Source organism: Bos javanicus, chromosome 16 (assembly GCF_032452875.1).
Source record: "Bos javanicus breed banteng chromosome 16, ARS-OSU_banteng_1.0, whole genome shotgun sequence".
In the NCBI taxonomy this organism is placed as follows: domain Eukaryota; kingdom Metazoa; phylum Chordata; class Mammalia; order Artiodactyla; family Bovidae; genus Bos; species Bos javanicus.
Genome location: NC_083883.1, coordinates 80,611,390 through 80,745,507, shown reverse-complemented (window position 1 = coordinate 80,745,507; position 134,118 = coordinate 80,611,390). Strand labels below are relative to the sequence as shown.

The 134,118-nt window shown below is 50.5% G+C and overlaps 2 protein-coding genes and 1 long non-coding RNA gene across 14 annotated transcripts; 2 read left to right on the top strand and 1 right to left on the bottom strand.

The window, feature by feature from the left end:
* The first annotated feature begins 18,969 nt into the window (after positions 1-18,969).
* On the top strand, positions 18,970-24,175 carry LOC133227342 (uncharacterized). Its single transcript, XR_009729802.1, has 4 exons — positions 18,970-19,354; positions 19,641-19,822; positions 20,583-20,690; positions 20,956-24,175. It is a non-coding gene; the product is annotated as an uncharacterized LOC133227342 (long non-coding RNA).
* An 8,509-nt stretch (positions 24,176-32,684) lies between these two features.
* KDM5B (lysine demethylase 5B) lies at positions 32,685-106,452 on the bottom strand. Of its 5 annotated transcripts, none has more exons than XM_061381745.1 (27): positions 106,121-106,452; positions 74,588-74,665; positions 72,669-72,791; positions 71,741-71,911; positions 66,180-66,314; positions 64,318-64,414; positions 63,054-63,163; positions 61,230-61,388; positions 60,658-60,777; positions 58,555-58,713; positions 57,938-58,119; positions 56,655-56,817; positions 53,831-53,950; positions 52,795-52,989; positions 50,092-50,273; positions 49,841-49,965; positions 48,769-48,919; positions 48,537-48,651; positions 47,749-48,104; positions 46,632-46,770; positions 44,253-44,432; positions 43,492-43,650; positions 38,403-38,888; positions 36,975-37,086; positions 36,184-36,338; positions 34,783-35,103; positions 32,685-34,336 (listed from the first exon to the last, which is right to left on the bottom strand). In XM_061381745.1, the coding sequence occupies exons 1-27, from the start codon at positions 106,307-106,309 to the stop codon at positions 34,199-34,201; spliced, it is 4,620 nt and encodes a 1,539-aa protein (XP_061237729.1). In that variant the 5' UTR covers positions 106,310-106,452; the 3' UTR covers positions 32,685-34,198. The 5 variants fall into 5 exon arrangements, with proteins under 5 accessions (XP_061237729.1, XP_061237732.1, XP_061237733.1 ...); XM_061381748.1 differs by lacking the exon at positions 106,121-106,452 and adding an exon at positions 105,116-105,223; XM_061381749.1 differs by lacking the exon at positions 106,121-106,452 and adding an exon at positions 104,971-105,109.
* Positions 106,453-112,633: 6,181 nt separating this feature from the next.
* LOC133227333 (alpha-1,3-mannosyl-glycoprotein 4-beta-N-acetylglucosaminyltransferase-like protein MGAT4E) lies at positions 112,634-118,666 on the top strand. 8 transcript variants are annotated; one of them, XM_061381776.1, is made up of 6 exons: positions 114,663-115,066; positions 115,197-115,224; positions 115,435-115,460; positions 116,117-116,283; positions 116,547-116,676; positions 117,480-118,666. In XM_061381776.1, exons 4-6 carry the CDS (start codon positions 116,125-116,127, stop codon positions 118,616-118,618), a joined length of 1,428 nt encoding a protein of 475 aa, XP_061237760.1. In that variant the 5' UTR covers positions 114,663-115,066; positions 115,197-115,224; positions 115,435-115,460; positions 116,117-116,124; the 3' UTR covers positions 118,619-118,666. The 8 variants fall into 8 exon arrangements, with proteins under 8 accessions (XP_061237757.1, XP_061237759.1, XP_061237760.1 ...); XM_061381773.1 differs by lacking the exons at positions 114,663-115,066; positions 115,197-115,224 and adding an exon at positions 112,634-112,747 and having other exon boundaries at positions 115,435-115,653; XM_061381775.1 differs by lacking the exons at positions 114,663-115,066; positions 115,197-115,224 and adding an exon at positions 112,699-112,747.
* Positions 118,667-134,118: the final 15,452 nt, after the last annotated feature.

The window sequence follows — 134,118 nt, the reverse complement described above, 5'->3', positions numbered from 1 at the left end:
CTGGAGGGAGAGAGCCCAGGGCATGTCACGCTTGACGCTCAGTGTGAAACTAAAGCTCAGAGATGCCGTGAGTGTGCGCGGTCAGGAAGAGCAGGGGGCCAGAGACCCACAGGGGTGCAGGACTATGCAAATGTGGAGCCTGTCGCTGATGAATGCAGCAAACCCGGCGGACAGGCCCCACTCTGGGTTTGAGGCAGCCGAGGAGGAAAGGGAGGAACCCGGAGACAGAGCAGGGAGGGGGCCCAGCCAAACACTCACAGACGCAGAAGAAAGGGCAGAAGACGGAAGAAGACGAGGCCTGAGATGGAGTCACAGCGAGGAAAAACAGAGAGACGGAAAAGGAGATTCAGGGCTGAGAAAAGACATCAACCCACAGGTTCAAGAACCCAGCAAACTCCAAGCAGAAAAAGTGTGAGTCTAGACGTAGCAGAGAGAAACTGCAGAAAACAAGAAGGATGGAGACCAGGCAGTCAGGCGCAGAGCTGGAGAGCAGCGGCCTCCAGACCTCTAGGTGAGGCTGCCGGGCCCCTGGGTAGGGTGGGCGGAGTTAAGAGCAAAAAGAAAACCTGGAGCCAGAAACAAGGCACCACACGCGGGTCCTCCGGGCAGGCGGACGGCCTGGGTCCCTGAGCATTTTCACAAACCTCTGCAAACGGCAAGGGCCGCTCAGTCCGGGTTAGAAATCGCTGGCGACAGGACCCCCCTGGTGGTCCAGGGGCGGGCTCGGCGCTCCCTCGGCGGGGCCGGGGCTGGATGCCTGCTCGCGGAACTAGATCCCACTGTCACAGCTGTGAGTTCACGCCGCACCTAAAGATCCCACGGGCCAAAGACGCAAATCAAACGGTCCTCGTGTGGCAACGAGACCCGGCGGAGCCAAACAAGTAAACACATACGAAACAAGAGGAAAAACCCGGCCAAGAAGACAGGCTGTGGTCAGCGTCAGGGCTCAAACACGGAAGTTAAAAAGAGCGGGTGGCAGGGACCCCCCTGGTGGTTCAGCAGTCCAGACTCGGAGCTCCTCCTTGTGACCCCCACCTCCCGTCCTAACCTCCAACAGACAGGGTCTCGGGAAACAGACACCTCTCTTCTTGAGGGTGAAGGCTTGCTGCCTAGGTCTCCAACAGCCCGAGAGAAGCGGGTGGCGGTCTGGGGCAGGGGCTCCCCACACCCAGGTCCCCCAGGGAGCCAAGGGCAAGCTGTCCCGAAACCCACTTCGAACACTCTGCTGGGGGGCAAACAGAGCCCCCCATCACCTCGAGGACCACTGCCCCTCTCTGCAAGCCGGAGCTCTCTGCCCCCACACCCCGCCACTCTCCTCACCCCACAGCGGGAGCTGGGGCCTGGGGCCAGCTCCTCACCTGCACACGGCCGCTCACACCCCTGCCTCTCTGCTCCTCACAGCCCCCTGGGCCCCGAGTCTTCACCCATGACTCCCTGGTCCCTCCATCCATCCAGAGAAGCCTAACGTCTACCCCAGCGTGCCCTCCGTGAGCTGGCGGAGCGCGGGGTGGCCCGAGCATCTCCAGCCGGTCCCCACAACATGGCAGCTAGAGAGTGAGGGAGTGAGGCTTGCAAGGCCCTGCAGCCGCCCCCATGGGGGCGCTGAGCCCTCCTGCCTCCCGCCCGAGAGAGGAGCCCAGAGCCTGGGCCCCTGGGGACCTTCAGCCGCGCTGGGGGCTGAGGGACCGCTGGGCAGAGAAGGGACCACGGGGGCTGCCCCGCTGGACGCTGGGGCGAGCAGAGGGTGTGACACCCTGGCCCGGCTGCTCAGACAGGAAGGGCTGTTTTTAAAGAACATATCCTTTTCCATGCGATTAAGCATTTCCTTTTGGGGTCCTTTCTTCCCCCTCCCCCGCCCCGTGCCCGCCCCTATGGCAAGTCCTCTGCAGCGAACCCAGAACTGAAGCTGAAATTGGAAGAAGGCTGAGGGCACGTTCATGGAGGGGCAATGGCCCTCCTCTGCGGCAGAGACTGACAGACAGAGGCACCGTCGTGGGAAGAGCTCCTGACCGCGGCCCCCAGACCCAGCGCTGGACTCAGGCTGGACACCAGGGTGCGAGCCCACCCCCTCCGCCACCTGCAATGTGAACTCGGGCATGCTGCTGTGAGCCTCGGTCTCCCCATCTGTAATGTGGGCTCCTGCACTGCCTGCACCTTCCTCCCCTGGCCCTGGTACCAGCGGGGATGGCCCTGTTAATATGACACTAACAGAGGCACACTCACAGAGGTCACACTCACAGAGGACACACTAAGAGAGGGCATTCCTCACAGAGGACACACTCACAGAGGCCACTCTCACAGAGGCCACACTCACAGAGGCCACACTAAGAGAGGACATTCCTCACAGAGGACACTCTCACAAGACACACTCACAGAGGACACACTCACAGAGGACACACTCAAAAAGGACACTCTTACAGAGAACACACGAACAGAGGTACACTCACAGAGGACACACTCAGAGGACGCTAACAGAGGACACATTCACAAAGGACACACTCACAGAGGACACACTAAGAGAGGACACTAACAGAGGACACACTCACAAAGGACACACTTAAAGAGAACACACTCACAGAGGACATTCCTCACAGAGGACACTCTCACAAGGACACACTTACAGAGGACACACTCACAGAGGACATTCCTCACAGAAGACACTCACAGAGGACACACTAAGAGAGGACACACTCAGAGGACACTAACAGAGGACACATTCACAAAGGACACACTAAAAGAGGACACACTAAGAGAGGACATTCCTCACATAGGACACTCTCACAAGGACACGCTCACAGAGGAAACACTCACAGAGGACACACTCACAAAAGACACTCTCACAGAGGAAACACTCACGGAAGACACTGCTCACAGAGGACACACTCACAGAGGACATTCTTCACAGAGGACACTCTCACAGAGGACACTCACAGAGGACACTCACAGAGGACACACTCAAAGAGGACACAGTCATAGAGGACATTCCTCACAGAGGACACTCTCACAAGGACACATTTACAGAGGACACACTCAGAGAGGACACACTAAGAGAGGACATTCCTCACAGAGGACACTCTCACAGAGGACACTCTCACAGAGGACACACTCACAGAGGACACACTCACAGAGGACACTCACAGAGGACACTCTCACAGAGGACACTCTCACAGAGGACACACTCACAGAGGACACTCACAGAGGACACTCTCACAGAGGACACTCTCACAGAGGACACACTCACAGAGGACACTCACAGAGGACACTCTCACAGAGGACACACTCACAGAGGACACTCACAGAGGACACTCTCACAGAGGACACATTCACAGAGGACACTCACAGAGGACATTCCTCACAGAAGACACTCTCACAGAGGACACTCTCACAGAGGACACACTCACAGAGGACACTCACAGAGGACACTCACAGAGGACACTCACAGAGGACACTCTCACAGAGGACACTCACAGAGGACACTCTCACAGAGGACACTCACAGAGGACACTCTCACAGAGGACACTCTCACAGAGGACACACTCACAGAGGACACTCACAGAGGACATTCCTCACAGAGGACATTCACAGAGGACACTCTCATAGAGGACACTCTCACAGAGGACACAGGCATGAGCAGGGGACACTCCTGGGGCACCTTCTACTTCCTCCTGGAGAGAGCTACCAAGCTCCTGGCACTGCACCCACATCCCGATCCCATTTTCCACTCTGCTAAGCAAGCATCATGCGTGTCCCCCCACCCCTGACGTTACAGGAGAACTTGTGGGGAAGAAGTGCGGACCGACCGGGCAGCCGTGGCAGGGGGCCTGGGGCTGGAACAGCTTCCCGACCCCAGAAGGAGCTGGCAAGACGTGGAAACAGTCGGAGGAACCGCCCCACCTCCCAGGGTCTTGCAGGGCTTGTGAGTGCGGGCCAGTGGTCTGTGCCTGAAAAAGCAGGGCCTCAGGCAGCCCCTCGCCCACCCCTGGAGGCGATGGAGCCCCGGGCAGGGTGGCGAGGAGAGACCACACGGGGCTGGGCACGTGCAGGCTCCGGCTGTGGCCGGCAAGTCTGTGGATGGGTAAACGCTCCGGGGAGCGGCTCCAAGGGAGCGGGCACCACCCAAGCCGGGGGTGGTGGGGGCAGCTACCCCTCCATCCCCACCTAGGAGCCAGCCCCCCAAGTGAACCCCGTCCCTGTGTCCCCCCTGAACACAGGCTCTGCTGCACTCCCACCCTGTAGAGATTGGGGGGGCCGGGGCAGGTGGTGGAGGGAAAGACTAGCTCAGACCCCTCATCACACATGCAGGGACAAGCTGGCAGACACTCTCCGACACACACACACACACACACACACACACACACACACACACTCCCATCCCCCACAGGGGCCAGCCAGCCTTCTCAGCACACGGCTGCTGTGGCTGTAATTCTATCCTGGGGTCCCGGTGACATCATTTACCACCCACCAGACACATGACCTCAGGCACATCACCTCATCCTCCAAGATTTCTTCCTCGTCAGTGAGGTGAGTCCGCCCTCCGGGACTGTTCTAAGAACCGGGGGGCCGGTGTGTGTCCCCCTGTCCACCATCACTGTCCCACTGCCTCTCGGACACCTCGGGGCTGCCTGCTGCCTCCCCTGGAAGTTCACCAGCATTCCAAATGTCCGGCAGTAGAGACACCCAGCAAAGCAAGCAAGCCCAGTCCCCAGAATTGAGGACTGAGGGCTCTGCCCCTCCCCCAGAAAGTTCACCCTGAGAAAGATGCCCCTTCGCTCTGGGAAGCACCCACCACCCCAGGGTTCTGAGAGTCAAGGGAAGCCGGGAGACCCACACCCACCAGGAGAGCAGTGGAGCATCTGATTACGCAAGTCTGCTTGGTCCCCGTAGAGTATCTCATGTAGGAGCAACGATCCATTAGTCACCATCAATTATTCATCCCCGTCAGGGCCAGAGCCAGACACACAGCATGAGAGTAACTGGAGCCAGGACCAAACCCACCCCACCTCCAGTCCCCCTAACAGCAGCCAGTTGTCTCACCCACCCGGGGTCCCACGGACGCCCACCTCTGCAAAGTGACACCGTATCCAGATGGCTGTCACCCTGCTGAACAGATGGCCAGCAAGGCACCAGCCACGCTGAGGCTAACACTTGGGAGCCTCCCAACAAGGATTTCCAAGAATCGAGAAGCACACAGACCTGCTCTCTCTCAAGGTCGACAGGCATGTCTGGTGGCAGACGTGTCTGGGCAGAAGGTCCCAAGCTCCGTGTCCCCAGAAAGACGCCACTGCCAGTGCAGCCCCGGCCGCTTCCTGAAGGCGCCTTCCCCAAGGCAAGGTCACAGAACCCCGGACTCTCCCAGACAAAGAGGACAGTCCCTCAGGACCAAGCCTGCCGGGTGGCAGGCCCCTCTAACAGCACGCCACTGAGTGCCCACAGACAGGCCCCTACCCCAGCACGCGTCCGGTCAACAGTCACCCAGCGTCTCCCAGGGACCAGTGCCCAACAGGATGCTGATTCACACCCAACAAGCCCAGGTCCTGGCCGACCTCTCTTCCTGAGAGTGGGTCGCAGTCAGGCTTCATGGATCAGCTGTTGTTCACGGGGCCCAGGAGGGGATGAGAAGGGGGACAGGTTTAGGACAGAGCCTGGAGCTCCTGCAGTGAGGCAGGGGTCCCAGCTTGCTCCCCCAGCCTGGCCCCGTTCCCCAGAACCACCTCCCTGTTTGGCACTGGCTTTCCAGACTGAACCTGGGCAACAAGCTCTCCTGGTGCCAGAGGGAAGCCCCAGGTCTCCTTTCCTGTCGCAAGAACTCTGTGTCCACACACGGACACCGGTCTTGTCTGCCAGGACATGCCCGCCCCCTGTTGGATCTGTTGCTGCCCATGGAGGGGGAAGGCAGCGACCACCTGGGGGTATGAACGGCATGGGGAAGCTCTGCCTGGCGTACAGCCTGGGGGAGGGGCCAGGGCATGGGGAAGCTCTGCCCGATGTACAGCCTGCAGGATGGCCAGGGCACGTGGAAGCTCTGCCCAGCGTACAGCCTGGGGGAGGGGCCAGGGCACGAGGAAACTCTGCCCGACGTACAGCCTGCAGGAGGAGCCAAGGAGGGGAGGCCCGGGTGGCAGGGGCCCCAGGCAGGCCCCTGGCATCTCTGAGTGCAATGTGAGGGGAGAGGCACCCAAGGGGAGACAGCAGGTGACCTGAGTGCGGCCTGGGTTTTTGCTTTTGCTAGGTAAATCCTGAAGGGTCCTATGGCCCCATGAGGAGGGTGGCAGCTGAGCTGTCTCTCATAACTCGAGGGATAAACGTTAGACCTTTGGCCCAGCCATGTGCCCTGGACAGGAAGCCGGGAGGGTGTGGATGATCAGTTTCGGAGGGCATACAGTAGTCCAGGAGGCACTGAGGGTGGAAGGGTGGAGGGGAAGGGACAGAGGCAGGAGAGGTTTCCTCCACCCAAGGGTGTCCTGAGCTCCGGAAGCAGAGGAAGGACCCTGTCCAGGGGGATCAAAAGGCCGGAAAGCAGTGCTGCCCTGCTCCAGGGCCCTCTGAATCCTGAGCAAGGCCAGTCCCTGCCTACCTTCCCTGGCACAGGGTCCCATCGCATCCTGCCCACCCACGCCTCCTCCTAGCTACAGCTGCCTCCACCCTGCAACTCCATCACCTGCTCCCACCCACCGATCTCGAATCCCTATGCAGCCCCCTCCCTACTCCAGCCTCACTTCAGGGCAGGGGCCCCAAGAAAGCCCCACAGGACAGCACCCACCACAAAAGCTGGCGCCTCCCACCACCCCAGGCTGGACGCTACACGAGAGGAGTGGGTGATGAGGTATTGGAACAAAGACAATCAACAAGTCACTGACGCTGGGAGACCACAGCCAGGCTGCAGGACCTGAGGTTGTGTATTTCCAACACCTGCAAGCCAACAGCCCGCCAACCCGGGCCAGGCCTGCCTCACTGCTGTTAAAGGCCTCGTGGTGAAGGCAATGCAGACCCCAGGGCTCACTGTGCGGTGCTTGGAGTTCATCGCCCCATTCTGTTGTAAACAGTGGACCCAAGGGGAGAAGGAGGCGTGGCCACATCTCAAAGGGCGGGAACAATGCCCATAGCACCAGGTTTCCCCTCACCCCCCCCCCCCGCGTCTGTCTCCCCAGAAGGTTAGGACACTGCCACCAGGACCCTCCTTCCAGGGAGCAGCGCCGAGCTCTGTCCATGGTGCTGAACCACCGCACAAGGCGGCCTGTGATCTCAGCACCCCGAGGCCTTGGCATTTCGGGAGGTGCCTTGGGGTGTTCCATCCTTCTACCATTATCCTCCAATTAAAAATAAATAATGTTCTTAAAAAGGGAGGGAGGTTCAAGAGGGAGGGGACATACATATACCTATGGGTGATTCACGTTGATACACGGCAAAAACCAATATTGGTAAAGCAATTATCCTCCAATTAAAAATAAATAAATTTAAAATAACAACAAATAAACAGGAAGATGTTCTGGAGCACGGAGACGGGGAAGTGCACGCTCCCAACCTGCTCATCACCTAAACTGGGCATGGCCCCCTGATCTGAGAGGCTGAGAGCCTTTCGGAGCAGCTAAAAGCGAGAAAACAGGACTGACCCGGTGAGCCTCAGGGGGAAGGAATTCAGAAGGGAAATGTGGAGGCTATGTGGATAACAGGACATTTCAAGGATGTGGGGGGATTCGGAAGGGTCCCGTCAAGAGGCTAGAGGGCAGGTGTCAGGATCTTTCAAGGTCATATGTCCAAAGTCCAGAACTGAGGGTCCAAAGACTGTGACCCTCCTTTGGGTCCTTGAAGTCTACTGGGGAAGGGGTCAGAGCATTACAGCACTGAGCACCTGTCCTCTGTTAGTGGCAAAGTAACTTCAGATTAGATTTACATGTTTCTAGCATAAACCCTGAGATTCACTGGGAACATTTGGAAAGATACCAAGGTTGTGTTGAAAAGAGGGGGCTGAGTCTATCCTGAGCCCCAGACTGGAGTCCCTGCTGAAAGACCGAGAAGCCATATTCCTCAGGGACCTGGCTCTCGACTCGCTTCAACCCTAGGGTGGAGTGATGGTGGCTTTTGCAGGGCAAACATTCTGCAGTTGTGAATGGACCGCATCCAAAACAGAGCTACTTCAGCAGGAGACGCCAGCCTCCTGGGTTTAAACGAGCAGAGCGGGCGGAGGGGGCACTTGCATGACCTCCTGCAGCCTTGACTCTCACACACGCCCTTACCCTGTGACCACGTGACCACATCTGGCGCTGATCGCCCTGCTAAGCCCCTCCACCCCACGTCGTCTTCCCCCTCACTGAGCGCAGTGACCCACCTGACCTCGGCTCCCCCCACGCCTGCAGAGACCCTGGGACCACGGCAGGCCTGCTGGTCAGCCTACCCTTTCCAGACCTACCCCGGCCCTGCCCCTCCTCTTGGAAGGCGGTCTCACCACCTGCTCCATCTTCTGTCACAATGTCCAGCCACACTCCCCTTCAGAAACGCCCTCCACAACCACTTGAAATACTTCACACGTCAGGTTAATCCTATGGCCTCTCTGACCTTGTGAATCATTTTTAAAGACACGTAGAGTCTCCCTCATGGAAGTGGGGTTGGGGTTCACCGGACCGCCCCCCCACCCACATACACACGGAGAACCTGTGGCCATGGGTAATGACAAAAAAAAAAGCCCAAGGACACAAAGGTCCCTGGAGAGGGCATTTGATTGCCCCTGTTTGCAGGGACAGCACTGTCCCAGGTTCCCCGAAGAGTCTGTCTCCCGCCCTCGTTTCTGGGTCTGAAGCATGAAATACCCTGGCCTCCCTTCACCCCCAGGCCCAGCCTCCCCAGCGATCACACCACCAGCAACTAATACACTTCTCAGAAGCCATATTTCCATTACAGCAGGACAAGAGAGCAAAGGTGTAATTGGGCTCGATGTGATGGAGTGTGACAACTCACAGTTAGCCACATGTGTCATCAAGGGACGTGAACTGGGGACAGTTTATGCCCAAAAACTCATTTCCAAGAGACACCCAGACGGCGCTGACATCAGTGGCAAGGCGAGGAGGGAGCCACAGACTTGTCTGAGGGGGAGACCTTGGAAGGTCACCCGCCACGCCACCTTCACACAAACACTCTCCCCGAAAGGCTCTTTCTCTGCTTTTCTGGAGTGTCTGTCTGACGCCCTCACTTCCCCGTCTGGACAGCTGCCTGATGTCTCAGTGCAGCAGGCAGGAAAGTGCTGCCTGATGTCCACCCCGAGTCCCGCGGGCTGCCCCGTCCATCTCCACCTCCGATGCTGGCCACCTGGGAGACCCCGGGCACTCGGCCTGGCCTCCATCCCCTGCTCTCCGCAGCGAGGGTCACAGAATCGTCCTGGTCCCAAATCCCTGTCCCAGCCTCAGGGGACGAAAGGCAGTCTGGCCTCTGCAAACTACGGACACTTTCCTGGGGCTCTGAGGATGGCCAGCGGGATTTCTTCACCCAACCTCCTCATTTTACAGAGGAAGGAGCAGTGACAAGGAGGGACAGTGAGCGCCGGAAGCCACCTGGGAACCATGGCAGAGGCGACCCAGTCCCTCTAGCACCAGAGCCCGCCCCCAACGCAGACCCCCCACTGCCCTGCAGGCCGCACACTACTGCACAGGCGGAGCGCACCACGCAGGTGCCCGCGGGACCCCCGTCCGGGGAGAAGGCCCCTCCACGGCCTGTGAATCAGGGTGGGGCCCCACGACCCCCACGTGCTGGGCGCCCCCATGGTAAGCCCTCGGGACACTGGGCAGCCTTTACTCCACACCAGTTACCATAATTGTGATGAAGTGACCCTCTTTTGCTTACTGCCCAGTTCCCTGAGACCGTAAGGGCCCTGAGGGCAGGGCCGGCCTGCGCGGTCCTGGCAGGGTGCCTGCCCGTGGACGCTCCTGTGGGAATGAGTGAGTGAGTGCAGGCCTGGGGGCTGGCCAGGGGCACACGGGTGCGGGGCTGCAGGCCGGGGCCCTGCCTCTCCTCTGACACTGAGTTCAGAGAACAGGCAGCGTCAGGACGCTCCCTCCCCAGAGGCCTGGGACACAGAAGGGATTCTTGAGGCTGAACGCTGCTTTGAAAGGCCCCTGCTCCATGCGAGCCCAGCCTGCCGCTGAAAGGACTGAATGAGTCCACAAGCTTTCATACGCGCCTTTCCCCTCGTCCTTCCTTCCCCAAGCATGTGTCACCAGGGCAGGGCCCAGGTCCTGACCCGGACACACCAGCTCACCGCCTCCCGCCAGCCCCTGCCTCTCAGCCCCACAGCCCCAGATCAACTCCAGGAGGAGCTGCAGTCTGAAGGTACAGCCTCAGGGTCAAGTTCATCCTCGATTTCCAAGGAAGGAGAGCGAGAGGGACCAGGGCCCGCAGGCAAGCGGCCCACACCGCGGCAGGAGTGACACGTGGCGTTGTGGGTCTTCCCCACTCTGACCACACACCTGGAGGTGCCCCTAACCCAGACAAGAGGGAGCTGCCCTCTGAAAGGGGAGCCAGTCCACGTGGGCTGAGAGGGGCACCACGGATCTTTTTAAGGCCAGAACTCGGGGCCACAGAACTTCAGCCCTGGGGGTCCCAAGTGGCCCTAGAGAGGCTCTGATCACTACTGAGTTCTCTGCCCACGAGTCCAGCCCGGGTCCACCTCCAGTCACCTCGGGGGCATGGGGAGGATGAGCTGAACAGGGGGCAGAGCTGGGAGAGCGAAGAATTTCCGCTGCAGCTGGAAAACCCCGTGGAGCACGTCCAGGTCTGAACACCCACCCCCAGAAAGGGGCACACTGCTCTGCTGACCCCTCTCATAGGAGGGGTTGTCTTTTCCTGTCTCGGTCTCCTCCTACTCCTGGACTCTGGAAGGCAGCCCAGGATGGCTGACCAGGAAGCAGCCACGTGCCAGGGTGGTCCCTCACCACGCGTGACCACAAGTAGGATGTGGGGCCTCCGGTTCAGCGCTCACTCTCACCTGGAGGCCGCCCTTCCAGTGGCTCCAGGCCTCCTGGCTCCACGCTCCACTCACCCTCCTGGGTGATCTGACCACAGCCTCTCAGAGCTATAGCCGTGAAAGCCACAGAACAGAAGGCAAGACTTCCCGTTCACCCCACCTTGGAGCCCAGGGCGCTGAGTCGCAGCTGCAGCTGTGCAGACACAGGGCCCATCATGGGCCCGCCCGCACCTGGCTCATGGTGCAGGAAGAGGAAGCGGGCCCTTAGCCTTCATCCCCGCCGGGGCTGGGACACCGACTCTGCATCTCGGCCCCTGCGCCCCCCAGGTCGGTGCACGCTGAGAACTGCTGTCCCAGGAGCTCATGACTGGTGCCCCAGGCCATACCCCGCCTGTCAGTCTCCACTTTGCAATGAGAGCCTGGTCCCCACGTGGGCCGTCCACTACAGCCACACACGAGATCTCACCCGCAGGACACACAACCGTGGGGCACAGACTGGGGACCCCTTCTTGCCCCTCTCTACGCTCACTGTCCACACCCCAGGGGAAGCCGGGGAGCCTCTCGGGCTTGGCAGGAGTGAGGACTGGCTGCTCTCACCGCCTGTGCTCCCCGGGCAGGGCCTCCCTGGAAGCTCAGACCTGGGGCGGCTGCCCTGCCCCTGCCCCAAGCAGCCCAGTGCCCAGCATCAGCGAGCGAATCCAGCTGGCCACTGTGCCTCCCCTCTGCCCTCTGCCTCCTGTCTCCTGCAAGGCCAGGCCTGACTCAGATCCAGGGCGGCCTCATTAAAACCGTGCATTTCCTCCCCGGGGAGAATCAAACTGGGAGAGCCAGCCTGTGCCTGCACTTTCCTGGACTCCCAGTGGGAGGCTGGGTGTCAGCCCCAGACCCTCACCCCTCAGGCAGGACCCGCCCCTCCAGGTGGTAAGAGGGAACCCGCGGGCCCGCCCCCGGCCTGAGACGGGCCGGGTCAGGGGGCACGGCTGACGCTGAGGGGAGGGGAGCCAGGAGATGGAAGAGACGGAGGAGGACCCAGGAGGAGGGCCCAGGAGACGGACAGCGTGCTGGCTCTCCTGCTCACCCAGGGGGTCACAAAGCTCACAGAGGGCTTCCTCTCTGCAGCAGCAGGAAAGGGGCTCCCTCGGTCAGCTTCCAAAGGGAGGAGGCGCCCGACCCGCGGCCATCACTTCAGAGCAGAGTCGTCGGGAGGGGCCGCCTGCTCACGCCTTCCCTCCCCACGCCCATCAGCTATGACTCTGCCCTCCCTCGGAAACCGACCGCCAGGCAGGCTGCTCCATGCCCACCTGCTCCAAGGTGAGCAGGACGCCTAGGAGAGCTGTGGGCCGCTGGGCCTCACGCATGGCCTGCGGGGGGCGGGAGGGCTGAGTGCCTCCCTGCACCCCCCACCCTGCCCCGCCCCATTCATTTCTGTGTTCCCGTCTCCCTAGGGCCAGGCTCACAGTTGCAGCCACTACACTCCATACAAATGCATGGAATGGGGGAATTACACGCTAATTGCAATATTCCCTAATTGCTGACTCCCCGGGGCCACTGCATGAGCCCAGTTCTGGAAGCCCTGCTAGGGCTCTCCGTGGCCTTAGGGTGCCCTGTTCCATGCAGAGGCGCCCTCCCCACAGACGCCTGAGGGGAGCTGCCCCCAACCCGGCCACAGTCCTACCCTGGTCCCAGAGGGCCGGATGAGGGTCTCAGGCTTCCTGGCTTCTTGCGGAGGGAATGGAGGGCTGCCCACCCTGAGGAAACCTGGTTCTGGTGGGCAGCTGTCCTGGGCAGGGAACATCTCGGGGCCCAGCACCGCCCCGCCACCCTGTGGGCGCCCCCAGGCTGCTGGAGAGGGCGCGGTGAGGCCCAGCCTCCCAGCGCCGTTGGGCCTCCGTCCACACTGAGAGCGGAAGGAAGAGGGGCGGTGGGACCAGTGGGCGGTCCAGCCGCCCCCGCCTGGCCAGCCTGGGAGCAGAGCTGTGAGTCCCACAAGCATCCCGGCTTCTCAGACCTGGACGGAGGGGCAGTCAGACACCAACCAGACCACAGCTCCCTCTCGGTCCCCAGAGCCCCCAGTATGCACAAGCACCAGGCGGCATGCACACGCGTGTGTACACACACATACAGGTGTGCGCAGACCTATGTCCCAGCCATCAGAGGAAGCCTGTAATTGCCGAATCATGACCTTGTGAAGGCTTCTGGTGCCAAGGCCGTCAGGTAAGGCTGCTGAGGCCGGGCCCCTAGCACCCCTCTGATGCACCCACCGCGGCTCCCCCCGCCACCCCTTCAAGCTCAGGTGCTCCTGAGGCCGCCAAAGCTCCACAGCCAGTCCCACGAAACCCCGTAGCAGGGCAGGAGGCCGACTCAACCCCAGCAATTCCATCAGGCGTCTGATGCCTGATTGCCTTCTTCTCCTCCCTGAGGACCCGCACAGGTGGAACAGCGGGAAGGTGGGGAGGAGTGGCTGATGGAGGAACATTCTGAGCGATCAGCTGCCCCCTGCCCCAAGCAGGTGCTCTGAGATCCTGAGCGAGTCATGGAACTTGTCCGGGAGTCTATCCTCTCACTGTGAAACGGGGCAGCAGAGGCTGTGAAGGCTGCCCTGAGGGCCGCAGGGACAGAGCTGCAGGCTGTTCACCGTGGGGGCAGACTCAGGGAGGGGGAACCTGAAGCAGCGGGTGGGCACCCGGCTCCGTGTCCCCCGCAGAAAACGCTGAGCTCCAAGGCCCGGCCAGCAGCCAGAGACAACCTGTCCTGACTTTACAAGCGCAGCCAGACCCCCAGTCTGGGGCTGCCTGGTGACACCAAACCCCTGAGGTTCGATGGCCACTATAGTGGCCCCAGCAACTGATGCCCCACTTCCCTAAGCGGCCAGGGCTGGCCCCTGCCTGGTGTCTGGTCAGATGGTCTCCGGGCCAGACAGGTGGGCAACAATGAGGTGCTCCAAGGAGGGAGCCTCGGGACCCCTCTGTGGCCCTTGCATTTGGGGGTCCTTCTTGGTGGGTGACTTTGGACACCTGGCTGAAGCTCAGACGTCTTCAGAGGAGGGGCTGGCGGCCAGGGGCTCCCCCCGCAGTCCAGACTCACAGTCACTGGCCAAGGATCCAAATTTACCCATCACTCTGGCCACCCCCTGAACCATTAGTGCAGGGGTGAAAATCAAGGATTCTGGGACAAACCCTTCCCAGAAATTAAGTTCTGGTGAGACACGGCCGGGAAGGCTGAAAGCCGGAGGGGTGAGACGGTGGAATGGCCTCTGAGGAAGTGACAGCTGCCGGTCCTTCTATTGAGTTTTGAAAAAAAAAAAAAATGCTGGGGGTGAGGGTCGGGGAAGGGCTCCCCTCAGTTGGGGAACCCAGAAAAAGTCTGGTCTGTGTGCAGAAGCAACTTGATAATGACAAGGCGCTGAGCTGGCATTCACCACGCTCCGCACTGTTCCAAACACGCTACAGGAATGAGCTCGTTTAATCCTCCCCAGAGCCGGTGTCACCCACGTGAGCTTCATCTCCATTCAGCAGACAGGGAGACTGAGAGCAGGGTTTGACTGAGTTGCCCACGGTCAGCGTGAGTGCCTCAGACCAACATCTGTGATGGGACTCTCCCCAAAGGAGCCCACAGGCTTCCTGCTCGGGGTATGCGGGCCCAGACCCCAGTTCCCCCGACCGGTGGAGGAGCAGTGTGAGCTGGGTGCCTGTGCGATGATGCTTCATGTAGGGAATTCAGAATTCTGTCTGTCCGGTGGGACGTGTGAACAGTCACCACTTGCTGAGAGCTTACTTACCGTGTGGCCAAGTGTCATTAGCTCTCTTTCACAGATGAGACCCACCAGAGGGGGTCGGGTCACCCCATTATATGCTCTCTAAGCAACCTGTGTGCTCGCCTAACACCTGTCATGGTGTGGTTAATCGTCTATGTAGTTATCTGTCTGCGTTCCTCGTTGGACTGTAAGGGCCATGAAGGCAGCAACCAGGTCTGTTTCGTTGCCGGCACCAAGCACACAGCAGACTCTCAAAAACCAAAGGCAGAATGACGCAGAAACTGCTGTGCAGGAGGCTGAGGAGCTCGCCTTGGCCCCCGGAACACAAAGTTTAAACTGGCCGGGGGCTGTGTGCTGTATCCACAGTGAGCGGAACAGAGCCAGGCGCAGGGCAGGCCTCGCCAATAAGCACTGGCTGAATTAATAGTCATGCTCTGTAATTCGTGGCCTGGAGGTTTGAACCCAGGCCTGTAGGGCTCCCAGCCTCTGCGCTTCCCAGGTGGTGCTAATGGTAAAGAACGTGCCTGACAATGCAGGAGTTTGATCCCTGGGTCGGGAAGACCCCCTGGAGGAGGATGTGGCTGCCCTCTCCAGTATTCTTGTCTGGAGAATCTCATGCACAGAGGAGCCTGGCGGGCTGCAAGTCCATAGGGTCACAAAGAGTCCGAATACAACTGCAGTGACTTGGCATGCACGCATGCCTGCTTCCTATGTCAACACCCCCCTGTACCGACTAAATACCCACGACTGTCCCTGTGGCTGCTGTTTCGGTTCGGAAAGCGTATACACATCAACCTGACCCCTGAGTTGTCTGGCTTATGAAAAGCAAGCCCAGCTGCAGCTGGACCCAATGTCGGGACCATCCAACAACCCAGTCCAACAACCCAGCTGCAGCGTCAGGTGAAACAGCTCCTCCTCTCCCACAGCCTTTGACCACCCACGAGGACACTGTGCCCGGGGAGGGGACGCTCTGCCTGGGAGGGGTCGAAGAGCCATTCTCCCAGCCCCAGAGCCCCAGCCTCCTTTCCACCATCCTAACCATCCCCCCCAACTCCCTCCGCCTGCTCTCTGAGGGGTCCCAGCTGAGAGATGTCAGAACCCGGGGAGAGACTGAAGGGACACGAGAGGCCAGACTGGCCTGGGGCGGGGAGTACTGGCTTGGAGAGGGCAGGGAAGGGGCTTCTGCAGGTCTGTGCCGCACCAGGGACAGCCCTGTGGCATCTGCCTGAAGCCGCCCAAGGGCGGAAGGCCACAGTGTAAGGTCAGAGTCCGGCCCCAGCTCCAGAAAGGGTCTCCCTGCCCCTGCAGGTATGCAATGAGGTACGCGCTGTGCCCGGGATAAAGCCAGCAGCAGTCAGGAGATGAAGCCAGCCGCAAGCTCTTCTGTGGGGAAACACCAGCACCTTTCCTGGTCCTGATCTGTGTGTGGGCAGCAGGCCCTGAAGCTGAAACACTGAACGTTGTATTTGCATAATCCACCCCCCCAACCTAAAAGCTGTTGCCTTAAAAAAAGCCCTGGACTGCTGGACGAAACTCTCAGCAGAGTAGTTGGGCTCCTCCTCCCAGGGACAGGGGCCAGGTCCACGTGAGGCTAGACATGGAACATTTATCTCTTTCTCCTGCTTCAGTTTTCCAGAAGCTCCCAGCTCCTTGGAGAAGGGGAGCTTGCGAACCTTAAGCCCAAGAGGTGCCCAGAAAAAGCTAAGCCCCCTGGGGCATCTGCCTGAGAGCCAACCTGGCAGAGGCTGGTCCCCGGAGGAGAGGAGCCCAGGGAGAGGACCCCTGGGGCAGCTCTGGTCACGCCCCAGGGTCGTGGAGAGCAGGGGCCCAGGCCAAGCTCCCTGGGTGGCTGCAGTGTGCCTGGCCAGGACCCCTGGTGCTGACTCACCTGGGAGCCCAGACCCATGCTGCAGCTTGCAGGGCCTGCCAGGCCGCAGCTCACCAGGACACCAGGCACGTCCCACTGCATCAGAGCTGCCCTGCCTCTCCCACTGGCCCCCGGGCTGGGCCTTAGGGGCCCTGGGCACGGCTCTTCCCTCTGGCTTCTCTAGGGGTAACAGAGATGCAGCCTGGAGGTCGGAGGTGGCCCTAAGCAGGGGGAGATGACTTGGGAGGGTTAAGGGTGCCCTGCTCTTAATGGTCACATCCTCTGATGAAGTGCCCAGGTTCCCAGGGGCCGGTTCCATGGGCTGAGGACACGCTGTTACACATGGAGCCTCCCTTCAGGGTGGCAGTGGGGCCGGGAGGGCGCCCTCCAGCTCCCCGTCAGACCCTAGCCCACCTTCCTCTCTCTGGGTGTCCCCAGATCCTAAGGTCCTCCTGTCCCCCAGCCCACCCCACTCCAGGCAGGGAGCCCTCTCTTCTCACTGCAGTGCCCCCTCCTGGGTCAGCGCCTCCTTGTCCTTGAGCTCCTGTATCTCTGCCACCACCAGGGAAAGCAACTCTCCTCTCCCTGACTGGGGAGGGGGCGTGCTGCAGAGGGAGAGACCAGGCTTTGGTGCCCCCACACCATGGGCTGGGGGTGTCCTGGCTGCACCTGTGGAGTGTGGGTATGAAAATAGGGAAGGAGAAGGGATAAGCCATGTCTCTGGAGTTAAAAAATAACCATTCTGTGCCCAGATTCGGGGCAGGAACAGAGGCGGAGGTAGGGGTAAATGATAGGGGTCCAGAGAGAGGAAGGGGCTGTCTGTGCTTCCTGGGCCTGGGTACCCAGCTGGAAGGAGGGCTGAGCTGTCCAGTGGGGGGAGAGCTGCCTGGTGGCGGGAGTGCTGCCCAGCGCGGGGGAGGGCTGCAGCGCGACGGGACGTCCTAGGTCTGCTGAGTCATGAGATTTGGAAGAGGTGAGGGGTGCCTGCACCCCCTCGCATCCCTGGCCCAGCTCCTCCGGACCCTCGATTGCAGACCACCCCCGTGGTTTGCATCCGCGCCGTCTCCCCGACCCAGGGTCTCTACCTCCTGGAGCTCAGGATCCTCCCTGCTTCCCCCCACGACGGCGGGGCCGGGGGTCCCCGAAGCTTGAGGTGGGGGCAAGGAGAACCTCGGCTGAAGACCGCTCAGGCGCGCAGGGGTGGGCGAGACGGGAGTGGGGACGTCTCCGAGACGCGGGAAGAGGGTCGGGGGCGCGGGAAGAGGGTCGGGGGCGCAGAGCCCGGGGGCGCAGCCGAGTGGGCCCGGCCCTCTGCTCCGCAGCTCGTCCTGGGGGACACAGGGCGGAAGCTGCCCCCTCTTCCCGCCCCAAACCCGCAGAGCAGTGGCTCCGTGCCGCTCGAGTCCGGCTCCCCAGACGCCTCATCTGGACGCGCGCAAACTCCCCCAAAGGACGGTGCGGGCACCCGGGCCCTTCGGCCTCAAAGCTCCGCGACCGCCCGCCCCCGGGAGCGGACCCCACCCGCGGCCCCTGGGTGAGGAGCAGAAACTTCTGAGGAGGCGGTCGGCGCCCCTCACCGCGGCGGTACGACTCACCGGGGTGGCCAGCCAAGAGGGACCCGCGTCCCCGAAGTGAGGGCAAGCGGGCTGCCGGCGACGGCCGAGGGGGCGTCCGCTCGGCCCGGAGTCCCGCGGCGCCCCGGCCCCAACTCGGCCGGAGTGTCTTTGCCGCAAGACTTGCTGAGCTTGCAGCCTGCGCCGCGGCGAGGGAGGCGCGCGACCCGCGGAGCGCGCTGCAGTGCAGGGAGGTGATGGGGGCGGGGCCGGGGCGGGGTCCGGAGGAAGTGGGGCGGAGCCGGGGCGGAGACCGGCAGGAGGCAGGGAGGCGCGCGACCGGCCGAGAGCGCTGCAGTGCCGGGAGGGGATGGGGGCGGGGGCGGGGGCGGGGCCCGGTGGAGGGGCGTGAGGAAGTGGGGGAGGAGCCCGGATGAGGGGCGGGGCCGAGGGCGGGGCCCGGGTTAGGGGGCTCGAGGCGGGGCGGGAGAGGTGGGGCGGGGCCGGGCGGAGATGGGCAGAAGGCGAGGGAGGTTCGCAACACGCGGAGCGCGCTGCAGTGCGGGGAGGGGGTAGGGGCGGGGTCAGGGGCGTGGCCCGAAGGAGGGGCGGGGCGGGAAGTGGGGGCGGAGCCAGGAGGGCGGGGCCCGGATGGTCGGGAAGGGGCGGAGCCCGGCAGGAGGTGGGAACCTGTCAAGAAGGGGCGGAGTCCGGGGAGAGGGCGGGGCCCGGAGGGGCGAGAGGAAGTGGAGTCGGGGCCCGCGAAGCGGGCGGTGACCGGCTGGAGGTGGGAACCTGCCAGAAGGGGGCAGAGTCCGGGGGAGGGGGAGGGAACCATGTGGGGCGGGGCGGGAGAGGAGGGGCGATAGGGGCGGGGCGGGGCGGGGCGGGGCGGGGGCGGGGGCGGGCCTGCCCCGGGCGGACCCGGGTGCCCTACAGGCAGCATCTCTGGGCTCTCAGAGCCCACTCCGGACTCCTGCTCAAGGTCAGGAAGGGTCGGACCGGGAGCCGGGCCTCGCGGTCCTCACCCGAGAGCGGCTGTCTCTCTCGTGCCAGCTCCCCCTCAACGTCCCAAACCCACTGCAGCTCGAGGAGCCATCACTGGCCGCAGGAGCCCTGGTAGCCGTTTGGGGTCTCTGAGCCCCTCTCCTCGCCGTCCTCCTCCTCGGAAGGTCACTTCCACCTGCAGTTGTCACCTGGAGGGAGGGGTTTTTGAGCCTCGAGCTTTGGTGAGGAAGAGGAGGACCCTTGGGAGGTGTTAAAGGTGCCTGGAGCGGGTCAGAGAACAGCGTGGGTGAGGGAGAAGCACGGGGAGGTGGGAGGGACAAAGCAGAGGACCAGTTATCACACGACAGGGCTTTCCACACGGACTGGCCTCAGAACTGAGGTGGGTTTGGGGTGGTTTGCAGGGAGCAAACAGCCCCCAAATGGTCCTATGGCCAAGTAGCGGCAGATAGTCCGTGGAGGCATGGAAGGGGCGGGGTGGGAAACACCAGCTGCTGCTCTCCCTTCCAGGGCTTGGAGGAGCGGCTCCGCACCTGGAACTCCCGCGGCATCTGGAATATCTGAATCTTCACGAGCTCTCCTGGAGTCAACTTGATCACCAGAGGGCAGTATCTGCCTCTCCCAGAGATGCCCAGAGAGGTTCCCGCCAGAATGCGCCTGACCTGACCTCAGTTCTCAGTAACATTTCCCGAGTGAGGGGGAATACCGAGCGGGGCCAGGGGTGGGGGTGGAGCAGAAAGAAAGTAAGTTTTGAGGGAGGGGGGCGAGGGGAGGAGCAGGGCTTTTTCGTATCACTCATGGAGGCTGTCACAGCCAGCTTGCCTCAAGGGCATGGGAGGCCTGCGGGGTCCTTGATGAGACTGAAGCTGCGCCTGCCGGAGGCCTGGAGGTCACCCCTACGCACAGAGCAAGGGGCAGTGGAATCTGAATCCAGACCACGAGAGGCATCTGAGCTGACACCTTCAGGCTGCCCACCCTGGCCGACATCCTAGGACCTGCTGCCTCGCTGGAGGGCCCGGGTTGTCCTTCCTGCTCCCCAGCTGGTGACGCATCTGCAGGATGCAGGCGAGAGAGAGGGCTGCAGTCTCCTGGCACGGAACCCAGCCAAGCCGACTGGGCTGCCTCACTGCCTACACTCCAGTCAAAACCTGTGTCACCTGCTGTCAGGGCTCCTCCTAAATGATCCCAGAACCCAGGGGCAGAGGGAGCTGGCCTGCCTCCCAGACTATTTAGAGTCTAGGCTGTAGTCAGTTTGGTTTAATGAAAAATGCGACGTTCCTGGCCACGGCCTCTGCATTAACCCATCAGGACCAGTAGTGTCGGCTACAAGCATGATTGGGAGCTCAGCACCCCTGGCACCCATTCCCCAGGCTCTGGAGCTGAGAGAAGGGTGGGAGGGACGCCCACCGCCCACCACCCACCCGCGTTACTACTTTGCTTTCCAACTGTTAGTCCTTTGAAAGAAGAGCCTGTGGTCAACCCTAGACGCTGAACTGCTGCTCAACTAGGCCATCAAGGCAATCGCTCTGTCTCTGTGCAATACCATTTGAACCCATGAAGGTAGGAGAGGGCTGCCTAATTTTGAGGGTTCTCCAGGGAGAACAAGCCTACAATCCCCTGGTTACTCGGCTTCACCACTTTCTGCTGAACAGAGCTTCCTACTGTTTCATTTCCAATTGTCTCAAGCCAGAGGCAGGCCAGAGGGAGGTGGCATCACCCCCATCACTGCTCTCCCTGAGGACCCAGACCCCCTGCACCCTCACCCACCCACTGGCCGCTCAGCTGCTTAAATGATCCTGCTTGTGCCCATCTCCATCTCTCACAGGTCTGCTGGCACTTGGATTGCACCCCCACTGTGTTCTGGGGATGTCTCTGCCTCAAGAATCTTCCAAAGCTCTGCTGTTGTCGTTCGAGCAGACAGAGCAGAGCCAGCGGGGCAAGCTGGCCATCACTTCACAGGCCTCAGCAGCTCCCGGCTTCTGCTTTCTCCTCACACCCCTCCCAACACGAATGTGCCCCCAAAGCTACACCCCCCACGCCCCATATACCCCGTCAGTCTCTGGAGCAGTTTGCATTGCTTCTGATAATTCAGCAAACTTTGGTGAAGCTCCCACTGAGGCACTTGCCTCCCTGCTTATGAGAGAGCAAAGGGCTTTAAACTTCGGTGCGATTCCGGCCGCTCACGTCTTAGTGACCTTCGTCTGACCTGATTTGTAGACACACCAGGTTTAGAGGTATTTTAGTTTGACTTACACTAATATATTTCATACTCAACTCCACTTAATTTCTTAGCTATTGCATAAAAATGCTTTTAATACCAAAGACATTAACTCATTAGATGGAACCAAAAAATGAAACACGGATAAAGTTAAGTATCACATAATTCGCATATCTTAAATTTTAATTAAAAAAAAAAGGTGTCTAAGCAGTCAGTGAAGGCCAACTCCTCCAGGAAGCTGGCTAAGTGAACTATAATTATTTATTCCCCATGTGATGAACAAACACAAGAGACTCTACACATGGACATCACCAGATGGTCAATACCAAATCAGATTGATTACATTCTTTGCAGCTGAAGATGGAAAAGGTCTATACAGTCAGCAAAAACAAGACCAGGAGCTGACTATGGCTCAGATCATGACCTCCTTATTGCCAAATTCAGACTTAAATTGAAATAAGTAGGGAAAACCACTAGACCATTCAGGCTTGACCTAAATCAAATCCCTTATGATTATGCAGTGGAAGTGACAAATAGATCAAAGGGATTAGACCTGATAGAGTGCCTGAAGAACTATGGACAGAGGTTTGTTACATTATACAGGAGGTGGTAATCAAAACCATCCCCAAGAAGAAGAAATGCAAAAAGGTAAAATGGTTGTCTGAGGAGGCCTTACAAACAGCTGAGAAGAAAGCAAAAGGCAAAGGAGGAAAGGAAAGATACGCCCATCTGAATGTGGAGTTCCAAAGAACAGCAAGGAGAGAGAAAGCCTTCCTCTATGATCAGTGCAAAGAAATAGAGGAAAACAACAGAATGGGAAAGACTAGAGATCTCTTCAAGAAAATTAGAGATACCAAGGGAACATTTCATGCAAAGATGGGCACAATAAAGGACAAAAACGGTATGGACTTAAGCAGAAGATATTAAGAGGGGGTGGCAAGAATAACAGAAGAATATATAAAAAAGACCTTCATGACTCAGATAACCACTATGGTGTGATCACTTACCTAGAGCCAGACATCCTTTAGTGTGAAGTTACATGGGCCTTAGCAAGCACCACTAGGAACAAAGCTATTGGAGGTGATGGAATTCCAGCAGAGCTCTTTCAAATCCTAAAAGATGATGCTGTTAAAGTGCTGCACTCAATATGCCAGCAAATATGCCAGTGGCCACAGGACTGGAAAAGTTCACTTTTCATTCCAACCCCAAAGAAAGGCAATGCCAAAGAATGCTCAAACTACCGCACAATTGCGCTCATCTCACACACTAGTAAAGTAATGCTCAAAATTCTCCAAGCCAGGCTTCAACAGTATGTGAACCATAAACTTCCAGATGTTTAAGGTGGCTTTAGAAAAGGCAGAGGAACCAGAGATCAAATTGCCAGCATCCAGTGGATCATCGAAAAAGCACGAGAGTTCCAGAAAAACATCTACTTATGCTTTACTGATTATGCCAAAGACTTTGACTGTATCACAACAAACTGTGGAAAGTTCTTCAAGAGATGGGAATACGAGACCACCTTACCTGCCTCCTGAGAAATCTGTATGCAGGTCAAGAAGCAACAGTTAGAACCGGACATGGAACAGACTCTTTCCAAATCGGGAAAGGAGTACATCAAGCCTGTATATTGTCACTCTGCTTATCTAACTTATCTGCAGAGTACATCATGAGAAATGATGGACTGGATGAAGCACAAGCTGGAATTAAGATTGCCAGGAGAAATATCAATAACCTCCAATATGCAGATGACACCACCCTTATGGCACAAAGTGAAGAATAACTAAAGAGCGTCTTGATGAAAGTAAAACAGGAGAGTGAAAAAGTTGGCTTAAAACTCAACATTCAGAAAACGAAGATCATGGCATCCGGTCCCATCACTTCATGGCAAATCGATGGGGAAACAATGGAAACGGTGACAGACTTTATTTTGGGGGGCTCCAAAATCACTGCAGGTGGCAACTTCAGCCATGAAATTAAAAGATGCTTGCTCCTTGGAAGAAAAGTTATGATCTACCTAGACAGCGTATTAAAAAGCAGAGACATTACTTTGCCAACAAAGGTCTGTCTAGTCAAAGCTATAGTTTTTCCAGTAGTCATGTATGGATCTGAGAGTTGGACTATAAAGAAAGCTGAGTGCCAAAGAATTGATGCTTTCGAAGTGTGATGTTGGAGAAGACCCTTCAGAGTCCCTTGGACAGCAAGGAGATCCAACCAGTCCATCCTAAGGGAGATCAGTCCTGGGTGTTCATTGGAAGGACTGATGCTGAAGCTGAAACTCCAGTACTTTGGCCCCCTGATTGCGAAGAACTGACTCATTGGAAAAGACCCTGATTGAAGGCAGGAGGAAAAGGGGACGACAGAGGATGAGATGGTTGGATGGCATCACCAACCCGATGGACATGAGTTTGAGCAAGCTCCAGGAGTTGGTGATGGACAGGGAGGCCTGGCGTGCTACAGTCCATGGGGTCGCAAAGAGTCAGAGATGACTGAGCGACTGAACTATTTATTCCCCATGCAATGAACGAAAACAATTAAGTTTTAACAACTGAGTCCAATAAAACTCAAATACCACAAGATAGGGAGGGTGGAGGAGGACTTCTCTCTAATTTTATACTGCTAGAAAAGTCATCTTAAGATTCTCAGGACCATACCTGGCATAGAGAGGAAGTGAAATAAATCCCAAAGATGATGATCTCAGATTTGATCAGATCACAGGACCTCATGAATATCATAGGGACTTCCTCTTTTTACATTCTTTGATCTAACTTTTCTGGAAGTAAACATGATTTTTCTTTTGAAAGGGAATAGTAATAAACACTCAGTTTTATCTTTATATTCCTCCTTCGTCAGCGAAGCACCTGCCAGTCTGGTGTCCCAGGTAAGTGCATGCCTCTGAGCGGAGGCCCCCACACCGCAGTCGAGGAGCAGCTTCTCCTGAGCTACCCCGCTCCTTCCCCAGACAGCCCCTGTCTTCCCTGAATCCAGAAATGCACGGAAGGGGCTGTGTGCTGTTGAGTGCTCCAAGCTGGGAGCCACACCAGGTGAACCCTTCTTTCCCGAGGGCAAGTACCGCTCTCAGGACACAGGACACCCACCATCGAGGGGGGTGAGAAGCAAACCAGCTGAGACCCTTTCTAAATAATTCCCTCGGGGCCCTTTACATCTCCCAGTCCACGAAGTGTCCGTGCATTGAGGCTGTCTCAGAGCAGCCAGCAGTGCAGAGGCCGTCGAGGGGGAAGAGGCCTCGACAGACGCTTGGCCGGCCAGGGTGTCCCAGGCTGCCCCGCTGCCCTTCCCTGGGCCTCTGCACGTCTGCAGCAAGCCAGACACCTTCGACTGCAGCCTCACCCGTGTGCCCTAACCCCGTCCCCCAGCGGAGATGCTGTCTGTCCGGCACCTGCCAGGGGCTGGGAGCGCCAAGGCTGACACTGGCACACCCCCCGTGGCTTGTGGCACCTGAGACCCCCGACTCCCCGGGCGGATGGCAGGAGTCTTGCAGCGACTGGCCCAGGTGGCCTCTTGGAGCCTCCAGATGGCAGCAGCAGGTCAGGGTGGCAGCAGGGTGTCGTGTGTCTGTCAAACAGAGACCTCAGCAGCTGCTGAGGCGCTGCGGCTGGGGCGGGGGCCGCGGGACCCTGGGAAGGGCCTTGACAACAGGCGGCCACGACGTTTCAGTGGCAGGAAGGGGGCCGCTGTGCCGGGGTCGGGGAGTCACGCAAGGTCAGGGCCGAGGGCTCGGCTAAGGCAGGTGGGCTCAGACAGGTCGTTCAGGTTCTCTTCACAGGTTCTCTGCGGCAGTGAGCAGAGGCCACTGAGGGCGTCTACACATAGGAGCCTGGTCAACCCACTCTGGCCCCCTCCCCTGCTGACTGCCCAAGGGGGCCTGCAGGTGGAACTGGCCCTTGTGGCTTCTGGTGCCCAGCTGCCTGGGTTCAATCTCAAGCTGGGCTCAGCTCGCCGCCCGCAGGCTCCGGTACTAAGCGGTGAGCTCACTTCACGGGACTGTGGCGGGGGGGCACCTAGAGGGGCTGCGCTGCAGCCGGGGCTTGTCACTGCTGCCTCTGGCTAGCAAGTTTCACGATGGCTGTCCTCATATGCCCCAGAGAGGCAGACGGATGTTCCCAAGGACACAGTGAGCCTGGAAGCTTCCTCACTCAGCCTGTGGCCCACCCACAGCAAGATTCAGGAAGGAGAGGACCTGAGCCCAAGCCTCGTCTTTGGGGCAGGGCTTGGCGTGTCTGCTCTGCCTCTGGTCTGAAATACTGCTGCGTGTGTGCAGCTAGATCCATGAGCAGCGTGGCGAGTTGGGTCTTTTCTTCTGGGTTGTGGGCGTTGATGGGGCTTCTGTCCAGAGAAGGCGGCCACCAGAGCCTTGCTTGAGGCCGGGCCCGTCACCTGGACGTGCCGCCCTCCCGTCACCGAAGGTCTTGTTTTCTCCTGCTCACTTGTCAGATCTCAGTGGATATGCCTGGCCTGTGCCAAGTGACATGCCTTTGCCAACCATGGGAGGAGGTGCAGGGTGAGGGCAGAGTGCCAGGGGGGAGATGCCCCCCATCAGCAGGGTCCCTGCACCCTGAAGCTGCAGATACCTGGACCTTAATAAGACAGCTGAAGTGCATCTCCCACCTGTCTGAATTAAGCAAACCAGTTTAGGAGAAAAACCACATCCTGTCATTTCTCCAAGGCTCCTATAGGCTGCACTGCACTGGGGGTGGGAGAAAACCCACAGCTTTAAGGGCTTCAGGAGCTTGTAGAGGAGTGTTTAGGAATTCTTTGTGGCCTTGGGGAGCCACACCCCCCAAAGGCCAGGCTTAAGAGGACACAGAGGCTGTCACTGTGTGTGTATGGGTCCAGACTGTGCACCCTGACTGTCTGGGTGTGAGCCCCGGCTGGAGGGCCTTCAGTCCTAGCGGCTGCACGTCATCTGGGAGACGACGGTGGTGCTGGCCGCACAGAAGGCTGTGGAGAGAGCGTGAAGGCAGGCTCAGCTTTCGGAGAGCACCCAGCACGTATGAAGGGCTGTGCTGGCCTGTTTCTTATCATTGCTTGCCAACCCCCCCCCCCACCACATACATCTCCTGGTCACGCTGGGGGTCCTTGAAGATGTCTTCTCCATTCACCGCAGAGTCTGTACCCAAGGGTCCCCCTCGGAGGCAAGGCCTGTCCCTGCTCAGAGGGCTCTGAGGTGGGGGCTGGGGGAGGTGAGTGGGCCCGGCCTCCCCTCAGCACAGTTGCACAGTCAGTGTGGGGTGACAGAACCCAAGGGCGGCTCTCCTGACTCCACCAGTCGTGAGGCCAAGACCAGAAAGTCCCAGCCCCTCCGCCCTGGACTCAGCTTCTCAGGGAGAGCATCCATGTTCTTGTACGCCACAAATCTACTAACCTCGCATGGAGCCCAGAACTAGGCCCACGGGCGCTTGGGCAGAAGGCCTGAGGGCCCAGCTCAAGGCCACGTCGGAGTCTCCCCCGAACAGAGCCGGACCCCTAAGGGACCTAGGCTGCAGGCGCACGGCATCGAGGAGGCCAGGCTCAGGAACCTGGCAGGACCGTGACCCAGCACCAGCCCTCTGCCGCCCCCTGCCGCCCCCCAACAGCCCTGCAGGCCCGTCCTGAGGGCCGCCTCTCACTTCAGCTGCTGTCACCCGGGACAAAGCCAGGCTGGGGGCACAGCCTTCACAGGAACCTGGAGGTTCCCCCCTCAACTACTACCCACCTGCTTCCAATTTCAAGCTCTGAAGCTAAGGGTGAAGGCCCCACACCCACAGAGAAACAGCTCCTCGGGTCAGAGAAGCCCTAGGAACGGCACCTGGTGGCTGTGGAGCACTCCGTGCTGTGCAGGTCCCAGCACAGCAGGAAGGTCTGGCTGTCTCCAGGACACGGGCTTGGGTCTGGCTCCCGAGCAAGGCACACCCCGACGCTGCTTCCAGAGGGCAGTCTAGGAGGGGCTCTGGGGGAAGGAAGCCGCAGGGAGGGTCCCCATCAGCACAGTGCAGACCTCTGCCAGGTAAATGGTGGTCCCTAATCCCGCTCTCCCCATCTTCCAAAGACTGAAGCTGGGAAGCAGGTGTGGGAGCCTCAGTAACATTGAAGAATCCCAAAGACTAAGCCCCTATTTTTCTCTCTCCCGGCCAATCCAACCAGGGAAACCTCTGCCAGCACCAGGAGCAGGCGGTGCGGGGTTGGGCATCTTGGGCAGTGGCCAGGGCCTTGCTGGCCGAGTGCTCGGTTCCCAGGAACACCTCCTGGTTCCTGCTCAGCGGCCTCTGCCTTGCTCTCTGGGCCCTGCTCCGCCTTGATGCAGTAAGACCCTCAAAGTTGCTCACTCCTGCTCCTTGAAGTTTCTTGGAAGGTGGGGGTGGAGGGTGGAAATTTAGAGCGCAGGAAACAGGCCAGGCAGCCATGTCCACCGCAAGCTCAACTAGACCGTCTTGAGCGTGACAAAGCTGGGAGGTCTGTGCCCAGCAGACCCTGGCCTCACTGGCACCCTCAGAGGCGTGTGGTTACGTCCAGCTGGGAGGTGTGTGCCCAGCAGACCCTGGCCCCACGGGCACCCACAGAGGCGTGTGGTTACGTCCAGCTGGGAGGTGTGTGCCCAGCAGACCCTGGCCCCACTGGCACCCTCAGAGGCGTGTGGTTACGTCCAGCTGGGAGGTGTGTGCCCAGCAGACCCTGGCCCCACTGGCACCCACAGAGGCGTGTGGTTACGTCCAGCTGGGAGGTGTGTGCCCAGCAGACCCTGGCCCCACTGGCACCCACAGGCGTGTGGTTACGTCCAGCTGGGAGGTGTGTGCCCAGCAGACCCTGGCCCCACGGGCACCCACAGAGGCGTGTGGTTACGTCCAGCTGGGAGGTGTGTGCCCAGCAGACCCTGGCCCCACTGGCATCCTCAGAGGCGTGTGGTTACGTCCAGCTGGGAGGTGTGTGCCCAGCAGACCCTGGCCCCACGGGCACCCTCAGAGGCGTGTGGTTACGCCCAGCTGGGAGGTGTGTGCCCAGCAGACCCTGGCCCCACGGGCACCCTCAGAGGCGTGTGGTTACGCCCAGCTGGGAGGTGTGTGCCCAGCAGACCCTGGCCCCACGGGCACCGTCAGAGGCGTGTGGTTACGTCAGCTGGGAGGTGTGTGCCCAGCAGACCCTGGCCCCACTGGCACCCACAGAGGCGTGTGGTTACGTCAGCTGGGAGGTGTGTGCCCAGCAGACCCTGGCCCCACTGGCACCCTCAGAGGCGTGTGGTTACGTCCAGCTGGGAGGTGTGTGCCCAGCAGACCCTGGCCCCACTGGCACCCTCAGAGGCGTGTGGTTACGTCCAGCTGGGAGGTGTGTGCCCAGCAGACCCTGGCCCCACTGGCACCCTCAGGCGTGTGGTTACGTCCAGCTGGGAGGTGTGTGCCCAGCAGACCTGGCCCCACGGGCACCCTCAGAGGCGTGTGGTTACGCCCAGCTGGGAGGTGTGTGCCCAGCAGACCCTGGCCCCACGGGCACCCTCAGAGGCGTGTGGTTACGCCCAGCTGGGAGGTGTGTGCCCAGCAGACCCTGGCCCCACGGGCACCGTCAGAGGCGTGTGGTTACGTCCAGCTGGGAGGTGTGTGCCCAGCAGACCCTGGCCCCACTGGCACCCACAGAGGCGTGTGGTTACGTCCAGCTGGGAGGTGTGTGCCCAGCAGACCCTGGCCCCACTGGCACCCTCAGAGGCGTGTGGTTACGTCCAGCTGGGAGGTGTGTGCCCAGCAGACCCTGGCCCCACGGGCACCGTCAGAGGCGTGTGGTTACGTCCAGCTGGGAGGTGTGTGCCCAGCAGACCCTGGCCCCACGGGCACCCTCAGAGGCGTGTGGTTACGTCCAGCTGCCACAGACACGTTACTGCCGTTGTCCTTGCTGTCCACGGGGAAGGGGAGCTTCGTGAAGAACCTGGAGCCCCGCACCACCAGGGCCACAGGGCTCGTGTCCCATCGATACTGGGAGCGAGGTCGTCCTGCTCGACCCCAGCCCCTGCGTCGGGGCTGGGGCAGAGCGATGCAGTGGGCTCCCAGCCCTAGGCATGTGCTCAGAGCTCTCGCTTAGAGCAGGCACAGGCCCAGGAGGCTCACCCCACCGGGGTTCCTGGGGCTGCCATGTGCTGGCTCTCTCACACGAGACGGGATGCTCACCACCCGCTCTGAGACCAGAAGCCTCGGTGGGCCCCGGCCAGAGGGCACCAAGCAGGGTCCCAGGAGCCTGCAGCCTCACCAGGGCCGGACCAGGGCGGGACACGCAGCTCGCCACGCAGGGTCTCCCAGCCCGGGCTCTCTGGGCCTACAGCTGGCCCTCTCTGGTCTCGCCTATTCCAAGCTGTAGTCACGATTTTCAGACGATCTGAATTTCTGACTGTGCTGAGCCCTGGTTACAGCGCTCACTTTGTCTACTTGTAGTCAGCGGGGGCCACTCGTCGCTGTGGCGCGTGGGGCTCTTGTCCCAGCGGCTGCTCCTGCCGAGGCGCGCAGCTCTGGGTGTGCGGGCTCGGTAATTGCGGTGCACAGGCTTAGCTGCTCTGAGGCATCTGGAATCTTCCCAGACCAGGGATCGAACTCATGTGCCCTCACTGGCTGGCAGATTCTTCTCCACTGTACCACCAGGAAAGTCTGTCATTCTATAAACCACTGAGTATAAAGAGTTGCTTTTATAAAAACTAGACAGAACTGCTTATAAAGTTGCTGTTAAATTTGGTATGGGTGAAACTTACAGAAGACTGCAGAAAAAGTATTTGAATTCTGAAAGTCAAATTCCTTCACACGAGGTCTCAATTCTTTATCCATTTTAATGGAAGCCCAAACTGAAAATCGTAGATAATGCATGGCGATCACTGTGGAGAAAAGCCCTTGCCCCCAGGCTGTGATTTCCTCAGTTTTAGTCTCTTAAGTGGATGAACACAGGACTTAGGGAACAGGAAGCATCCCTTTTTCACCCGCTGACGTTCTGATAAACTATCCAACCCCCAGTCCTTGGCCTGCACACGAGGGGCCTCCCGTGTGTGTTCGTGCTGGGATCACGGGCAGAAAGGAGCCGCTGCTTGAGCCCCCGCCGCGTCCCCGACATTCAGCTTGTAGGAGCTGCATTTGCTTCCAGGGAGACTGTGTCTTGGGCATTTATTTTCCATAGAGCAAATAACCATGTTCCCTGAGAAAAGCCATTAACTTTCTCCCGTGTTCCAGTTCAAGGAAAACTAGAATAGTCCTCTGGCTTCCACTCACCTGAACCAGGCCCACGACCTCGCAATCGCACTCCTCCATCCAACTCAGTGAGTCCTCCTGAAAATAAGAGCACAGCGCGCCCCTCCTCCTAGTGCAAGTAGCCCAGGACAGAAGAGCAGGCTGGGCCACCGTCTGCAGGCTCCACGCCCCCGGCAGGAAGGTTAAACGCCTGTGTGAGCAGTCTTGAAACACGGCAGAGTACACACCGATTTGGAAGAAGTGAAACGCACACATTACACGTGGACTCTATGTTTTGGAACTGGATTTACGGTGGTGTGACTTCACACGAGGTCTTGTCCAGGGAGCTTCTCAGGGACTGCCCTGAGGAGCAGAGGGGCTCTCAGGAGCCATGTGCTGGACGGGAGGGTGGAGGGCGGGAGCCATCCCCCTGTTTGCTCAGGGCGGCGCACCGGGCTCCTCACCTCTCCTCAGTGCTTCTCCCCAACAGGTCAAGTCCAGTGGAAGGGATGTGCTGTCTGCATCTTTCCACCAAGGAAAGGCCTTTCTAACACAGGCCAATGCCCAGCACAGACTGGCACAGTGACTGAACGGCAACAGGCACGGACCCTTGCTGTGCATTCTGCCCCCCCGTTACAGGACACGGTTATCTGTGGTCCATTCCAGTCTGTCACAAGCTGGGAAACCCTGAAAGGACTTAGCCTGGAACACCACCCACGGGCAGTGAACTCCAACCAAGGCGGGTTCCAGCCGCAAGGGGGTGTAAATGGAATGCTGCGTTATCCATCAAGATCACAGCAAGACAGAGAGGCAGGGGCCTGTGACAAGAGTTCAACCAGAGGTGGAGAGAAGCCAGGCTTCACCCAGTGCAGGAGGCACCCACTCTGTTCACAGGCTTACCCCCGTCCAGGCACCCAAAGGCTGTGCTCCTTTCTATGGTGGATGTGCTAGCAAACTAAGTGTGTCGCACGTCACACCTCTGCCAAAGCACCCCCAACTTCACCAGCGCCTCTACCTCCTGTCGCTAGCGCTCACAGGCACCAAGCAGCAGGCTTCCGTCAACCCCAAGCACAGGCGGCATCTCCGGCTTCAGGTTCACTCTGAGGGTGAGCAAGCCCCTACGCCCAGGGCGCTGGAATGAAGAGTAGAGAGGCAGACCTTCCTCACAGACCGCCCAAACCCGTCTTCCTCCAGGGCAGTCTACACACAGGCAGGTCCACCGTGCTGCACGAGCAGCCCCGGCCGCCAGAGGCGGCGGCGCACCAGGCTCTCCGTCCACAGGCCCTCCCAGCTCAGACGCCAGTCTCACTCAGCACTCGGCCCTCTTCCTCCTCATGCGGCTGCAGACCAGAAACAGGAAGCTGTCAGTTCGCTTGTGTGACTGTCTTTGCAGCCTCAGAGCTCACACATGACTGCCAGCATCGTGGTGCGTCCCTAAGAGGGGTGACCAGGAGGTCTGCATCTTCACGCTGCACAGCCACGCGGGCAAGAGGTGGTGCGGGGAGGGCTGAAGACGCAGCAGGCCGGGTTCCTCACCAGCAGCTATCAGTGAGCCCGCGACACGCCCCCAACTGCAGCACCATCGTGTTCGAAAGGTCGGTGGTCTCACCCGGGGAGGAACAGCTCACACACACTCCTGCCCCCCATCCCCGAGGGGCAGAGAATCTCTAGCACCAAGGATGCTACTGTCAGGGATCACGTACAGCCCTCCAGGTGAAGAAGAAAAGCTGGCAGGGCAGGAGCGGGGCAGCCCAGACGGGCAGAGAAGATCTCCACAGGCAAGGCTCTATTCCAGGAGCAGTGTGGCCTTAAGCTTCCTTTCTCTGTGGAACTGGGACAGTCAGCATCCTGCACCAACACCAGGGGCTCTAAGGATCTGGACACTTACAAAGGCCAAGACCAGCAGACTGGTGCAACACTGTAGATCAACTACATGCGAATTAAACAAAAAGGCCCAAACTGCTCTACCGCCAGGCCGTGCCCCGGACAGTCTCCTCCACTGGCCCCACAGACCCATAAGGTAAGGAGAAATATGGCGACAACTCTGGGAAAACTGCAGACGCTTCAGTCATTCGTAAAGAGATTTAATTATCTGAATTGCATAAAAGGGAGTAGTACACATGTAAATCTCTGCTACATCACAGACTGCTGTTGCTGTTTTTGTTGTTTTATTAAAGACCGCCGTTTCTACCCATCTTCAGGTTTATGGCTATAGAATGTGGGGAAATTAGCAACAGGACAGGAAAAGCAAGTCAGAGTCTGTTCACCAGAACGTCTTCTCCACTGCGGGTCCTCTGAGAAGAAAAGGTGTGCAAAGGTTGGGACCCACCTACGATCGTGTGCAAAGGTTGGGACCCACCTACGATCGGGAACAGCAGTGAGTCAGAGACAGGAAGGCCAGTGGGAGGGGAGCCTGGCTGCCCACGAGTGCTCCCTGGACCCACCTTCTCCTAGGCCTCCGTGAGGATGCACTCTCCTGACTCTGCCTTCTGAGTTCCTAACCCGAAACCAAACTTCCTGTCAATTTAAATATAATAAAGACATCATTCCCCCAAGGAGGGCTCATCTGAGGATTGGAATTGACACAGGGACAGAATGATTTGCCAACATTCTGAGAAAGCTTATTTAAAAACAGGATGGCTTTCAAGACAGGTTCTGGTGCGTGAAGACAGGAGGAAGGGGGGTCTTTGTTAATGGGGACTGGAGGCATGTGGCCCACCAGACAGAGCAGGATACAGAAGAATTCCCTAATATCTGTAGGCTACCACCAGCTGCTGCTGTCGCCTGGCTGGGCAGAGGCAAAAGCAAGCCCTCCTCGGGTTCTTCACGGCCCACAGGTAGGGGCAGAAGCAGCTGTAGGCTGATGGCTCTGAATAACCAGCAGGTAGTGTTATGTTAGGACCAAGGATTTATTCCACATTATAAACCGCAACACTTGATACAAGCTTCCAAATGAGCAGGCGGGGGGTTGGGGGGTGGGGAGCCAGCACAGCTGTGACAGGTGCTTAGGGAGCAGCCTCTTCTGTCACCAGTTCACCAGTGACCCCAGAAGCCAGACGTCCGTGTTCTGACATCCGCCAGATGCTAAAGCACCACACACCGTTTGGAAGTTGGTTTGGTTTTAATTCCAGCCACTGAAACCAACATGGAAGTTATTGCTTAGATAAATAAACCTAGTCTACCAGGGAAAACAAAAGTGGATAAAGAAAACAAACAAAAACCTCAAAAGTGAAAAACTTAAGCTCCCCAATATGGTAACAGAGTAAACGAGAGAGAAATTCCTCAAATGAGGATTTACTGGGCCCTTCTGGGCACTGAAACCGAGTTGGACTCAGCCGGTAAACCCCAGGAAGAGGTAAGATTTTAATGCTGTACATGAAAAGGTGCAAGCGCCAATCCTTCCAAACTGGTGGGAACCCCTGCAAAAACAGTCAGCGTTTCAAACCTCAACAACCACAAACAGCTCTTAAGGAAAAAAATACAAAAAGTGTCAAAAAATTTTTGTCGTTTTTTTTTTTCTTTTTTTCAAAGAGTTCTGGAAAAATGATCCCGTAAGGAATAGAAATAGCACCGTTCACAGGCTGGTCTGAACGCCAGTCCTGCAGCTTTGCTGAGAAACTGGGAGTCCCCGGGCCGAGCCCTGACCGAGGAGGGCTCTGCGGGTTTTATCTCCGGCCCGGCACGTCCGTCTCCGCACAGTGCACGCACACGTAGTCCTCCTCCTCGGCCGTCTCGGGAGAGACACCAACACAGACCTGATGGAACCACCGACTGCAGCTGCCATCACACTGGACCCAGTCCACCTGGTTACAGAGAGCAGGGAGACGGGGTTTTCAGGGGAGAAGAGGCCCGGCAGCCAGGGCAGCCACTGCCCCTCACGGGACCTCCAGCACGGCAGCCCAGGCGAGCAGGCTGAGCTGTTCTCCACGCGGTGGCTGCGCGGGGCGAGGACAGGCGGCCCCGTGACAAGTAAGCAAAGGGACGACAGCAGCACCCCCCCACCTTCTGAGTGCCGGGTGGCGAGAGCCGGAGGAGCAGGAAAGGAAAGGGCAGAGGAAGAGTTTCTTCGAGAAAAGGGAGGAGACCCAGGAGCGCTGTGAGAGCAGAGACACCAGTAGGGGAGGGTGAGCAATCCACTCAGATGGGCTCAAGGCAGGTAAGCAGGAGAGAGACCCGGCCGGGCGAGCTGGCGCTCGCAGGGTTCTGAGTTAAGGGAACGCACGTCCTCCATGGCCCAAACCTCACTGACCTCATCTCCTTCTGGCTGCAGGCAGCTCACGGCCGGGCAGATGGCGTCCTCGTCCTCAGAGTCCTCCTGCTCCGAGGAGGACGAGTCTGAGGGCAGGGACTGCGTGTCGGCAGAGGGGGCCAACTCATAGCTACACTCTCTCTCTAACTTGAGACTGTCCGTGTCCTTGGGGTGGCTCAGTTTGATTCTCTTCTTTTTGGGGGCCCGCATTTTGGTGATTCGATCCCACCGCTCACTGGAGAGGCCTTCTCTTTCCAGGCGTCTCTTCAGCTTGCTCTCGAGGCTGCTGGCTCCATCTCGCTTCCCTCGGCAGCCGTCACTCTGGGTGGAAGACGGCAAGCCCAGTTTAGCACGCGGTTTGCCTCTCACTAAAGCTGCCGTGTCAACACCCACAGGCGTGAGCAACAGGTGCGCCCCATGAAACCAAGACAGGCTGCCCCCGCTCCCAGCCCCGCCCACCCCACCCCACCCCACAGGACCACCTAACTTCGCCGTTCAGCCCATCAAACACTAGAGAACAAAAGTGTCACCAATGTGAGCTGTCTCACATCAGCCCAGCAGTGCCGGGAGGTGGGAGGTGCCAAACGCACGAGCAAATGCCTCACGTCCACAGAGCTTCTTGGGAGGTGCTGACCCACAGACGGCTAAGAAACCAGGCCGATACCGTCCTTTGTAAAGGACATCTCCTCCCCTTAGAGGAAAAAGGTGCTTTTAACTGAGCACAGTTGGTAATGTGCTGCACTATTTGGTATTGCAACGATAAAATCAATCCTAAACGCCAGTGTCTACCCTTATGCTGTCTTCCTGCTCCGACTATATCCTCAGGGGTCAGCAATTTCGTTAACAGGATGCAGGAGCAGCAGCATCTTACGCTGCTGAGAAACAGGACCTTAGTACTTTAAGTTAGCACTTGAAACAGGCCCCCTTGGGACTTCCTGGGAGCTCCAGAAGTTAGGACTCCCCACTTCTACTTCAGGGGGCACGGGTCTGAATCCTGGTCAAGGAATTAAGATCCTGTGGTGCCGCCAAAAAGAACGAAACACAACAACAACGTGCCCTCCTGGTCTGGTCACCTGGTCCTGACAGCTGTCAGGTTCAGTTTAGAAGAGTTACAGCATTTGTTACTCGCTGACTCTAAGAATGAAAGCCTGTCCAGCTGTAATTACATCTTCATCTAACAGGATTTCTCTTATACAAGAATAATCCTGTTTCTAGCTATTATCACATGGAAATGATGAGAACCACCTTATGAAAAAGAAAAACTTTTCGCATAGTGGTTTAAAAACCAGTATCAGAATCCAGGTTGTGAGCCCAGCTGTCGTCTGCATCCTTTCCTGGATCAAAGACAGCGTCTCATCCCTGTGCTATCGAGATGGGGTGACGCCGAACCCCAATGCCCACCTTCTCACTGCCGGGTCTCACTGGAGAGCTGTGGTCAGCCTGCTGTGCAGGGCTCGGCTTTGCCAGTAACGTCTGGTAGAGTTCCTGAATTTCAGGAAGGGACACCTGGAGCAGCTGGGCCTCCATCAGCAGCTCATTCACTTCTGGGCTGATACCTGTCAAGACCAGAGCAGATCACGGGGACACTCCTTGTGACATGAGAAGAGGAGGACCGCCCACCTGACTGCCACCCGCCCCACGTCAAATGAAGCCACTTCATGTGCCCAGAGCCACAGCCTAACAGGCCCAAATGAGACTGAGTCTACCGCTGATGCAGGAGAGATACCTCTGCCTGGACAGCTATCACAGGGCCGGGCATTCTGCACAGGCCAGGGCTCCAGGTAGAACTCCTGAGGGACAATCACCCTCAGGAGGGACAGAAGAGAAGCAGGGTCTCGAAGAGCCCCCTCAAGTCTCCTGAGTAATGAAGCAACAAGTGAACCTGTGACTGAGCATCTGACCATACCACTTGCTGTTTAACTATCAGCTGACATGGGCTGAACCCATTCCTCCCTGAAAGCAGTGGATATAAAGCTTTCCTTTCTATTTCTTTTGCACTTATAAGCCTTTAAATAGGATTCTCCCCCAACCTTTCAAGTACACAGTAACACATATCCCACATGTAAGAATAAAGTCATTTTTTAACAGTTCTGGATTATTTACAACAAAAAACCACTGCAATATCACTTGTTACTATTCAAGCCCTCAAAATAACAACAACAATGATCATGATGATGATAATCAATACAGACCATGGAGGGGGATACAGCTCCGACCAGTGGAGAAAGGAGAGTGTAAATAGGAGGTTCTGTTGTCCCAGTCGTCGGGCAAGGAGAAGGACGTGGGGCCAGGAGGCTGAGATATCTGATGGAGGGAAAACATCTCACAGTAAGGCTCTTCCAGGACTAAGACGACCACCAGCCTAACAGAAGTAGCGTGGGTTATCAGGCAGCATATAGCAGAGGACTTGATTTTCCCAAACTGAAACAAGCCTCTGGCATCTCAGATCTGGCCAGCCAACTCCTGTTCACCACGCCTTTGGCCTCCCTGGCTGTGCCTGGACTGACTTCAGAGGTGAAGAGCACTACTGGGCAATAAGTCATTTTCTCTGCATGGACACACAGCCTCTTGAAGTCCTGGGGGAGATTTTCACCTGCCTGACACAGACATGCAGCCCTTTGGGTAAACCGAGGAGCTGCCAAACAGCACTCACATTCATGTCCCCACCTTCTTCAGAGCTTATCAGAGGGGCTAGAACAGCAGTCCTTTGACCACAAATGAGCAAACAGCAGTTGTGTCTTTCTCCTTTATTAACACAAGGAAACTCCCAGCACGTCATGTGTAAGGGACACAACTGTCTCCAATGTAGGCTAGGTTGTCTGAATAGCCACAACTCAACTATGAGGCAAAAACTTAAACATATCATTTGCTAAGTGCCAGGCACTGTATTTCAGAAGATGGAAATAAATGGGGCAAAAAAAAAAAAAAGAAAGATAACAAATACCACAGAACCAACCCTCTGTCCGTATGTCTAACCTGCACTTCACTCAGCCCTTGCAAATCACAGGCCTCTGCTGGTACAGCACCAGGGAGGTGCAGTGATTCTGCTAGAGAGTCTACAACGTTCGGAAGTCATCGGGTGGACCTTATAAGACTAAACCCTGCATTCCTGACTGTGCTTTCTTATCTTCTGTGGAAGAAGACAGAACCCCACCCCCGCCACCAAAGTCATGGTTACAAGAATCAGGCTTTTGGCAGCAAGACCACAGATGGTATGGAACCCATTGCCTCCCCTCTGAAGCAACATGATACATAAGATGCTTCAAAACTTAATTTTTCCTCAAAAAGCAGCAAGACACAGAAGGAGGCACTCTCCCTTTCTGCTCAGTGAGTTACATGATAGGAAGCAGGAAAAAAAATAGCTACGTGGAAAAAAAAAAAAATTAAGTATATCTATTAAAAATACCTAGGTTCATACACACAAATGGGGAAATCATATGTATATATGAACAGGTGAAATCTGCTCTACAGACTGACTACTGGGAGCAGAGGAAAGAAACGACGTGGCAGGCACGCAGAGCCCTGCAAGGACACTGGGCGCTGGTAACAGTAGCCCCCAGAGCCACAGAGGCATGGAGGTGAGCACTGTCTGCAGACCAGCAAAGAAGGCTCAGGCTCACCTTGCTGGTCTCTGGCACCTGTCCTGCTGTGGCCTGCCACCTGCCACACAACAGTCCTGAGCCCACTGGGTCCTGCAAGGACTTGAGGTGCCCTGATGAGAGCAGCTGCCGGGCTCTGTGCTGCCAGCTCACGGTCCTCTCGATCATATACCGCAGTGCGTCTCCCTCGGGCAGGCGGACGCGGATGCGCTGCAGGGAGGCCAGCAGGGGCAGAATCTTCTCGAGTGGAGGCTTCTCCGACCTCCGACAGTTGGGACACAGCCAGACTCGGGGGCCCTGTGGAATGCTGGGAGCTGCCACACAGCTGGTGTGGAAAGCATCCCTGCAGAGTTCACACTGGACCATGGGGGCCGCGGGGGCCTTCTGACACACGCAGACTCTCATCTCCACATCGTGCACAGGCGACAGCAGTTTCTCCTCGTTGGCTTGTCGGAGAGACTGCAAGGCTTCCATTTCTCGTGCGCGAGCTTCCCCGAGTGCTGCCATCTAGACAGGAGAAGGCAATAAAGGACGATGGCACAGAGACCTCGGCCGTCTTCTCAAACTCAAGGGTCGTGGCGGTGAGGAACACTGGGCTCCAGAGCAGGCTCTGGGTGTAACGCCAGTTCTGCCTCACTAAGGCGTGGGGGCGCCTCGGACAACATTGCGCTCACCGTGGTGGGACGCCCACAGGTATAACCCGAGTCGGGAACAGTGCCCGCCTCACAGGGCTGCGTGACGACCCCATGGCCATGTGACCAGACGCTCTGGCTGCCACTCAGCAAACCACACTGTCAGCAGTTACCTAACACACACCGTTCTTCTAAGCCCAACTTCTCTGCACATGGATCTCTTAGAAAATATCCCTCCCTTGTAAGACTCAGGTTTTTCACTGTCTATGGACACATTTCTGAGCTTTGTATTCAGCTCCACTAACTTTTGTGATCTTCTAGAAAAGTAGTTTAGATGAGAAAGTCTCTAAGATGCCATAGTAACCTGTTTCTCTTACTGCCTTTAACAACAGGCCTTAAGGTGTACTGGACACATAAACCGTACATAATGAAAGTGGATCCCTTGTGAAGAAGTTGAACAGGAACACTTCACCAAGCGTCCCTCAGACACACATGCACAGGGGCATACTATGAGGCCACTGGGCAGAGACAAAAGCAAGCTGCTTTTCTGCAGGAAGTGGCACGTATACTTGCTATATTCTTTTCTCTATTAAAACAAGAGCCACATCTCACTTCCGAGATCAGGTAATCTATATAAGCAACTTGAAAACACAAGCATAATTAGCTTCAGAGTAAAAAGCTGAAGTGACACTGAACATGTTCCTCACCAGTATGTACAAATTATCCACATATGAGATCTCTACGTGAGTCAGTCCAGGCTTTACAGATTTATTCACTGCTCACCATGAGGTAGAACTGCCTTAAGGGAGACCAATTCAAGCCACCAGCTCTGTAAGAGTAAGCACTATCCCCTCGGCACATAACACATTGACCTTTCACAGCAAACGGCCAGACAACCCAAGTCCTGATACTTCACTGAAGAGAAACACAGAGGAAGCATAATTTTTAAAACTAGCATTCCCCACCAGAAGCAAAAACTAAAGGCTTACAAGAACCATTTCTTTCCCAACTCTATTTCCAAGTCCTTAAAATGTTAATGTGTCATAGCTAAACCATTTCCGATGATGAGATCCACCCCCAGTCACCAGATGAGGAACCTGAGTCCTAAGGCCAGACTGATGCTCCACTGTTTCTGGATTAGAGGAGAAAAATGTATCAATGAGGGTTTAGGTAAGAAACAAAAAGATCTAGAATAAACCACCTAACAAACCCTTGCTGTATTTAGAAAATCTCTTATTTCTGTAGATGAAAGCAATGTGCAGGCAGTGCATACAGAGCTATGCGGTGACACAGTGATCAACAGGTAACGTGCAGAGCCAGGCGAGGCTCCAGACAGTGCCGTTACAAACACCAACCGTGTTAACAGTGGAAGCAGCATCTTGGAGGCATCGAAATGATAAGCAGGCAGCCACATCTGACTACAATCTGAAGGAAGGGACGAATACGCCAAGGACAGTCCATGTCAAAATACACAGACACTTCAGGGCAATCCCACGTCAATCAAAAGAGCAGTCAGGCCACGATGAAGGGTCAGACTGGAAAGGTGTTCTGGCCCAAGGACAAGTCCCTTTAGTTCAGGTCCAGTGGCAGGTATGTTCCTGCTCCGGGAAGGACAAGGCTTTGTGCTTCAAAACCATCCTAAAAGGGGCTTCATCAACCTACAAAACTTCTGCACATGGAAAGAAATCATCAACAAGATGAAAAGACAACTTACAGAATGGGAGAAGTATTGGCAACTTGTAACCCGATCCAGGGGATTAATACCCCAAATCCGTGAAGAACTTATATAATACAACAGCACAAACACCATCATCCCAAAACCAAAAATCCAATTAAAACGGGCAGAAGATCCAGTAGACATTTCTCCAAAGACGACGAACAGATGGCCAACAGGTACATCAAAGACGCCCAACACCACTGACCATCAGGGAAACGCAGATCAAAACCACACTGAGACATCGCCTCACACATATTTTAAAATGACTATCATCGAAAAGACCAGAAATAACAGGTGTCAGCGAGGATGTGGAGAAAAGGGAACCCCGCCCTGCACTAGGAGTGGGAATGTCAACTGTTGCAGCCGCTGTGGAAAAACAGTATGAAGGGTCCTCAAAACACTAAAAACAGAACCAGCACACGACCAGCAATTCCATTTCCAAGTAACACATCTACCGGAAACAAAAACACTAACTGGAAAAGATTACCTGTACTCCCATGTCCAAGGCGGCATCCTTCTCAACAGCCAAGATAGGAAACCACCTCAGTGCGCCCACTGGTGGATGAAACGAAGCATGGCTGTGTGTGTACAATGGGCTGTTACCAGCCACAGACAGAGAAAGGGTTCTGCCATTTGCAACAACACGGATGAACTCAAAGCATTACGCCAAGTCAAATAAGCCAGAGAAAGACAAGGACTATATGATCTCACTTACACGTGAAACCTAAAAAAAAACCAAAAAACAAACAAACCAAAAAACACCCCACAGAAGACTGTGTGGATCACAACAAACTGTGGAAAATTCTTAGACCTGGCAATACCAGACCACCTTACCTGCCTCCTGAGAAATCTGTATGCAGGTCAAGAAGGAACAGTTAGAATTGGACATGGAACAACAGACTGGTTCCAAATTGGCAAAGGAGTACGTCAAGGCTATATATGGTCACCCAGCTTATTTAACTTATATGCAGAGTAGTACATCATGCAAAATGCCGGGCTGGATGAAGCACAAGCTGGAATCAAGATTGCCAAGAGAAATATCAATAAGCTCAGATATACAGATGACACCACCCTATGGAAGAAAGTGAAGAAGAACTAAAGAGCCTCTTGATGAAAGTGAAAGAGGAGAGTGAAAAAGTTGGCTTAAAGCTCAACATTCAGAAAACTAAGATCATGGCATCTGGTCCCATTACTTCATGGCAAACAGATGAGGAAACAATGGAAACAGTGAGAGACTTTATTTTCTTTGGCTCCAAAATCACTGCAGATGGTAACTGCAGTCATGAAATTAAGACACTTGCTTCTTGGAAGAAAACCTTTGACCAACCTAGACAGCATATTAAAAAGCAGAGACATTACTCTGCCGACAAAGGTCCATCTAGTTAAAGCTATGGTTTTTCCAGTAGTAATGTATGGATCTGAGAGTTGGACTATAAAGAAAGCTGAGCGTGGAAAAATTGATGCTTTTGAACTGTGGTGTTGAAGAAGACTCTTGAGAGTCCCTTGGACAGCAAAGAGATCCAACCAGTCAATTCTAAAGGAAATCAGTCCTAAATAGTCATTGAAAGGACTGATACTAAAGCTGAAACTCCAATACTCTGGCCACCTGATGTGAAGAACTGACTCACTGGAAAAGACCCTGATGCTGGGAAAGACTGAAGGCGGGAGGAGAAGGGGACGACAGAGGGTGAGATGGTTGGATGGACACAACTCAACGGACATGAGTTTGAGTAAACTCTGGGAGTTGGTAATGGACAGGGAAGCCTGGTGTGCTCTAGTCCATGGGGTTGCAAAGAGTGGGACACGACTGAGAGCCTGAACTGGACTGACAGACACAGAGAACTGATGGGCGGTTCCCAGAGGCAACTGGTCCGGGAGATGGGTGCAGGGGATCAAAGGGTAAAGATAAATCCTGGGGGTGCGACATACAGCATGGTGACTATAGTCATTAATTCAAAAAGAAACTGTGCTCTCTTCTCTGGGGAATATGTCAGCTGTGTCCAGCTCTTTGCAATGCCATGGATTATAGCTGGCCAGGCTCCTGTATCCATGGAATTTTCCAGGCAAGAATACTGCAGTGTGTTGCCATTTTCTACTCCAGATAGTCATTAATACTATGTTATAGTTTGGAAAGTTGCTAAGAGAGTAGATGTTAAAAGTTCTCATCACAAGAAAAAAAAAAAAAACAAACACCTGTGTGGTGATGGCTATTAACCAGACTCATACAGGGGTCACTGGGTAATATACACACATGCTGAGCCACTCTACTGCACACCTGAGACTAATACTACAGGTCAATTATACCAACTTGGCAAGTTTCTAAAGCATCCAGATCCCATAGCTCTCTTCTTTTGATCTGATACTGTGCTCACCAAACACTAGCTCGATACTGCTTCATCTTCTTGAAGATGACACTCTCTGGATCCACAGTGCTTACGCTAAGAGCAGATCAGACTCAGGCGTACCCAGTACCCTTTCCAGTGTATGTCCTGTTGTAGACTTAACAGTAAGCTGGCATTGCAGGCCACCTGTTAGCCCTGGACCAAGCTACAGGCTTGGGAAGTGTTTCTGAGTCTGGGAGGCCTCGCAGGCACCTTCCATTCAAAACTTTTACAAATGACAGGTTTCCTAAAGTTGCTTGGGTAAAACAGAGTACTCTGAAAGTTATTCTCCTACTTGCCTTCCCAATATACCCAATAAAGATGGAAGAGCTAGAAACAGCCCTCCCCCCTGAGAAAAGAGGAGGAGCGCCGGCACGCACAGCTGAAGCAGTCTCTCTGCTTTCCATCAGCGTTCTCTCCAGGTCGCTCAGACTCTCTACACGGGGACTCTTCTTCTTGCCACTTGGCAAGGGATCCTTTAACTTTCTCTGCTTCCTCTTTAATCCCAAAAGGCCAATATCACATCGAGGACACAGCACCTGATGTGGAACAAAACACAACCATTGTGATTTATCTGGTGTACCACAGAGCATTACCAAGTTCCCAAATAAAAGCCTAAGCAGTGGGAAGGACATGAATTTCTTTATATTTTCTGCATAACATGCAAACCTGATTCCAGAAATCCTGCTCTACAGAGGAAGGAAGCAAGGATGAAGGAAATCTCACAAAAATACAGACTTTTGATTCAGATCCACTCAAACAGTAAGTAAAAAGAAGAAAACTAAAATGCACCGACTCAGTCATAACGTGTGACCAGCATCAGCTTAGAACTACAAGTGTTAACTATAATCATGTTGAGAGGTGGAGATCTTATCAAGCTTGGCAAATCCAAGTGGTGAAGCATGGCCAAGGTTATATGTTCAATTTTAACAGACCAAGGAACTTCAAAGAGGAATATTTCTTCCTTAGTGAATGCTATCCCCAAACATATGCAGAAAACATTCAAAGATTCTTCTAAGTTTCCAGTGAAATTCAGAAGACTCTCCCTGGCTCCCCTCAGAAAATAACTCCTAGAGCATAGATCAGCCAGTGTTCCCCCTCCATAAGGAAGGGGCTGTGAGTGGGCTGAGTGCAAACTTACCTCTAGGAGAGAATAGGACGAGTTCTTAGTCAGGAATGTATTAGCAGCACATTCTTTCCAAACGTGAACTTCAGCTACTAGGGACTCCAGTCTCGGCAGCGAGGGTAGATGCACCGGGATACACCGGCCTCGAGTGACAAGCTCCACCAGCGTGTCCAACACTGGCACGCGTCCTCCAGCCTAGTAAGTCAAAGGAAAAGAGCACTTTTGTGGAAGTGCGCCAAGTAGCCCCCATGATCTCAACATACTAAACTCACGAGTGATGTCGACCAAACCTGCCGGCTAGCTGGTGGTGGTGATGGTAAGGCCCCTGGGGATCCCACTCAGTCACCAAGTAAGAGCCTGGTTCGTGCTGGAGCCACAGATACAACTGTGGACTTGGCATACGCTGCCATCCCTTTGTTCAGACTGCTTATACCCTTTCTCAGTTCATCTGTCATTTTGGTTGGTTTGAAAAAAATTCAACAGAAATGTAAACCTGTAATAACTCAAAGGACTTCCATACTGACTTAAGAGAACGAAAAGCAGCAAAACAGTATTTCACGCCATTCACTGACAATGAATTAATAGATTATTCAGGAAAACTAAAATGAGTTGAGAAAGAACACTGGCTCTCAAATTTTATTATTAAGAACCATCTGGGAAGCTTGTTTTAAAAACTTCCTGGGCCCTACCCCCAGATTTCCGATTCAGTTCATTAGGGAAGGGTTCATGTGAATTTGTATTCCTAAACTTCCCAGGTGCTGCTGTGGCTGTACTGGGACCACACTCTGAAGCATACAGAGCACTCCCTGTGTGTAAAACACAGCTGGGCGGCATTCTAATATAAGCGATCCACCGAACACAAGGGGTCGCCCTGTCGTTGGTCACATTTCTCTGCTAGTCCTTACATACATGATTCAAGGCCAAGCTATTATTTCAGGAATGGAGCAAAACTTGCTTTTTGTCCTTATCGACAGACTTTGTTGCAGACACAGTACTAAGTAGCACATACATTAAAACAGGTGAAGAGAACCAAACCCACCTGGAAGCATGTCCTTTCCTCTGATTTCATACCTCACCTCTCCATGACTACTGCCACCACCCTCACTTTCTGGCTGCTAGCAACCATGAGTGAAAGCAAGGACCAAGGCTGCAATCACGATGGTTCCAACAATGACAGACAAGAACGTGCATCAGAAATCTCACTGGGGAAGTTTATGTACACAGCAAACACTTCCCATGCTTTTTCCTCTGGCTAGAGTCACTCCTTACGTAACGTTTATCAAACAACGTATCTTCTCTTCCCTATTAATCAGAATAGACGTCCAGATGTTTCAGTGAAAACACCTGGCTAAGCTGTCCTATTTGGCATTCCTCATTAGCAACTGGTCTATTAGCACAACTTAAATTATGCAGATATTCCGAAAACCAGATGATATTTTGTTCCTAGAGTCTGATGGCTTCAACAAAACAGAACTTGAGACTCAAGAACAATATAAATTAAAAATTTAAAAACCTAGCCCATTAAGTAATTCAAAGACCTTTTTTTCTCAATAGGACCGTAAGACCTGCTGTTTTATGATGATAAGAGAGAAAAAGGAAAACACCCCCAGCAACCCCTTTTCACATGCAGTCGCCCAACTGAAAACAGAGAAACACAGAAGAGTGTGTCTTGTGTCTGTTGTTGTTCGGTCCCTCAGTCCTGTCTGACTCTGTAACCCCATGGACTGTAGCACACCAGACTAAGGTACATTATTAAGGTATATTCTATCTGTACCTTAATAATGCTACACACCAATTTAATTTTCCATTTTAATTTACAGGTAAAGGCTCAGTAAGTACACCATCTAGCACAGAGCCACAGATACTTTGTGCTGGTTCTCTGGAAAGTTACTCCAGAATATGCTAAGCCTCACTTCCTCTGCAGGGACAGATAAGCACTTTGAAGTCACCACTTGTACGGTAAAAGTCCTGGACCTCACTACCCAGTTTGGCCATGGAGGCACATATCACTGCTCACTCAGTCGCCTGCTCTTCACTGTCTAGACTTCAAGCAATTGGTAAGCCAGCAAGAGATAGCCATACTGGTCAAAGATTAGCAACTGCATTTCATTTTTAGCCCTTTCTCTTCAACACCAACCAAGTACTTAAGACTGTTGTTACGGGAGGCTCCCAAGCTCCCAGAAAAGGTTAGTGAAATTATCTAAGCCTTACATATTAAGCCAACTGGTGAGGACAACAGGTGGGGTGGGCAAGGGCATCTACACGGGGTAGAAGAGAATCAGTCACGTGGCCAACCCAAACACAGGGCACGCGCCACGAAACCCAGCGCATGCCCCTCCGCCAGCGCTCCATCCCTGCTCTTCACAGAGGCACTGTGAGACTCTGGAAACCTACCTGCAGGGCCTCCACTTCCTGAAGCCAGTCTCTGGCTCTCTGCACAGAGTCTTTCAGCGCCGCGCCGTTGGGCAGGTGTGCGGGGATCTCCTCAATCTCCTTCACCACGGCGGCGAGGCTGTTCAGTGAATGCCGAGGCCTAGAGAGCAGAAAGACTGTACTCAGCCTCCGCGCGACTCGCACTTCTCGTGGCTTACTTATCAGAGAAGTCAGAAAAACCACTTCAAAGGAAATTCACAATTGCAAATAAACTTTTTGAAATGGAAAGTAACTACAAGACATCAAATTATCTACATAAGACTAAGGCAAATAACTCAGTTCTACTTACTTCTGATTTGACAATGGAATAACCATAAACTTCTGTTTGCAAAAGGTAGCTTAGGGATAATTTATTCCATGTTAAACTAGAAACACTATCAAGACTCATACAGCTCCACTAAGATAAGTAAAAATCTCCAGGATATCACCACACCAAAGCACAGAACCCAAAACTTTTGTGTCCTCTGCTCAATGACCACTATTTCAGGATTAAACAATAACATCCAGAAAATAGCTGTCCCTTGTACTTTATGCTGTCAGCTGCAACAGTAAAGATCTGTTAGACAGAAAGCAAGATGAGGAGGAACCATCTTCTCCCCTCAGATGGTCAGCCCGAGTCCAACACGTCCTCAAGTACAGACAAAGTCATGAGGCAACAGCAGTAATGCTGGGCTCACAGCACTGTCATCCCTTTACAGACACTGCACACTGCGATGTTCACATGTTTCTCTTTAAGACTCCTTGGGGTCTCTTTCATTAACTGTGGGTTTAAACAGTTTCACTTATTTGTAAATGTTTTCTTTCCTCAAAGATGTTCCCATTGAGATCCAGGGAAATTTCATTAAACCACTTCTAGAAAATGACTGTCCATTTGAACCATTCATTTCACAATCAGTAAATCAAGAAAAAAATAATAATCTTCTTTTGACCGAGTTCCAAAGCAGTTCCAAACATCTCAGCTAAACTTCCACACGCACAGCTCAGCTGCTGTGCCTGGATCACACCCTAATGCCTGGTCCTGCCCAGCATGGACCCAGCACAAGCCCTCCCCAGGGGAGGAGTGGCCATGCTCAGTTACCTGGCCTTGAGGAGACTCTTGGCTTTGTCATCCCAGTGCTCTGATACTGTGAGCAGTTCCTGAAGCCGCGCCATAGCCTTCTCCACGGCTGAGTATGGGGCCAGGCCCACTCCCAGGTCTATGAGACGTCTCATATCATCTAAGGTGAGGGAGCTCGGGTCCAGGCAAGCCTGCTGCACCTCCTCCAGCCAATGGGCCTGCTCCAGCCGGACACGCATCTCAGCAAGCTGGGGGAGCTCAACATCAAATTCAAAGCTGACATCCAGCAAGTCCTGCAGCTCAGCAGCACTGGGCATCTCCTCAGAGAGCAGTTTCTGGCTATGCTGTTGGAAATCTTCTACACGATTCAAGAGATCCTAAAAAAACACAGATTGTTGCATCAAAACACTAATTTCAGCAACTGGCTTCTTGCAAACTTAGAATCTTCAATGCATATTCAACATGACCCTCTGCCATCTCACTTGACTCCAACAACAATACACATAAACATGACCATGCGTAAGCCAACGGGCAGTTAGAACAAGTGGCTCTAAGCAGATTTATGGCAGCTGTGATGAGTAGCCGGTAGTCACTTTCAGGGTAAAAATTTCCAACCGTCTCTCCAACTGCAGGCCTGTTACAATCTCTTTATCAACATGTACCACTCAAGCTGCTATTAATATTAAACACATTTGCAAACAGATGTACAAATTAACCACTCAAGAACAGGACTTCATCATGTCAACTGAGCTTATTTACAAAATATAGGATGACCACATATAGGAGGGGGGCAGCCCCCATCCGGGCACCTTCAGCAGCGGTGTCTGACTGAGGACACAGGGGAGGGCGTGCAGCTGGGTCACAAACTGCCGGAGCTCATTCACGGTCAGCTGATTGTGGGATTTCCCTCCACCAGACCGGTATCTAGAGAGACAAAGGCCCAAGAACGCTGCGTGAGGACAGGTGTGCCAGCACCCCAGACTCCAGCCACAGCAGACTCCCCAGGGGTCCACACCCAAACCAGGTGTGCACAGAGCCTACCTCGTCTGCCTCTTGCCATTAAGCAGCTGCTGGGCAACAGAGGCGCATTTCTCTGCGTCCTGTGTGACTAAGCGGAGGTGACGTAGAAGATCATTGTCTGGAAATTTCTTCATCTCAGATTCTTCAATCAAAGCCTTAAAGCTGACAAGGCCTAGAAATAAAGAAAAGATCACCTTTTCTGTGATCAATATATATGAAGTTCTGGTATGAAATACAGAAGGGGAGGTTTGATTTTTATCAGCTCTTATCTATGGATATTTGCAATGCTCTCCCTCTAATAAATTTGTTGATTTTTTTTTGGGGGGGGCCGGGGCAGGGGGGTGCCCTGAGAGTGGAGGGCTTTATAAAGTGCCTGGAGCTGCCCTTTAACATAGACAAGTTTATGAAACAAAGAACACCTGACTTGTCAGGACAGAGCACATGAAGATCCTCCTATGGCTGGAGCCACACTTTCCTCCTGCATCTATCTAACCGCAGCTGGCAGGGAACCAGCAGCTTACAGACTGAACTTGCACGCACCCTGGAACAGGAGAGGGCAGAGACCCTGCTGAGCTACAGAAAGGAAAGCAAATGGAACCACTGAGAGAAGAGATGCGAAGGGAAGCAGTGACTTTCAAGGTAACACCGAGGACAGAGACTTTGACTAGAGCTAAAAAGTAATAACAAACACTTCACTGACTCTTAAGGATATACTGTTTGTGTCATGAATGCTAGTTAAAAAAAAGAAAAAAAAAAGGCAAAACAGAAACCTTTTCTAAGGTTCCATATAAAATGTGAAATACTTTTGTTTCTGAGACAGAGACGTGTAAGAATTATTATGTTTTGTAATAACACTGTCTTTGTTAAAAATACAATCTTTCAGAACTCCTATATTAAGACTTCACTTTGATGTATGGACATCTGCCTCATTCACTCCTGGCTTTAAAACCTGTACTAAAGCTCTAAGCCTGGCTGGACAGATGAGCTAAATCAGGCTGCTTCAAGTAATGTTTGCTGATAACTGTTTGCTGACTGTATTATAATCAGTCCCAATTTGTCAATCACCAAATCACACTTTCTGTATACCACATACTTTTCTTCTTATTAATCTTAGCCTCCAAAGCTTCATTCACATTCAAGGCCCACTCGTTATAAGACTCTGCTCGAAGCTTCAGTGCATTCATCATGGGGTAGAGGTCATCCAGAGTATATCTGTACCTGGAAACAGAAGAGCAGGTTGGCTTTGAGATACGTGGGCCTGAAGGAATCAGATGCCAACGTCACAAAGCCTAAACTAAACAGTCAGTGCTTTCCACAGGGAGAAAACTCATTCTTCCTACTCACCTCAGTTTGTATTTATAAGGAGGACAGGAACATAACTCCTGTACGTGATGCAGGCAAACAAGCAGGCCAGGTTTGCAGCAGCAGGAGAGGGCAGACATGAAGCACGTGGTTTTGCATTTCACACACTGACGCTCATCATCCGGCAACAGTTCAAAATCCATTCTTTCCGAATCAATTACTCCCTAAAATAAAGTGTACTTTAGAGATCGCCAAAGGATAATATTACCCAGTAGCTCCCAAGAAAAACATGCAATAGTTGAGCTTTAAAAATACGACACAGAGAAAACCTTACCAAAACAGAGAGTGCATGATTAAAAATGTGTGCACCCAGTAAATGTGGGCAAGTTAACCTATTTCACTTATCTGGAACAATCTCTTCTGGACAAAGTAGGTCCTTATGTCTGGCTATACTGATCTGAATATGAGAATAGCTATTCACAGGCTTATAAAACTACTTAGATTAGCTGCTGCCTCTACTCACAATTGGCCTTGCCCATGTTTTGGGTATATATAAGAGCAAAGAAATGTAAATACATTCTACTGCAGAGGAAATGCTATATAGGGCTTCAGAGAATCCATAAAAATAACAAATATAAATAAAAGGAAAGAAGATGGGGCAAGCAGAGAAGACTACCATGCAGGAACTATGGATGGGAAGCCAATGAGTGGTCTGTTCGGCTCCTGGAAAAGGTTCGACAATCTGTGACACAGAGACTGAAGGCAAAATAAAGTATCTCATAACCAAGTGTCAAGAAAAATGAGGTCTTGAGCCAGTATGTCTCTACTGTGATGTGGGCACCTACGACAAGCCCTTCTAGGATGTATCTTTTGTTCTGGAAAAATTGAACTTGTACCACTTTTTTTCCTTATCTGGAACTGTGTCCAACCGAAGCCTGAGAATGCAGAGTCTGACCAACTCATGTTTATAAACCAGCCAGCTCCTTTGTTTTACTCTTTCATTCTGTATTTCAACCTCTGGACCATTTCACATCCTGCTCATCAGAAAAGTTAGGAAAAACCTAATAAATAAATTTTGGTTCTAACCTGAAATTAATTCTTAAAAAGGACTTTGTTATGGAGATGTCTTAAGATTTTTGTTTAAAGTAAGATTAAGGATCAACTCTATGAATTTTGGTTAAGAATAAATCATATTAGTCCACTCAATTTTAATTTGCAAATTTCCACATCTGGAAAAAAAATTATGAGTTCTCCAAGTTGCAAAAACAAGCTACCACTATTGATGGAAGACCTTGGTAAGACACTTAAGCCCCCTGGGCACTGTTTCCAGAACTGTACAATATCAGGGGAAGGCGAGAAAGTGGTTTGTTCATTCACAGTGGGCTCCAGGGAGCCAACATGCTAAAGAGGCACATTAAAAAATAAATCAATATGACTATTTGTGGATATGACTGTCTCTAAAGAATCTACAAAAAAGCTATAAGAACTATTGAGTTTGGGAAGCAGTCAGGATAGAGTATTTTACAGTCAACTGTATTTTAAAATGCCAGCAATAAAAAACTGGAAAAAACTCTGAAGTATTATCACGAAACACGGAATGAAAGAAACCACGAAGACCTCAATAGGGACCTTCCCTGGTGGTCCAGTGGATAAGACTCCCCACTTTCACTGCAAGGGGCACAGGGATGATTCCTGGTCAGGTAAATAAGATCCCAAATGCCCAGCCTTTCTAGCACAGCCAAGAAAAAAAGATGACCTAAACAAATGAGGGGATATACTATGTCCATGGATTAGAAGACTCAGTATTGTTAAAAGATCAATTCTCTCCCAAACTATCTGTGAATTTAATGCAGTTCCAATCTAAATGCCAACAGCCATTTTGGTAGAATTAGTAGGCTGATTCTCTACACTTTATATGGAAAAGCAAAGGAACTGAAACAGGCAAAAAAATTTTTAAAGGAGCAAAGTTGGGAGGATTCAAATTACTTCAAGACTTAGTAGAAAATTATAGTAATCAAGACCTTAAGGCATTAGCAAGAGGATAAATGCATAGGCTAACAGACTAGAACAGAGTACAGAAGTAGCTCCACACGTGTCAATTTTCAACAAAGGTGCCAGGACAAGTCAATGGAAAAAGGAGAATCTTCAAGAAATGGTGCTAGAACAATTAGAGAGTCATATGCAAAAACAATGATCTCAACCACAACTTGTCATAAACAAAAATTACTTAAGAGGATTAAAGACTTAAATGTAAAAACTAAAACTAGCAATTCTAGATGTCTACACACTAGGAAACGCTTGTGACTTAGGTTAGGCGAAGATTTCTTAGGAAGGCACACCAAAAAAGATTCATTAAAATCAAACAAACAACAAAAAAACATGATAAACTGAATTTCATCAAAATGAAAAACTTCTGTTCTTTGAAAGACACCGCTAAGCAAATGGAAAGACAAACCACTAACTGCAGGAAAGTGTTTGCAGAGCGCTTATGGTCAAAATAGAGAGGAGCCTCACAACAGACCCGTGAAAAGGGGCACAGCCAGACAAAGGGAGCAGACGCTGCACCTAAGGGACGCACACACAGGCAGCGAACGTGACAAAGTGTCCTCTATCGTCAGCCACTAGAGAAATGGAAATTAAAAGCATGATGAAGCATTATCATGTATCTAGTAGAATGGTCCTGTGTGTAAGGACTTTACTAAGTAACACCCAATGACATTCAGATGGGAGTTCCAGAAACCTTACCAATTTGCGAACAGTTTCCCTGAGTGCCTTCTCGTCCTCAATCATGATGGCCATGTCTTTCTGAACAGTTGAGGCCACTACAACGTCTAGGACATCCGCCTTGGAAGCCATCTTGCAGATCATCTCGTCGTGGGAGAACACGCAGTAGCGGTGGAGCAGACGGTAATGCTCCACGCACTGCCGGCCTAAGGGCAGCTGCGCCAAAAGAAGGGAAGACACGTGATGTGCGGAAGGAGACACCTTCCTGTTTCCAAAGACCCCTGACTTTTATTACCAAACAAACAAATATCACATCTCGGGTTATCGCCCGTATCATACATCAACCCTACAACTAGACTCAAAGAAGCCTCGGACCTTTTAAAATCTTTGCACCTCAAAGATCTGGCTATTAGGGATCTTAATTATAACAGGGTTTAAAAACCCAAAGTATTACTGAGACATTACTGTCTACAACAATGTAGAATTTAATCAGAAATATGAATCTTCACATTTCCTGAAACAACTGTGTGAAACTGGTGTGGTTAACCTACTTCAGAGAGCAAAAATGCTCTAAAAACTATTATTACTGTACAGAAAATAATTAGAGGTGAGTAGTACTGTTTTTATTAAAAAGCACTGAAACAAGGTTACAATTTATTAGCTTTAACACCACACTCACTTAAAACTAGACAGCTCTTTTTAAGTAAATGAAAAGTATTAATACTAATATAAAAAAATTCAATTTACAACCATCTAAAATCAAGTATCATTAAAAATTACTGTGTTTGGATAATTTAAGTCAGTGTACAGTCTTCAGACTGGAAATGTTTGTTGTTAGTTTGCAATGAGATATGAGCTTCAAGCAAAACATAACTCAACAGACTCTTCACCAGGCCCTGGGTTCACACTGCGGGCTAGCGCCTTCTCTTGCTGGAAGGTATACAACTGGCGGACCTGCCATCTCAGCAGCAACTGGTTTAAGCAACTAGAAAGTATAACCCACTTCTGCAGGAAAAACAATACATGTCAAAAGGCTCACTAGGTCATAATCACACACCCAATCAACAGTGCAGAAGTTAACGGCCTCAGCAAAATTGAAACCTTGATTGAAACCGCTGTGGTAGGCTCTTGGAAACGTGATCACAAACTCCCCAGCACACTGATTGGTTCGGTAAACCTAAGGAGACAAAAATTGGAGATTTTCAGTGACATTTCTCATGAAAGACACTCTGGGCACAGAGAATCAGATGATTTTCCAGAAAGGGCAGGCAAACAAGTGTGGTGGGTATTACCTAGAGATACTTGTTTCTGCCACAAGATGGAGTGGTTACTCAGACTTCCAGGTGTGTAAGTATCTCAAGAGAAAACAGCTTACACCACAACAATCTGGCTATATCCAGGATCAGGACACACCCTTCTAAATAGTATCATACCGAAAGAGGATCTCCTACCACCCATTAAAGAAATTCCACTCTATTTCAAGGATCTCGTTCCATATAGAACTCTTCCTGATTTGGGCCTCAAACTTAACCCCCACCAATTCCTCTTTTCCAACTGTTCTCACCCAAAAAACACCCGAACTGTTCTAGGTACTAAATCGTCATGCTGAACCAATTATTATGTAATAACAACATCAGGGGCTTCCCAGGTGGCACGGTGGTAAAAAAAAAAAAAAAAAAATCTGCCTGCCAATGCAGGAGACACAGGAGAGAGATGCATTCGATCCCTGGGTTGGGAAGATCCCCTGGAGTAGGAAATGGCAACACACTCCAGTATTCCTGCCTAGGAAATCCCATAGACAGAGGAGCCTGGTGGGCTACAATCCATGGGGTTGCAGAGATGGACACGACTGAGCCTGCACACCTACGTCTCCACCAGTGGTTCTCCAAAATGTACTTCCCAGACCAATAGCAGCAACATCAACCGGGAACTTGTTTGGAAATGCAAGTTCTTGAGCATCAGCCAGGCCGGCCATGAGGACAAGCAGTTTCTGGCTGAGGCCCAGCCCTATGCTGCAACATGCTCTTAGGGCTCCAACAGGCAAAGTGTGAAGACCACTAACCACCACACAATCCTGTCACCAGGACTGCCTCCTCCCTCCCCAACTCTGTGCCACGTACACTACACTTCTTCAGAGCCCCACACCTGGGCCTAAACGCCCTCATGAGCCCTTTCCAGTTCTCCAGAGGTGACACCCTTGTCAAACCACACCACCCTTCCATTGTCTGTGTAAACATTATCTGTCTTTTCTCTTAAATTGTGAGTCCCTAAAATGCACAATTTCATTCATCTGCCTCTCTGGATCCAGAGTCTAGCCCCATATGGTTTACTCGATTATTAAAGAACTGGGCTGGAGGTCTCTTCTAAAGCCAGCTACCAGCTCATCCCAGTGCTTAAAATTCCTTCACAGTAAAGAGTTTGCCTGCAATGCGGGAGACCTGGGTTCGATCCCTGGGTTGGGAAGATCCTCTGGAGAAGGAAACGGCAACCCACTCCAGTATTCTTGCCTGAAGAATTCCATGGACAGAGGAGCCTGGTGGGCTATAGTCCGTGGGGTCACAAAGAATTGGACATGACTGAGTGGACTAACTTTTGCTTTTTTTTTTTTTTTCTTTTCAAAACAAATCAGAAAGGTCCATCAATGTGGGGTGGGGAAATCAATATGGAAAATGCCAACAATGAGGTGATGGTGATGTTTTGATGGCTACTGGTCCTTATTTTCTAAGCTTTGGGCCATGAATATTTCATGATCCTTCAAGGAAAAGTCCTCTCCATCTGCCCCACTTACTAGCTTGTGAACCCAAAAGCATAAAACGAGATCATGAGATCAAGAATTCCACTTAACACTGTAAATGTATCATTCACACTGGCTTGAGCTAACTAAGATGGATTCTCCGACTTTATACATTTCAGTCTGGCCTCCCAAAGTGTCTCCCAAGTTTCCACTGAGAGGAAGTCAGTAAACAACAGTGTCACTTTGCACAGAAGCCTCAGAGGAAAAAGCGTCCAGCACCTTTCAGTCTAGAGTGGGCGCCCTGAGATCCAAGCTCAAGACCGTGAAATACATTCTCTCTTAAAATAAGCTTAATTAGGAGTGGTGGGGAGAGTGTTTAAGATCCACCAGGAAGTCACCATATCAGTTCACCATTCAAAATCAAGGTCGTGTATATGTGATAAACTATTTTCTAAAGTAGGAATGGTGTATGAAAGATTCAGACACACAAGTTTAGATCTAATTTATAACAGAATCTAGCCATTTCCACAGTGAAAGTGAAAGTCGCTCAGTCATGTATGACTCTTTGTGACCCCATGGACAGTCCATGGAGTTCTCTAGGCCACAATACTGGAGTGGGTAGCCTTTCCCTTCTTCAGGGGATCCTCCCAACCCAGGGATCAAACCCAGGTCTCCCATATTGCAGGCAGATTCTTTACCAGCTGAGCCACAAGGGAAGCCCAAGAATACTTAAGTGGTTAGTAACACAGTAACTAATTTATATGAACAACACTCATTTTCTAAGGCTTTTGTTTTGCTGCTTTGAAGAGCTCAAGTTACAAACTAAGTGATAGTTTAGAAAGCAGGAATGGTGATGGTGCACAGCCTAGGAATATACTATGAACTGAACACTGGAGAGGAAGGGAGTGGACGGCCTCGCACTTCCTATGGCAAAATGAGGGTGCTCCACAAGTCATCAGCTGTAACAAACCAGCTTTTTTCACAGTGTTTTGAGGATCCAGTCCCACTGGCTTAATGCAATATTGTATGAAACTACACCACACAGTTATTTCTACACAACCAAATCAGCTGCATAAAGTCTCGGGCAATAGGGAGAAAGAGAAGTGGGAATTAAGTCTGGGTGGCAGGAGGATTGACCCAAACATACAGGCACTTCGTGAGTCATCAGGGTGTTGGGGTTCATGATGGTGACAAGCTGGTGGAGAAGGTCGGGCTGGGAGATGAAGAGCTCTGGGGCCAGCTTCTTCATCACGGTCTCCAGCTGCTCAGCAGCGTACCCGGGAACGCCGTACCAGGTCTTTGGCTCACCCCTAAAGCAGCAAAGGCAGAGCAATCTCAAAAAACACAGGATATTTCAGCAGCTTCTTACAAAATCAACCAGCAAATATCAATGCAAACAAAATGGTTCACCAGTTTCTATTTTTAAGATCTTGCTTTCTAAGGCAGTGTTCACACTGAAGAAATATCACCAAGTATCACCAGAAATATGATCTGAACACAGTGATGCACTTTGCCTCTTCAAGTATAAAGTCTAAACACGGAAATTCCACCTGAGGGCCCCCTTTCCTCCCATTTTACCTGACCCTTCAGAAAACATAGGGATCGAGCACTCCTGAGAATATAAGGTATCATGTGAGCCAGAGGGTAGATGATGACCCCAACTGCCGACAGCAACTAGCAGGAGAGCAGCGTCCCAGGTCTTCCCTTCCCTTGTCTGCGCTGTTGGAGGAGTTAAACCAAACTCCAGGGAGGCAATCAGCACTTCTAAAGGGCTCTTGTTCTTCAAAGCACAGTAAACTGTCAACCAATTAATCTGTAACAACCTATGAGGTATGGTAAATACTGCCACTTCACAGCTGGAAGTGACTGCTTGGGGAGCAGGACTAATGCTCTGCCCATATGTGCCAACTCCTTCTCTCGTGGGACATCCTCAAAGTCCTTGTGTGAGGAGTTATATCCCACCCCCCGCCTCCCCCTACAGGCACGCGAGGAGGTGGCCCACTCCATCACGCACAGACGTCGGTCCTCGGCCAGCCCTCAGAAGCCGGTGGCTCCGAGAACCTAGAGCGACCACAGGCCCTGACCCCTGTCCCTCACCCAAGGGGGCTGCCTAGGCTGCCACTGCCACCCAATGGGAACGGTGCTCTCTAGACTTCTTGTGAGTAAAGACTTCTCTGACAGTTAGAGAAAAGCTGCCTATCTTCCCACCAAAAACTCATGTGCAAGTTCAGGGCTTCATGGACTTCCTATAAATTCTTAAGTTTTGTCTCAACATGTCAGGCTGCTTGTTCCAACAATAGTTAACAAAAATCTTAAGGAATAAAAACTCATTACTTTTCAGACACAGTTAAAGGGTGTGTCACAGTTAAGAGGTGGATAAGTATTCCAACCCAGCTGGCATGCTTTTCACAGGTTCTCTGGACTCCTCACCAGTGCAGGTAGTTAATTGAATAGCTCCAGTGGTCTTCAATGTGCCAACAGAAGGACGAAAAGCACATTCCCACGTACAGCCAAGGAAGCTTCATGCCGCATATGTCGGCAGTGATGTGAGCAAGAACAGACTGCTCCATCACTGGCATGTTGTTCAGATTCCAGCCACTATCAAGATACTCCTAAAAATAAGGAGATTAAAAAAGTATAAAGATTTAGCTCTAACATGCTAACAATTTGGAACTCCGCTGGTTTCAAAAAGCTGGCTGTAAATAGTCCTCAAAATTAAGAGAACGGGGGTGGCGGGGCTATTTGGGGGGAAGAGAGGAGCGGGCCATTGTGCTTACTTCCTGGATGCCCATAGGTTACTTCTGCCCAGCTTTGTGCCTTATGTAAGTGGGTACACACACACACACACTCTGATCCCAATGCCTCAGGTTTTCTTCAGAAGGAGAAACCAAAATTACAGAATCTGAAGGCAAAGGGAGGTAAGTGATTCTCCTGTATCATCTAGGATTCTTATTTTTCAGTGGGTTCTTTCTTCATTAATTGAAACCAACCAGCTTTAAGGGCATCTGTCTCCTCCTCCAAGTCTCAGCACTCACAGCTCGGCTTACCTCCTCCTCAGGTGAGAGCTTGACTTTCCCATCTCGGACAGGGAAGCCACTGCCGAACTCCTTCGAGGCAATATCGGCTCCATATTCCACGGTGACATCCTCTTCAATAGTGCTCACTAGTCGCCAAAATTCCTTCTCTACCAGTTCCGTGGGAACCATCTATAAACAAAACAGTGAGGAACAGAAGAAAGTGGCTTTCCGCAGCTGCTCATGGCCGTGAGCAACCTAAGTATCACAGAGTAGTAGACTGAGGAAAAACAGTCCCTAACACCCCAAAGGGCTCCCCAGGTGGGTCATCGGTAAAGAATGTGCCTGCCGACGCAGGAGACACAGGTTCAATCCCTGGGTCGGGAACATCCCCTGGAAATGGCAACCCACTCTAGTACTCTTGCCTGGAGAATCCCATGGACAGAGGAGCCTGGGCGGGCTACAGTCCATGAGGTTGCAAGAGTTGGACAAGACTTGGCACACATGCCCATGTCCCAGATGTGCCACAACTGGCCCCTCTGCAGCTCAGATGTGAACAATATCTTCTTAAAAACACTTTTATAACCATAGAGTATGAACTAAGAATTCACGCTCCTCTATCAACAACCTGGCCACCACTGTAAAAGGAGTCAAGGAAAGCAAAATGCTGAGATTTAAGAATCAGAGGTGTTTTTCTGTTTTGAGAAATCCAAAACACAACCTGGCTGACTACTGTTTGGTAACAACGGTCGGTTGGCTGTGTTTGAATGATGCTTTATCTTTTGAGATGCGTCTGATCGCATCACCTGAATCCACGTTCTCACTCTCTGCACCTGACCTGGCAGAGAGTAATGTGGGCAGCCACAAGGTAAAGATAGGCTGCCGTGATTCTGCAGCTGCAAGCTCACATGTAAAGAGCCGCCAGGAATGTAAAAGAATGCTTAGGGTCTGCTGTTCATCTGATATGAGGTCAGAGGCAGTCTCTCAAAGTCCTCATCATTTCAGTGAAATAAAAAGCCAACCACGGATAGAAGAGGCACCAGAACTGTTTTAGCAAACCTATGGAGAAATGATATGTAATACAGGAGGGATCAAAAGAACTGAAAATTTAAAGAGAATATAACCTGAATTTATTTTTATAAGCCTGTTAAATGAGGGGCTATTTTAAGTAACAGTTAACATTAGTGATGTTAGGAGAAGCAGGTTCACGCAAACATTGCTGGGATCCCATAAATGATACAGCTAGATGTATCAGATGGGGAGAAAATGGGTTAATATTAAGAAAATAACCCAACTAAAGAGATGCACACAATGTTTGCTATACCACTTTATTACTAGTAAGAGAAAAAAACAACACAGCTTAAGTCTCCAGAATTATGGTAGGAACCGTTTCGTTTTGGTGTACTCATTTGTTGGAATAATAAATACTGAATGAAGCATGCTTATGCTTCTAAGTGAATAAAGGAGAATTTAGAATTGTAAAGCTCACAGTGCTACTTTATGACAACGTCAGAAAAAGTGAGCAGGCCCCAGGGCACAGCACATTGACTGGCACGCAGGGGTTAGTCAGTAAATGGGGTGTTTTCTTCAAACTGTGTTTGTTGAATTGAAAGGACTGCCGGTGTTTTCCTTTAATCAGTATTCTGTTACTGCTGCTGTATGATTTGTCTCGAAAAGCCTATCTTTAGAGAAATCAAATGAAATCTTAAGAGTGCATTTTAAAAGTATTGTGGAATTTTAATACTGCTGCTAAGTCACTTCAGTCGTGTCCGACTCTGTGCGATCCCACAGACGGCAGCCCACCAGGCTCCCCCGTCCCTGGGACTCTCCAGGCAAGAACACTGGAGTGGGCTGCCATTTCCTTCTCCAATGCATCAAAGTGAAAAGTGAAAGTGAAGTCGCTCAGTCGTGTCCGACTCTTCGACACCCCATGGACTGCAGCCTACCAGGCTCCTCCGTCCATGGGATTTTCCAGACAAGAGTACTGGAGTGGGTGCCATTGCCTTCTCCAATAAATTAAAGGTTTTATTGTGCATGAAATGACTACCAGAGTTAAGAACCAACTCAAATATCCTCAAATACACCTTCCCTCAAAGTTATTAAAATCCTAAATCAGAGCAGCACGTATGTACATACATGGACTGGCATGTTGAAGTAATCAGATTTGAATGCATCTGCCATTTCACCGAAAGTACGGAGAGTATAGTCCCTGGCCGCCTGCTCAAAGCCGAATGCTTCTTGTGGCTTACTGCATTCCTGTCAAAAAACAAAGAGAGAGGAAAAATATTTATGTATATTCATATTTACTTATAGTTCACATATATGTATATATGAGAAATCATAATTACATGTTTTATTAAAATTACTTGTGCAGTGTAATTCCACTTGTCTGGAAAATATTAACAGTGCTTATCTATTGTGAAATCATTTATATTTTAGGTTGTTCAGTTCCTAAGAATTTTTGCAAAGAGCATACAATGCTTTTTTTAAATGAGAAGTTTTAAAAGCATAGTTATTAAACCATTTCTCTGCCTCTTAGCTGACTGCATAGCTGTGCAGTCACTTCCAAGACCTCCTTTCTATTCAGGTCCACACCCCAGTTTTTATCATGAGCCTCATTATTATCAACTGCCAAATCTAAAACCCAAAGGCAAAGAAAACACATTTGAAGGAAACGCTTTATGGCCGCCTCTGCTATCACTTCTGACCTGAGCCAAACACTTAGGACACCTCCAGTCTCCCTTGGGAACGTCATGGAGCGGCGGGATCAGGCAGAAGGTGTGGTAGCTGTCATCACACCCATCGCACAGGAGAAGACGGTCCTCGTCGCTGCCACTGCCACACAAGAGGCAGACGTACAGGTCAACCTGCAGCATGAAAACAGGCACAAACACAGGCGTGAGCCGCAGTATTGACTCTTGAGAAATTCTAAGAATGTGATGAATCTGCAGCATAATCTAGTCTCTTCAATCTGCTGCAAATGAAAATGTTTCATCCTCTGTAAGGAACATTTTAAATAAAAATGCTTCACCTTCTGTAAGAGATACTTCACAATACCCATGCATTCCCAACTGTACAGAGTAATCTTCAAGATTTCTCAATTATGTGTTTTAATTAAAGTTACTTGTTAAATATCCAGCTTGTAGTAGCTTACAGAAAGATAAGTCTTCTAGAAGAATAACATGTTAGGCAATAAATTATTCATCTAACCAAAAACAGAACTTACAAAGGAAAAGTTTAATTTTAGCATGTTAAAAGGAAACTGTTTTAATTAAGCATATCAAATTACCACTTTACATCCTAATTAGAGTGATAGTTAAGAAGCTCTCCCAAATACATAAGGACAAAACTACTTAGTCATCGCCTGCTAGAAGCTGAATACCATTTCTCCCAAATTCACATATGTTGAGTCTTAACTCCCAGCACCTCAGAATGCAACTGCATTTGGAGACAGAGTCTTAAAGAGGTCGTTAAAAAGGTCATATTTGTTTTTGTTTAGTTGCTCAGTCGTGTGCGACTCTTTTGCAATCCCATGCCTGCCAGGCTCCTCTGTTCATGGGATTTCTCAAGTAAGAACACTGGAGCACGTTGCTATTTCCTTCTCCAAGGGATCTTCCCAACCTAGGGATCAAACCCAAGTCGCTAGCATTGCAGGTGGATTATTTACCTCTGAGCCAGCAGGGAAGCCTCAAAAGGCCCTATGGATGGGCCTTAATCCAATCTGACTGGTGTCCTGATAATAAGGGGAGACTCGCACACAGACACACACAGAGGACAGCCATGCGAGGACCATCTACAAGCCAAGGACAGAGGCCTGTGGAGTAAACCAAGCCTGCAGACACCTTGATCTCAGACTTGCAGCCTCCAGAACTGTGGGAAAATCGATTTCTGTTGCTGAAGCCACTCGGTCTGTGATACTTCATTATGGCAGCCCGAGCAGACGTCTTCGTTGTAGCCAACAGAAACCTGGACTGGCTCACAAAACCACTTTTCTGATGGCTGTGTTTTCGTGGTAGGGCAGGGACAGGTATTTATGAAGAGAACATTTAACTGAGTAACGTCAAATTCCAAGATCAAAAGTACTGTTGTTAAGCTGCTGCTCCCAGGCGCTCAGAAGGGGCTGAGGTAGAAGCCTGGCTTTTTCTGTCCCCTTGAGTGAACAGCCCTGCCAGGCCCTGGCTGCCCGGGGCCCCACACTCCTTCCCCTTTCCTTCCTTGCTGGAGAACACCATCGTGATTTTCTGATCCACCTGCAGCTTACCTGGAGGCGGGTGAGTCACTTAGCAACGACTGCACAGATGGGAGCTCACCATTATTCAGTGCTAAATGGCACGGCCTCCAGAAATATGGCTGTCCTTGTCCCCAGAAGTGACTACCATCTTCATGATGCATCCGTGTTCCCTGTTTATGAGCTGACAGTACAAACCACCTCTGCAGGTCTCTTCACTGTTAGACACTGAACCAGCAGTCCTAGGTAAGGCATTAAATATTTATAAACTGGGCCATAGAAGAGTTTAAACATGTCAACTCACAGCATTGGTAGTTTTTTTAGCTCGACTCTTGGGTTTTTCCTTCTCACTTTCTGTAACACACTCTTTCTTTTCAACAGGTTCTTGCTTGACGCTGCTTTTCACGTCTTTGTCTGTAAGAGGCAGTCCAGGTTAGCACTTTCTCTGCTCTGCCTTCTTCAGCTTTCTCCCTCCTCACCACCTCCTCCCGAAGCACACACTGAATGGGTGTCCTGCAGCTCTCACCGCAGCAGCAGGGGCACCCTGAGTGACCACGCTCAAGGGCTCTGTGCTCATCACTTTATGATGAAGTGCAAACTCTCCCATCACTCAGATTCTAAGATATGAGCACTTCTGGAGATGTTGCTCAAGTCTGTACGCTTTTAATGTGGGAGGTGAAGATATGGTCTTCTTAAGACGAAGACATAACATATACAGATGAAAGGAAATTCCTCTTGTTCTTGACTATGAGACTGACAGTTCACCACCAGAGCCTTCCTCCACATTACAGATTATCCTTCCATGATCTAAGAGTACTAACCTAACTTTCTCGTTTCAAAGATGCAGACTTTTTAAAAACACTAGCTATTAACTAATGGGCTATCCTGTGTCAGGTATTGTACTAAAGCATTACTGTAGCTATCACATAATGCTTTGCATCAAATCTGTTTCAAAGACAAGAAAACTGGCATTCACAGAAGACAAGAAACATCTCTAAGGTCATACAACCAGTTAGTGGTTGAGCCAGAATCAGACTCAGATCTACGTTTTTAAAATCCCATCTATTTTCTATTACCTTGTGCTGCCTTTACACTAACACACCAACCACTAAGAAAAGTCAACTTTAATAATGTCTTCATTACTAAGTGCCTCCCTATACAGAACTTCTCTCAAGAGAGCACCAAACCTACCTTTCTGTGACTGACATCAAGCAATGGCCAGGCAGGCAGCTGTCAATTAAAACTCAGACTAAGAAAGCATGCCTGAAAGCAAGCCTGTCAGATATTCAGTCAAAGGCACCAGTGCTTCTCACACATCACTTCTTTACAATTAATGTTACCAAACCAAAGTTCAAAGGAGCAACTAGAGACGGCTGAGACAGTCTCACCTTCTGGTCACTTCATATGTGAACAAACACAATAAGACTGTATTTCTCAGGGTGCAGCCCGATGACCAGTATGTAACCCAGTGACTAGTATGTAAAGCGGCTCCACTATTTTAACTAACAGATGAACGACTGTTTTCACTTATCTGCTCTTCCTTCCTATTCGTGGATGAACTTTCTTACCATTCTCACACTTTGGAGCTGGACATCCCATTCGACGTCTCAGGTTATGAGTTCTGGCTTCTGTTGTCTCTTCAGGTTCTATTTTAATATTCATGGCCTTAAAAAAATTTGTCATATACATGAGTATGTTCTTTAAAAAGAAAGAAATATCCTAAAATCCAATTGGAATCACAAAATCCCCATAATCTTACAAATTACCTCTATTAATAGGACATTCAAAACATAGCTCCCTTTCCCCTTAAAGGAGAGACCCCATCTTTATTATTATAATTACTTAAGGAATGAATGAGGAAACTTGTAAGTTACCAGTCTTCTCCCCTTTTAACAGGTCAAAAAAAAAAAATAGGGAAAAGGCAAGGGATCAGGAATGACTGATGGGAAGCATTACTATCCCTACTGGGAACAGCGTATATTTCCTCCTAGAAGCTCCTCAGTTCTCTTCTGCTCACAACTTACACTCTGTTCAGTCATCATTAAGCCAAATCCTAAACAGATACAGAAATATCATAATTTCATCCGCCTGTAAGCTTTGCTGGCTCTTCCAAAGTTTGGCTGCATTCAAGGAAAATTCAGCTTCCACAGCAATTTTCTATTAATTCCTGTAGTGAACTATCACTATAACTGCTCCCCTAACAGCACTGAGTCATGGGCTCCCTCATCAGTAAGAGCATGCAAGCCGATCACAGTCCCTAGTATTCACTAACATGCTCACACTGGTTGATAAGCAACGCCCTGTCTGCTCTGAGACACAAGTGAGGTTGTGAAGCTGTGCCCCGCGTTCATCCACACAGAATTAGGATGTCCACTGCTTCCATCACCATGATGTATCATCAAGGCAGACCTGGACATTCATAGCACTAGGCTGTCTCACACATTTCAAGATCAAGATGTACTCAAACAAGAACTCCCTTTAAGACGAATACACCTGAAGCCTGCCTGTGGGCTTCAAATAGCCATATATTCCTATTCCGAGGCACTCTCACTTCAGAAAAATGCAGTCACCCATCTTTTTCCTATCTCCAACCCACCTAAGTAAAAATAGTTCTCTTATTTACCCATTTTTTCAGAAACCAAAATGGCTGATTTTTTCATCCTCACCAATAATTACTAAATAACCCAACTACTGATTCAGAAACCCAACTAATGCCAAGAGGCTTCCCAGTTCTAAATTGTTCTTAATATGTTAATCACTGATTCTTCATACATGTCCATCAAGCCAGGGAAGAACCCCAAGCTTTCCCACCTTTGTGTGGGAAAAAGGTAACTGGGAAAACACTTTGCTCCCTTTCCAGGAGAAACCTCTCAGAGCAGGAGTATCTGAAAGCAAGCTGTTTTTGTTAGCCGTTCACTCCCGATCTTCCCTCCTGCTCCTCTTTATTTCACCTGTGTGTTCAATTCCCTGCCCCCTGCTGTTGCAGCACGAACGTTTGCCACAGACATACTCCTCTTCAGGAAGTCTGCCAGAAACAACTGTCACTACCTGCTTCCTAAACGCTTTGTTAAAAAAAAAAAAAAAGTTATTCTCAGTGAAAAATCTTCAACTTCACACCTACTAGCCTTAACCCCCAATAAACTCTGCCCAACATCATCAGGGTCACAATGAATGCCTATTCTTCCCAAGTCTCTGACTGTTAACCATTCAGCAGCAGACTGTCCAGGCAGCATAAACCTAGAAAGAGTTCCTCAATTCCTCGCCCCTCTAACAGTGCAATTCCTCCAAGTGCAAAAGCTAGAGTACGCACAGCATGCCTCTATGAGGTCAGCAAAGTTCAACCTATGAAGAGCACATGCATGAGAGAGTTCAGGGTCAGAGAGACACCAGCACTGGGCTCCAGGCCTGACCAAGCTCACGAGGCTCTCACCTCCGCTCTCATGCGTTTTGCTCGTCGGGCTGGGGGGCAGGTTTCCACGGGCTGCACAGACTGCCTCTGGGGAATACCATGGGGTTTGTACTCCTTGTCCTTTGTGTCTGTGCTCAGGTTTGGCTTCTGCAGACACTGGAAATAAAACACAACTGTGCTGATGAATTTCTCCCGTTTTAATCTTAAGAGAACTTCAGTGGATTTTTGCAGGGTATATTTTACAATTACTGATGGAAATACAGGTGTGCAATTTTTACAATCTACATAAACGCAAAGACAAGTCTGCAGTTACCAACCACATACACACAAATATAGTTATAACACCTTGAACTTTTTTCCAGGAGGTGAACAGTGCTGCTTCAACTCATGTAATTGCTGACGTCATCTCCTCAGGTTACACCAGGCCACAGCAGGCGCCCATGAGCCAGTGGCAATTATCCCTGCTTACAACTTGTCAATTAACTGAAGGTCCAAATTGCTAGAAAGGCCCCTATATGTTCCCAAAATAGCTTTCCATACTTGGAATATCTCATTAAAAAAAAAAAAAAGTTTACAGCAATGAAATGTGGAATTCAGGAAGTTTTCTAAATTATGTTATGCTACCCTGTAGGTTCAAACATAACTAGCCACCTTCTGTTATCAAAAAGTTATCATTTGAATTGAGAAAATAGATCACCTGACTGTTCTCCCATATTAAGGCCTTCCTTTTCTTCAAGATATCCCTACCAAGTCTCACTCACAAGGCAAAGGTTCACAGGCAGCCCACAGCAGTAACTTTGGTTCTGGTCATACAACAGTGTCTTTTTGCTCTGATTTTTCTTTTTTGTTTGATTCTAAGCCCACTGTAAAAGGGTGATTTAATGCCAACGCGACAAAACAGTGACAACAAAATATTACCACTGAATCTAATATGAATTTCAAGAAAATACTACTCCTTTGTAAGAGGACCTACAAACATCACAGGTAGTATTTTTAAGAGCAGTTTCCACAACGTAAGCACTGAAGGCTGTTATGTCATCCACACTCAGAGTAAGATACACTGAAGTGATAACCTTCTACAGCTTCTGCTCTGCGAGTACCATTACAACCACAGCCTCACTAACATGACTGGCTCCTTCCTCATGACATCTGCAAAAAGAATCAAGAGAAAGGGGGAACAGAAATACAGAGACACCACAGAGCAACCATCTAACACAGTCTATTTCTAACACAGAATATTATGTACTATTAACAAATACTATTACAGATTGCTGGATACTCTAAACAAGTAACAAATCTACCACTGGCGGCACAACCTATAAACATTAAATATTCTTATTCTAAGAGATCTGATCTAGAAACATCAATTCAGTTACAAGAGAATATCACCGGCATTGTGTAATTAATTAAGAGTATGTTCAGTGAAAACATGTAGATGGGAATAAAACCTGTCCACCACCTAAATTAGTCACTTTCATGTATTATATAAACTTTCTATTGAAACCTAAAAGTATGTATGATTGTGGACAGATGAACTGGGCTGATTCATAGACATTTTTATTAAGTGGATGGTCAGAAATCAGAATACTGTATGTGTGGTTTAGTCTCCACTAGTGTGAACAGTCCCATAATACATGGTCTGCTTGGTTGTATAAGGGCTTTGAAGAATCAAGATAAAATCAAACTCAGAAACTTTTAAGAATGTATATGAAGAGATTAATTTGTTTCAAGTCAAAGTGTTAGTTGCTCAGTCAATTCAAAACACATCTGATGTGTTTGTTTTATATTTAATGCTATCACATGTCAACTCTCAAACAAAGGTTTGCAAAACTGGGACTTAGAGGTAATTGGTATCATCACACTGTAAGGACATCATCCTCCAGAGGCAAAGCAATCCCGTAAGACATTTAGAACACGCGCGACACAAGGCTGAAGCTCTGGCCCGTGCTAGCTCATCACCGCTCACTCTCTAAAGTTTCCCGAAACTTACTTCAGGCTCGAGTTCAACAGTTCCTTCACAGAGCACTCGTCTCCCCCAGCCTTTACTAAGGGTTTATCTTTCAAGAGAATTTTTAGGTTTACAGCCTAGTTGAGAGGAAGGTGCCTAGATTAACCATACAACCCTTGCCCCCCAACACATGCACAGCCTCTCCCATTATCAACATCCTCACCAGAGTGTTAGAACACTGGCTTCGCCGGATCAATCTATACTGACACATCACCCAAAGTCCACAATTCACACTGCAGGGCTCCCTGTTGGTGACGTACCTGCTCTGGGTTTGGACAAAGGTGGCGTATCACTCGGAGTGCTTTCGCTGCCCTCACAGTCTGCTGGGCTCTGCCTACTCCGCTTACCTCCGCTGCCCCCAACCCCTTGCAATCACTGATCTTTTTTCACTGTCTCCATGGTCTTGTCTTTTCTAGAATGCCACTGAGTCAGAATCATACAGTATACCCAGTCCTTCCATTAGCTTCTTTCACATAAGAAACGCACGTAAGCTTCCTTCTTGTCTTCTCATGGCTTGACAGCTCATTGTTTTAGGGCTGAGTAATACTCCACTGCGGAGAAGGCAATGGCACCCCACTCCAGTACCTTTGCCTGGAAAATCCTATGGACGGAGAAGCCTGTTAGGCTGCAGTGCATGGGGTCGCTAAGAGTCGAATACGACTGAGCGACTTGACTTTCACTTTTCACTTTCATGCATTGGAGAAGGAAATGGCAACCCACTCCAGTGTTCTTGCCTGGAGAATCCCAGGGACAGGGGAGCCTTGTGGGCTGCCATCTATGGGGTCGCACAGAGTCGGACATGACTGAAGCGACTTAGCAGCAGCAGCAATACTCCATTGTCTGGGTGCTTCACAATTTGTTTATCCATTCGCCTACTAAAGGATATCCTGGTTGCTTCCAATTTTTGGCAATAAAGCCGCAACTCTTTGGGTAAATACCAAGGCATGTGACTGCCAGGCTGTGTCAAACATGCTGTGACAAACAGCATGTTCCGTTCTCTGGTCACTCGTGCGCTATCCTCTATGGCGGCGGCGCCGTTCTGTGTCCCCACGAACAATGGAAAGAAGCTCCTGCTGCTCCATACTCCAGCAGAACCGGGGGCCGTCGTGTTCTGGATCCGGTCACTCTAATGATGCACAGTGACCTCTTGTTGTTTTCCATTAAAAATATACACATTTTGATTCTCCTTTCCTCTAAGGATTATTTTCAAAACTCAGAAATGGGCACAAAATTTACACACAAAGAATGCAACATGAGAAATCAAATCAAGGTCTGTATTGGGACTTCCCTGGTGACCAGTGGTTAAAAATCTCCCTGTCAACGCAATGGACAGAAGCTTGATCCCCAGTACAGGAAGATGGGACACGGGGCAGCTAAGCCCAAAGGCTGCAACTAACGAGCCTGCACCGAGCTCACACTCAACAAGACAGCACTCCAAGAAGGCCACACGGGGACCGGAGGGCAGCCCCACACACAGGGACCGGAGGGCAGCCCCACACATGGCAAAGAAAACCCAGCACAATCAGAAATAAGTAACTTTTTAAAAAAAGAGCTCGGGGTATAAAAAAGGGAATGCCACAGATTCATTAAAAACTTGTATCTTCAAAAATATACACTGACATGTTAAGCAGGAAAAAAGTAAGATCAATTCTGTACATAAAGAATATACCTCCATTTGTACGTATGTGCATAAAGACAGCCTCAAAAGGAAACAGAGGAGAGGATTAGGTGGGATTTATTTTCATCCTATTTCCCTTTTAGACTTTTTCCACAATGAACACATTAGTAAACCCCTCAACAAATATTTATCTGTGTTGTAGATGCAATATGTGTAAAGGGTTCTTTAAATATCCACTCCTTTCAGACTAGTATTGTATAAATGCTTACATACTTTTCAACTATGAAACTACGGGCCTCAAAGTCCATAGATTGAGCTATTTCTAAAATGTCGCAACCCATAAAGCAGAGAGACTCTTTCTCTGTATTCATCTAACTTCTGCACCAAGAAGGTTAAAAGGAAAAAATCTATTGTGGCAAAAATATGTAGATCTGATTATAAAACAAAGGCATAAAGGTTCCACACACAGTATTCTAAACTATTTCATCCATGGGTTCACTAAGCACTCACACAATCCATGTATCTTTAAACAACTTTCTGAATATTAGAATAGTCACATTCTTCAAGGCTAAAAAGAACACCTTCCTGGAATCAAGAGAAAGAAAAAAATGCTATGAAAATCTATAGGATGCAAGCATCACTGATGGTATATTTGTATCAGGACACAGTTCTGATTTCACCCTCTGCAACAGTGATACCTTCCTACTTCTCTACAAAGCAGTTTCTAAAACCACAGGGGCCCCTGCTCTAGTGCACAATATCTCAAAGGGTAATTATGATATTCTTCCTCCTACCAGGGCCTAAAATAAAGTGGGAAGTTTTTATAATACTGTTTTGCTTTTAATCAGAAGGAAGTTTTCATCTGAATAATTTGGCAAACACCATCTTTGTAAGGAAACAAACATGGTTACATAAGAACTATCTATCAGAAAAGGGACCCATTAGCTGTCCAGCACTGCTAAGTCCCCTGCGTGAATGCTAAGTCTCTTCAGTCGTGTCAAACTCTCTGCGACCCCATGGACTGTAGCCCAGGAGGTTCCTCTGTCCATGGGATTCTCCAGGCAAGAATACTGGAGCAGGTTGCCATGCCCTCCTCCAGGGGATCTTTCTGACCCAGGGGTCAAACCTGCATCTCTTAGGTCTCCTCCATTGGCAGGCGGGTTCTTTACCACTAGCACCACCTGGGAAGACTTACCAAGTTCCCTAACTCTTTACCAAAATCAACATTCTATTGGAAAATCTGGGAGATCTCAGCTGGCAAGAGAGCACACAAGCAAGATATTCCACGTGCTATACTTTCATGTGACAGCCAGAACTACATTTTTTAAAAGCCTCATACTTTTTTAACTTATTCTTTATCATTTATTTTGGCTGTGCTGGGTCCCCGTTGCTGCACACAGGCCTTCTCCAGCGGTGGCGAGTGTGGCTCCTCTCCGGCTGTGGTGCGGTCTTCTCACTGTGGTGGCATCTGCTGCTGCCGAGCAGGGACTCTGGGCACGTGGGCTCAGTAGCTGCGGCACACGGGCTTAGGTGCCCCACAGCATGTGGGACCTTCCTGGACCAGGGGTCAAACCCATGTCCCCTGCATTGGCAGGTAGAGTCTTTACTGGTGGACCACCAGGGAAGACCAGGAATATACTTTAAATTGTAAGTGAATGCAAAAGCATGAGTTGTAACAAGTAGGTAATAACCAACTGCTCATTGTAGGAAAGGAACATATATAGTAAGCTTAATACAGGTTTCAGTGTTTTCAAAAGACTATTTCCTCCATAACCTTATTCATTCCAAAAACAACCTTTTTAGTATGTTCACTCTCGAAACAGAACAAAAACATCAGAGGAAAAATTGAGTCTTTTAAGGAAGAACTCCATACATAATCAAGGCCTTTTCATTCCTCCCAAAGACCATGTACCAATAAGCAGTGAAATAAAACAGGTTAAGGCTAGCCCCACTCACCCTCAAGCTGTCTCCAGACAGAAATAAGTTGTAGGGGTTCAGAATCCGCTCGTAGTGTCCTCTGATATGAGAGCCCACAGCTTTGCCAGGAGCAAAGCCCATCTTGGTGGCAATTTTGGTCCATTTTCTATCCTTGCAAACAACTGCAAATCCACCTTCCTCTGCAACTAACTGTTAAATAAAATAGCAAAAGAAATTAGAAACATTTATAGGGAAATCAGTTCTAAGGCCTAGGTATGGCACCAAAAATAAAATGTTCTTGACTGTGATCTTTTTTAAAAAATGCATTTTCAAAGTAAAAAATTGCATACATATATATATACACTATTAATTTTAAACTAGAAATTGAAAACACTGCTTTAGACAGCATAGTCCATTAACTTTTTGTACTCCTCCAAAAGCTACTTCTCAGTTCCCCAAAGCAGTCAAGATTTTCCATGAGGAAGAACTAAATTAGCAATGAAATCTCTGATAAAGACAGAGTTCGAGCAATTGGTCAAACCCAGTGACCCTTTAAAATCTCCATAAACTGATGAGTAGGAAGAACAGCAGCATGTCAGGTGGAAATAACGCAGGCTTTGGACTGAAATGAACTTTAAGGTAGAGAATTATAACTCAAGCCTTTTCAAACTGGTCACTTTGGACACTGAAAGCCACTGTTGTCTTATCTGTAATAAGAGAAACAGGAATATCGAAGAGGACCATTGTGAAGTTTAAGTATGACCAAAACCAGGTGGTAGCAATATGCTTCACAAGATAAGGCTTTCAAACCTGAAAAGCAGAGACCAATTAATCATAAAACTGAATGATGAATTTCATCTTACGTATTTCAAGCAGCAGTAAGTTTCTTATTTTAAGGCAATGAAGATCAAATTCATGCTGTCAGAAAAACTATTCAATGAGAAAGATGGTCATTAGGCTTTTTTACCTTATTAAGCTGAAACAAGTCCAAGATCTTCCTCTCCACGTGTGGAATTTTCAGAGTACTTCCCTGTAATTCCCAGTACTTTGCAATCTGGTCCAGGAAATTTAATTTTACACGTGTTTGAGCCTAAATGACAAAGAACTGAGCTTTACTCTTACCCAGCTTATGATAAAGCTCCTTTCCTGTGCATGTGATACTTTCATTCTTAGAATATTTAAGTGTAACAGCACTTATGAATTCAAGAGAGAAACTGTCCCAAAATATACAAAATAAAACTGATTAAAGAATTACACATAAACAATCAAAAATTTAATTCAGTCCCTACCATGTACCAGGTTAGTAGCAGTTACACACTCAGGAAGTCCTTGCGTAACATAAACAGGCCATCTGAAAAGTTCTTCATTTAAAGGAGTATCATAGGTAAGCTTCTATATGCCCCTTTGGTCTTTTTACAATTTCAGTATTTTAAAGTTCTATTTTCTCCAAGTACAAATTGTCTTATTTGCTCAAATGCAAATCTAAAAGCACATTTACAACAGCAGTTCTGCATCAATTCTAATAGTCCTGATAGCTTAACAAAAAACAAACTCTCTTAAATGTTATTCCTTTAACAGATCACTAACTGTAGCCTACAAGTCGTTTTTTTTTAATTATCTCATTTTTCTTTCCCCTCATTGTGAAATTCACAGTTCTACGAGTTTTATCTTGCATAAGACCAAAATTGACATCAATATTCAGATATTCCCAACCATGTCAAAGTTAATACCCATCTTCCTATCTTTCAAGCTTAATGTGAAAACACAATGAAATACCTGAAAATATATACTCTAGATGCTACTACTGCCAATGCCCGCAGAGTTCCAGTGGACATATTTTTCATTTAAGAATGTTTGGTTTGGTATAGAAAAATAAAACATGGTTCAGTATGAAAATTAGATTAGCAAAACATTTATATGAACAATGTGCCTTTATGTGAGACGCGCTCAAGTCTTATTCGCCCAGCACTCTAGGGCTCAAGTCACCCAGGACTAAAGAAGAAACACTCCCCTTCTCTAGAGAATCCCAGGCTATTCATTCCTCCTTGGGGAAATAAAGTGTGTTATTAAATCTAAGTGAAGACATGCAGAAGAATGGAAGAACATAAGAGCTGGAGGATCTTCTCCATGAAACAGTTCTGAAAGCAAATGCCTTTCAAAATCTAAATTCTACTGGTTGTCATCTAGATTTACAAGGATTTAAATGCATTTATGGTTTTTCCCATCGTCATGTATGGATGTGAGAGTTGGACTGTGAAGAAGGTTGAGCACCAAAGAATTGATGCCTTTGAACTGTGGTGTTGGAGAAGGCTCTTGAGAGTCCCTTGGACTGCAAGGAGATCCAACCAGTCCATTCTGAAGGAGATCAGCCCTGGGATTTCTTTGGAAGGAATGATGCTAAAGCTGAAACTCCAGTACTTTGGCCACCTCATGCGAAGAGCCGACTCATTGGAAAAGACTCTGATGCTGGGAGGGATTGGGGGCAGGAGGAGAAGGGGACGACAGAGCATGAGATGGCTGGATGGCATCACTGACTCGATGGACGTGAGTCTGAGTGAACTCTGGGAGTCTGTGATGGACAGGGAGGCCTGGCGTGCTGCGATTCATGGGGTCGCAAAGAGTCGGACATGACTGAGCGACTGAACTGAACTGAACTGAACTGAAATGCATTTATTAATAGGCTGGCAATTATTGACAAAAATCAGTGTTTTTAAATGAAATTCGGTTTGCTTCAAAAGCTTATCGCCATTTGTTTTACTATAATTAACAATTACTAGCTATACTTTAGTTTCCTTGAAGCCACTGGATTTGCAACAAAGCCTAGTTCAGAAGACCCCCTCTAGAATACTAGAATACAGGCAACCAGAATAGTGGTTAAGACATTACCTCCAGTTCATTCAGCCTCTGGATACGCGGGGTAAAATGAAGTTTGTCAACATCACAGGCAAATGGTGGCTGCCAATCCTAGAAGAGAAGCAAAGGCTCTCATTAGAAAACTTCATAATTCTCACACTTAGAAAAACTGTTTTGAAGTTAAATCTCTGGTTAAGTACAGTACATGTTATTTCTAACAAGTCAAGCAAAATACAGAGTAGTAGTTTCTTAACCGTTTTCCACCAGAACAGCAAAATATGTACGATTACCCTTCTCCAAATAAATGACACAGCCTGCACACACCCCTCTTCACACCCTTCCAACCAGGATCGAAAGATGCCACTGAAAGATCACCAACCCAAGCAAAAGGGGCTCTCACTCCTCTCTTCCATGAGGATCTCTCACTTTACAAAACGGCTGTGAAGTGAAGTCGTTCACTCGTGTCCAACCCTTCGCGACCCCACGGACTGTAGCCTACCAGGCTCCTCAGTCCACGGAATTTTTCAGGCACGAGTACTGGAGTGGGTTGCCAAAGAGCTATATTAATGTCAAATTATATACAAACTGTATTTTAATATCTGTAACCTAGTAACATTAACCTTTATTTTAAAATTGAGGATAAATTCTTCCTCTGGGGGAAGGAGGACTGACATCTAAAACCAACTTAAAGAATCATCCTTAACAAACCTATTGATCCGGGTTCTTGGAAGAACTATTAGAAGAAAACTGACAAGAAGGAGAGTGCATATGAAACTGTTTCCAAGTGGAAAAAACTGTTCACAGTATGAGAATAGTTACAAGGTGTTAAGAAGCACCCTGAGTTAACCAACAGGCACAGAATCAGTCTGGAACAATGAAAAGGTTCTGGAGATGGACAGTGGTGACGGTTATGGAACACTGTCAATGTACTTAATGTTACCAAACTGCACCCTAACGATGGCTTCCTTTATATTATGTACTATTTTAGTATTTCAACATAATTTTAAGACAAAAATTATACTGTTGTAGAGCTCTAATAGTGGCTTCCCTGGTAGCTCAGACGGCAAAGAATCTGCACCCAGGTACAATCCCTGAGTCAGAAAGAACCCTGGAGAAGGAAACGGCTACCCACTCCAGTACTCTTGCCTGGGAAATCCCATGGACAGAGGAGCCTGGTGGGCTACAGTCCAGAGGGTCACAAACACACACATAGCTCTGTTTATTGACACTGAAATTTTCCCTTACATATGTTTTTTGGAAGAAAGAAAAACAGGCTATGTATAGAAAAATAGAACATGGGAAGAGCAAAAAGGTTAACAGTGGTTTGTCTTTGGTAGGATGATAGGCGCTTTTTCTTTTGCTTCATTACCCATTTTAAATACAATCTGAAATATATTACATCATGTAATACCTATTAGTAATAATAATTTTAGATTAAGAGAACAAGTTAATACAAATGCTGGTTACTGTAAATAACAATAAGATACTCTGCAGCTGTAATGAGTATCTAGATACTCTAAACACGGAAAGACAGCCAACAGTGAAGGAGTAAAAAACTAAAACTCGCAAATATTTGTCTTAACATTTGTAAATTTTAAAGACTATCATAAAAGACAGGGAGAAAGAGGTTATTGTAATTTCAAATTTATATTGTTGGAATTTATCACTATCGACTGCTTTTAGTTTAAAATTAAAACAAGACTTTGCTTTTGTGATAGAAACACTTAAGTGAAAATGCTCACCAGCAATGCCTGATTAAACATTATGTTAAAAAGTAGATTAAATATTAAAATTTTTAAAAAAAGGAAATAGCAGATTACACATTGGTACAAAGCTATTTACTACAATCCCAAAAAGAATAGGAAGGAGAAAGGTAAAAATGAGCCCTGTTTAACAGGTCAATTACAGATCAGGTCTTAAGTGTCTAATGCTATCTTACAGCCTCTTCAACAAACACCACAGCTAATGTTTAAATGCTAGTTAAATATACTATATTGCAGACTTACAAAAATACTACCTATTTCATCCTGGGTCAAAAAGATTAAAATGATTTTTGTTTACCTTGATAACTAAAGATAAGGAAAGCATTGTGTTTAATTATATGAATACAATGTAGCAGAAGAAAATTACAATGCTTCTTAATATTCTGCAGCAGTATAATGGAAGACTGGATATTGCTCAGAGCTTTGCTCTCTACTACTTCATAAAAGCTGTACGCTTTCTGAATTGAATTGATATGAGTTGAAAGTTAGACCAAAAATATATCAAAGATAATGTGTCAAATATGTTAAGTAATGATTAACATAATGCCCAAATGACCTGCAATTTTTATAGATTAAGATTTATGGGTAATGTATGATACCCTCCAATGAATCAAATATGCCTATTTCCAAAACACAATGATACAGAAGTTAATTTCATTGTAAGTCTACATATTAAAGTTTTCTAAATTAAGGTATGCAGTGTCTTTGTATGTATGTAGCTTATTTAATTTATACTTGGTTTTAGCCTGCAACATTTTTTGAGTAAAATGAATCCTAAAAATCACACATCAAAGGGAAAACAATATGTGTTTGTCCTCAGGAAGTTCACACAGTGCGTATAACATGTTTAAAACCAAAACTATTTCAGTAGATTATTCCTTCACTAAATTCAGATCACTGCAAACTTTTGTCTCCTCCTCTGGTTACAAAAAATGAGATAAATGGGATAAATGTCATTCAGTTTTGAGTCTTCCACTGTCAGGGGCAAAGCTCTACTCCAATAAAAGAACTGCATATTCTGTGCAATGCTCACTGTCATATTATCCTTGGCAAAGTCTGGCCTCACTGAGCCATGACCTTTACGTGTGGAAAAAAGCCATCAGAGATACAACACTGTGAATTAACTAATCCCAAATTTAAAAAAAAATTAAAAATAACAGCCATCAGAGAACGAAAGACACCCTAATAAAGCTTCTAAGAAGTGAAAATTTTCAAACAGGAATCTAATGTTCAAATGTCAAACAATGAAAATTTCCATTTAGAAACATGGTGATAATTTTTGGTTTGACAGTGAAGTATCTAAAAGGGATATCATGTAATCTAACCAAAATCTTGCCCTCTACCAATAAAATGATTCATAAAATCATGCTTTTTTTTAAACATTAGAAAAGCAATTTCTACATGAACTAGGTATAGATTGCAAGGAGTCCCATATAAATTCCCTGCCAAAATTCATTTTAATTTTCTTTAAAAACTTTAAAATGTTATGATATAAAAGTACAGTTATATTATTTAAAGGCTCAATTATTTTCCTGAGCATTAAAAAATATATTCCTCGGGAAGGCAGTTAAGTAGGACACTGAAGCTTCCAAATTCTGAGAGAGGCCTGAGAAACACCACGTAAACACTTTCCTTAGTCCCAGCACTAACCTAGCAACAGTAACTTACAGCACATTTAATTCAGAAAAATGCCTGAAATGATGAACAGTATGAAAATAACTTCCATAGAACGTTAAAGATTTTTCAAAAACACCATGAAAATTCACTTAGTAGATGATCCACTATTAACACCCACATACTTAATATACTAGAAGCTGTTTTAATGTTTCTAGAGACTGACATCATTTGAAACCTAACAATCAACAAAATGGGTAAGTATACTCTACAGAGGTTACAAGTTAGTTCTCCGATTCAAAAGCACATTTTATTAGTTCACAAAGAATAACACGAATTAAGAACCAAAGCTTCTTTCTAATTGCATATATTCTATCAAACCCACTCATCACTCAAGAAATGGACTCACGGGATTTGAATTCAATGCCAGCAGAGCTAAAACTCAGTGTTCCAAAGCAGATTCTTCGAGTTTTTATGTTATCAACACTACCACAGAACCTCAGTGCAAATTTTAAGGATCCGAACAAAGAATTTATCTTAGAATTTTAAGGCAAGTTAGAAAAGCTTTCTGTTGAGCTGAGGTGGTAAGATTAATCAGCCTTAATGAAGATTTCAGTAACATATATATGAAATACAATTAAAGACACTTTCTCATCCATCAAATAGTTGGTAAGACAGCCTTAAGACATCGGCACAAACGCGACAGACAGTATGCAGCACAGCACAATCACCATGAACCGTGAGAACGGACTTCTTACTGACGAGCCCCTCAGGCATCCACTGCCACTCACGATGATGCTGATAGGTGTCTAGCAGGAAAGTTTTGTGACAAAGGCTTCATTCAGAGTCTTCTCAAAGTAAATACACGCTGGTGCTGCTTCTCCTTTGCTTCTTACTCCCCTCAGGGCAGACCTGGCCCCAAGCACTTTAATTAGCCACCAATTTGTTCAAGTATGTTTAAGATTGCCTGGCCTTAGTGAGCCACTAGTAAAAACACTTTGAGAATTTTCTTTTTAGACTATGGAACACTTTTATATCTTAAATATGAGGCACTTAAATTGTAAATAAAATTAAGTGTATGTGGCTTTTTCTGGGCAGGTTCATAGCTTTCACCAGGGTCTCAAATGGGTCTGTAACCAAAGGTCCTGGGAGTATATCTGGCTTTCCTTTAAAAATTTTGCATTTTCAAGTTCTTATCTCACTACCCCAACCTACTTTCTTTCAATACTTTCTCCTTTTACTTAACCAAGCATAATAGTAACAGATAAAGACACTTGTTCCTCAGAACGTCAGCATTACTATAGGACAGAAAAAGAGCAATATAGTCAAAGTCAGAAGACTAGAGTCTGCATTTCATTCTTTACCACCACTTGGCCAATCTCAACTTCTCCCTGCAGAAAAGTATGAAAAATAGCTACCTTCAGGACTATGGTGAGAATAGAAATTACAAATGTAAGTGCTGCTTACTATAAAGCAAAAGTAACAAGCATTACATCACATTGAGTTCTGACGGCTGAAATGTAATTTTCCTCTAGTAAAAAGTCAATGCAACCTCAACTCTCAAGGAGCATATGACCTCAGAACTTTAAGAGCCCCACCCTTTCAGCCTAACTCTAGTTGGCACCTAGTTGCCAACCAGCACTTTTCATCATAGCAATTTCAACACAAGTTAATAAAGAGTTCCCTTAAATAAAGCAAATATTTTATAGCAACTAGAAACAGAGTATAACCTTTAAAAAAGAAGAGAGCAACATTTTTTTAAAAAAAGAAGCAACAGTGAAGATTGGTTCAAGATGGCAGAGTGGAAGGACGTGCACTCATCTCCTGAGACAACACCAAAATCCCAACTAGCTGCTGAATAACCATGGACAGGACAATGCAGGAACCCATCAAAAAAATATACCCCACGTCCAAAAACAAAGGAGAAGCCACAACCAGACAGGAGGAGGGGAGCAATCACAATAAAATCAAATCCCATACCCACCCGGGGGGCAACACAAAAACTGGAGAACAACTAAACCGCAGAAGCTCCCCCACTGTTGTGAAGGTTCTGAGCCCCAAGTCAGGCTTCCCAGCCTGGGGGTCCAGCAAAGGGACTGGGAATCCCCAGGGAATCTGACCGTGAGGGCCAGTGGGATTTGGTTACAAGACTTCCACAGGACTGGGGGAAATAGACTCCACTCCTGAAGGGGGTGTTTTAGTTGCCGACTCGTGTCCGACTCTTTGCAACCCCACAGATAGACTGTATGTAGCTCACCAAGCTCCTGTGTCCATGGGATTTTCCAGGCAAGAATACTGGAGTGACGAGCCATTTCCTCCACCAGAGGATCTTCCCCACCCAGGGACTGAACCTGTGTCTCCTACACTGCAGGAGGAGTCTTTACCAACTGAGCCATCTTGCGTGCACTAGGACCCAGGGGAAAGGAGCAGCTGACCCCACAGGAGACTGAACCAGACCTACTTGCTACTGTTGGAGGGTCTCCTGTGGAGGTGTGGATCAGCAGGGGCTCACCACAGGGACGGGGGCACTGGCAGCAGCAGCCCTGGAAGACGTCCCTTGGCATTAAGTCTTCTTGGAGGTCGCCATTAACCCTACCATAGAGCCTATAGCATATGATAGGGTTAAGGCAGATTCCCTGGAGAAGGAAATGAACACCTACTCCAGCATGCTTGCTTGGAGAATTCTATGGACAGAGGAGCCTGGCTGCAGCCCATGGACTTGAAGAGTCTTGCAAAGACTGACGGAGTAACAGTTTCACTTTCAGAGCCTATAGATCTCAAAGCTGGGTCGCCTCAGGCCAAACAACAGGGAGGAAGTGTAACTGCCACCCACAGTAGATACTTGGATTAAAGCTTTATAAGAAATTTTACCAAAAGGAAGGATCTTCCCTCAAAGCTCAGTGGGTAAAGAATCTGCGTGAAAGGCAAGAGACCCAGGTTCGATTCCTGGGTCGGGAAGATCCCCTGGAGAAGGAAATGGCAACCCACTCCAGTATTCTTGCCTGGAGAATCCCATGCACAGAGGAACCTGGCGGCCTACAGTCCATGGAGTTGCAACAGTTGGACACGACTAAGCAACTAAACCACCACCACCACCAAAAGGAACCCCCCTGCCAATGCAGGAGAAGACTCGGGTCCAATCCCTGGGTCGGGAAGATCCCCTGGAGGAGGGCATGGCAAGCCACTCCAGTATTCTTGCCTTAGAGAATCCCATGGACAGAGGAGCCTGGGGGTCTACAGTCCACGGGGTCACAAAGAGTGGGACACAACTGAGTGAACACAGAGAACTAAAGAACAGAGATGAGCAATACAGTGGAAGCTATCGACAGCAGAAAAACTCAGGCAGGAGAACAGATAAGTGACCTGGAAGGCAGAATGGTAGAAATCACTGCCGTAGAACAGAATACAGAAAAATGGGGGGGGGGGGGGGGATGAGGGCAGTCTCTAAGAGACCCTGGACATTAAACACACCAACATTTGCATTATAGGGGTCCCAGAAGATGGCAATGCTCCCATTTCATTCAGTTTGTGTTCTCTCTTTTTTTTGTTCTTTCTCAAGCTTTCATCAAGCACAATAGAAAAGCTTTTTATACACATATTATATATACAAATAGTATGTAAAATATAGTTTAGAAAACTTATGAGTTTTTGCCTAGCCTAAAAAATTAAGACATTTTGAGTCTACTTGTTTGACTCAGTAAAAAACTTTGATATAGTTCCATGTATTTTGGCATTTAGTATTCATGCTAAAAGTCTAAAAAGACATTTTAGGGATTTTTTTTTTCTTAATTTGAATGAAGCTTGAAACTTCTAATCCATTTCTGAGAATATAAGGAAATACTATGTTGTTTAAAAAAAAAACAGGAGATTAATGTGATACAGTATTATTAACTAAAGTATAGATTTTGTTCAAACTTCACAAAATTTTATGCTGCTGCTGCTGCTGCTAAGTCGCTTCAATCGTGTCCGACTCTGTGCGACCCCAGAGACGGCAGCCCACCAGGCTCCCCCGTCCCTGGGATTCTCCAGGCAAGAACACTGGAGTGGGTCGCCATTTCCCTCTCCAATGCATGAAAGTGAAAAGTCAAAGTGAAGTCACTCAGTCATGTCCGACTCTTCGAGACCCCATGGACTGCAGCCCACCAGGCTCCTCCATCCATGGGATTTTCCAGGCAAGAGTACTGGAGTGGGTGCCATCGCCTTCTCCTAGTGTACACTATCTTTTTAATTTTTTATTCAAGATTCCACATTGTATTTAGTTGCACTGAGCAGCTTCAGCTGCATACAACCAAATCTGGAAAATTCTCTTTTCATTTTTATTCTCTTACAAATATTTTCTAATTTTCCTTGTTTCGGCTTCTTAGATACAGCCATCGTTTAAAAGTGGACATTTAACTTCCAAACACATGGGGTTTTAAAAGTATCTTTGATATTAATTTCTCACTTAAATGCCTTCTTCTCTGTAATCACCCTGTGTGGTTTTTCAGTTTTCTAACTGTATTGAGGCTTTCAATATCTAACTCAAAGATCTCTCTTGGTAAATGTCACACTGTACTTGAAAATATGTGGGTTATTTTCAAATATCTTTTGGTACTGTGTGAAAATTGTACAAATCTTAATTACATTAAATTGGTTCACAGTGCTTTTTTCAAGTCTACTATATCCTTCTACCTCTCTGTATATTCATTCTATTAATTTTTGAGTTTGATACTGAAACCCCAACTAAAAATCTTAATTTACCTACTTAGAAAAAAAAAAGAGCAATATATAAGTGGAAATATATGTAACTCTGTTCTATATTTTCCAAATCTCCTGTAATGCATTATCATACCTTCATAACTTAAAAAATAAAAAAGATTTAAAAAAAAAGTTAACAGTGTATTTGGGACAGAAAAGAACTTGTTTTAACTTGCATCCTGTCTAAATTTTATATATCTATATATACACATAATTATTAAATCCCTCTGTATATACTTTACATTTAACTAATTAAAGTCAGAATAAACAATAAACTTAAATAAAATTAAATGGCATCACTGACTTGATGCACATGAGTTTGAGCAGGCTCTGGGAGCTGGTGATGGACAGGGAAGCCTGGCATTCTGCAGTCCATGGGGTTGCAAGAGTTGGACATGACTGAGCGACCGAAATGAATTGAAAATTAAATATAACAAGCAAGGGCTCCGTACAATCCCCATGTGTCACTTGCTCGGGGCTGAGTCCTGAGGCACAGTGGGGTCTTATGCCTTCCCCACACCGTAGTCACCTGCCCAGGTTCAAAGCCTGACTCTGCTGTGTGACTCTAAACTAGATTAATCTCCTTGTGCCTTGTGTACACGTAAAAGAGGAAATCAGGAAGCTTAAGGAAAATAATACGGGCAAAGCCTTTAGAGAGGTACCTGGCATTTACACAGTAAATGGCAGGAAAAAACATGTTAACGATCAGGAAATGTTCATGTTGCAAAGCTGTGTTGTTTCCAGGAAGCCTAACGCAATCGTTTCTCTCTTTTTTGATTGGTTATGTTTAAAACAATGGCTGTGATTCTCTAATCTTCATTATAAATTTGTATAAGATGGAATTCATTTATATATACTACTCAAGGTCCATTCATCTTTTTTTCCCCTGTATTCTTTTTCCAGCATTAGATACACGCATCCTGCTTTTTGAAGCAGGATTTTCATGCTGAAAGAGCTTCCTAGGGAATTCCCAGGCAGTCCAGGAATCAACTCTGTGCCCAGGTTCAATACCTGGTCAGGGAACTAAGATCCCACATACTGTGTGACGCGACCAAAAAAAAAAAAAAGAGAGAGAGAGATTCTTATCAGACTGTTTTAGGCAAATTAATTCAAGTGTAGAGGCAGTTAACAAAACTGTCTAGAGAGGAGGTGCTAGGGTGGCAATGGAATTCAACTTCTGTAACACAAAAAATAACACTCGAGGGCAAGTCCACCTATGGTTTCATGGGTGACATCAGTATTTTCTACTGACAAAGCCATTTTCTGTATGACCACTATGTAAAATTTCCTGACTGCATACTTTCTTATGGGACAAAGGCTAAGGAATACAATAGGTTTAAAATATACTTTCTTCCCTAATACAAAAGTAATCAGGCTTATTACTGAAATTTCAGAAAAAAATATAAAGAAAAAAATCAGCCATAATTGTAGAGAAAAGCCTGCTACATTTTGGTATACATCCTTCCAGTGTTTTTTCTAAGATACTTATCTTCATAATTTCAAACCCTCCCCAAAAAAATTACTTATTACTTATACATTTTACTTATTACTATAGTGATAGATAGATAGTGAAGTCGCTCAGTCGTATCCGACTCTTTGCGACCCCATGGAAAGTAGCCAACCAGGCTTCTCCGTCCATGGGATTTTCCAGACGAGAATACTGGAGTGGGTTGCCATTTCCTTCTCCAGGAGATCTTCCCGACCCAAGGATCAAACCCAGGTCTCCTGCATTGCAGGCAAACGCTTTACCGTCTGAGCCACCAGAGAAGTCCAATATTTCATTGTATTGGTACTTTAATAATTTCTTATTATTGGACATTGAGATTATTTCCTTTACTTTTCAACGTTAATCATAAACAAAACATTTATACCTTCTAAGAAGCTTCTTTCAGCTTCATTCAAGGGTCACATTTTACACACTGCCAAGTACAGGAAAAAATAAATCAATGTGATCACAGGAACCACAGGTGCCTGCCTGAGACCACCTTTTATGAATGACAGTGAGTTCTGTAACAGAGAAGTATAAAACTAAGGAAGACTTTAAAATGAAAACTACCTTCCCAGAACAGTGCTATGGATGTGCAATAAATGTTACTGACAAGCAAAGTCTAATTAGGAAAATGAATTTTAATTGTCTCTATAAAGATAAGATTAAAAATATAAAAAAAACCTCTCACTGCTAAAAACTTGTCAATGAGGAAAACTTGGTGACAAGTATTTGAAAACAATATTTAGTAAAATACATCATGCTCCTTATTTAGATATGGGCAGCTGTGTCAAGTGAGGTGCATGTTGTAGCAGAGGGCTTACTTTAGTTAAGGTAAGAACAAAAACTCCCACAGCTTTAATGTTTAAATGTTTCCACAGCCAACAGGAAAGACTGCAAGGAGAACTGGCTCCTGAAAAGAAAAAAAAAGTTGCTGCCATGTCCAGTCAGTCCTCCTCAAAACTGTCAAGGTCATCAAAACCAAGAGATCTGAAAGACCGCCACAGCTAAGAGGAGCCCAAAAGACCTGACAGGTGAACGTGACGTGATGTCCCAGGTGACATTCTGCAACAGAAGACATCAGACGAAACCGAAGTGCACCTGTTTGTTCATGGATTTATACCACAAATGTGTCATATTAGCAGGTCATTGACAGAATGTTAGTAAAGGGGGAAGCAACTAGGTGAGGTTCTCAAACGACCTATCTTCTCCATTTTTCTGTAAACTTAAAATAGTTTAAAAGTTCAATTGAAAAATAATTTGAATCAATTTTTATCTTATATTTCAAACTTCTGACTCCAAAATAGAACTGTCAAAAACCAAAACACAATCATATCTTTGATATAAGAATTTTAAACTTAATGACAAAATGAGACCAAACAGGCCCACTTCAACAGTTGTTACCGGTTATGTGAGAAAATCTATTGTTTGCCTTTTGAAAACACTTTAATAAGTTTTTACCAAAACCTCTACTGATTTTATAATTGCCTCTTTAAAGGTTGAGCACAAAGAGAAACCACTTCTGCATAGACCCTATATTTACTCCTACTGAGTCGAGCCTTTGCAAAAATAAGTTCCTTTTTTACCACTGTGACTCTCAAATTTTTGGCCTTAAGTAGGCTCCAAAATCACTGCAGACAGTGACTGTAGTCATGAAATTAAAAGACGCTTGCTCCTTGGAAGGACAGCTATGACAAACTTAGAAAGTGTATTAAAAACCAGAGACATCACTTTGCCAACAAAGGTCTGGATAGTCAAAGTTATGGTGTTTCCTTCCAGTAGTCATTAACAATGTGAGAGCCGGACCACAAAGAAGGCTGAGCGCCAAAGAATTGATGCTTTCAAACCGTGGTGCTGGAGAAGATTCTTGAGAGTCCCTTGGACAGCAAGGAGATCAAATTAATCAATCCTAAATTAGGAAATCAACCCTGAATATTCAATGGAAGGTCTGATGCTGAAGCTCCAATAGTTCGGCCACCTGATGCAAAAAGACCCCGATGGTAGGAAAGACAAAGGGCCTCAGGAGGACGGGGTGACAGAGGATGAGATGGTTGGATGGCATCAGACTCAATGGACATGAGTTTGAGTAAACTCAGGGAGATAGTGAAGGACAGGCAAGCCTGATGTGCTGCAGTCCATGCGGTCACAAAGAGTTAGACACGACTGAGTGAATGAACAACAAAAACAACCCCTTTAAACTCTTAAATTAGGACCTCAAAGAGATTTATTTTAGATAGGTTCTATCTATTCATTTTTGTTGCATCAGAAATTAAGATTTAAACAAATTCATTTAATAATAAGCAAAGAATTGGTGAGTAGTTTTCTTTTGCCAATCTCTGGAATGCCTGGCTAAATAGAAATAAGCTGGATTTTCGTATCTTATGCTATCACTCTGTTGTAGTATATGTTGTTTCTGTTAAAGTATATGAAGAAAAGCTGGTCACAGTTAAACATTTAGTTGAAAAGAAGTTCCCTTGAGCCTGCTGAAAAGGTCCAGTGAACTCTCCAAGAGTCCTCTGCCCTCACCTTGGAAACAATTGCCCAAACAGACCCCTAGAGGGTTCCCCCTTCAGTCTGTCCAGATTTTAAAAGAAGTCCTTTAAGTGTCTTCTCCATCCACTAACAACGATTTCTTGACCAATCAGTGTTATGCCAGTATTTTTAGAAAAGGTACATGGCAACCCATCTCCCCTAAAGTCCTAACACCAAAAAGATCCTGAAAATACCAATGCAATCATTTGCAAATATACATGGTCTTTAATAGTTGTACTAAGAAAATAAGTACCAAGAGATAAAAACTTCTGTTAAAATTATAACTCCTATAGATAGGGGCTGGTAAAAAAAAAAAAAAAAGCCAGTTTTCACTTTTACACAACTTCTTGTTTAAAATAACATGTTTTAATTTCTGAATAAAAAGTATTTGGAAGGGAAAGCACTGTTTCTATGGACCATCTCTTAGTAAATGAAAATACATCAGAAAAAAAAAAAAAGAGACACATATCATGGTATTCAGTTATTAAGCACTAGTCTAAATAAGCTCCTTTTTCAACATTTTTAATAAAACTTGGGAAATAATACTCTGCATTTACAAAGGCCTCTAATGACTTGAATTTATTATTGTTAAAACCATATGAAAATATAAAACAATCCTCCCGTTAATACTGCTTTTCAGACTTCAAAGACAGTTTCCTCCCAGGTCCCTCTGTAGGAACAAGCTAAGTACAAAAACCCCCTTGATAGGTGACTACCAAGCTATCTGGAGCAATTCATACAGATTTTTGGCATGTCCCAAAAGTCTCATAAAGCCTATAATGGAAGGATCCTTTTAAAATTCACAGAGAAAGAACCTCAGCTCAGTTCAGTCGCTCAGTTGCAACATCTGACTCTGACCCCATGGACTGCAGCACTCCAGGCTTCCCTGTCCATCACCAACTCCATGAGCTTACTCAAAACTCATGTCTATTAAGTCAGTGACGCCATCCAACCATCTCATCCTCTCCATTCCCCTTCCCCTGCCCTCAATCTTTTCCAGCATAGGGTCTTTTCCAAGAGTGAGTTCCTCGAATCAGGTAGCCAAAGTACTGGAGTTTCAGCTTCAGCATCAGTCCTTCCAATGAACACCCAGGACTGATCTCCTCTAGAATGGACTGGTTGGATCTCCTTGCAGTCCAAGGGAGTCTCAAGAGCCTTCTCCAACACCACAGTTCAAAATCATCAATTCTCCTGTGCTCAGCAGTTCAACTCTCCGATCCATACATGACTACTGGAAAAACCATAGCTTTGACTAGACGGACCTTTGTCAGCAAAGTAATGTCTCTGCTTTTTAATATGCTGTTCAGGTTCATCATAGCTTTTCTTCCAAGGAGCAAGCATCTTATAATTTCATGGCTGCAGTCACCATCTGCAGTGTTTTTGGAGTCCAAAAAAATAAAGTCTCTCACTGTTTCCATTCTTTCCCCATCTATTTGCCATGAAGTGATGGGACCGGATGCCATGATCTTAGTTTCTTGAATGTTGAGTTTTAAGCCAACTTTTCCACTCTCCTTTTTCACTTTCATCAAGAGCTTCTTTAGTCCTTCTTCACTTTCTGCCATTAAGCGTGGTGTTATCTGTGTATCTGAGGCTATTGATATTTCTCTCAGCAATCTAGATTACAGCTTGTGATACATGCAGCCCGGCATTTTGCATGACGTACTCTGCATATAAATTAAATAAGCAAGGTGACAATATACAGCCGTGACATACGTTACAATTTGGAACCACTCTATTGTTTCATGTCCGGTTCTGTTTCTTCTTGACTTGCATACAGATTTCTCAGGAGGCAGATAAGGTGGTCTGGTATTCTCATCTCTTGAAGAATTTTCCACAGTTTGTTGTGATCCACACTGTCAAAGGCTTTAGCGTAGTCAATAAAGCAGCAGTACATGTTTTTCTAGAACTTTCTTGCTTTTCTGATGATCCAAAGGATGTTGGCAATTTGATCTCTAGTTCCTCTGCCTTTTCTAAATCCAGCTTGAACGTCCAGAAGTTCATGGTTCAAGTACTGCTGAAGCCTGGCTTGGAGAATTTTGAGCGTTACTTTACTAACATGTGCTGCTGCTGCTGCTGCTGCTGCTAAGTCGCTTCAGTCGTGTCCGACTAGAAGTGCCCAATAGACGGCAGCCCACGAAGGCTTCCCTGTCCCTGGGATTCTCCAGGCAAGAACACTGGAGTGGGTTGCCATTTCCTTCTCCAATGCATGAAAGTGAAAAGTGAAAGTGAAGTCGCTCAGTCGTGTCCGACTCTAGCAACCCCATGAACTGCAGCCTACCAGGCTCCTCCGTCCATGGGATTTTCTAGGCAAAAGTACTGGAGTGGGGTGGCATTGCCTTCTCCGACTAGCATGTGAGATTAGTGCAATTGTGCAGTAGTTTGAGCATTCTTTGGCATTGCCTTTCTTTGGGGTTGGAATGAAAACTGACCTTTTCCAGTCCTGTGGCCACTGCCGAGTTTTCCAAATTTGTTGACATATGGAGTGAAGCACTTTCACAGCATTATGTTTTAGGATTTGAAATAGCTCAGCTGGAATTCAATCACCTCCACTAGCTTTGGTCATAGTGATGCTTCCTAAGGCCCACTTGACTTCACATTCCAGGATGCCTGACTCTAGGTGAGTGATCACACCATCGTGGTTATCTGGGTCATGAAGAACTTTTTTGTATCGTTCTTCTGTTTTATTCCCCTGGAGACGAAATGGCAACCCACTCCAGTATTCTTGCCTGGAGAATCCCATGGACGGAGGAGCTTGGTGGGCTACAGTCCACAGGTCGAAAAGAGTCGGACACGACTGAGTGACTTCACTTTCACTTTCTGTTTTCTTGCCACCTCTTAATATCTTCAGCTTCTGTTAGGTCCATACTATTTCTGTCCTTTATTGTGCCCATCTTTGCATGAAATGTTCCCTTGGTATCTCTAATTTTCTTGAAGAGATCTCTACTCTCTCCCATTCTATTGTTTTCCTCTATCTCTTTGCATTGATCACTGAGGAAAGCTTTCTAATCTTTATTTGCTATTCTTTAGAAAGGTGTAGCTTCTCTTCTTCTCTCAGCTATTTGTAAGGCCTCCTCAGACAACCATTTTGCCTTTCTGCAGTTCTTTTTCTTGGGGGTGGTCTCGATCCCTGCCTCCTGTACAATGACATGAACCTCCGTCCATAGTTCTCCAGGCACTCTATCAGATCTCATCCCTTGAATCTATTTGTCACTTCCACTGTATAATCATAAGGGATTTGATTAGATCATACCTGAATGGTCTAGTGGTTTTCCCTACTTTCTTCGATTTAAGTCTGAATTTGGCAATAAGGAGTTGATGATGTGAGCCACAGCCTGCTCCCGGTCTTGTTTTTGCTGACTGTATAGAGTTTCTCCATCATTGGCTGCAAAGAATATAATCAATCTGATTTCGGTATTGACTATCTGGTGATGTCCACGTGTAAAGTCATATCTTGTGTTATTGGAAGAGGATGTTTGCTATGACCAGTGCATTCTCTTGGCAAAACTCCATTAGCCTTTGCCCTGCTTCATTTTGTACTCTAAGGTCAAACTTGCCTGTTACTCCTCCAGCTATCTCTTGACTTCCTACTTTTGCATTCCAGTCCCCTGTGATGAAAAGGACATCTTTGGGTGCTAGTTCTAGAAGGTCTTGTAGGCCCTTCATAGAACCATTCAACTTCAGCTTCTTCAGCATTACTGGTTGGGGCATAGACTTGTATTACTGTGATACTGAACGGTTTGCCTTGGAAACGAACAGAGATCAATTCTGTTGTTTTTGAGACTGCACCCAAGTACTGCATTTTGGACTCTTTTGTTGACTATGGTGGCTACTCCATTTCTTCTAAGGGATTCCTGCCCACAGTAGTAGATATAATGGTCATCTGAGTTAAATGCACCCATTCCAGTCCATTTTAGTTCACTGATTCCTAGAATGTCAACGTTCACTCTTGCCATCTCCTGTCTGACGACGTCTAATTTACCTTGATTCATGGACCTAACATTCCAGGGTCCTACGCAATATTGCTCTTTACAGCATCAGACTTTACTTCCATAACCAGTCACATCCACAACTGGGTGTTGTTTTTGCTTTGGTTCCGTCTCTTCATTCTTTCTGTATTTATTTCTCCACTGACCTCCAGCAGCATATTAGGGACCTACCAAGTTGGGGAGTTCATCTTTCAGTGTCCTATCTTTTTGCCTTTTCATACTGTTCGTGGGGTTCTCAAGGCAAGAATACTGACGTGGTTTGCCATTCCCTTCTCCAGTGGACCACGTTTTGTCAGAACTCTCTACCATGACCCATCCGTCTTGGGTGGTCCTAAGGGGCATGGCTTGTAGTTTCATTGAGTTAGACAAGGCTGTGGTCCATCTGATTAGTTTTTTGTGATTGTGGTTTTTCATTAAGGATAAGAAGCTTATGGAAGCTTCCTGATGGGAGAGATTGTGGGGAAAATTGGGTCTTGTTCTGATGGGCGAGGCCGTGCTCAGTAAATATTTAATCCAATTTTCTGTTGATGGGCAGGGCTGTGTTCCCTCCCTGTTGTTTGCCCTGAGACCAAACTAGGGGTAATGAAGATAATGGTGACCTCGTTCAAAAGGTCCTGCGCACTGCCAAACTCAGTGCCCCAACCCTGCAGCTGGCCAACGCCAACCCACGCCTCTGCCGGAGACTCCTGAACACTCACCGGCAAGTCTGGGTCAGTCTCTTGTGGGGCGCTGAAAGAAAGATCCTAAGAAAGCTGAATCTCTAGAGCAAATTATCTTCCCCTTGAAGAGGCTGACAATACGATGGTCAATCATGAAAATTTAACAGGAAAGCACTATTCATTTCAGGTCACAGACATCTTATGGTCACTGAAAGAGTCTGCAAGAGTTCCAGATCCTTGTCCGCTGCAGTGATTGTAGCTGGTAAGAACATCACTTCAGTATGCCTATACAGCCACATCGTGATCCAGCAGCAATACTGCAGTTTCTGAAATTATTTAGTAAGTAGTTTTCATTTAAAGTTGAGAAAAGATTACATACTTCAGAAAGATTACAAAAATGATCTGTCAGGGAAAGGACTTGAAGAATGAGGTTGGACTCTGCCCCCTCAACCTGTACTTGGTAACACCCAAACCAACCTGGGCACCAAGGGCAGGCAAAGTTAAACAGCCCACACCCTATCTTTAAAGCCTTATTAGACCTGTGAACACATGCCCTACACTACACTTTCAGTACTTGACAAACTGGGCTCTCCTGGACATTCAAAAATCAAGGTCAGGAAAGGGACAGCAGTGACACTAAAAATCAGCCTGAGCCTAGGAGAAGATACTAAAGATGAATCTTTGTTCTGATGTTCTATCTCAAGCTCCGTTCCGTTCAGTCGTGTCCGACTCTTTGCGACCCTGTGAATCGCAGCACGCCAGGCCTCCCTGTCCATCACCAACTCCTGCAGTGCACCCAAACCCATGTCCATCGAGTCAGTGATGCCATCCAACCATCTCATCCTCTGTCGTCCCCTTTTCCTCCTGCCCTCCATCTTTCCCAGCATCAGAGTCTTTTCAAATGAGTCAGCTCTTCCCATCTATCTCAAGACACATTTGCAATTGTACAAAAAAGAAACATAAATAGTAAGCCATACATTTAATTAAAGCAAATATTTAACAGCTGTCGATCCTGCTGCAATTAAGATATATTAACTATAAATCTAATAACAAAAGTGGAAATTTAAAAAAAATTAAATTAAAAAAAAATGGAAATAATTTTAGAATATGTATGATCCCTAATAGCCATATTCAAAGGAAAGGACTAAGCTTGAACCTGAATTGGAATTGCTAGGAAGCTGCTCTGTTCACCCCACTACCAATCACCTATTATTTACAGAAGGATAACCGGACCGTCTATTCAATATACTTGAATTCTGACCACGCTTCAAGGCTAGATCTTCTGTATGAAAGATAAAAGGATGTAATATTACACAGGCAAGCTCAATTTAGGATAGTAGATACAGGTCTTATGTCCAAAAATCTTGAATTTATCTTATGACGTATCTCTGTTACTGCTGTACAGACAGCACTATCTTACTTCTTTGACACGTACTGCCATATTTAATAATCAATTTAGGAATTCCTGGAGGTTCAGTGGTTAGGACTAGGCGCTTCCACCACTGCAACCCAGGTTCAACCCCTGGTGAGGAAACTAAGATCCAGCAAGCCGAGCAGCGTGGGCATAATAATAAATCTGATTTATTTATTATGTGATTATGATGCACCCGACCCCAAAATATGAGGAAATTCCAGCCTGATAAAACTGGTCCTCATTTGAAGGGCTGCCTGGAATCAATGGGACACGCACTATCAGATCAGATCAGTCGCTCAGACGTGTCCGACTCTGCGACCCCCTGAATCACAGCACGCCAGGCCTCCCTGTCCATCACCAACTCCCGGAGTTCACTCAGACTCACGTCCATCGAGTCAGTGATGCCTTCCAGCCATCTCATCCTCTGTTGTCCCCTTCTCCTCCTGCCGTCTTTTCCAATGAGTCAACTCTTCGCATGAGGTGGCCAAAATACTGGAGTTTCAGCTTTAGCATCATTCCTTCCAAAGAAATCCCAGGGCTGATCTCCTTTAGAATGGACTGGTTGGATCTCCTTGCAGTCCAAGGGACTCTCAAGAGTCTTCTCCAACAGCACAGTTCAAAGGCATCAATTCTTCGGCGCTCAGCCTTCTTCACAGTCCAACTCTCACATCCATACATGACCAAGGGAAAAACCATAGCCTTGACTAGACGAACCTTTGTTGGCAGAGTAATGTCTCTGCTTTTGAATATGCTGTCTAGGTTGGTCATAACTTCCCTTCCAAGGAGTAAGCGTCTTTTAATTTCATGGCTGCAGTCACCATCTGTAGTGATTTTGGAGCCCCGCAAAATAAAGTCTGACACTGTTTTCACTGTTTCCCCATCTATTTCCCATGAAGTGATGGGACCGGATGCCATGATCTTCGTTTTCTGAATGTTGAGCTTTAAGCCAACTTTTTCACTCTCCACTTTCACTTTCATCAAGAGGCTTTTTAGTTCCTCTTCACTTTCTGCCATATGGGTGGTGTCATCTGCATATCTGAGGTTATTGATATTTCTCCCGGCAGTCTTGATTCCAGCTTGTGTTTCTTCCAGTCCAGCGTTTCTCATGATGTACTCTGCGTATAAGTTAAATAAACAAGGTGACAATATACAGCCTTGATGTACTCCTTTTCCTATTTGGAACCAGTCTGTTGTTCCATGTCCAGTTCTAACTGTTGCTTCCGGACCTGCATACAAATTTCTCAAGAGGCAGATCAGGTGGTCTGGTATTCCTATCTCTTTCAGAATTTTCCACAGTTTATTGTGATCCACACAGTCAAAGGCTTTGGCATAGTCAATAAAACTCCTCTATTATCTACTTTCCCAGATTTTAAATGGAGAATTTTAGAGCTGTGTCTAGAGTTGAGACTTGAGAAAATCATCGCCAAGAAGTCCTGTTAAGTCTGAAATATAGACTCAACAAACCAGCTTTTTTCTCTCCGGGGCTTCCCAGCACATTCCCTGCAGCCTCCATTGAGATCCTCTTCATTCCTTGTATGTTGATGTTTCTGGGGATTCCAATGACTCTCACTCTCATTCTACATTCCTATCCGTCCCTAACTCTGCCCTAACCCAGTCTTCCCAGATACCCCAGGCAGCCCCCTATACTCTCTATCCACCTCCATATATGCCCAACCCTAATACCTTCAAACATTCCATATACAATTTCCATTACTTGCACACATCCTACTATATAATCTAGTTGCCGATCTTTCTCACCAGTAGATTACAAGCTTCCTTAAGTCAAAGTTGTACACTACAGAACCTTAGCAATTCCTGGCACTTACTGATGTATCAATAAGCCTACTGAATGGAACCTGGAGCCAACCCCAAGGACCCAATCCATTTCTTCATTCACCAGAGCTGACAAAAAAAGGATTTCTCAGTTTCCTATAGCACAGCTGAGAATTCCTATTAATTCAAAGTCAACAGGTAAGAAAATCCCTTACATTAACATTGCCTAAACCTCATCATCCTGTCCCATCACTTCATGGCAAATAGATGGGGAAACAGTGACTGACTTTATTTTTCTGGGCTCCAAAATCACTGCGGATGGTGATTGCAGCCATGAAATTAAAAGACGCTTGCTCCTTGGAAGGAAAGTTATGACCAACCTAGATAGCATATTCAAAAGCAGAGACATTACTTTGCCAACAAAGGTCCGTCTAGTCAAGGCTATGGTTTTTCCAGTGGTCATGTACGGACGTGAGAGTTGGACTGTAAAAGAGCCAAAGAATTGATGCTTTTGAACTGTGCTGTTGGAGAAGCCTCTTGAGAGTCCCTTGGACTGCAAGGAAATCCAACCAGTCAATCCTAAAGGAAATCAACCCTGAATATTCACTGGAAGGACTGATGCTAAAACTGAAACTCTCAATACTTTGGCCACCTGATGCGAAGGGCTGATTCATTGGAAAAGACCCTGATGTTGGGAAAGATTGAGGGCAGGAGGAGACGGGGACGACAGAGGATGAGATGGTTGGATGGCATCACCAACTCGACAGACATGAGTCTGAGCAAGTTCCGGGAGGATAGTGAAGGACAGGGAAGCCTGGCGTGCTGCAGTCCATGGGGTTGCAAAGAGCTGGACAACAACAAAAAACAGACAAAACATAGTGCTGCGCTTTGGTATCGTGTAAGGACAGCTTCTATTATTATTTTCCTGCAGTGTGTCAGGATAGCCAAAGGGAACCAAAGGAAGATCACACTCTCCTTCCCAAAAAGCCCAGCTAATTTCTGGGATCCATGAAAGGAGCCACTGGTCACTGTGTATTAGAAGAACACTGAACTCAGAAGTAAAAAGCCAGTTTGGAATTCCCCAGTCCTTTAAAAGCTGTGTCACCTTAGACAAGTCACTTAACTTCTCTCAGTACATCTTCCTTTAACTGTTCTCGGATTCCAGGGCAGTCCTGTGGTGTGCTTTCAATGCTGTGGGCCTGGGCTCAATCCCTGGTTGGGAACCTAAGATCCCACAAGTTGCACGGAATGGGAAGAAGGGAAAAAAAAAAAAAAAGTCCTACCTTAGCAGCATAAACTAGGTTAACAGAAATGTTTTTTTACTGAACCTACTGGAAAAGGGAACCCTTGTATACTGTTGGTGGGAATGTATTGATAAACTGATGCACTTTGGAGAACAATATGGAGGAGGTTCTCTAAAAACTAAAAAGAGTTACCAAGGATCCAGCAATCCCACTCCTGGGTAGATATCTGGAGAAAAGAAACTTCAAAAAGATACACACACCCCACAGCAGCATTATTTACAATAGCCAAGAAATGGAAGCAACCTAGATGTCCCACAACAGATGAATGGATAGAGAAGATGTGGTACCTACATACAACAGAATACTATCCGGGTATAAAAAATAATGAAATGACGCTATTTGCATCAATCTGGATGGACCTAAAGATTATCCTACTGAGTGAAGTAAATCAGACAGAGAAAGACAAGTATCATATGATATTACTTATATGTGGAATCTAAAAGATAATGAAAATGAGTCTATGTATAAAACAGAAACAAGATTCACAGACATAGAAAACTTTTGGTTCAGTTCAGCCGCTCAGTCGTGTCCGACTCTTTGCGACCCCATGAACCACAGCACGCCAGGCCTCCCTGTCCATCACCAACTCCCGGAGTTCACTCAGACTCACGTCCATCGAGTCAGTGATGCCATCCAGCCATCTCATCCTGTCGTCCCCTTCTCCTCCTGCCCCCAATCCCTCCCAGCATCAGAGTCTTTTCCAATGAGTCAACTCTTCGCATGAGGTGGCCTTCCGAAGAAATCCCAGGGCTGATCTCCTTCAGAATGGACTGGTTGGATCTCCTTGCAGTCCAAGGGACTCTCAAGAGCCTTCTCCAACAGCACAGTTCAAAGGCATCAATTCTTCGGTGCTCAACCTTCTTCACAGTCCAACTCTCACATCCATATATGACCACGGGAAAAACCACAGCCTTGACTAGACGAACCTTTGTTGGCAAAGCAACGTCTCTGCTTTTGAATATGCTATCTAGGTTGGTCACAACTTTCCTTCCAAGCAGTAAGCGTCTTTTAATTTCATGGCTGCAGTGACCATCTGCAGTGATTTTGGAGCCCAAAAAAGTCTGACACTGTTTTCACTGTTTCCCCATCTATTTCCCATGAAGAGATGGAACTGGAGGGGGAAAGGGAGGGCCAGAAAGGAACACACTGGGAATATGGGATCAACAGATACAAACTGCTACACATAAAACACACATGCTGTGTAACACGGAACAATATTCAATCTTGTAATAACCTACAGTAGAAAATTATCTCAAAGAATACATACAACTGAACCACTCTGCTGTGCGCCTGAAACTAACACTAACCATCCAGGCCAGAACACTGGAGTGGGCTGCCATTCCTTCTCCAAGGGATCTTCCTGATCCAGGAATCGAACCCAGGTCTCCCACATTGCGGCAGATTCTTTACCGTCTGAGCCACAGGGAAGCCCAAAACTGTTAGTTTAAATCAACTGCACTTCAATTAAAAAAAAAAAAGATCCATAATTTTCTGTCCACCATCCTCAGATAAGATCAGATCAGTCACTCAGTCGTGTCCGACTCTTTGCGACCCCATGAACCGCAGCACGCCAGACCTCCCTGTCCATCACCAACTCCCGGAGTTCACCCAGACTCACGCCCATCGCGTCAGTAATGCCATCCAGCCATCTCATCCTCTGTCGTCCCCTTCTCCTCCTGCCCCCAATCCCTCCCAGCGGGTATAGGCAATATAAATAATGGTTAAGAATACTGTGTGGGCTCACATTAGGCTTCTCTACTTAGTAGCCAGGTGACCTTGAGAAGTTTACTTACCCTCTTTATGCCTCTTCATGTAAACTAAGGCCAGAATTATCCCCATTTTAAAGTCAGGTTAATGGAATAAAACCTTGAAAACAGTCATGACCCTCAGGTCAGGAAGCTCAAGGATAATAACTAGATAATGGAAAATATACCAGAAGTCAAACATTTGTATTCCTGCTCCACGATCTTTTCACAAAGTTTTCACTTCTTAACTAGCTAATGGTTTGGTTTAGTCACTAAGTCGTGTCTCACTCTTGCAGCCCTATGTGTCCATGGGATTTTCCAGGCAAAAATACTGGAGTGGATTGCCATTTCCTTCTCCAGAGGATCTTCCCGACCCAGGGATCGAACCTAGGTCTCCTGCATTGCAGGCAGATTCTTTATCAACTGAGCTACTAGCTAATACCAACCTTCAAAAACAAATTACCCTGGATCCTAAACCAAATTTTAAACCCTATTCCCCTAAAAAAAATTTTGATGAGCAATTATCCTAAGTATTCATTGGAAGGACTGATACTGAAGCTGAAACTCCAATACTTTGGCCACATGATGCAAAGAACTGACTCACTGGAAAAGACCCTGATGCTGGGAAAGATTGAAGGCAGGAGAAGGGGACGACAGAAGATGAGATGGTTGGATGGCATCACAGACTGGGTGGACATGAGTTTGAGTAAGCTCCAGGAGTTGGTGATGGACAGGGAAGCCTGGCGTGCTGCCATCCATGGGGTCACAAAGAGTCAGACACGACTTAACTGAACTGAATTATCTATTACATAAGTTAAAGATATATTTTACATATGGAATACAGGAAAAGTCACAAGGTTATTAGAGAAAAAAATTGTTACTAAAAAGTTTAAAAAAAAAAAAAAAAGTAGTTACAGAGAGGAACCCAGAAGAATGGGCCGCCTTCTAGTGTAGCTGTTAAAACCCCAAACCCTTAGCTACGCAAACCCTGAAGCCAGCCTTCCACTGGGAAATCTGGTAGCTGTTCTCAATTTGTTCAAAATGCATCATAATATTGGATAAGAGCCTCTCTGGGAGAAGAAAAAAGCTTGGAATATCTGGAATTTTACCAAAGGGGGTTACACTCCAAAAATCCTCTTTGCAGACCTTGCTCATCGCCATGCCCGCACCTCCCTTCCTGCAGATAAAGATATCAGAGCACAAACCCTGAGATAGCCTTGCGCTCCTTGTCCAAGTCAAAGCCTGGCAGGGATGAGACGGTCCCATCTGGTTTAAATATCACCAAATGATGAGCTGGTACAACCACACAGAAAATTGGGAGGATCTTGCCTTAAAGACCTTGTAATTATGTGGTTTTGATAGGATTTGTTCTTTGTCTCTGGAGCTACAGGACTGGAGTAGATGGCCACATTCAGATACCTGTGTGCCTCACAGGAACACATGCCTAACAAAAGCCCCAGCCAAGTGCTGAAAAAACACATTCAGGTTTAAACTTAGTTCTCTAACACTACAATTTGATCAAGCTGTGAGGTGGCAAGAATTAATGTAGGAATGCACAAAAGTCTGCCTAGGGCCACACGAGGAACACAGCTAGGAAGACAGAGCTCAACCTAGCTACATGTTCTTAATTAAAATACTCAACATTCAAAGGTTGTAAAACTTGGTATGTACACCAGTGGACTGTGTCTTAACACATTTAGAAAACAGTACTGATAATATATTTGAACAACAAAAGTGAGAAATCCAGATTTGTATGACTGTATAGCAATTCTAATGAGCTTTATTTTTAAAAAGTTTGCTACTTGTCAGTAATAGAATAGAACATACTCAGGCTCTGTCCTGAGGACCAAATTAAGCCTTCTCTCCCACCTGTTCTACCTTTCTCCCCACTTCACTAGTAAAACTCAATTCTACTAACCATCCTGTCAGGAAAGCACTGGGACTATTTAAATTATGTTAGATAAAATAGAATGCTCTCCATCGGCAGGGCTTCCACAGCCATCCCAACACAAAGCTTTCCAAATACAAACTCCTCCCTGTACAACACACATGCACTGCAAATTTTCTGAAATAATTTCTAACACCTCTACCTGAAAAAAAAAAAAAAAAATTTTTTTTTTTCTTTTTTTTTAAACTTCAATTTTAAAGAACACTTAGGTACAGAAAAGTTTTACCTAAACCAATAGAAGAATTACACTCTGTATATTCTAGTTTTGATGCTGGGCTTTTGACTTTTTCACTTTTTCAAATCCCTTCGCTGTAAGAGAAAATGAGGGATATGCATTTGGCCCTAACCCTTGTCTCTGTAAATCTGTCCCCAGACTCTTCTTAGCAGTTAGCAAACATAAGCTTTGGAATTTAAGCTCCTTGCAAACCATCAATTAATTAGTCTGGACAGCAGCCCTAGGTCAGTGTCAGATCTTCTTATAGCAGGTAAGAAGGCATACATTGGGAAAAAATGACTTTGTCCAAGGTCATGATGGCGTTAGATTCAAGATTCTACTCACTCATTTTACAAAATCAACACTGACTCCTTCTTTTATATAACATAAAAAAAAAAAAACCCACATATACTCTCCTTGATAAAAGTTTATTTTTATCCCTGCTAAGTATTTCTTAAATTCTACATCTGTCGTAAAATAACAGATCTCCAAGTGAAATGGAATCAACAAGTTTAAAAAAAAAAAAAAAAAGCCATTCATTATGTCTTCTGCCTAGGGATGTTTTAGTTTAGTGCCTGAAAAACAAAGTTATGATGGGGGCGGGGGGGGGGGGTGCGGTGAGGGGCGGTGGAGGGCATGTAGACTTTAAGGGGATAGAAAACAGTTGTCAACAGCCTGACTTTTAAATGGCTCCTTGTAAACATTTGAGGTCACCTAAATGCTCATCCCCAATTCTGCTAAAACAGTAACCGAACCACTGAAGCTGGAGTCAATCACCATCTTCACAGCAAGTAAACCTAATGACATCCTGCCCAGCAACTCATCAGACCCTTGCCTCTCATCTCCTTCAAACTCATTTTCCAGAAGGGACTTGGTTCTGCTTCTCACTCACTCCCGACTCCCAGCTGCATTCTGTTGAGATGATGTCTGTCAGACGGGAAGATGGACCCAGAGTGGGCAAGGGAACAAGGGGCACCACCTCCCACCACCAGCCTCTGTGACCAGGCGCTCCCACAGACGTGTCACAAACATACCACAAGGCAACAAACCACTAGAGAGACTGAGAAGTCCAATCCCCATCCCGAGTAGGCAGAGAGGCCATCTCTCCCTAACAGAACCTCATTCCTAGCTGCCCAAATCTCACTCGCCCTGGGTAAGACAAGAGCTAAACCAAGTTGTTCTCTCCAATTGAGGTCACTAGTTTACTCTCAATGCCTATGTTGCTACTCTGCCTTCTGCTCTCTTACACCCAGGAAAACACATAAAGGGACCATGTGGTGTATGTTTATTTTTGTAACTTAAAAAATTTCATTTATACTCTGGAAATGAAGGTTCTAGCAGAGCAAAGTAACTAGTCCTAAGTCCAGAAAGACAATTTAGATGATTAAAAACAATGTAACAGATGAACGGATGTGATGACTCTGGGCCACATCTAAAGGTGTATGGCAATGATGCTTTAAGTGCAGTGATCTATAATTAAAAGTTTGAATTTTTTTAAGACAAGAATGCATTTAGTCAAGTTCTCCCATCCTACAATTACGGAACTAAGAGTCCTAGTTCCCCAGAGATGGCTTTACCCCATAGTCTCCATAAACTTGGAGATCGCAAAAGCAAAGTCACCGCTGAATTCATCCAATAGTTAGTTACAGAAAAAGGAGCATTTTTAGAAGCATTTTCTGCAGTGTACAAAGGTGTTATCTCACTTTTCTCTTTGTTAATCCCATGCTAGGACACAGCAGTTAATAAGTACTTAGGAAATCCTTGTTAAGCTGCATACAATTCTCATGTCTTAAACAAATTTCTTGCAACTCAGATTTTAAAATCCAGTTACTAGTGTCTCAAACTCTTAAGTAATCCAAACTAAATGAGTGGCCCAATGATACGGCAGGATCCACTCCAAGGAACTTATCAGTGTGCTTCTGATGACTCCTCTTCAAGGGGCCCAAACTTAGACATTTCTGAAAGTACAGTCAGTCCTTTAGTTCTCAACACGTATTCCACATAATTTAAAAAAAAAAAAATGAGGCTGCAATGGTCTTCTAGCTCATAAAACAGGTATATTAGCATAATCCCCAAAGAATATATAATTCTCTTGGAAAGGAAAAATCAGACCACCAGCTCAATGCAAGGGCTATACAATGGAGAAAGCAAGGTCTTTCCTGGTTACTGGTTTTTAAACCCAAAGATGGCCTCTGCCAAGAGATACACAAGTAGACTTCGTGGAACCTAAACCCAGGGACCTAATTAATTAGCACTTTCATTTTGGGGCATGAGCTGTCCCTCTATCCTTTTCTATAGCCAAACTTTAATGTGGTCCAATTAGAACAACAATGAGAGGTTACAAAAGCCTACAGAAAGCTATTTTACAGCACATAAACCAGATTCCTTCTTTTTTTTAATTGAATAGTTCACAATGGTATTTTTGCCTTTCTAAAAGAAAACTCTCTCACTGGCAGATTACTGTATGCCTATATTAAAGTATCCTAAATATCCTGGACTTTGTTACTGTCACCCAAACTGAACAAGTAAATGAGTTGACTACTGATCAACCAGAAATAAAGAAAATTAAGTATCTTAGAGACAAAAAATGAAATTGACGGTTGATCATTTTCTCTAATTTTCCTTGTAGCTCTCTCTCAATAATGAACTCAATCCTCCAGTTTTAAATTGCAACAATTAACACTCTTCAAAGGCAATTCTCTCTTCATTCTGCTCTTTAAAAAAGGTTTAGACTGCATGTTTAAAAACAAATCCTATAACCACAGGAAGGGAAACTTCTCCACTGGGGGTAGGGACATAAATCTTTAGCTGCCTCCTATGTTTGTAATATCACTTGCATTCCATTCTATGAGTCTATTAATTTGTTGATTGGTTAACTAAGAGTAAGTTAGATGGATATCTAAGGATCTGGGTGTGACCAATTTACCATTGGCAAAGTCAAATTTAGCTAAACACCCATCCACAGACTACAACAAATGAAGTTTGCTTTTACTTTAAGGCAGACACATTTACAAACTAAAACTGCAGGACTTACTTAACCCAGCCTCCTATCAAGTGAGAAAAAAAAGTTCTTTTGAGAGGCATAGTTCTAAATCTGTCTTAAAAAGTGGTTAAAATCTGGTTCAGGCTTTCTTCTGGGGTGGGGTGGAGGGGTGATGAACAAGCTCTAACAACTGATGATGGTTGTAAGAACTCCATGAAAATACTAAAAACTACTGAACTGCAGTTTAAACTGAAGAACTGTATACTGTGTGTACATATATATATATATATAAACAAAACTGTGTGGTTTTTTTTTTTTAATTGTAAATTCTTCCTTTGCTCAAGGATATGTCTATTGATAAGCGTTTCCCCCCAAATGTTAAAAGATTTAAGGCGGCAAAGAATCAAAGAGAAAAACTTCAGGACACCAAAGAAACTGGGAAAACAACAAAGAGGATGAGGCCAAAGTCAAGCAAAAGCAACACCAGGGAGAAGGACGGGCAGGAAGGACAGACGGGCACCTGTCACTCAAACCTCCCCCACACACAGAGGTACACTTGCGTTCCTCCCTGCTCCTCAGGGCAGAACCAACAGGCTCAGAGATGCTGACTGTTCAAAGTTTTACACTCTGGCTATAAAGTCAAAGGGATTAAACTAATGGCCACAATAAGTTAAAGTTGAAAAATGTGTCTACTGTGCCATCTGGGGTTTGACTTAAATCTCCGACTTCTGGATACCACCAGAGAAGAAATTTGTGGAATCTGCCTAGCTATGGGCAAATGATGTATGTTTGAGAACAACAGAGTCGCTTACTGAAGCCATCAAATATATTCCAATCAAGCTCAGGAGACTCAGAAATTCACTGACCAGCCAACTAGTTTTTGCCTAATAATTACACCCCTAAAATTAATCATCTCCAAATACCACAAAGTGACATGGAAATACAATTTGTCCTTAAAAAGAAATCTAAGTACATCAAGGAGGAAATGAAAATTTGCATTTTAAGGGTAATAACACCAAAAGTCAGATTACTTGTAAACTGAAGAAAGAAATCCAGGAAGCCAGACACTTGATGTAATTTGAAAAAAGATTTACGTCCATCTTTAAACCTGTAACTCAGGATTTGGGTAATGTCTTTTTGATTTATTACCTTTTATCACATTTACCTTACTATATTTCAAACAAATTTCTGTGAACCTCAAGTTTTCAATAGCCAAGTAGTTTAGGACCATCACTGAGAAGCAGCTATAAACTGAAGCTACCTTAAATACCATTAATTAAAGATGCAAAGGTTCAGGACAAAAAGAAATAGAAATACTTTGTAATTCTTCCCCTTACTTTGAAAAGTAAAATACCAGTAAACCCAATCAATCCCCATTTTAACAGTCATTCGTTTTCCAAAAACTTAGTGGTCATAATCATCTAGAAACACAAGCATTACACAGCTATCACCATGGAAAACATTTCCTATCTCTTGGTTTGTTGTTGGTTTATTTCAACTATATGAAACCACTTGTTCACAGAAAACGGTTTCTAAAACAGCCATTGCTTACATCCTCATCTCTTAAGTCTTTGTTCCAACAAGACCCTTCTTCGAGAGCTACAACTTCTGGAAAGGTTTCTCTTTTTGTGGTTGTATCAACAATAAATACTCCCAAACTCTTTCCAATTGGCACAAGAGTTTCTTACATAAAGGAGGAAGCAAGCCTCCTCCACACAAAGGAGGTCTCCAAAACACAGCACTGGTTATGTTTGTGGAGTGTTTGTGCCTCTTGAACACCCTTTCTCGGGCTGTGGTATGTACCACTCTCTATACAAAATGGTGGCCATCATGTCTGTCAGACATTCAGAATGGGGAAAGACAGAAAGATTACACGTTTTGCAGGGCTTACAATTAATATTCTGGCCAAGATGAGGAAATGAGTAGCCAAACCTAAGCTGAGCAACACTACCTTTTTAGGAAAAGAGCCTCCCAAAAGACACGGGATAAGACACTGGATAAAGGGTTTACCCCAGCCCTAGTGCACCACAATACCAACATGGAGGACAACTCACTCCCAGGAAGCGACTGCACACATTTGGGCTACCGAGAACTTACTCAACTTGCCTAGTTTCAGAAGAGATCCCCACTAAGGCAAACGCACTCCTCACATTCAGCGTCCCTAACGCACGACACAAAGCTCCACGGCTACCTGTCGGCGCCCGCCCCCCTCTTCCAGAACTAAGCCCGGGGCCCCGGGGCCCCGATCCCCGCACAACTTCTGCAGGCCTCTGGCTCCAGCCGACGCGCACTTCCCCTCAGCAACGGCAAGCAACCGTGTCCACTTCTGGAGAGCGGGGCATCGACTTCCAAACGTCTCCCCCACACCGGCGGACCAGCTATTTTCGGAGGCAGGAATTTCACCTCCGTTTCAAACTACTCCAAGAAAAACTCCAGAGTATCCAGCGCGCGTTCCGCCCCGGGGGCCGGGGGCGGCGGGGTCTCCCGCGACACGGCCCCCGGGCGCAGGGCTACGCGCGAGCCCCGCACCTCCAACGTCACCACAAGAGCGAGCCCCGGGCGAGGGGCGGGGGGCCGGGGGCTTCCTCCGAGGGGGCGGGGGCGCGGCCTCCGCGGCTCCTCCAAGCGTCCGGAGGCAGTTACAGCTCCGGCCAACGGTCGCGGGGCGTCCAACCGCCGCCAGGCCGCCTCGGCCCCGGCGGGTCCCGACGGTGGGCGGCGGGGGCGGGGGAGGGGCCGCGGCCGTTGCGGCCGTTGGGGCGACCTCGGGACCACCCCCCTCACGCCCACCCGGGCTGGGGCTGCCGCGGGCCGGCGGAGGCCTCCGAGGCTGACACCGCCCGCCGCGGGCGGCTCTCGGGCCGGGGGCCCGGCCGCGCGGGGGTCGCGGAGGGCCTTGGGCGGCCGCCCCCCGAGGCCCACGCGCACGCCCCCTCGGCCCGGCCCGCGGTCTCCCCGCCCGGCGCCGCCGCCCCGGCTCGCCCCCGGCCCCGAGGACCTGCCGAGGGTCCGGAGCGGGGCGAGGGGCCGGGGCCGGAGGGTGGGGCGCCAGGTGAGGCCGCCCGGACCGCCGCCGCCTCCACACAAAGGACCAGGGGCTCCGCCGCCATATTGAAAACTTTCCTCCTCGCGACAACTCGCGGGGCGCGCACCCCGCACCCCCGGCGCCCCGCACCCGCGGCCCCCGCGCCCGCCCGCCGGCCGCCCGCCCGGCCGCCCTCGGCCCCCGCGGCTCCGGCGCACGGCCGCGACCCCGGGGCCGGTGCCCCCGCCTCTCCGTCCGGATCCGAACCCCGGCCCGGCCGCGCTCCGTCCGCCGCCCCCGCGCCCGGCGCCCCGCGCCCCGCGCCCCGCGCCGAGGCCCGGCCGCCCGGTCCCCGCCGGCCGCGCGCCCCGCTCGAGACTCACCGGCGGCGGCCGCACCTTGCAGATCCCGGTCTGCTCGGCTATGGGCCGTATCTTGTGGATGAAGGCGAAGGGATCGGCGAACTCCTCCCAGCTGGGCTCGAAGACCGGGCACTCGGGCGGCGGCAGGAACTCCCCCAGTGGGCCGGGACCGCCGAGGGCCGGCACGGGGCGCGGGCCGGGGGCCTCCATTTCTCGCGGCGCCGCGGACGCGGCTGGGTGCCCGGCCTCGGCCTCCTCAGACGCCTCGGCCTTCCTCCTCCTCCTCCTCCTCCTCCTCAGATCCGGCTGCTCAGACTCCGACTCCGACTCTGACTCCGACACCGACCGACGACGCCGCGCCTCCCCAGCCACGCCGTGCGCCTCCGCCGCCACGGCGAGGAAAAGGAGTCCCACCCCACCCCCATCCCCACCCAGCCCGCGCCGAGCGCCCGCCCCTGGGCCGGGTGGGGCGGCCCCCGGGAACGGATCGCGGCCTCACGGTTCAGCCCAGCCGGCCTCCACTGACCGTTGACTGCGTGCCAGAGTCCCCTCCCTCCCTCAGGAAGTTACGGGTCTGGGGGAGAGGCTGGGCTCACGGGTGGACCCTCCGTCCCGCCCCGCCTCATGGGAGGCGCCCTGGTGGAAGTCCGCAGACATTTGGTCAGACCCCCGGGGGGCGTGGGGTATCGGGGCCGGAGGCGGCTTTTCCAGGTAGAGGGGACAGCTCGAACGTGACAACAGCCTAGAGGTGAGAAAACAGGAGGATAAGAAATTAGCACTCTGTACTAGGCCTGTGCACGTGCTCTCATGATGAATTTTTAATATACACAACAACCTACGAGGCAGGTACTCGTTTCCATTTACACATAAACCCAGCCAGGCGCAAGTTGATCAGGCCATTTGCCCAAGTTGCATATAGGCCAACAAGTGGTGGAGACACCACCTAACCGGAAGGTAGGGTGTTGCAGGGAAGAGTGCTCCTTGAGCAACAAGACGGCGGGTGTGGACAGTGGTATGTTAGCTGCTTGCGTCTGCGCTTCATCCTGCGCGGGAGTCCCTGCTATTGTCCCCATTTTACAGAGCAGACAATAAAGGCACAAATTAGTAACTTTAAGAGATGATAACACTTTTGACACATTTGGGGAGGTGGGGAGGATAATGTCCTGCCCCAGAAAAGGGAAGAGAGGGAATTCAAAACGTAGAACTTCAACCCTAAAAAAGACCTCTTTCCTCTAGAAAGGAGCCAAACCCACGAAGGACTGTTCGCCAGAGCCTCCTTGGTAGGTAGGTATCAACCGAGTCCTAGTCCTGCTGTTAGATTCACCTGAAGAAAAGTCTCTTGTCCTTGAGGATCCTTCCTCTAAAAGGCCACGGAGGGGAGAAGCCTCCTCTTCAGAAAGTTCTGAAGTAAACCCAAAGGTCGTTGGAGAAGGCAGATCCTTCCCTTGCTGTCTAGGGCTTTGTGATCTTGCTAAGCCAGGGCGACGGAGGCTGAAACCAAGGGCAGCTGACCCCCTATTAAGTCGTCAGTATACAGTGGATGTGAGATTGCAGGTTAGAATGTGCTCATGTGTTCACAGAATCTAGCTGGGGGTGTAGAGAAATCTGTTGCAGAAAGTTTTAACTTGGCTGAATATTTGAAAATTTTTCACAATAAAATGTTGGGGAGAAAAGTCCTCGTTGTTGCTCTTTGCCCTGGGCTCTAGAGGGTCTTGCTGGGGTGGATTTCCTGTCCTGTGCTCTCTCCCGGGAGCAGGGATAAGACTGTTATCACACTGAACACTGGCATCCTCCAAGAGAACTCCAGACCCGTAGGGATTACAGCCGAGAAGCAGGACAGCGAGCCCGTCCCCAGCTACCCCCGGGTCGCCCCCGCACCGCAGCTTCCCGGCCCCGCGTCCGCCACTTCCGGTAGAGCCCAGAGCCACGGGATTCCGTGGCCGGCAAACAGGGCAGCAGCTGCCCCTCCCCAAGGACGCGCCTTGCAGCTGAGGGAGGGTCGGCGGCGGGGCCTCGAAGGGAGCTGGGAGGGGCTGCTCGGCCCGCGGGGACGCGGAGGCGCTCTCGACCCTTTATGATGCGTGTTTACATGCGCGGAGGGATCCTTCCAGCTGACAGCCGCGCCGCGCCGGCCCTTCTTTTTTTAAAGAGCCCGGCCGCGGGCGCTGATTGGCCGGCCGGCGCGGGCGCTGATTGGCCGGCCGGCGCAGCGCTCGGGGGCGGGGCGCGCGCTGCATTGTCTGCTCCGCGGCGGCCCGGCGGCCTGGAGGCTGTGCTCGCTCGCTGCCGGTGGTCCGGCTCTCGGGGCCGAGGGCAGCGAGGCGGGGGCGGGCCGGCATCGCTTTGCGGGCCGGGGCCGGCGAGGGGTAGCGCCGGCAGCCGGAGCGGAGCCGAGCCCCATCCGGGTGCCACGTCTCCAGTAACCCCTCCTCACCCGGCACGACACCCCGCCCCGCGGGGCTCAGTCTCTGGCCGCAGCATCTGTGCCTCCCTGGAGCCGAAAACACGGCCTTGGGGTCTCTATCCTCCCTTCCCCGTCCCGCTCAGCCTGCGGGCCTCCCCCCAGCCTGCACCAGCTCCGCAGCCCGCGCGCCAGGCCGGCCGCGCGGTGTCGGGGCACACCGCATTCCTTCCGGAAGCCGCGCTGCACACTCGCAACCCAGGGCACGACGTGGTCCCGCGCCCACCCCCGACTGGGCTTCAGGAGCGGAGAGGCCGGCTCCCCGGCGGGGGCGGCCAGCGCGGCACGTAGCGCACGTGGAGGGCCGCTCGCGCCCGCCGCCGCCTCCCCCGGCTTCCGGGGCGCGCGGTGCGCCTACCCTCGGCGCGGCGTCCCTTCCACTCCACCCGTCCCTCCCCAGCCCTCGTGGGCCTCCTCTCTGCCCTCCTTTCCTCTGATTTCCCCGACGCACAGGCCTCTTCCCGGCCTGCTCACAGTCCAGCTCGGCTCCTCCCTCTGGTGCGCTGTCGTCATCCCCCACCCCTCTGGGGGCCCTGGAATGTTTGGTGTCGGATGTCCCCCGTGGAGACAAACCCACAGACCCCGAGACCCAGGCTGAGCTGCCGCCTCGGTGGCCTCCGTGTTTTACTTTATTTTGTGCACTCCCACAACGTGTCTCTGTTCCTGCACCTTTAACTCGGTATTTGTCTTTTTCCACCTCCGTCCCTGCCCTCTCACCCTGGGGGTTGTAAACCGCTGGAAGGGAGGGAGCCAAAGCCTCCAGCCCCGAGCCGAAGGGGAGGGGAAAATGGCCTTTATGGTGGTCCGTGGCTCCGTCTGGCCGAGGATGGAGTTTTGGACCGGACAAGGAGATGAACTTGGCTCCCAGGGGAGGCAGGAAGAGATCGCACCACAGGGCCCACCTCCTGGGCTGAGCCCTGGTCATTCCCGCTTCTCCGCTGCCCCGCTCGGTGCCGCCGGAAGTCTCTTCGGTGGGACCCGTGCGCTCCCGGTTCTGCCCCACCCCCGCCATGGGCACGTCCGTGCAGGTCCACTCCCACCGTGACAAGGGGCTCAGCCCTGGGCTACTGGCCCTGGGCAGCTGGGTCTGGGTCCCAGGGAGGCGCCTGATAACTAAATACCTTTTTCTCCTGCCCATTCCCTCTTCCTGTCCGGTCGTGGGAACCCTTCAGCCTGGAGGGACCTGGGCTCAGGACTTGGAGTCACCTGGCTGAGGCGTGGGGCGGGGCGGCGTCCTCACCCCAAGGTGTTTCCTCCCATTCAGGTTGGGCCGCTTTGGAAGTTCTGGGCTCTGCTGGGAAAAGCTGAAGAGGCAGAGAGAAAAGCACACATCTCTGTTCACCCCTCGGCCACTGCTGTCACCCTAAGAAAGGGACTAGGGGCCCTCAGGTGGTCGGAGTGTTTGGAATTCTCTGAATCCGGGGTGAAAGTCTTGCAACAGGAATAAAACTTTACTTCAGAGTTTCCCGGAGCACTCCCAAATCCACCACGGTCATTTGAAATCCGGCGCTCAACCAATCCTGTCACATGTCCAGCACAGGGTCTGACAGTCCTGACACCAGCTCCCTTTCTCCCCTCCCCTGGCAGGGGGCACCTGGAGACACTGCGGGGCCGGGAACCAGATCTGCCCGGGCTGGAGTGATCCGTAGTCTGTTGGACACCCCAGGACTGTGAAGTAGATGGGTTGTTGTTGTTTAGTTGCCAAGTCCTATAAGGCTATTTTTGCAACCCCATGGACTGTAGCCCGCCAGGCTCCTCTGTCCTTGGGATTTCCCAGGCAAGAATACTGGAGTGGGTTGCCATTTCCTCCTCCAGAGGATCCTTTCAACCCAGGGATCAAACCTGGGTCTCCTGCTTGGCAGGTGAATTCTTTACCAATGAGCAACCAGGGAGGCCGAAGTATAATAGATCGGTAATATTAATAAATTAAAACTGGAAAATTCTGAGAGAGATGGGAATACCGGACCACCTGACCTGCCTCTTGAGAAACCTGTATGCCGGTCAGGAAGCAACAGTTAGAACTGGACATGGAACAGACTGGTTCCAAATAGGAAAAGGAGTACATCAAGGCTGTATATTGTCACCCTGCTTATTTAACTTCTATGCAGAGTACATCATGAGAAACGCTGGGCTGGAAGAAGCACAAGCTGGAATCAAGATTGCCGGGAGAAATATCAATAACCTCAGATATGCAGATGACACCACCCTTATGGCAGAAAGTGAAGAGGAACTAAAAAGCCTCTTGATGAAAGAAGAGAGTGAAAAAGTTGGCTTAAAGCTCAACATTCAGAAAACTAAGATCATGGCATCTGGTCCCATCACTTCATGGGAAATAGATGGGAAAACATTGGAAACAGTGTCAGACTTTATTTTGGGGGGCTCCAAAATCACTGCAGATGGTGACTGCAGCCATGAAATTAAAAGACGCTTACTCCTTGGAAGGAAAGTTATGACCAACCTAGATAGCATATTCAAAAGCAGAGACATTACTTTGCCAACAAAGGTCCGTCCAGTCAAGGCTATGGTTTTTCCCTTGGTCATGTATGGATGTGAGAGTTGGACTGTGAAGAAAGCTGAGTGCCGAAGAATTGATGCTTTTGAACTATGGTGTTGGAGAAGACTCTTGAGAGTCTCTTGGACTCCAAGGAGATCCAACCAGTCCATCCTAAAGGAGATCAGTCCTGGGCGTTCATTGGAAGGACTAATGCTGAAGCTGAAACTCCAATACTTTGGCCACCTCATGCGACGAGTTGACCTATTGGAAAAGACCCTGATGCTGGGAAAGATTGAGGGCAGAAGGAGAAGGGGCTGACAGAGGATGAGATGGCTGGATGGCATCACTGACTCGATGGACATGAGTTTGGGAAAACTCCAGGAGTTGATGATGGATAGGGAGGCCTGGAGTGCTGTGATTCATGGGGTCGCAAAGAGTTGGACACGACTGAGCGACTGAACTGAACTGAACTGAATATTAATAAACAGTAAAAAGCCGTTTCTCAGATGAAGAAACTGAGACTCAGAAAAACTTATCAGCCAAAGTCACACAGAGGGTAACAGAACTGGGGCTGGAATGATAACCCTGTGACCTTCCCTAAACACCAGGGTGAGGAGTGAGGGCATGGAAACCCCATCCCAGATCTGACCGCCAGCTGGCCCTCCGCTGCCCACACGTGTCCATTCTCTCCCCTCGAAGCCCCGAGGGTCTCCCGCGCTCTGGACCGTCATCTGTAGCACCTTGCTTACATTCTAATGGTTTCACAAACAGCACTCACGCCTACCCAGTGCTGGCTGAGACCCGCGAAGTAGGCTTTGTAACCCTTACGGACTCTGACCCTTGACTGGAAACCTGCTGCCTGCAGGTGAGTTTTTCCTGTTTGGCAGCTTTCAGGAAGAGGTGGATGCAGTAGCTTTTCACACCCACTCCAGGTTGGGCCACTGCTCCTGCCCCACTCGCCTGTCCGTCCGCTCACAGCAGCCTCCGTTTGTGGTGTTCATCTCTTTGGTTCGCTGTTTACTTTGGTTGATTCCTCGCATGTCTGCCATCCTCTATTCATGCTCCTACCTCTGCCCACAGCCCTTCAACTAGAGGCATCACTTCCTGCCCTGTCTTTTCCCATCTTATCCCATACAGGCGCCCAGTATAAAGCCAGGACCTAGCATAGTCTCCAACTCTCCCAAGACCTGACCTAAAGCAGAGGCCAAAAACTCAGATGCCTAACAGGGGACAGAAAGAATTCTGAAGAAGAGAATGCACTTCCAGCTTCCCAGGGCCGTCACTGCTCAGGCCAGGGTGACAGCAAGTTGCAATTTTCAAGAAAAGCCAAAAGTCTTAAGTGTTTATACAGTCTCTCCTAATTTTAAAACGTTCAATCTAATTTCAAAAAAACAGTGTGTGAGCCAACCAGACAAGCCTGTGGTCCAAATGTGCTCTGGGTGGAGCCACCTCCCTGGAGGGGCTGGGGGTGATCAGTTTGCTGACCTTCAGGAAGAACAATGGTTACCAAGGGAGCACCAGTGGAGACCCAGCCAGGGATGCTGGAGGGACAGAGGTGCCCTCGGGACCCCTCTCTCCTCCTCCCAGCCGGGGATCGAGTTGATGTTTCTGTGCTGTAAGGAGAGCTCTGACTTCCAGCAAAGTCCAGAGCCTACACCCAGGACTCACTGTGGCAAGAGGCACAGCATCCCAGGTGGTCACCCCTATCTGCACGCTGCAGAGGAGCCTGTCAGGGCTTAATGTTTATTTTCACTTCAAGTCCACTATACTTCAATTTAAAAATGTGTCTTTCCCCCTCTTTCACTATTGTTTGTCTCCTCTAAAGCGCTTAGAGAAGTGGGAATTAGATGTCAAGATGTGGAAATGTTCTCAAAGTGCTGTGCATCTGTTTAAGAGTCTAGAAGTAAAATCTGGGTGGGGCTTAGGAATAAAGGGAGAGGGATCTTTCAGATATGACGGAAAGGAAGGCAGTGCTGGTCTCCATGGTTGAAAAATGGTCATCGTCCCTTATCACAAAAGTGCCTGCGTTTATTCAGTGCTTGCTATAAGCAGACATTTTTCTGTGGATGATTTCTTTTCACCCTCATAAGGATATCACTGAGAGTAAGCATTATTATATTTTAGTTTCTAGATGAGGAACTGGGCTTCAGAGAGACTGAGTCATTTGGCCAAGGTCACATGGCCAATAAGTTTAGTGGAACTAGATTCTGGCCCAAGTCTGAGTCTGAGCCCAGACTCTGAGCTCTCATCCATCGCCCAGGTAGTGCCCTTCTCCGGTGAGCTGCCTGGCTCTCCTGGCACTGCAGTGTCCCTGGAACCCAGAGCTCATCATATCACAGAATCCCGGTAGCTAGTGACTCAACACATACTTGCTGAGCTAGCACTCTGGGCCAGCACTGTGCGAAGCGCTCTGGATGCAGCATGGAGTGAAGCGGAGGCCTGGCCCTCAGTCTAGTGACCAGAGACAGACAGCAACACACACAAGTAAGACAGCTTCTGGTAGAAGTCAGTGCAGAGAAGAGAGTACATAGTAGCCAATGGGAGGATGGGAGCGGGTGAGAGGTGTCTTAACCCTGATGACCTGAGGCCGCATAAAGACCCTGCGTGTCGGGAGGAGTCGGCTCAAGGAAAGTCTCCGAAGGAAAGTTCGAAGAAGATCAAATGCTAGCACTCAAGAAACAGCTTGGTTTGTCCAAAGGATGTTCACTCCCCCAAACAGCTGGGGGAAGAGGGGCGGGGTAGGGGTGGGAGATGGAGTCAAAGAGGCAGGCAGAGGGCCAGGTCAGGCAGGATCCTGGAGGCCGCGGTCTGGAGTTTGATCTCCGGTGTAAAAGGCCCCTGCGTCGTGGGGAAGGAGGACAGGGTCGGGTGGGGGCCAGTCGGGTGGTGCCAGCGGTCCAGGCAGGAGATGATGTAGCGGCAGACACGGAGAGAGGCTCAGATTCCAGATGCTTTGGGGAGGAAAAGATAACAGGACTAAGTAGATGGAATATGGAGTGTTAAGGGGAGAGAGGTAGCAAGGGTTTTTCCCATGAGGAGCTGGAAAAATGGTGGTGCTATTTACTGAGGTGGGGAGAACTTGGGGAGGAAGAGATCTGGCAAGTAGGAAGACTCTGTAGCTCTATTTCGGCTCCTGAAGACACCTCTTATCCAGATGGAGATGGTGAGTTGTCAGGTCCTTCAGAGCTCAGGAAAGAAGCTGGGGCTGGAGGTCAGACCGGCCCTAGGAGTATGTATGAAGTGACGGGTATACACACACACTGCATGCGTGCATGTATACACGCACAGGGGCGCACACATGTTCACGAGCAGTGTACACAGTAAAGCCATGGGACTGGGTCGAGGCCTGGGGCGCACGACAGGGCTGGCGGGGAAGAGGAGAAGCCAAGGAAAGAGCCTGGGAGGGAAGAGTCAGCGGCAAGAGCCGAGCTGGGCAAAGTGTCTGGAGCAGGAGGCTGAGGGAGACAGGAGAGGGAGTGTGAGATGAAGTGGGCTGGTTCAGGGCGACAGAGCTTCTAGAGCGGCTGCGGAGGCAGGGGGCAGGACTTGGAAAGGACATTTCTTTGGCGGGGGGGGTGGGGGGGGGCACGGGGGTTGCTGCTTTACCCACCGGAAGACGGTTGGCGTCCTTTTGACAGTGACGGGAATGGCCCAGTAGGGCAAGAAGCGTGGGCAGACGGCAGGAGGAAAGAGCGTCCTCACGGGGCGAGAGCAGGGAGCCGGCCACCCGGGCAGGAGGGACCCCGTCTGGGCCTCCCAGACAAGCCCAGCCCATGGGTGAGTCCTGGCCAGGGGTCCCCCTGACGACGGGGCAGCAGGCGGGACACGGAGCAGCATCACAGAGGGAGCCTAGCTCAAGGCTGGCGCACCAGGGAGGGGGCCTAGTTTGTGGTGCCGGGTCCTCCGGCACCCCAGCTCCTCTCTCTCCTGCTCGTCCAGGAGCCTGACCCGCGCAGGGTCAGGGCAGTGCCCCACCCACCCCGACCCGCCCGGGGCGGCCAGTGAGTGACAGGTAACCCGCAGGCCAGGGGCAGAGGGAACAGGGCTGTGCACTTGAGGGTGAATGCCTCCGGCTGTCGTTGTAAAGCCTTTTATTCAATATATGTATCCATGTGCTGATTTGTATCTGAATTACCCATCAGGCTAAAAGTCCTGGCTTAAGAAAACCAGGTAAGATAAGTCTAAGTCTTCCTGCCGTATGTAAGTACTGTTTTTATAACTCTTACCAAAAAGCTGAATGGTTAAGGGAGAAAAGCATGGTAACCCCTACCAAAATACTGAAGTGGCAGGGAGCCATGAAAATGGGGGAAATGAGAGAATATTGTAGCCTTGGGAGCATCATAACTACTGATGACGATTTCTTCTGTGTACTGACTGCAGAGAAAGGATCAAGCGTGGGAGACAAGGTATATTAAAGCCTTTCTTCTGATCATTTAGAAACAATCAGGAAAACACATTCTCTCTGGAGGAAAGACACAGACAGGGAAAAAGCAGCGTATGAGTGCTTTGGAGGCTGAGCCAGTCTGAATTCCTGCAGCCCATCAGTCCCGAAAGGATTTTTCTTTCGCTCTGAGTTAACAGAATTATGTTCTAATCGAGGTCTGTGAATAAGATTAAGGGTTGGAATAAATTAAGGACGTCCTTTACAAAAAGTAGGAAAGGCATCAAATTGCTTAGCACTTAGCAACACTTCAAGTTCAGCTATTTTAATAAATAGTTTGACTTTTGTTTAAAAAAGTAGGAGTGGGTGGTAACCATCTGTTTTCTAAGATAAACGGGCTTCAGCAATGAAGGCCCAGCAGACCGTGATCATTGGAGCAAGGAAAACTCGGAGAATTGGAATCTCCAGACAAATCTGCACAGAGAGGGCAGCAGAGGGCCGGGGGCAGGCGGCCTCCCCTCTGCCCCCCAGGAAGCGGGCTCCGGTCCTGGCTCAGATGGAGGGCAGGCGTGGGGACTGAGTGCACAGTGGACAGAGGACAGCTGGGAGGGGCGGGCCTGCAAGAGACGGGGGTTAGGCGTGGACGGGGGAGCTCTGCCGGCCTGTCGCCCTCTCACCCAGGCGCCGCCATGCACTGTCCCCTCCGGCACTGCTGCGTCATCTCCATGGGCCTCGGGGTCCTGTGGCTCCTGTTCATGCTGGAAGTCCCCAGGGAAGTTGAAGACGACCAGGACTGGATGGCTGTCAAGGTCCAAGCAGCGGCCTTGCCCTCGCTGTGCAGGTTCAGGGTGGGTGGGGGGTGTGGACAGCACCCACCCCTCTCACGGGAGAGCAGGAGGCTCCGAGGGGTGGGTGCGGACCTGGCTGGACCCACTGGTTCCCAGAGAAGCTGATTCCCCGTCCCCACCCCCATATCTGTTAAGGTGAGGAACACAGCAAGTACTGTGTGGGCCCTGGATACTCTGTCGGTGGTCAGACGTCCTGATGCTACGCCGGGCTTGCTCTGGGGGGAAGAGACCACTAGCAATAAAGCCTGTGCTTTATATGGCAGGAGGACCAGATGTTCCCTCTGCCAGTACCCCAGGAGGACAGCTACAGGAGAAGGAAGGGCCTGGGGCCACTAGAAGACTGGCGGAACCTCACTTCCAAATACCTGGAAAAGCTCCAGCAGAGAAAGAAGAGTGAGTTCCAAGGAGGGGAGTGGGTCCCCTGGGAGCAAGAGGGTCAAGAGGAGGAAGGAGGGGGCTCCCTGGTGTCCAGGGGTGAGGACTCTGCGCGTCCACTGCAGGGGGTGCGGTCCCTGCCCGGGGCACCAAGATCCTGAATGCCATGTGGTGTGGCCAAAAATAGAGGGAAAGAAGAAGAAGAAGGTGGGGACTCGGAGAGAAGAGACAGGGAGAGAGGGCAGGGTGCCCAGGCCTCCGTGGGCGGGCAGACAGTCCTTTCCCCGTCAGGACACCTGGTCTCAGGGATGAGGAGCAAGGAGGGGGAAGATAAGGTGGCTGCTCCCGGAAGACAGCCTGAAAGCACCTGGGAGAGGGGGGCCTTCCGGGCTCACAGCCCGACTCGCCCAGATTGCAGCTCAGGGGTGCCGGGACCCCTGGAGCCACCCGGGCTCCACAGAGCTGAGGCGCGGCTCAGGCTCCTGACTTCCAGGAGAGGGGCTCCTTCCAGGAGATCTTCTTTAAAGGAGAGCTTTGTGAAGATGAGCTAGGTAAAATCAGAAGGAATGACATTAATGTGTGTGCTCAGTGCTTAAACCATGGGCAGCAGAACCGTGGCTCCAGGAAGCCTCGGAGGCCGCGGGGAGTAGCACCCTGGCTTGGGGCTCCTCGGGCTTCGGCGTGCACACCAGGCACCTGCGACGGTGTCCAAGCGCAGAGTCCAGGTGGGGGCCGCACCCCACTCCAGGGGGGCGAACGGGAGCAGGCAGGCGTGAGAGAGCCGGCGCCCCGCCCCCTGACGCCGCCACTTGCCTCCCCAGCGTGGCTGACGGTGGGCATCTCCTCGCGGCCCCGGCCGGGGCCCGACCCCAGCGGCCTCCTGTACACTCTCCTCTCGGTGTTCCGCGCCACCTCGAAGGTGGAGCAGAAGCGCCTCACGGTGTTGGTCCACCTGGCGGGCGCCGACCCCGCCTGGCTCGCGGAGACCGTCCTGAACATTTCCAGCCTCTTCAGCCCGCAGATCTTGGCGGGGCAGCTGCTGCTGATCCACGCCCCCCCAGACGCCTACCCGCCCGCGGGCGCCGGGGCCTCCGGCCGGGAGCTCTACTCCGAGCAGAACGTGGATCACGCCTTCCTCATGAGCTCTGCCTCGAAGCTCTCGGAGTACTTCCTGCTGCTGGAGGACAACGCCTTCTGCGCCCCCAACTTCATCAGCCACGTGCAGTGGAAGGTGGACACGCTGCGGTCTCAGCCCTGGGCCTTCCTGGAGTTCGCCAACCTGGGCGTCCTGGGCAAGCTCTTCCGCAGTAGCGACCTGCCGACGCTGGCCCACTTCCTGCTCCTCTTCTACCGGGAGAAGCCCCTCGACAGGCTGCTCGCCCACTTCCGTGTCCTCCTGGCCCAGAAGGACCCCATCCTGTGCACGCCCTTCCTCTTCTACCACAGAGCCACCTACCACCCCCTGAACGACAGGCAGAAGGCATCGGGCGCGCGCAGGAAGAGCCCCTACGCCCCTGACAACCCGCCGGGAACCGCCTTCACCGACATGAAGGTGTTCGAGGTCCACTTCCCCTGGGAGGCCTACACTCTGGACGAGTCCTTCTTCTGGACCCACAACGTGAGTGCTGGCAACCACCTGACGGTCATCCTGAACCAGCCAGCCGACCTGAGGAGGGTGCAGGTGCTGACGGGCACCATCGTGGAAGGCAGGCACGCCCTGGAGAAGGGGCAGGTGGAGCTGGGCTACGGGCCCGAGGGCATGCCGCAGCGCTGCTCCAGCTTTGTCCTGCTGGGCCGCCTCCTGGAGGGGCAGCTGGATCAGGAGGTAGTGCCCAGGTCTGTGGGGCACCAGGTGAGCTGCGTGAGGCTGCTGGCGAACGCCAACCAGGCAGGCGGGCTCATCGTCAGGCACATTTACCTCTGGGAGGAGCATGCCAGAGACACGGGCCACTCGGGATGAAGACAGACCAGGAAGACAATGAAAAATTAAAATCTTGCAGCCACATCATTCTAGCCTGTCTGAGTGATCTGGGGCCAGGGCGGGTGGTGGGGGGGTTGTGCCAGGGAATGAGGGGCAGAGAGGGAAGACAGTGTAGTGCCAACAAGATGCTCCACCTGCTCCTTCCTTTTTCTACCCAAACAAGGGACTCTTACAGGCCCTCTTTTCCTGGGCCAGATGTAGCTTAGCCCAATTTGGGACAAGACCCTGGTTGCTCCCAGAACCTTTCTATTCCTGGGGTGCTGAGGTCAGCTCAAGGACAGGGTGATAGTGTGTGTTCTCCCACCAGGAGGGGCGGGGTAACAGGAGGGGAAATCATAGCCAGGCCCTGGAATTCACACAGAAGAAGCTAAGAAAGGGTCTCTCATGAGAAGTCAAACTCCCCAAGGCTCTGGAGTTCACAGACACATGCACAGCAGTGAAACGAAGCCCTTGGCCCTGTCTTTCTGAGCTGTTCTAGTGCCGTTCAGCTGTTCTAGCTGAACTAGCGCCAGCCCAGTTCCCTCCTTCCCTCACAGACGACTGCGAAACGAACAGTTTGCCACCAAACCAAACCATCACCCTCTCCTCGGTGCTCACTCCTCACCCCCACACCGGCTTCTGAATCCCAGCGCTGCGGCGACTCCTCCCTGTTTGTAATGAGAAAAATAGTCAAACCTAGAGAGGTTTCCAGATCTCATTCTTCTTAACTCTCTGCAGCAATACACGGTACAAATTAGTCTTCTTCTTGACTCCGGGGATTCGTCCATCCATCAGAATGCCTGAATCCCTACTATGTTCTGGGTTTCCCAGGTGGCGCTAATGGTAAAGAACTCACCTGCCAATGCAGGAGACTAAGAGAATGGGGTTGCGGGTCCAACCCTGGGTCAGGAAGATCCCCTGGAGGAGGGCATGGCAACCCACCCCAGTATTCTAGGCTGGAGAATCCTACAGACAGAGGAGCCTGACGGGCTACAGTCCACGGGGCCGCACAGAGTCAGACACGCCTGGAGGGACTTGGCAGGCTCGCACGACTATGGGACCAAAGGAGCTCCTCTGGGGGTTAAGAAGTACAGGACCCGGGGGAGTGTGGCCCTGCGTTAAAACTTCATTGGGAGCTTAGGAAAGGCTTTCTGGAAGTCACGATGTCTAAACCCGACCTACCAGATTTTCGGGGAAGAAAGCCAGGTGATGAGGAAGGTTCAGGAAGATTTTCCAGTAAAAGAAATAGCATGTGGGGAAGTGGGCCAGAAGTGAGAAGGAGCTTGGCTCACTGGGGAAAACCACTCATTTAATGGGGCTGGAAGTGGAGGGCGAGCTGGAGTAGGAGTGAGACAGAAGATGCAGCCACGGGACTAAGAAATAACCAGCTTACAAGAGGCCATGGGCAGTTCAGTGGGGAAAGGATGACCTTTGCAACAAGCGGTGCTAGGACAGCTGCCTGTCCACATGCCAGGGAGCGAAGTGTGGCTCCTACCTCACATGAAAGACGAACCCAGAATGGATCTAGACCCAGACGGAAGAGCTAAAAAGGAAAAAGCTCTTAGAAGAAAACAGAAGTGTAAATCGCTGTGACCTTGGTTAGGCGATAGATTCTTAGATACGACACCAAAGGCACAAGTCACCAAAGGGTCGTGGTTGGTGGTTTAGTCATTAAATCGTGTTCGACTCTTGGGACCCCATGGACTATAGCCCGCCAGGCTCCTCTCTCCATGGGATATCCCAGGCAAGAACACTGGAGTGGGTTGCCATTTCCTTTCCCAGGGGAACTTCCCAACGCAGGATCAACCCCACGTCTCCTGCATTGCAGGTGGATTCTTTACTGACTGAGCCACCAGGGAAACCCCAGATAAACTGGATAGTGTCAAGTAAGTGATAAGATAACCCACAGAATGGGAGAAAACCATCTGCAAATCATATCTGATGAGAGATAGATATCCAGAATGTATAAAGAAAGCTCACACACAATAATAAAAAGACAAATAACACAATTAAAAATGGGCAAAGGATTTGAATAGACATTTCTCTAAAAAAGATACACAAATGGCCAACAAGCAAGCGAAAAGGCACTCATGGTTAGCCATTAAGGAAATGCAAATCAAAACCACATTGAAACACCACTTCACACCCACTAGGATGGCTATTTAAAAAACAGGAAATAAGTGTTGGTGAGGAGGAGAAACTGGAGCTTCATACATGCTATTGCTGTTGTTCAGTCCTCAGTCATGTCTGACTCTTTGTGACCCCATGGACTGCAGCACGCCAGGCCTCCCTGTCCATCACCAACTTCCGGAGTTTACCCAAATTCATGTCCCCTGAGTCGGTGATGCCATCCAACCATCTCATCCTCTGTCATGCCCTTCTCCTCCGGCCCTCAATCCCTCCCAGCATCAGAGTCTTTTCCAGTAAGTCAGTTCTTCACATCAGGTGGCCAAAGTATTGGAGCTCCAGTTTCCGCATCAATCCTCCCAGTGAGTATTCAGGGCTGATCTCCTTCAGGACTAACAGGCTGATCTCCTTGTATCCAAGGAGCTCTCAAGAGTCTTCTCCAACACCATAGCACACGCATGCTTAGCAGAGCTGTAAAATGGGGCAGCCGCTTTGGAAAATGTTTAACAATTCTCAAAATGTTAGAGTTACCATATGATCCAGCAGTTTCACTCCTAGGTCTGTATGTACTTAAGAAAATAAAAACGTACGTCCACACAAGGGCTTTCACACATGAATGGTCATAGCAACATGGTAGTAACCCAAATGCGGAGACAATCCAAAAGTCCATCCCTGAGGAACAGGTAAGTGAAACACGGTGTATCGTATGATGAGATAACTACTCAGCCAGGAGAAGGGCTGGAACGCTGACACGCGCTGCAGCGCGCAGGAACCTTTAAATCACTGCGCGGCGTCGAGGAAACCAGTCACAAAGGCCAGAGCTACGGCTCCACTTGCATGAGATGCCCGCAGTCAGCAAGTCCAAAGGGACTCGTATCTGCGGGCGAGGAAAAGCCGACTGTGGTAATGGTTGCACTCTGTGAACATACTGAGAACCACTGAAAAGTATACTTTAAGAAGAGTGTGGGATATGTGAATTATGTCTCAACAAAGCAGTTACTTGTTTAAAGCTGTAGAAGCCAGTGAAAGGGTTTAGAATACCCTGGCGGCAACAGAGGGTCACAGCGGTTCTGAGCAGGAGAGGAAGCGGCTGTGGCTGCTTTGGGGAGGTCACCCCAGGCACCCCGGTGGGGTAGCTGGAGGGGGTCAGGAAGGGGAAGCCTATGAGAACTAACAAGATGGGGGCTTCCCTGGCAGCCCGGTGGCTAAGCCTCCACACTCCCGGTACAGGGCGCCTGGGTTCGATCCCTGCTCAGGGAGGTAGATCCCACGTGCCACAGCAGAGTTCACATGCTGTTACTAAAACACAAAAAAAGGACCCCACGCGCCGCAACGAAGACCCGGCACAGCAAAACCGATCGATGCGCGCAAGGAGACATCAAGGAAAACCAGCAGGACGCGAGGGGCCTCGGCGCGGCCCGGCGCCCCGCCCTGTCCCCGGCGGCAGCCGCCTCTCCGCAGTCATAAACGAAGCTGTTTCCCACACGCCTCTCCGACTGCTCACGGTCTCTGTCCCGGTCGCCGTTTCTCCACCCAGCCCTGAACGTGGGAACGTTCCGGGGTTTCTGCCACTTCTTCCGTCCGCCTTCAGGCAGGGTCAGAGCCTCACCTGAGGGGACGTTCGGGCACCGCCCAAGTCCACGCCATCCTCGGGGGGCTCCAGCCGAGCCTCGGCGACCCCAGGCTGGAACTGTCAGCCCAGCACGTCCGACAGCAGATTCTGCAGCTTGTGTCGGTTTCTGACGACGGTTACCTTACCGACGTAAACCCACAGCCCTAAAACGGGGCTTTGAAAAAATGGTCTGTAAGCTGCCTCCAGCAGGGTCCCTGGAATTGCTTACTGAACGTGGTTTGCCCAGCCCGTCTCGTCCTCCCGTCAGCGTGCTCCAGCAGCGGGACTCGGCTTCCCCACCCTCGCCCAGGCCGCCGCCCGGCCGCGGGTCAGCCTCTCCAGAGCGGCCGCAGGCAGCCCCTGTCCACCCGCTAGAGGCGCTGGGGAGCCTCGGGAGGGGGCGCGGGGAGGCCGGGGAGGCTGCCCGGGGGTGGAGGCTGGCAGCGGAGGGAAGCGTGTGAGCCCCCGGAGCCTCCCGGTCCGACAGCGTCCCCCCGGTCCAGGGCCATCAGCCGGGCCTTCCCGGGAAGAGACCCGTCAGAGACGGAAGGGGCGCGGGTAGGCGGAGAGGGGGCATCTCCTCCCCTGGCTGGCCGGCTGCTCTGGGACCCAGCTGGGCTTCCTGGACGCAGTGTCACCACCCCAGGCCGAGGACACTCAGAGGGCAGCTGGCTCCCGGCGGCCTCTATGCTGGGGGCAGGGTCCGACCTCTGGAGTTCCAAGTGGTCTCGCCTGTAGGATGCCGACACTCAGGGCTGCTGAGAAAGCAAGTGGGGTCTGTGTGTGTGAGGACCCGGGACTCGCAAGAGCCCTCGCGTCGGGTCCCCGGGGCTCTCCAGCCTGCAGCCTCTCCCTCTTGGCGCCGCCCCGGGGCTCTTCCCAGGGGCTGGGGCTCTGCTGGCCTGTGCTTTCCCACGGCCTCCTCCCTGGCTGGCTCTGCGTTCGGGACCGCACTCCCCTCGCCACATGTAGCCCAGCTGTGAGGGCCCTGGAGCGCGCTTCCTGCCCCAGACACTGCAGGGCTGTTCCTGCACCCTTGTCCCCCAGGCCTCGCAGGGTGCACGGCAGGCCCTCCTCCCTGAGCCTGAAGTCCCCACTGCACCATCTGTGCCACGCCCTGTCCCCGCACCACCCCCTGCGCAGACACCGGGCTGTCCTGCCGCCCCTCCCTCTCCCCCTCCCCTGCCCACTATGTCTGCTCTTTGCTCTCGTGACCCCAGAAGACTGTGGTATATCACCCTCTCACCTTGCCTTCAGGTTTGGGCTCTTCTAGGCATGGTTGGGGTAACCTGTCAGCCAACCTCCCGGCTCTCCCAGTCCTCCCCCTAATCCAGGAGCAGGGACTGTCCAGGCTGGAAATCAATTTCCTCATGCAAAACACAAATGTCACCTCCCCAAAGAGCCGAGACTGCAGGGGACTCACTGCCTGAGTGTCAGGCTGTCACGCACTTCAGTAGGAGGTCAGCACGATAGATCTGTTCACCTTCCAGCCCATCAGGGGCCTCATCGGGGTCCCTAGAGCTCAGAGTGGGCCTGCCCGCCTCCTTTCCACCCACATGCTGGCCTATCAGATCAGGGTTGGTGCCGGGGCCTCGGATCCGAGTTCCATGAGGCGCTGCAGCAGCAGGGGGCACAGCGCCCATGCGGGGCTCCTTCGAGGCTGTGTCCGAGGCAGAGACCCTCTTCTTGACTTTCAGGAGTGGGCCTCGCTCTTTCTCAGCTTGTGGGTTGCAATACGGACGGTGGGACTGGAGGCAGGCCCAGAGCCTTTGGAGGAGGACACGGGGACCTGTAGGGCTGGCAGGTCCATAACCTCGGGGCCTTAGGGGCCCCTGGCCACGGGGTTGGGGTTCAACCCCAAACACATCCAGGCCTTAAGCCTGGGTGCCTCCAGTCCCCTGGCTTCTGTTCACCCTCTGGAAGTGGTCCTCTACAAACGAAGGCTCCCATTGCTGTAGAGAGGGGCCCTTGGCAGAGGCGGGGTTGTCCAGCCACCTTATGGAAGGCAGGGGCGAGTACGGCCAGCCTGGGCGGCCCCAGCACACCCTGCCTGGGGGACCGTGAGCCAACCCGTGGGGTGGTTGCCAGCACCAGACCCTGGGGTGTTGTCACTCAGCAGGAGACAAGGGCCACGGGCCTGTCACTGACACTTCGCTCCTCTGGTTGGAGGCCCTGCTGCGAGGAGCCAGCCCCACCCGTCACTCCAGTAAAACGTTTGGGTCTCACTGCCAGCTGCGTGGCTGGGAACGAGGACAGAGCTCTCTGCCTGCAGCTGAGGAAGGGCCCCCTCTGATGGACCTCCAAGCTGCTGGGGGCTCGGGCGGGATGAGGGTCTGGCCGGGAGGCCGTGAGGGGCGCTTTGTGTGTGTGTGTGGGGGGGGGGGTGGGGTGGGCAGCCAAGCCTGAACTCTTAGGGACAGTCGTGCAGCTCCAGACACCGGGAAGAGTGGCGAGAGGCCTTGGCTGGGGAAGTTGCGATCATGAACTATCGAGAACAAGTGTCTTCAAAAGAGCTAGATTTGGGGGAAAGGAAGCGCCTGGGGGAAGCACAGAAAGGACCCCTCCGAGGCGGCACAGAGGCTCGTTGTGCACAGGGAGGTGGTGGAAGGAGATGCTCGAACCAGGCCCCGGGGCCCTGCTGGCGGGCCGGCCCCGCTGCGCCCAGGACCCAGTCCAGGCACTTAATCCTCATCTCAGCCCATGGTCGTGGGTCCACTGTTTCCATCTGTTTTTTAATTTGTTAATTAAGTTTTTGATGTGGACCATTTTTAAGTCTTAATTGAATTTGTTACAGTATTGCTCCTGTTTTATGCTTTTGGGTTTTTGACTGCAGGGCAGGTGGGATCCCAGCTCCCTGACCAGGAATCAAACCTGCAGCCCCTGCCCTGGAAGGAGAGGTCTTAACCGCTGGACCAAGGAAGCCCCGCCTCTCAGTTTACAGACAGGAAACAGGCCCAGCGACTTGACCGGGCCACTTGGTGCTGAAGCAGCAAATCTGGGGCCCACGTGTGGCCAGTCCGGCTTCAGAGTCTGCCCTCTCAACCCTGAATAATGCAGCTGGACTTCCACATGGCCCCTCACGCCTCTGCGGGGCCTTAACCCCTGACCCCACTGGGTTCCTCTCTAGAAGAGATGACCGAATGGGCTGGGGTCAGCCACCTCCCGCCAGGGGCTGCTGCATGGAATCCCACATGCCCCTCTTGGGAGAGGCTGCCCCGGCTTGCCAGGAAGAACCTCGTTCAGCACCCTTCAGCTGTGTCCTCATAGCCTGGACCCTGTGTCTTCCTCCAGAGAGACGCGGGGAGTGCCCTCTGCTGGGATCTAGACTACACCCTCAGCTCACAGACAAGGAGGGGCCAGAGGAGAGCATCCCCTCCCTGGGGCCACACTCAACAGGCTTTCTTCCCGAGGGTGACAGGGAGACAGCATGGGGGGGCACACTGCTCTTTGGGGGGTCCCTCCAGGTCCTTCCGAGCAGGGGTTAAGTAACCAGCTCCATCTCCTGGGGGTGATGAGCTGACCGCACTGCGAGGAGGAGGGTGAGGTGTCAGGAACACAGGGGTGATCGCCCTTTATGACCTCCCCTTGAACCTTAATCCCTAGACTCGAGGTCTTCGGGGGGTCAGTGCCCTCCTCTGCCCAGACAGGCACCCTGCGCTTGGTAGGGCTCAGAGCAGCACCGTAGTCTCTGCCCACCACCTGTCAGAGTCTCCCCCTCCCCACCCGCATGACAACCCGGGAGGCCCCACAGCATCACTGCAGGCTGACAGCCGATGCTCGGAGGACAGGTGTCCCCAAGCGCAGGCACCTGAAGACTTCATGCAGGAGGAAGTTCAACCCTTTTGTTCCCCACCGGTTCCCTATAGCGTCTAGAATAATCCGAGGCACGCAGAAATGCTGGAGGAGCATTTGAAAGAGAAGTGCCAAGTCAAGGTCGTCCAGCCCTTGACTCTTCTCCAGCTCCCTCTCTTCCAGTTTCAGCTGCAAACGACGGGACTGAGCATCACCCGAGCATCAACGTGCCCGTGTTCCCCACACCTTTGCCTACCCCCGGCTCTGCCTCGAGCACCCCGCCACCTCCAGCGTCTGGCTCCCGGAAGCCTGCCCTCGGCCGGGTGGGGCCCCCTGTGCCCTCCACGCGCATCTGCACCTTTCTCACCCCAGATCCAGGGAGCTTCAAGGAGGGGAGAAGGGGACAAGGAGAGTCCCTCTGTGGGCTCCGGGCACAGCACTGACCTGTCGCAGCTTCTCTCCAGGGAGGATGGGGGGACGCGTGAGAGGAGGAAGACTGTTGAAAGCGTCACAAGGGAACTGTTCTCAGCCACCCCGGGCAGAGAGAGCCTGAAGCCAGGCGCCGCCTCCCACCCCACCACAGCCCTCCGAGCGCAGGGCCCTCGCCTTCCCGTCATCCCGTCACCAGGACTAACGCCCTCTGTCTCCTGTCCTAGATCACAGGCAGGTGAATCACCAGGCCTTCAGGGAGCCGACTTCCCATGGCTCCCAGGGCGGGGTAAGGCACGAAGGGTAAGGGGGGTACGGGGGGAAGGCCCCTGAGTTCAGACTCTGCTGCGGCCAGGATGGCGGTCCCAGGGCCCCAGCCCCACGGCAGCAGCTTCGCAGACCCGTCCGCCGGGGAGGGCTCACGTCATGCCCTGGGCAGAGAGCTGCGGGCTGCAGGCGTCCCTGGTTCAGGACACAACTCCAAAGGCAATGCTGTCTCTTTTCGTCCTCGCCCCACCACGGGCTCCATAGTTTGAAAGGAACCCGGGGGACTTCCCTGCTGGTCCAGTGGCTGAAACTCTGAGCTCCCAACACAGAGGGTCCTGGGTTCAATCCCTGGTCAGGGAACTAGATCCCACATGCCGCAACTAAAGATGCCACCCGCCACATCAGAGATCGAAGCGTTCTGCAGCTACGACCTGGCGTGGCTGAGTGAATTAACGTGAATAAAACATGGAACCCGTGCAAGGCTCTCCCTGGGAAAGGACTTGGCCCACGTGGGGCCCGGACTTAACAGATTCTCCCTGATTATTTAAAACACACAAAAAAGATGGGGGTAGGAACAGAGCGTGGCTCACTCTACTCCACTCTGGGACCACGAGGGGAGGAAGTGGCGGCTGTGAGTTGGTGCAGATGAACCTCGAAGCTCACTCTGTCCACCATTGACTCACTCACTGTCTGGCACCAAAGCACAGGCGGGCTCGGCTCAGCTTCCTTCCGGCTGCCTGGGCTCCTGTGTGGTGAGGGCTGGTCTCTCCCTGACGCTCCAAATGAACAGAACTGCTAATAGGTGTGAATTCATGCACCAAGCAGGGGAAAAGCAGAGGCAGGAAGAGAGCAGAAAGTGCCAGCTGCTGTGTCCGGTGAGGTCCCAGCAGAGCAGGCTGGGCGGAGCCACCCGACACAGACCCAGATCCCTGAGGAGGTGCCGGGCAGCTTTCTGTGACCGCCCCCCCTTCCTCTTGGACCTTAACTGCCCCTCTACCCCGAGCCCCTAGAGTCCTAGGGGAGCCATGACGTTTAAAGGTTCTCAAGTAGAAAGTCAACAGGTCTAGCAGGGAAACTTGGTTCCCTACAATGGAAAGGGGGGCAGGTAAGGAAGACCCAGGCCTGGGCTGCAGCTGGGCCTAAGACTGAGACAAACCAGTACAGTCGAGGGCCGTGTCAAGCGGGGACCAGCAGACCTCTGCCCTCGGAGCTGCAGGGACACAGGAGGCTGGGGGCCAGATCCGCCACCTGACGGGGCTCCCATGGGGGCACCATGGGGGTCACAGGGCGGCTGGGCACCATCCTCTCAGCAAACCCCTCCCAGGGCTCAATCGAGCTGGGCTCACAGCCGCTCAGTGGCAGGCGCACACACATTGAGTCTACAAGTGTGTCTGGAAATCAGCAGGAGACCCAGGCCCACATCACAAACCCCCACCTTGGGGCCACTCCTGTCTCGCCGTGAAAGCCTCACAAGCCACCTGAACCCTGGGCTGTGCCGGAAGGGCGTCCGGTCCAGCCTGTGGTTCCTGTTGGGCCTTTTTGCTGAGAACACACTGATCTCTCAGACCACAGGCAGCTGGACCCTCAAACAGTGGTTCTGTTGCAGGAAAGGGGACCCCTTCCAGGGCCCGAAACTGGGCTCTTGTCTAACACTCGGAAATGAATTGTCCTAGGAGACATATCTGCTGACAAAGCAAGAGATTTTATTGGGAAAGGGTGCCCTGGTGGACAGCAGTAGGGCAAGGGAACCCAGGAGAACCGCTCTGCCGCGTGGCGCACAGTCTTGGGTTTTATGGTGACGGGATTAGTTTCCGGGTGGTCTTTAGCCCATCATTCTGACTCAGAGTCCTTCCTGGTGGCGCACACATCGCTCAGCCAAGATGAATGCCAGAGAGGATTCTGGGAGGTGGTCGGACACGTGGTGTCTCCTTTTGACGTTTCCCGAACTCTTCCAGTTGGTGGAGGCTTATTAGTTCCCAGTTCCTTACCAGGACCTCCTGTCGTAAAACAACTCATGCAGATGGTTACCGTGGTGCTGGCCAGGGTGGGTGGTTTCAGTCAGCGTGCATCCCCTAACAGTTCCTTTCTCTGTGGGGATCCCTTTGAGGATAAAAAGTTATGGGCCTTCTTGCCTAAGAGGCTCATAGGCACTTCATAATGATTTCAGGGGTTCACTGTTTGGGATCCTGGCTCTGGGACCCCATGTGGTCATAAGGCACCAGGTGGAGCCCTGGTAAGGCTCACCACCGGCCTGGAGGGTACAGGCCCGGCTTCCACTGCCCTCTGGTGCCACCGGGAGGGGGACACACTCCCAGCAGCTGCAGTCAGAGCCCCGAGGTGGCGTGGCTCACCTCTCCTTCAGGCCGATCCAGGGCCCTGAACACTCGTAGGGGCGTCGGCCCCCCACAGAACCGGGGGGACCAGTCCTCCACTGGCCCCCTGTGGGCAGAGGAGCCTCTGCTTTACCTTGGAAGGAGGCAAGGACGCTGGAAGACTGAGACAGCCTCTGCCCAGCAGAACCCCACTTACTGGCAGTACACAGTCGTACCAGATCACTGTGCTGTGTGCCCTGAGACCGATAGGCTGTCTTCTGTGTATCAGCAAAAATAAATTTTAAAAAAGAAAAGCAAAAAAGAAAGAAAAGCAGCTGTTATTCAAATTGATGACTGAAACAGAAAATTCTCCATTTAAGAAGGACCTAAGCCTGGGGATGCTTCAGGCCCCCACGTCACCTGGAGGAGACAGCGTCAGGACAGTCCCTCTGAAGGGGCAGCATGAGCTGCCGGCTCCCAGCCGCTGCCCCCGACTCTCCAGGCCTTGGGCAGGGGTTGGGCGGAACTGGAGAAGGGGCAGAAGGCCAGTGGGAGCCCCTCCCAGCTGGAAAGCCGTGCTCAGGCGTCGAAGAACAAGCAGAGCATCAAGGCTGATTCCTCCCACCTGCTGGGCTAGACACGGATCAGAGTCAGAGGAGGCTGCAAAAGACGTCAGGCGGCAACGTGAGGTGCCAGCGCGGCAGGGCCAGCGGCTCAGGCTTCTACCCCCAGATCCACACTTGGAACACGGCAGCCCCAGGGAAGCGGTGGACACCACCAGCACCAGCCACAGCCCAACCTAGGCTTCCCATGCTTCCACACATGTCCAGCCTCCCGGGCCAGAGAGCATGCTGCGGACATGCGGATGTCCTGCAGGTGCCGCGGGCGTGTCCACTCACCAGCATCCGGTGGATCTAGCGCTGGCTGTGGCACCCCCTTCCCCCATGCAGTGGCCGTGGGCAGAGCAGCTGGCTGCAACTTCCTCACCAGATGCCAGCGGCTCAGGCTAGGTGCCTGATGGAGCCAGTTCTTACCCCATCTGGGCGGGAGACCAGGCCTCATTTCCCGTCCCCCAGGACCCAGGCAGAGCCCACGGCAGGGCGTGAGGGATCTGAGGCCCACGTCTAAGCAGTCCTGCCTGCTGCCTGGCCAGTGAGGGGCACTCAGGGGCCCTGACAGGCCCCTCCCTCTGCTCACAGACACCTCATCCTACTTCAGGGGCGCCTCACTGACTTTCCATAGGGATAAGAACACACGCTGGTGCAGAAAGCCCAGGCCACAGCTTAACACCTACAACACATCTTCAGAAAGGTGGGAAGGGGTTGTCTGGAGCAGGAGACTGGGAGGGGGTACCGAGAGGCAGAAGAGGTGGCCGGGACTCCGGGCTGCCTCACGTCAGGCCGAGCAGGGACCCGCGAGCACCCTCAGGAGCCTGAGGGGCAGGCGAGGAAGTCCAGGTCCAGCTTTTACATCCGCTGTCCTCCGCAGCCTCCGTTCTGAGTGTGACCCCGACTCAGGAAACGCTGTTTGCCAGGGCCCTCCTGAACAGTCTCACAGAGGCTCGGTGTCCCGACCCCCCCACCCAGTTCCAGGAGCGTCTCCCGCAAGCAGAGCTCCCCTGACTCTGGGCGGGGGGACCCCAAGCACCCGCTGTCCCGGGTCCAAGGGCTCCAGGCCTGGGGCCAGCCGCAGCTCCGCGCTGCCGCGCCGGCCTCACTGAAGGTGCTGCGGTCCTCCTCCCGTGTCCCCAGGCCACCATCGCCGGGTGTGGTGCCCTCGGGCGGGCAGGGCCGGCCTGGCCCCGGCGCGGGGGGGCGCAGGCCAGTCCTCGCAGGGTGTTAGCGGGCCTCGGTCCCGGGAGACGGCGCCCTTCCTCCAGGGCTCCCGCCCCCCGCTCTGAGGCCCTCAGGGCTCCGAGTGCCCAGGGGCCGGGGCTCGACAAGACCAAGAAGCCAGCCCCGTCCGGGCAGGTGGGGCGGCGGAGCGCTGCTAGCCCGGCCCTCGGACAGGGGCTCAGCGCCGGGACCGGGCCCTTCGAGCCCCCGGAGCTGGGCGGCTGTGCGAGCTCGTCCACAGCGCCCCCTGCTGGCGGGCGGCCCCGCAGCGCCGACGAGCTAGTCCGGGGGAGGGCAGCGGGGGCCACCGCGCCGGCAGAGGGCGCACCCGCGCGCCCGCCCCGCCGCCAGGGGGCGCCGCGCCGGGCCAAGGCGCCTCCTCGGGGCGCCTCCTCGCGGCGCCGGCCGGCCGCGCGCCGGTCTGAGGGGCCCGGGCTCTTCTTCCCGCGGAGGGGCTTCGCGCCCTGGGCCGCGACGGCGGGGGCAGGGGCGCCTCTGACCGCGGGTCTGACCGCGGGCCGGACCCCACCGCGCCCTGAGAGGCCTGGGAACACGCGCGCTCCCCCGGAGCCGCCCCGCTCGCCGCGGGCCGCGTCCTGTCGGCCAGCCCGCCCTCCGCTGGAGCCCTGGGAAGGCTTCCGCCTCAGGTCTTCACACGGGCGCCACCGGGCCTGGCGGGAAGGGGCGTCGCCCGCTTGAGGCTCGCTTCGCAACCGGCGGAGAGCGAGAGCCGCCTGAGGGAACGCGGTCGGAGGTCCGACGGCGGCACAGAGGGCGGCGGCCGGGTGCGGCCGAGGGGGCCGTGCTGCAGCCCAGGGGGGCAGCGCCCCGAGAGCGGGCCCAGGCTGCCCGGCAGCCCAGCGGACCTGCGGCCCGAGCCGGCCGGCGGGCGCGCGCGCGGCGTCCTCCGCGGGGCACGGCCGTGCTCCCCCAGGGCTGGTTGCTGGTGTTTGCATGATGACGGGCCTGCACACATTTCCCCTCTCCTCAGGTGACCAGCGGAGGGACCTCTGAGATGCGGTTCTAATTCTGAATACCCGAGTGCAACGCGCGGGTGCGTTTCCTGGTGTGGGAGGAATGGCTGGCGTTTACAGGATGATTGGGCCCCCGCAATGGTATCTTCACTGCTGCGCCCTTCTCATTTAGAGGACTCCTGTCCTGTCCCCGCCCGTCGGCCCTTCCCAGAGGACTTCTAACCTGTCGTCTCCTGCCACCTCCTCCTGGTGGACAGGTGACTGCACACCGTGTATGTGGGTTGGGCTTGGATTCTTGCCCCGGGAAACCTTCCGGGACGATGACTTTCTGCTGGTAGAGCTCAGGAAGACAGAGTCAGGGTCGGCCACCAGTGCCCCTGGCTTCCTGCATCTGTTTACCCACAACACCCTAGCCATGCCATCCGAAAGTGCCCTAAACTATTTAAAGATGAGATGCCTGGTGGCTCAGGGGCTCAAGCCCAGGGCGCCCAAGTGAACTTGAAACTATGAAGCGTGTTCTCTGGTCTCAACCGTGGTGGTTTCTGAGGCTGCCAGCTCCACGGTGGATGTTCTGGTCAAGGGATAAGGGGACAGTGGGTGGGAATTCAAGCCAGTGCTCTGAAACTTCATGTGTACAAAGCTCAGACGCACAAGCCATTGGCCATCACTGCCCTGAAGGAAACAACTTGCACGGGGAGCCCTGCTCTGCCCAAGGTGGGCCTATCGAGGGTCAGTGTGAGGCTGCCTGGCCCTGAACTCAACACCATCATCTGCCTTTGCCTCTTTGGCCTGCACCCCACCTGCTGGGAGAGTCAGCCTGTTAAGAACCTCTCCATCCTCCACTGACCCAGGAGTTATAAATACATTTGAAACAGTAACATCCTCCTGTTACATGTGGGATCACCCACCCCCATACCTTGACAGTGTGCTTCTTTACATCACACCGATTGAAACTAGTCCTTTTACATGGTATCTGGATTTACTTCTATTATCTATTTCCAAGTTTAGATTTTTATTTCTGACTTTTCCATCTCCTTTTTTCTCTGTCTTGTCAACCTCAAAAATAAAAGGCAGTTATTTTTACCAGCAAAATGGGTTTATTCGGGAATAGCAGAGAATTGCAACTTGGGACAGGCAAGTTGTGGTGAGTCACAGGCACGTCAGGAGAGCAGAGAGGGACGTGCTTTCACTGGGCTTAGGAGGAGAAAAACTGTGTGGAAAATGTCCTGCCTTGTGCCAGAGAGAAAACAGCTATACCCCATCTCCCTCTTCCTGCTGGTGATGCAAACCGGGCCTGAAAGGTGCCCCTTCTGACCTCACTCCAGGTAAGATGAGGTTGCTTGATTTATTCTCACCTCCCCCCCCCCCGTCACTTATACCCACTTCGGGAATTCAAAATACTCCTGTGATTGGAGGGGAAGGCCTGGGGTCACATCTAGTGTCCAAGCCCTCTGAAGAATCCTGACGGGCCTGCAATCTCTCCCCCATGCTCCCCCACTTCAGAGCAATTACATGTTAGCCTGGGCAATGGAGGGGCCAGGGAAGGTGGACAGGCTCTGTGGGCACGAGACTGTCCTGATGGAGGGGCAAAGAATCAAGGTGCCAGGGAGACAGTAGGGCCATCCCTGGAGCAGTCATTCTTGAGCCAGTGCCAAGGCTGTGCAGGTGGTTCCTGAGCTGCTTACAAAAGTAGGCTTTGCACAGGACCATTGGTTACTTTACTCATCTGGTTGCACTGGCTCTAACTTGTGGCATGCAAACTCTTAGTTGCAGCACGTGGATACAGTCCCCTGTTGTTCATCATGTACGCGCTAAGTCGTGTCTGATCCTTTGTAACACCATGGACTGCTGCCAAGCTGTGCCTAGCTTCCCTGTCCTGTCCTTCGCTATCTCCTGGAGCTTGCTCAAACTTGTGTCCATTGAGTCAACGATGCTATCCAACCATCTCGTCCTCTGTCATCCCCTTCTCCTCTTGCCCTCCTCTCCCAGCTTCGGGTCTTTTCCATTGAGTCGTCTCTTCACATCAGGTGGCCAAAGTGTTGGAGCTTCAGCATCAGTCCTTCTAATGAATATACAGGGTTGATTTCTTTCAGGATTGACTGGTTTGATATCCTTGCAGTCCAAGGGATCCTCAATTCTTCTCTAACACCAC

Bases quoted from the DNA above. Each gene is read 5' to 3' on its own strand.
- KDM5B (XM_061381745.1), bottom strand. From the start codon at position 106,309: ATGGAGGCCCCCGGCCCGCGCCCCGTGCCGGCCCTCGGCGGTCCCGGC. The intron at 38,889-43,491 runs GTGCGTGCCGGC...TCTCCTGTCTAG, and splicing joins GCAGAGAGACTGCTTCAGCT to ATGGCAGCACTCGGGGAAGC. The intron at 37,087-38,402 runs GTGAGCCTGAGC...TCCCTCCATCAG, and splicing joins AGGTGCCAGAGACCAGCAAG to ATATCTCAGCCTCCTGGCCC.
- LOC133227333 (XM_061381773.1), top strand. From the start codon at position 116,125: ATGCACTGTCCCCTCCGGCACTGCTGCGTCATCTCCATGGGCCTCGGG. The intron at 116,284-116,546 runs GTGGGTGGGGGG...TTTATATGGCAG, and splicing joins CCTCGCTGTGCAGGTTCAGG to GAGGACCAGATGTTCCCTCT. The intron at 116,677-117,479 runs GTGAGTTCCAAG...TTGCCTCCCCAG, and splicing joins GCTCCAGCAGAGAAAGAAGA to CGTGGCTGACGGTGGGCATC.